Genomic DNA, 128,957 nt, shown 5'->3' with positions numbered 1-128,957 from the left:
CCCTAAGTCCAGCCCATACTCAAGGTGAAGAAAGAGCTCCACTCTGAAGGAAGGAGTATCAAAGAATGATGGGCATTTAAAAACTGCTCTGAGATACAAAAGGACCAGAGAGAAAGCAAAGGCTGTGAATAGAAGATAGGCAAAGACAAACCAACATTTGTTTGTCAACAGTTTTGAGGAACTGCCAGACTGCTAAAAGGTAAACGCGATCCAAGTGTCTATCAACTGATGAATGGATAAATAAAATGTGATTTCATACAATGGAATATTATTTGGTCCTAAAAAAGGTAATGAAGTACTGATACATGCTAGAACATGGATGAACCTTGAAAACATTATGTTAGGTAAAAGAAGACAGACACAAAAGACCACATATAAGATTCCATTTATATTAACTATCCAGAATAAGCAAATATACAGAGACAGAAAGTAGACTAATGATTGTTTAAAGCTGAGAGGGGTAAGGGAAAGTGGGGTAGGGGAAGGTGATAGTCAAAGGGTAAGTGGTTTCTTTTCGATGAGATTAAAATGTCCTAAAATTGTTTGTAGTGAAGGTTGCACAACTCTGTGGATCTACTAAAAACCAATGAATTGTACACATTAAATGAGTGAATTATATTCTGTGAATTTTATCTCGATAAAGCTGTTACTAAAAAATGAACCTATTATTAACTACAGGAAAAATGTATATACATTTCTGACATACTTTATGGTTAAGATGTGAACAGTTTTTACACAGCTGTAATAATATAACAGTAAATGTTATATTACAAAACTGGAATAACCATATTGAAGGACTGTGGAAAGGGGAAATTTGTAGAAGTTTACAGAAATAAATTCTCTTCTGCCCTACCAGGAAGACAATAGATAGTACCAAAGTTGAAATGACGGTGTAAGTGTATTATTTAGAAATACAGATGTAAATAGTAGACAAAAGAATAAAAGAGTTGGAATATGTTGCCTGAATAAAATCTTACTACATTTAGGTTTTTCTCAACTACTTCTTTTTTTGTGTGATCCTGGACATCTGTAACCTCTAAGACTCGATACTGTCTTCTGTAAAATAGAAATTATAATAATATATAATACAGGGTACTTTGTGATGATTAGATGAGATGATCCATGTCAGATGCTTATTGCAGTGCCTGTGACATCGCAAGAACTCAATAAATGTTAGATTCTGAGGTCATCATGATCGTAATCATGATCACCACCAGGACTATGAGGTAGCTGGCATTTATTCCAACCATTAGGGCTAATCGGAGGCTCATGGGAAGATCTAGAAATAGCCACCAGGGAGTAGGAATGATGGTTTCTCTTTGCTGTGAGGCCCTCCACTTGTACCCAAGGCCCCTCTGGGGTCCCAAGGTAACAGAGGACAGAGATCAGTCTTGAGTGTAGGATCTTAGGTGCAGCCAATACCTTCCGGGCCTCTCCACAGCCCCTAATACTTAATCCCTTATATCATCATCCACCCATGCATCCCTTATTATGCGGTGAGTTATCATGAAGGATGTAGTGACAAGCCTGCCCATGGGATCTTCTCTCCCGTTTTAGGGCTGCTGGTCATTAGTTGTTTCCTGCAGTGAACCCGTCTCCTTATTGGCAAATTGTGACACAGAGGTCCCCCAACCCCCAGTCCCCGGTACCCCCGGTACCGGTCCACGGCCTGTTAGGAACCGGGCCGCACAGCAGGAGGTGAGCGGCGTGCCAGTGAGTGAAGCTTCACCTGCCACTCCCCAGCCCTCGCATTACTGCCGCAACTATCTCCTCCCCCGTCCCCCGCCAACATCCGTGGAAAAATTGTCTTCCAGGAAACCAGTCCCTGGTGCCAAAAAGGTTGGGGACCGCTGTTGTAGCATAAGGAACGTATCCATTTGAGCTCAAAAAGTCACCAGATGGGTTTAGATGCTCCCAACATTCTCGTTACCTAGATATCACCTTCCCTGTTCCCAGCACCAGGAGAACATCAAGACTCACAGAATTCTGAGAATCAAAGTTCTACCTAGACATATCCTGATCATGAAAGCAGCCCAAGATAAAGGAAATGCAAAGAAAATTAGAGAGTTGTAAAAGCACTGTCCAATTAGTCACAGAAAATAATACAGGCCTGGAGAGGTTTGAAGGATCTACCTTCCTCTGGTCCTTAAGCTGGAGGCTCAATGCAGCTCATCCCAATTGCATTACTTACGTTCCCTTTTAAATGTTCTCAAAACAGGAGCAGCTTCCTTACAGAGGAACTTAATGAGACAAATAACATTTGTATAATAAGCATGTATGTGTACATTACGCAGTGCTGGGTTCTGACAGAGCTCATCTGTGATAAGGAACCTGCCCTCTTACAGCTTCCAACGTTCCTAAAGCAAGGAACAGATGGAGAGAAAGGCACATGCTTTAGCCAAATACAAAAGAAGTGGAGTAATACACACTTTTACAGTGGCTTTATTCTTGATAGGGGAAAAGACAATAGAAAGACAAGGAGAGTGGCACTAGATAAGTATAGGATTTTAAAGAGCTAATGTGAGAATTGGAAGATTTTCAAAAGGGGGATCTCACTTCGATTCTTTCGATATGTGGCGTGATGAACACCATGAATTACATGCTCAAAATCTCTTTCAACCCCGTCCAGCAGGTTTTCCCTACTGCAGAGACTACAAACTTAAAATGCCTTTTCCCAGCCTCCCCCAGAGCTAGGCTCTGGATGTGATTTAGGTTCTGCTGATCCGCTGCATTTGTGCAAGCCTTGAATTTGCAGCTGAGGTACATGGGGAGAGGGACGGGTTATGTGACGTCCAATTTCCTGATGTGTGTGGTTTTGGGTCAGCAGCCGTAGGAGCTGCTTCCAGTTTCGACAGGGAGTGGCCTCATTGTGACAGGGCAGCCGTTTTCTTGGTGGCCCAGTAATATGGGGTGGCTTTAGGGTCTTCCTGGAAACACAACTCAGAATCCATTTCCCCATGATCCCATAACTGATATAGTACCTGTAACAAATCCCTCTTTGCCAATCTAACCAGAGCAGATCCTGGTCTCTTCTGAAGAACGCTGCCCGATACTGGGTGGATGGGATGGTGAGAGCTACAGAGGAGTGGGAGACACCAGACAGGAACCTCATAGGACAGGAGTACGTGCTCAATCTCTCAAGTTGCTTAAATCTCTCTCAGCAAGAAGGAACTCCGTGCCATTCCACAAGGGCTTCCGGGGTGGAGAAAAGTATGATAGGAGGGTGATACATGACCATTAATTGTTTCAGGAATACCCAAATAAGTTTTAGAAAAAGGGATGGAAATCTTTAACAAAGCCCACCAGGCCGTACAATGTGATTTCTACGTGTTTCATGAGCCTGGTGGACTGTGCCCTCGCCTTCTCTTGTCCAGCCATGCTGGCCTTTTCTTCTTCAGATTCACTACTCCCTTCTCTGCCTCAGAACCCCAGCTGCGGATACTCTTTAACTGGTAACTCTTACTTGTTGTTAAATGAACTCTCTCATTAGACCTCAGGATGTCCATGTGATGTGCTCTCTTGACACGTTCTACCTCCCTTCATGAGTCCCAGCCAGAGTTAAATGCTGATTTATATAAGTCAAAAATATTAATAGATGTCTGCCCTGCAGACAGGAAAGTCCATGAGAGTAGAGGCGGTCATATCCTCAGTATCTAAAAGTGATTTGCACACAGCTGGGGCTCAGTAAGTATAGGTTAAGTGTCCGCTCTCCATCTTCCTGCTCCGGTTTTGTTGCAACTCTATCTGAATACCTGCTCCCATGACTGTTGCAGCAAAGGAAGATGGATTGGAGACTTGGCCACCGGTTCCTAAATGCTTCTGCGAGGGAATGACATGCATCACCTCCATGAATACTTCGTTGGCCAAAGCAAGTCACAAGGCCACCTAGCTTCAAAAGGGCAATCCAGGAAGGGAAGGAGAGCTATGAATACTGGTCTGCTGCAGCCCCCTACCCTAGAAGCTGACCTAAACATTAAGGTTAGAAGGGGGAAAGTATTGATTATTCTATAACTCGTGACTTGAGTCTTACTCCCTAAAGCAAGCACATCGTATTCTTTGTTCTGAGGCATATTTTCCCCATTTCACTTTTATTGTCATGTTCTCTACTGGCTAATGTGCATTCTTATCTAGGCAGTCCTAAGCTCAGGGCTTTACCAGAAATGTCCCTGTGAAAATGAACTTTAGGCCAATAGCAGAATGTGCTTACCCAAGCTGGCTCATCATCTATTCATTGCCTCAATGAGGACAAGCACATTTAGTCCCTTTGTTACACATGACCCCTGGCTGTGCTGCTGTTCTCATTCATTTGCCTTGAAATTAGCTGCTCTTGGAGCTTGGCAGCATGGGGGCAGCATCCACAATCAACCACGTATGGATTGACCATCTGTTACCCATAGTTCCTTTACCAGGTGTTGATAGGTGCAGAGAAACACAGTTCATGACTCTTGTCCTCAAGGAGCTAACCCTTGAGGAAACGAGATGTAAATCCCCCCACTACTACCTAAATTCATGGCCGTGTATGTTTAAATACAGAATGGGTTGTCGGGCAATGAAAGAATTTCAGAGGCAGGAGAAAGAGGGGGGAAAGGGAGGAAGACGATCAGCCACAGTTGTAGAGGAGAGAGCCCCCGCCGTCAACGGGTGTGGGGGGCATGTTGCTGAAGCGGCGGGGAGAAATCCCGAAGGCAGGGCCAGTGGTGGCCTCCCCTTGGTCCAGTCGTCTCAGTTCTGACTTTGAGTCTTCCCAGGTCATGACTGCACCTGGGATTCCAGAAATTCTACATCTTCTGGGAGTCCAGTATTTGGATTAATATGAGAATGCTACTCCACATCAGAGATCTTTGTGTCCCGACTGGCATCCTCCGAGCCCACGGCTTGCTGCAGGCGTTGCTGGGACAGCCGGGTGTGTGCAGGCCTCACAGGACAGCGCTGCCTTGGCTGAACCCAAGAGCTCTGCTTCTTGGCCCTGGAGCTTCTCTGCCGCCACCTTGAGGGAGGCTGAAGGGAGCTGCCCAGAGTTCTACTGCAGGTGCAAGCCTGGGAAGTGCCAGGAAGTTCACACCCCCCTTGGACAAACCTTGGCCAAGGGGAACTTGGGGGCCGTGCAGCAGGTACATGCTCCCCTCTTCTGTCCCTTGAGCTGACAACTGTGAAGGCGTTTTACACATTTTCTAAGGAGTTCCCCAGAGGGGAGTAAACTGTGAAGAGTAACCTCCTGTTTAACACACACTGTACTGACTTTTCTTCCCTCTGTTTCACAATTCCAGGTCCCCCAATGAGCAAATCCTATGCCCAAGTTAGGACACACCCCCGCAAAGAAAACTGTTTAAACTTCTTTACTTCTTCAGTAAAGCATTTACCCCTTTGCTTCAGAGTTATTAATTAAAAAATTAAAATTAAAAAAGGCTAATTCTTTGCATCTTGCTCTTATACTTTAATAAACTGTTTGGGAGATCTTTTCATGTTAGCACAAAAGTATCTATCTGATTTTTAAAATAATATTCACTCTGTGGAATATCATAATTTATATAATCAGTTCTCTATTCACTCTTCTGATAAATACTTTGATGGACAGCTTTATCTGTGTATATGTCCTCTTTTCCCAAACTGCCCTTTATCTTTATTTTAATATCATTTCTCCCGACCAAAATACTGGGAGAAATATCCTGGCCTGCGCTCTATTAGGATAGGTCAGGATTGATGGGTTTCAGGCAGCAAAGCCGAGCTGGTAGGGATTTTTGCAGGCCATACAGATGTGCCTTTAAACTTGTGAGAGTTTAGCCAACTGAGAAGTGAGAAGAAAACAGTCCACAGAAGAGACCAACCTCACTACTAACACAAGTTACAAGTTCAGGGTTCCCAAGACCACTCTTAGGTTTGATAATTTGCTGGAAGAATTCACAGAACTCACTGAAAGCTGTTATGGTTATCCTTTAATACAGCTAAACACTACAGATTAGAATCAGGCAAGGGAAGACGTACACAGGACAGAGTCCAAGAGAGTACGAAATGCTGTTTGTTTCCTCTTCCCATGCAGTCATGACACTGTCACTTTCTTGACATTGATGTGTGACAATACGCATTGAATATCACCAAGCAAGAAAGTTTACCCCAGCCTCGGTGTCCAGTCTTTATCCAGTGGGTAACCTCAAGTTCCAGCCCCTCAAGAGGTCCACTGATACCACCTCAAAACACCCACCCTATCTCACTTTGTGACTAATTGCCTGGCCCCCAGGCTATCAAAGACTCTCCTGTCAAGAAGCTGAGGACAGTGTAGGTGGGTTCCCTTCTCTCCACTCCCTCTCCGGCATTTATTGTTTGTGGATTTTTTTGTGACAGCCATTCTGACTGGTGCGAGGTGATATCTCATTATAGTTTTGGTTTGCATTTCTCTAATAGCGATGTTGAACATCTTTACACGTGCCTGTTGGCCATCTGTGTGCCTTCTTTCGAACCCTCCTACAGTGTTGGTGGGAATGTAAATTAGTGCAACCACTATGGAAAACAGTATGGAGTTTCCTTAAGAAGCTCAAAATAGAGCTACCATATGATCCTACAATCAATCCCACTCCTGGGCAAGTATCTGGAGAAAAACATGGTCTAAAAGGATACATGCACCCCAATGTTCATTGGAGCACTGTTTACTATAGCCAAGAAATGGAAGCAACCTAAATTTCCATCGACAGAGGAATGGATAAAGAAGATGTGGTGTGTGTGTGTGTGTGTGTATATATATATATATATATATATACACACACATACACACACAATGGAATATTACTCAGCCATTCAAAAGAATAAAATAATGCCATTTGCAGCAACATGGATGGACATAGAGATTGTCATACTGAGTGAAGTAAGTCAGACAGAGAAATATTGTATGATCACGCTTATATGCGGAATCTAAAAAAAAATGATACAAATGAACTTATTTACAAAACAGAAACAGCCACAGAGACTTTGAGAATGAACTTACGATTACCAGGGGGGATGGGGGGGATAGTCAGGGAGTTTGGGATTGACAGGTATACACTGCTATATTTAAAATGGATAACCAACAAGGACCTACAGTATAGCACAGGGAACTCTGCTCAATATTATGTAACAACCTAAATGAGAAAAGAATTTGAAAAAGAATAGTTACATATGTATGTATAAGTGAATCACTTGGCTGTACACCTGAAACTAATACAACATTGTTAATCAACTATACTCCAATATAAAATAAAAAATTTTTAAAAAATAGCAGCAGCTGAGGACAAAGGCCAGACCTCTTTTTGCAGTAAAAGATAGACTCTATAGTACACAACACCAAAACAGAATTGACTCCATTAGATTTTTCTAGGGAAATATCTAATTAATAATGTCTAAATTTTTTTCCCAAGAAAGTTATTTAATCAAGCAAAATGGGAATGACCATCAGTTTGCTCAATAGCAAAAAGTGTCCTTGACAGCAGTCAGCTCAACATGTTGCAAAGAAGCCCTGGTCAAATGGTCCTCCCAACCTCACACCCTGCCCGAACATGGCAAACAGCAAGCTGCACTGGCCACATAGTTTCCCCTTGGGCTGGGATCTCTGTTTATTTTAAGGGAAATAAAATCCTTATGTTTCTGAATCATTTACACTTAACTCATTAAAAAATTTCACAATGGAAATTCTTTGGTTCTCTCCTTCTTTAAATCTTGGGGAGTGGAGTTGTGGGAAACAAAGAAGTTTATACTAGCAGGTATTCCAAACATTCAACATACTGCAAACTTAGTTTCAGGCCAGGAAATCATGAAGAATATTGCTGGTGTTAGTGATACCACATGACTCTATTCTTCTAGAACTTGAATGCTCAAATCACACCAGATCCACAAAGCCTTCTCCCAGACAGGAGTTTTCTTAGTCCCTTTGGGCTGCTTTAACAGACTGTGTGGCTTATAAACACAAATTTATTTCTCACAGTTCTAGAGGTTGGAAGTCCAAGATCAAGGTACCAGCAGATTCAGGGCCTGGTGAGGACCTGCTTCCTGGTTCATAGACAGCCATCTTGATCTGTGTTGGTACATGGCAAAAGGGGCTAGGGAGCTCTCTGGGGTCTCTCATAGGACACGAATCTTATTCATGAGAGTTCCACCCTCACGACCTAACGACCTCCCACAGTTCCTACCTCCAAACACCATGACATTGGAGATTAGGTTCAACACATGAATTCTGGGAGGACACAAACATGCAATCTATAGCAGAAGGGATCTCTCAGCCTTTTGACTGTTTTGCCACACCTCTGCTCTGATCTAATATGATAATAATAATGCAATATAATAATAATAATACAATGTTGCATCTCTGTTCTGATCTAATCTTACCTTGAGTGCTTATCTCTACAACCAAAGTGTTATCTCTACTCCAGAGTAGGAGGACACCTCATACCTGTGCATACACTGCACATTGCCCAGCACAGCACCCTTTGATGATACTGATGACAGAGCATGTAGTGGGGTTCAATAAACATTTGTTGACAATAAAACAATTTATATTTTTGCAAGTTCTTTTGCATATATTTATTTGTTCTAAATTTTAAAAACAAGCTCCTTTACCCTCCCGTCCTCATTCTTTAGTTACAAAGTACTGTACCACGAGTTCCAGTAAAGCCCTCAAGAATAGTGTTCTATACCTATTTATCACGTATCTTCTGCACTACACTGAAAAGATGAAAGTAAACATGATCGAATGCAAAAAGAAGCAATCTGAGTGTAGGAAAGGAGGGATTTTGCCATTGGAATTTTACTATGGTTTTTAATTTTTTTTTTCTTGCTGAGAAAGTAAGCAATTAACCTCAAGAACCACTGCACAACAAAAACCTACTGACTTTTTTGTTCCTTAAACAGGCTTTATGTAATTTATACATTAAATGAAGTTAGACCTTTCCTGGAGGCGCAATTACCACTAGTTCTCAAATTCTGTGGTGAGGAACAGTATCATTTACACACAATGCCGGGTTTCTGCACATCACATTAAATTAACCCACTGGTTCAGGCATGACTGACTGGAAGACCATGTTCTGCCCTAAAAGAGCCCTTAATGACTAACTATTGTTGTCTACGAAAACAGTGAAACTCTGTGCCATTCAAGAAAAATATGGTCAGGGGACTGTTCCCGTGATGGCTTATGCAACTCCAGGTGTTTCATTTAGTGGGCCAGTTTTCAGAGTAATTTGGCCATAATAAAGATTTTTTAAAATCCAGTTTTAGATACATCTTTAAGGCTCTGAGGACAAACATTAATCAGATACATAAGCATTCCTTGTAATTTTTGGCCTCATATCCACTTTCCCCTACATTACTGAGGCTCCAGCTGTTTTATCTGGTAAATATTTTGTAAAACTGGGAACATTGTTGACCCTCTTTCTATGGTAACTCTTGTAAAACAGGATAGAGTGTCAGCTGGATGCTGTGACAAGGGTGGTCCTAGTGACATGGGCTCAAGGTGTCTCCCAGAGAAGAGCTTTGGGGCTGGTAAAAACCCTCTCACTAAGCTTCCCTGGTAGCACAGTGGTTAAGAATCCGCCTGTCAGTGCAGGGGACATGGGTTTGAGCCCTGGTCCGGGAAGATCCCACATGCAGTGGAGCAACTAAGCCTGTGTGCCACAACTACTGAGCCTGTGCTCTAGAGCCCGCAAGCCACAACTACTGAGCCCACGCGCCTACAGCACATGCTCTGCAACAAGAGAAGCCACCGCAATAAGAAGCCCACTCGCCGCAACTATAGAAAGACAGCACGCAGCAACGAAGACCCAACACAGCCAAAAGTAAATAAATAAAATAAATTTAAAAAAAAACAACAAAAAACGAACCCTCTCACTGAGGTCCTTAGAGTGAAAACAATTCTCACTTTAACAATGCTAAGATGTTATTTGCCTTGTTCACTCCTATGCTCTCATGACTGTACATGACATGTGGAGTTTTCCAGAGGCTACATGATATGTGATGTCACAATAGATTGAATGAAGAAGGAAGAGAATCCACCTGTCTTTTTCTAAGCCAGACATTACAGAGATTGGCAAACATGCAAAACAGTGCCATTCTTCTCACTAACTTTTTTTGAAAATATACTTTTTATAAAAATATTTTATTTATATTAACATGCAATGGGTTCATTGTTATTTTTAAATGAATTGATAAATGCTTTTGAAATTCTGCTTTAATTTCTAACACAGTAAATATTGACATACATTCCATTTGAACAAAAGTTTTTTAAGGCACCCAATACATTTTAAGAGCAAAATTGATCCGGAGGCCAAAAAAGTTTGAGAATCACGGGTGTAAGCTTTAAATAGAGATATCCCTGCCACTTACTAGCCACCTCTCCACACATCCCACCTCTAAGAGCACGCGCACGCGCGCACACACACACACACACACACACACACACACATCCCAATCAAGCTCTTTCCCATCGCCTACTGAAGGAAAAAAAAACAAGTTTAATTCAATAAGTAAATATTAAGTGACTCAACAAAGCAATTAAAAGAAAAAAATTCCCCAACTGAGTAATGAAGGTAGAGGAAAACAGAATATGTCATCCCCAAATACCCCTCTTTGACATAAATTTATTTTGAGCTGAAGGCAATTAAGAAGAAGCAAACAGAGGAAAACCTGTCTGTACTGTCCACCTTTGCTGCCTAAAGGCACGATATAAATTCTCCTTTACTAGAGATGATTCTGGACTCATAATTATGAGCCCAGAGACAACCCAAGGAATCTGCAAACAAACCTTACTCATTTTCCTCCTATATGTTTACCTTCCCACAGTTTGCCACCCTTGGAAACCTAAAACTGCTTTCCTTTGTCTTGTCATTTCTCTACAAATTTATTGCTTTTTGTTGAAAATGCTATAAAAGCAGGAGTTCTAAGCCACCTCTTCTAGTTACTCTTCTCTTTCCCCAAGTTTTTCCCATGCATATGTGAGATATTAACAAACTTGTTTGTTTTTCTGCTATTAATCTGTCTTTGTAGAGACCCAGCTGAGACCATAGAAGGGTAGAAGGAAAGATTTTTCCTCTCCAAAGAACATACTCAGTTTGGGTATGGGAGCAAGGAAGGGAAAGTGTGAAATAGAACTAAATGCAAGTGATTTGGGGGTTATTTGGTATTATGCTATTTTTGTATGCATACTCAAATGAACTGTATTTGGATATTCAAAAAATTTTAGTTTTTCTATTAGCTTGTTATGGGTGCTCTAACCCTTTTGCTTTGAATACATACAATTTTATTTTCTTTTTCCTTCCCCAATTTTATTGAGGTATATTTTATCACAATAAACTGCACATATTTAGAGTACATAATTTAATGGGTTTTGACCCACGTACATACCTGTGAAACTATCATCACAAGTTAATAAACATGTTCACCATCCCCTCCAGTCTCCTTTTATAATTCACCCCCACTCCTCCACTCATCAAACACTAATCTGTTTTCTGTTTAGTATACATTAGTTGGCATTTTCTAGCATTTTATATAAATGAACTCACTGCAGTATATACTCTTTTGCAATATTATTTTGAGACTTAATCACGTTGTATTTATCATTAGTTTGTCCATTTTTATTGCTGAGTAGTATTCTACTGTATAGATTCACCAAAACCTGTTTATTCTACTCACTCATTGATGGACACTGGGTTGTTTCCAGGTTTTGGCAATTGAAAACAAAGCTGCTATGTCCACTTGCGTACAAGTCCTTGTGTTACCAACCCTCCCCAGTCAAGCCCCAACAAGGGTCCTCCTGCCCAGTGTCGCCACTGCCAGTAGGAGACCGAGTTCGGTTTAAAGGCAAATGGAAGCTTTATTCTTCGATTAGAGAATGGAGAGACGCGAGCTCCACCCGCAGCACTCACTCTCCCCAACAGGCAGACAGGCCCTGGGCGTGGCTGCTTTATAGGGAGCTCGTGGAGGGGGCGGGGTGTGGGGAAGTTCTCACTGGGCAGGCGCAGATGTGCTGCTCGTGGCATTCATTCGTATCAGTGCCAGGTGCAGCCCCTCGGCACTCAGCCCACCACCGCCATCTTGGATTAAGGTGTGCGCAGCGTCTCTGCACACGGCTGGAGCTGAGGTGTCGGGTGCTGCCGTTCTGCAGTGGGAACTCTGCTGAAGTGCTGGGTGTGAGGTCTCTGCTCGCGGCTCCCTATGAACAAGTGGAACTAGACTAAACACAAAGGAAAAGAAAAAGGTGAGACTTTTTTTTATTACCCAGCTTCTGTTTTTATTTTCTGGGAATTGTTAATGGGCTTTGGCAGTGACAAAGCCCTCCTGTGTCTTTTGTCCTGCCCCTCATTTTTGAGGGACGCTTGTCTATCTTCTGTAACCCTTTTTATTACTGGAGTCTGGGAGGTTACAGTGTATCCTGCCAGCCTTTTTCCCTCCCTCAGAAAACTACTCCTGTCCATGAACCATCTCTTTAGGGTTTGGGGAGGCTCGCTTCCTAGGTTGGGGAAACTGGCATAGACTGTATCTATTGTTTCTACACAATCACGTTCCAAGGACCCTGTTTCTGTAGGTAGTAAAGTGGCAGGATTTAGTGTGTGACAGGTTTTTATAGTAACCACTGGGTTGTCTAATGGCTCTATGAATGCCTGTTCTTGGGCCCTCCCTGTTACCCCCATAATTTTATGACTCTTTTTAAAACTAATTTTATTATATTTTATTAATTTTGAGGGAAAATAAATGTTGGCCTAGAATTCTACATCCAGGTGAACAATTTTTTTTTTCTTTTTTGCGGTACGCGGGCCTCTCACTGTTGTGGCCTCTCCCGTTGCGGAGCACAGGCTCCGGACGCGCAGGCTCAGCGGCCATGGCTCACGGGCCCAGCCGCTCCGCGGCATGTGGGATCTTCCCGGACCGGGGCACGAACCCGCGTCCCTTGCACCGGCAGGCGGACTCTCAACCACTGCGCCACCAGGGAAGCCCAGTAATTTTTTTAAAAGTATAGTTGATTTACAATGTTTCATGTGTACGGAAGAGTTATTTAGTTATGCATATGTATACGTATTCTCGTTCAGATTCTTTTCCATTATAGGTTATTACAAGATATTGAATATAGTATATATTCAAGTATATATAGTATATACAAGGCCATATAGTAGGTCCTTGTTGTTTGTCTGTTTTATATATAGTAGTGTGTATATATTAATCCCAAAGCCCTAATTTATCCTTCCCCCTTCCCCTCACTGGTAGTGAGTCAGTGAGTTTGTTTTCTGTCAGTGAGTCTGTTTTCTGTCAGTGAGTCTGCTTTGTCAGTGAGTCTATTTCTGTTTTGTAAATAAGTTCATTTGTATCATTTTTTAAGATTCCATATATAAGTGATATCATATGATATTTGTCTATCTCTGTTTGACTTATTTCACTTAGAAATTTACAACTCTTGTAATCGAGTTTGCCTGATCTGGTCTTCAGAACCAAGTAAGTGACACTGGTGTCGACTAAGAATTTGACAGGCTTTCCCCTTATGTCCAGTGTTAGCCAGGGCTCCTCGGGGGCCAGTTGGAGCACCAGCTTAGGAGCCCCATGGCCCCATCATTCTTCATCTGTTTGGACCATCTGCCTTCAAGGGTAGTGGCCAGGATCTGCCATTTCTGTCTCCCTTTGGGAGTGGGAAGGGCATTCTCCTTCCAGTGTCCCTCTTATTTGCACGTGGCACACGGGCACTGATTAGGTCCTAGTTTCCTTGGCTTGTTATCCCTCGGTGGGGACTTGGGGTCACTCAGTGGAGTCTGGGCAGTTAGTCCAGATTCCCGTGTGACCAGTTGACATTGAAGGGCAACAGCCAGGACATGGGCTTGCCTCCACACCTTTTTATCTTCTGACTTTTCTTCCCCTATATCTCAGTTATTAAACACCTGGTAGTCAACCTCAACCAGGCAAGGGGTAGAGGTATCTGGTTCTATTTCCAGTTTCTGAGGTTTGCACCTAATGTCCGGGCATTTTGGGAAATGAAACACAACCTCAGGACTGCATTCCCTTCCAATGACCCAGGGTCAGTTGTAGTATATGTTCAAAGGCATTCCCTGAGGCAGTCTAGGAATGTCAAAGCGTTTTCCGATGGCTCTTGATTGATTTCCTTTATCTTATTCTAATTGACAGGTGTCTTTCCTGCTGCTTGGATTCCCTTTAGGATCATATTTTTATAATTGGTTAGCCTTTGCCTTCTACCCCCTTATCCATTGTCTCAGTGGTCCCAGTTGTGTTTGTTATCTGGGACCCCTTGACTTCCTGGTCTGAAAATAACATGACCTACATTGTTTCTATTCTTTGTCTGCTTCCTCTCAGGCTTTTTAAAAGACCATGGCCTTTTCTTCCCCCATTAGGAGTACATTGAGGAGGCTCTAGATGTCAGCCCACGTGGGTCATGGGTCTAAAAGATTCCACTAATCAAATTCAGGAACCCCTCTGGATCTTCCCTCAACCCCTTACTATGACTTTTTTCCAACTACCATCGGGGCTGTTGGAGTGATTGGCATGCAAATGCCACAAGATTTGACCCAAATAAGATTTCCAGTTTGGGAAATTTGGAACCAGGAGCAAACTGTTAATGGATTCCTCAAGAGACCCAAATAGGAGTGAGCTCTTATGTGGGGGCTCCCCTTGACTTTCAGTCGGTGCTTGAAGACGGGACTGCCTCCAGGCCAGAGCAGCTTAACTGAGGCGGGTGTCTTTCCTTCTTTCAGCTGGAAAGGAGTTTTAGACTTCCTGCCAAGTGAGAGCTAAACGCATGAGGGATTCCCCCCCAACCAGGGTACTCACCAGATCACGAGGGTTGATACCAGGAGGAGTGTCCGTGGAGCCTCAGTTGATAAAGAATCACCCAAGGCTTGCCTCACAAGCAGTAGGGGGAAGGAGCTTGGAAGATTAGAAGGAAAAGAGATCAGGGAGAGGTCAGACGGTGGGTGTTTCCTGTTCTTGCCAGCAGCTCACAGGGCTTCCTGATAGTGGGGCTCCTGGTCTTGCGAGCAGCTCATGGGGCTTCCCAGCCCACTTCAGGGAGACTGTCACTAACCAGAAACGGTCAAGTCACCGGTCTTGTACCCAGGGCCCTTTCATACTCAGGCATCCCTGGTGCTTTTTCCTGAACTCAGATGCTGTGCCCTCATTCCGTTTTGTCAGGCAGTCTTTATTACCTGGGCGTTTTCCCCATCTAGCCTCTTGACTCACGCGGCAGGCCACTTTCCTTTACCAAACTGTGATGATGGAGAATGCATTGTTGACCCCTGGAGGTTGGCAAGGAGGGCAAGAAGCCCTGTTGCAGCTGCTACTGCCTTGTACAGGGGTCAGGAGGCCGGCACTACTGGCGAGACAGTGAGCAAGACTGCCTGGCTCCGTCTTGTCTGGTAATGTGGGAAGCCAGCCAGAGGCAGTGGGCAGATACGTTGTGAGTTTCAGTCTCCAATCCCCAACACTGCCACAGTATGATCCCCTCAAGGAGGTGCAGTCCAGATGACTCTGGGGGCCACGCTGTGTGCTTACCATACCTGGGTATTGGGTTGCTGGACAGAGTTGCTCTGAATTTGGCCAAAGGCTGCCGCCATTCTACCCCATCAGGGTGAACTCAAAGATCAGAGTCAATCATCCTTATGCAAACCTCCCAAAACCTCTGCCATCCTCCCTCTGGAGCCGGGGTGAGCCTGGAGCCTGGTGGATAGGTGCGGCTGAAAAGGCCACAGTCCATCCTTCGTGATCGCCAGAATTTGTTTCCGACCCTTTTCAGTTAGGTCTCCAAAAGGATCCTCGTGCCTGGTGTACTTCATGCCAGTAGAATGAGACTGAACTTGGTTCAGAAGCAAAGGAAGGCTTTATTCTTTGATCAAAGAATGGAGAGGTGTGAGCTCAAGCTCTAAAGTACATGTTCTCTCTGAAAGGCCTTTGGCTGGGTTGCTTTATGGGGTTCGCATGAGCAGAGGGAGGGCTGGAGTGCTTGCAGGTCGGGCGAAGTTCTGTGGCTCACGGCACTTCACACTGAAGTGCCAGGGGCAGCATGTCTGCACACGGTCCACAGTCACTGTCTTGAATTGAGGTGCTGTGTGCAGCACTTCTGTACATAGCTTGCCAAGTTGGGGTGTCAGGAGCAGCAGTTCTGTGCTGGAAACCCTTGTCCGATGTGTGAGGCGCAAGGCCACTACACACGGCCCCCAAAAGCAAGTGAAACTAGACTAGGCACAGAAGAGGTTAGACCTTATCCTGTAGATACCATCTTATTTTTCTTCAGGGACCCATTGGGCTTTGCCAGTAACATATATATATATTTATTTCTCTCAAGTGAATACTTGGCAGTGCAGTGGTTGACTCATATGACACATGTGTGTTTAACGTCATAAGAAATTGGCAGACTGCCAAACTGTTTTCCAAAATGATCACACCATTTTACCTACTTACCAGCAGTGTGTGAGAGAGTTCCGCTTGTTCCTACATCCTTGCCAACACTGTATGGTCAGTCTTTTAAATTTTAGGGAATTCCCGGGCAGTCTAGTGGTTAGGATTCCGAGCTTCCACTGCAGGGGGCCCGGGTTTGACCCCTGGTCCAGGAACTAAGATCCCCCAAGCTGCAAGGCGCGGCAAATAAATAAATAAATAAAATTTAGCCAATTGAAGGTGCATAGTGATAACCTGTTACTTTTCCTCTATCTCCTGATGCCCTGTAACACCACTATTTTCCTGATTTTCTAAATATTATTCATCATTCGAGGCCAAGCACAATATAGTATGTCCTTCAGTGAAACATTAAGCAATCGTAAATAAGAGTCCTCTGTTTATGCTGATAAGGAACAAACTCCAAGACATATTATGTGAAAATAGTAACGTCTAACATATTACAGTGCTTTCTACATGCTAGGCAGTGTTCTGAGCATTTAATATACCTTAGCTCATTTAATCCTTAACAACCTTAAGAGGCAGATACTCATACTTTCCTCCGTTTTAGAGATCCGTGAACTGTCTCAGTGACTTTTGCCCAAGGTCACACTGGTAAAAAACGACAGAGCCAAGACTGGAACACAGGCTCCAGAATCTCAGCTTTTTTTTTTTCTTCTAGTTTATTAAGATACAGTTGGCATACAGCACTGTATAAGTTTCAGGCGTACAGCATGATCATTTGACTTAGGGTCCATCATGAACAGTATATTCAGTGAACATCCATCATCTCATAAGGATACAAAAGAAAAGAAAAAGAAGAAAAATGTTTTTCCCTTGTGATGAGAACTCTTAGGATCTACTCTCTGAACAACTTTCATATATAACATGCAGCGGTGTCAATTACGTTAATCATGTTGTACATTACATCCCTAGGACTTATTTATCTTATACCTGGAAGTTTGTACCTTCTGACAACCTTCCTCCAATTCCTCCTCCCCCCATCTCCCGCCTCTGGTAACCACAAATCTAATCTCTTTTTCTGTGAGTGAGTTTGTTTGTTTCTTGAAGAAGAATTGACCTACAACACTATGTTAGTTCCTGGTGCACAACATAGTGATTCAGTATTTCTGTACATTATAAAATGATCACCACCATAAATCTAGTCACCATCTGTCACCATACAAAGATATTACATGATTATTGACTCTATTCCCCAGGCTGTGCATTTCATCCCCATGACATTTATTTTGTAACTGGAAGTTTGTACCTCTTAATCTCCCTCATCTATTGCTCTCAGCCCCTTACCCAGAGCCTCAGCTTTTGATAGCTTGCTACACCATACTACCTCTGTGTTTCAAGGCACAGACTAACTACAATTTGTAACTCCAAAGGGGGAGAGAATATCTACTCACATTTATTTATATATGCATGAGATATCTCTGAAAAAATATGCAAAAAGGCAGTAATGTCAATTGCCTTTGAGGAGGAAACTTGGAGTTGAAGGATAGGGGAGAGAGGAAGATCTTTGAAACTTTGAATTTGGAATTTTGAATATTTTTACTCAAAATAGAAAATAAAATTTAAGTAATTAAAAAAAAAAAACCACAAGTCCAAATTTTTTCCAGAGTGTCTCCCAGATACTCAATTCCAGATCCATGTTGTGTAACAACTGACATTTTTCACGTACTCACCTTTCTTTCCCAGGTTATAAGCACTTTGAATGAAATACCACCTTCATACTTATAAGTCTTGGAGTTCCCTGCAGTACTCAGCACAGTACTGGGCATTAGCAAATGCTTAATAAAAACTTGTTTGTTAACTGGTAAACCCATTCCCAAGAAACTGAAATCCTGACACGAATCCAGCTTTATGTAGCAATTTGTCTTCTGTGACGAAAACACGTGGGACTGGGTCAGCCAAGGAGAAGAAGGTGAGGCACATGCTGATCAGCAAAAAGAGAAGCAAAAAACCTTCTTTTAAAAAAATGTGATATTTTATATTTGAAAAATAAATTGAAGTGGTCATCATGGGAAATACAAATGCTTTGCTGGATTCCGTACAAGTATTTTATAGTTTGAAATTGTTTTTACTTGTTTACATAATAGAGCACAGTTGTCTTTTCAACGTCTGTCTGCCCGCCCAGGGCCTCTAAGTACTTAATCCAGCTGGGAAATCACAGAATAGATTTTTCCATGATGATGTAGTTTACTTGTCTCCTTTTTGGATAAATTAGTGATGGTGAGCATTTGTAGAAAAATCATTTAGAATCCCAAGGTATTTTATAAATGAGGCAGTAAGGGTGGTGGGTTATCATCACATAACTGAAGAGCTAGCCAGCCCTCCTGAAGGTGAAGGTGATTGTGATGAAATAAAAAGCTCAGGCCTTTTGTTTCCAACTTTGAGAACTGAACTTTTGGGATAAATCTCTAGTATAGATGCTAAAATTGGTCAAATTTTATTTTTCAGTAAGAGTGGTTGGCATTACAAAAACAGGACTTAAGTGTTTGTACAGAAAAAAGTCAGTAGGTGAAAAAATTTCCCATCTCTTGAAGAGATTGTCACAAAAAATTTGCAAACTCTCTCTGCCTGGTCCCTTCAATCAGTAGGAAAACTGACTGATTCACCCAAAATGTTAGCAGTACTATATTCTGCTTCCTAGACATATTTGCATTCTTCTAGGGTTAGCAACCCTTAACTCATAGAAACGAATAACTTAGAGTAAAATTTCAGGTGATGAACCATTTAGAAGTTTCTGCTTCTTCTTAAAGATGATCTTACTCTCTCAGGTCCTTTCAGCTCTTAACTTTCTTTGTTACAATTGCAAATTATGAGTAAAATTCCATGTTCAAATTTAGAACTTGTCAAAGGAGAAATTTTTATTTTATCCAGGTTTGCTTTTAAACTTTTACAAAAGAGAGGCAGGGAATGTGGGCACCATTTCAAAAGCCAGATGCTGTTCTGACTTTCTTTTTTACTGTTTTGGAGAACAAAAGATTGTTTTTGTAAATATCAGGGTTGATTTTATATTCGGACACCTTGAAGAGATAACAATAGGCTCCTTGCATAAACCACCTTTACTTCCAACGCCAGCCTTACTTGTTAATGTTTAACAATTTCTAAACATGTTTCAGAGTTATTGACAAGCATGAAGGTTTGCAATTTAGTGGAATATCAAAACAATTTGGCAGTAAGAGAGTCCTCATAAACTGAATATCATAAAAGCACAACTGAGGAAATCTGTTACTCGTGATGGAGCAAAATCTTTGAGTCTTTGAGAGTTTGTCTCAACCAGATTACTTTAAAAAGCCCTCTGTTTAGCAGCCTGAGTCATAAACATTTGTTTATCCTTTGGCTTTGTTTATCGGCATAGGAAGGCAATGAAAAAGTACTTTTAAGTAATTTGCTTAATCAATTCTTTTTAATCAGCTGATTCCTTTCTCAAAGGAAGTCATACTTTCTAACTTAAAATTTTTCCTTCTAGGAGAGATGAATATGATTCTGTTTTCATATCTATGAAGCCAGCCTGTGTGTCTCCTCTTCTGAACATTTACCCAACTCAGGCCTGCTCACCAGATTGTTGGACATTGAAAGAGCCTGGTGGGGTGCCAGGACACTTTAGGAATCTCAGCTGCGCTCAAGGCCAAACTCTTGGCAGGAAACTGGGCTGAGCTTTCCAGGCCCCAGTATTGGAGGCCAGCAGCCTGGTCTCTTTTATGATGGCGGGCTTTCACCAGACAAAGGTGGAGCTCTCTGCCATTGCCAAGATATTGGCTAAGAGAGCCATATCCAGTGACCTCGTAGGTGGCCATCATTTTTAAAACATTATTTATTTCAGCTTTATCTCATCCTTTAAATTTTCTTTTTGGGGTGTTATCATGCACATAATATATAAAATAATAGTACATGTGTATAATTTATAAATAAACATACAGTGGTGATTCACACTTGAAAATATTTTATAATGGGAGTTAACATTAAAAATGTTTGGACACCACTGCTCTATGAGTGAAAGTTCTGGAAAGAGTGTCTATGCCCTTTACCCAAAAGTAGTTAAAAATCTTATGTGCAAGACTCAAACACCAACTTGAAACAGCACCAACTGGCCAAAGATGGAACAATTTGAGCATTAAGACAAACATTAAATAAATTTATTATAAAAGTCATAATGACATTTAAAAAATAATCTCATTGGTCACCTTCGGAGAATGTTAGTGAACCAACTAAATATTCGGAAAAGAATAAAGCTTGAACCAGCCTTTCCTGTATGAGCTGTATCCTTACACTCAAGGAATAGTAGACTTAAAGTATCATCATCTGGCAAACCTCAAATGAAATAAGATCTAGGCCCTGACTGTCAATAGCACTAACATCACAAGAAGAGAGAGAACTGAACATGATGTGCCTCCTGGTAGGAGATCCAACACCAGCTTTGACGAAATATCGAATCTGAATCAGATCAAGCATCTAAATCTCATAACAAGGTTTCAGGAAATACAGAGGCCTGTGAAACATATTAACACCACAGGAATGCAGTAAGCAAAACCAGACTGTGGGAGACTCGACAGAGATAACCTGTTTTCTTAAACAAATATATTTCGAAGAAAAAGAAAGGAGAGGAGAACCTACGGCTTAATAGAAACTCAAGGCACATAAACTAAATGCAACAAGTGGACATTTTTTGGATTCTCATTCAGACAAATCAACTTTTCAAAAAGTGATGAGAGGGACTTCCCTGGTGGCACAGTGATTAAGAATCCGCCTGCCAATGCAGGGGACACAGGTTTGATCCCAGGTCCGGGAGGATCCCACATGCCTCAGAGCAACTAAGCCCCTGTGCCACAACTACCGAGCCCGAGCACCACAACTACTGAAGCCCACGTGCCTAGAGGCAGTGCACCACAACAAGAGAAGCCACCGCAATGAGAAGCCCGCGCACCACAACAAAGAGCAGCCCCCGCTCACGACAACTAGAGAAAGCCCGTGTGCAGCAACGAAGACCCAACGCAGCCAAAATAAATTAATTAAATAAATAAAAACAAAAACACTTTAAAAAAAAAGTGATGAGACCGTCAGGGAAACTTAACACTGACTGGGCAATAGATGCCACTTAGACTTACTATTTTAGGTGTGGTAATGGGGTCATTGTAATTTTTGGAAGGTCTTTCTCTTTTAGAGAAATATTTGTGGATGGAATCATATCATAGCTGGCATTTACTTCAGTATAAAACAGTGTGGGGAAGGAGAAGTGGACGGCATCACTGAAACAAGAGTAGGCACAAGTTTGTAATTGTTGTAGCAATATAATTGGTATACCCAGGATCATCCTTCTAGTCTGTCTCCTTTAGTATATGTTTGAAATTATCCACAATAAAAAGATTTGTTTAGGGCTTATGTCCAACCACCATCCCCCTTTGTATTTCTAAACCACATACCAAAGAAAATGTTCTTCAGAAACAAGAATTTCAAAGGCTCTAGTGGAATCCAACAAAATTACATGAAATGGACCAATCTCACCTCTAAGGAAAAGCCGAGGAAAAGAGGCCTTGATTATTGTTCTATACAGGATTTCCACTCTAGAAAGGGAAATCCTGTAGCACTCAGCGCTCTCAGTTAAGTATTCCATACAGGAACCATAAAGTGTTGTTGAAATAAATGAAACCTTGCTGTTCATCCAGATGTGCTGAGTCAGTGCCCCTCTCCATCCCTATCTGACCTCTGGAGGCCTGGCCAGAGCAGCAATGCTGGAGACAGGCTTCAATGGATCCATTCATCAGAATATTTTAAAAAGGAGACAACTGAGTGTTTAACCCAATTTTATTAGTCATGTTTTTAAACTGTTAATGGTTGCTGGGCATATAATAGTGCCTGTAAGTGTTCATTGAATGAATATTTGTGTATATAGTATTTTACAGGATTTACACTTATACTTCAGGGGAGAAGACATTCTAGTCATTCACCAAAACACGGCCTGGACCGAGAACACAATTTATGGGGCATAACCTCATCGTGATAGTGAGAACTGCTGTCCCTTTCATTCCTTGATATTAATGTTCCAGTACCTGGTGCTCTGAGGGCTTAACTGGATGCATTAGTTTCCTACAGCTGCCATAACAGATTCACAAACTGGGTGGCTTGAACAATAGAAATTTATTGTCAGTTCTGGAGGCTAAAAGTCCAAGATCAAGGTTTGGGCAGGCTTGGTTCCTTCTGAGGGCTGTGAGGAAGAATTGGTTCCATGTCTCTCCCCTAGCCTGCAGTGGTGCGCTGACAATCTTTACTGTACCTTGGCTGGTAGGAGCATCACTCTGATTTCTGCCTTCATGTTCACATGCTGTTCTCCCTGTGTACATGTCAGTGTCCCAAATTCCCTTTTTATGAGGACACCAGTCATTGGATTAGGGCCCATCCTAATGACCTCCTTTTAACTTGATTACTAGGCCCTATCTCCAGGAAGGCCACGTTCTTAGGTACTGGGGGTTAAGACTTCAACATATAAATTTCGGAGGGATGTAATTCAACCCATAACATGGAGTGACTCTTTTCCCAGGCTCCCTGTCCTTGGGGATGAAAACTCTTGAGTTTTCCAAGGAAGCCACTGGACTCCAAGGCCCCAAGCTTTCCTTCCTTTTCCTATTGGCTATAAGGCAGGCTTCCTGGTCTTGCTCCTGAAGCTTTCTCAACAGATGAAGCTGTGGTTCATGTTGCCTGTTCCAGCTCTTGGTGGCCTGGGTTTGTGGCTACTGCTTCCCTGTCCCTGGAATATGATTCTCATCTCTCTCCTTTCACTGCAATAATCCTTAAAGATATAGAAGAGTTTCTCCCCTGCCAGCAAACACAGTTTTTTTGGCCTAACTTCCAGTGGCCTGGTCTTATACTGGCTATTACATTCTTTAAGCCCTCCTTCAAAAGGTAGCCTACTTGTTTGAGGGACTTGGGATATATCTCCCAGATCTAGAGAAATGTGGGCAAGTAATAACGCACCTCTCCTCTATTGCCCTTGAACTCTTCTCCAGGGATCAATTTTCCTTCCTTCATTCAAGACATGATACATCCTCTGCATTCCAGGGTACTGCAGTCCCCCTAAATCAAAGGCAGCCTTCATCACATCTTTGTTTAAGACTCATCTTGATGTTCTAGGAGTTTGTAACTTCCCAAAATTCACTATCCCACTTCCCAAGACTCCGAGGGGGCCTCATGCAAACGGGAGTCCTAGTAACCGGCCAGGATACTCAAGATTTCCCGTGGCCAATGTGCAAACCAGGTGTCCATTCAGCTTTCAGTGTGTGAACAACATCTTCACATAACCATCATTCCTGCTGTTTGGAATCTGTGCTCAGAGCAAGCAGGCAAAGGAAAGCCTCACCCTTTCAGATATGTAGAGTTCCAGCTAGATTGGCTGCATTCTTAAATCGCAGTGCTTCCAAAACTAGAGCTAGAAAGATGACAGCTATGGACTCATGTTCCTTTAGCCGAAGAGTGCCAAGAATCATTAGCAGAGAACTTCAAGGAACTTATGCTCACCTTGTGTTTTCAAAGAGTAGACAGTTATGCTCCAGGTCACCACACAGTATTAATAATTGCATACTGAGACCTCAATTACAAGAAAAAAATGAGTAACCTGGGGAGACAGGACCAGGGGCTGGATAACCAGGAAAAGGCCCAGAAATTCCAATGGCTCAGACCTGGGGGTGGAGATGGGGAGTGGAAGAGGGAGTTCTGCTCCAATCCACTCAACTCCCACCTAAGGCTGTGTGTGAAGGTGAGAAGCTTGTGAAGCCAGGCAGACTTGGGTTCAAGTCCCCGTTCTCTTACTAGCAGTGGGAGCCTAACTGTATCCTTGCCTCAGCATCCTCATCTATAAAATGAAAGTAATAGTAGTACCTGCCTCACAGGTCTGTTGTGATGAATACATGAGATAATGTGTAAGAAATATAAAGCATAGGGCTTAAAACAGAGCAAGCACTCAATAAATGTTAGCTGTCACCATCATTCTTGTATTAAGTCCGAGGCATCCTTGTGTCCTAAGGCTCTGTTCTGCTGAAGGAACATTGATAACCCTTTTGGCCCTAGCTGCCTGCATTTATGGACAAAGAATTTCCTCTCTCTAAACTCAGATTGGCACCTTGAGGTCAGTGTTATCCTATGAAAAACATGCTGGCATGTTTCTCCCAAAGGCCAGGGCAGAACTGCCAGATTTCTTTGGCATTTTGTAAGATGGAGGTGCTTTCTCCGATGTTACATTTCATAGTCACCCTCTCTTCACACCTCCCACAGTTTGACGAGTATGGCTAGCTCATCCGTCTCACCAAGTAAGACAGAATGTCCACAAAATTGGAGTTGTGTCCCAAAATGCATGGCTGGAAAGACTTGGATCCGAAGGAGCTTTCTCTAATTGAGAACAGGGACACAGGCAGCCTTTTACTCCTGAGTGATAGGGTGAAACTCTAGCTGCAGATGCCCAGCTAGAAAGGCTGTTGCCATGGTTGCTGAGGCAGGCATAGAGAAGCAATACCATTTTGCAGTAATAGATGGAAACGATAATATCTCACCCTTGTTTCTCACAGTGTGTCTTTAGAAGGGCAACAGCAGTTGAATAGAAAGTAGGAAAAACTAGTAACAAGAAAAACTGATGCATTAACCCTAGGGACAAAAAGGCAGAATTACTTATTTTTCTGTTATATATAAGTCATCCCAGAAGAAATCACTTGACATGCCAGCAGTTGCTTGTATTCGCAGTTCACCTCTCCTCTTCTTGACTGACTGGTCTTGGCTCTCTGGCTGGTCCCTGATTGCCCCAGAGTCTCCTCTGGGCCCTCCCCATGTGGGGAAACTGGACGAAATCACGGTCCCTGGTTAATCCACACGGAGACCAGCTGCAGCTTGTTTTCCCTCTGAAGCATATTTCTTTTTCCATTTGAGAGCACCTGGGTTTATGACCCCAGGATATAGCACGAAGCACCTATCTTTGGTCAGGGGTTGTCCCTGTTGTGTCAAGGGTGATTTTGTTTAGATAAAAATTGGGTACATTTGATTATTAATTTTTTGGTGAACCTCTGCTGCATTTTTGACTGGAAACCTGAGAGGGGGGCACTGCAAAGAAATGAAAACAGAACAGCGCTTGTGCAGAATGGTGACTAAGGTGTTTAAGTGTTTGTGTGTGTTGGTGATGGGGGCAGGGGGTGGTGCCTGGGGAAGCTGCAGTGGTGTGTGTCAGCTTAATAATAATAAGGGCCAGGCTGTTTTTCCCTCAACGCTTCCTACACTTGTTTTCAAGCATTTCGTCTCTAATCATTTTCCAAACCTACTCAAAGCTACAAAGTATTTAGAACCTTCCCTTAGGTGATGAATTTTAAAACCTCCCTTCGGTTGTAGGAGACACGGTTCTGACTTAAGCAAGCAAGGACAGGAGGCACTAAAATTTAGCTTGATTCCCCTGGGGTCTGAACCCCAGTTCTTAGAACTACACCCAACACCAATGACATTATTTCCTTTAGTCATTATTATCCTTCCAAGATACTGTCCTTATGACTATCTTTAAAATTACATTGTAGGTGACATGTCAGGCAAGCTCTCGCTTTATTTGCCAAAATTTCTGTTGTGCTTTATAGTTACCATGATTTCGACATCCATTTCATCATGCATGTTGCTACCTGACTTCAGTGTGCCTAATGCTCTCAGATTCAAGAGAACACAGACCCTATCCCAGGGGTGCAGGTGCACTCAAGGAGGGCAGGAGGGCAAGCAAAACCCCACAGCAGTGAAACAAGGGTCACAGCAGAGATAAAAACACTTGGAGCGATTGGAGCGATCTCATGTCTGTGTGGTCCTGCAGCTGCTGTGCTCACCCTCAGCAGACCCGAAGCCCCCTTCTCATAACAAACATTTTGGAACACCCTTTAACATCCTGACGTGGAATTCCTAGATTATATAACCTGCTTACACACTTCCAGAAAACCAAGGTATTGTCCTGAGTGTAATAGGAAGGAGAAAAGCAAGGAAAATAACATTAAAAAAGTCATATGTATTTTAACATGCAAATACTCCAGCACAACTACACTGTAAGATACATGAAAAGTCAGCTGCTCATACCCACTTATATTGACAATGTTTTATTTAATTTTTATGTGTGCTTACATTATTTAATACTTTATTATATCAACATATTTAAATTATATTTAATGTTATTTATAGTCAATGTAATGTTTTTGAGTTTTTAAAGTACTCGACTTTTTGAAATCAGGACTAAATTAGTATATTGTACAGATTAGCATGTTGTAAGATTTTATAGAGAGAGATGTAGACATATAGTGACTAAGAATACAGAATGATATGATGTGTTGATTTAGTGACTCAAATAGCATGAAGGACATTGCTGTTTATGATGTGATTATTTTTGGAATGATGAACAACTCAAAAAAATTTGGAATGGAAGAAAGCAATTTTCCCTCAACTTACATCCTAGTTGAATATCTGGAAAATTCAGTGTATGCCAAAAACCATATAAGAGAAAGTTCTTCATGTAAAGTGGAGTTCAGATCTAAGTTCTGCTAATTATAATTCATCTTCGTAAATTCCCAGCAAAACACTTTAAAATTGTGTATGAAACAATGTGATTCTTTGTTGAGCATGACTGTCCACACATTGCAGGATGTTGCCTATCCCTGGAACCACCCAGAAATGCCATAGCATTCTCTAAACAACCTAACAACCCAAAACCCTCCATTGGTATCCACAGAACCCCTGAGGAGGTACCACTGTCCCCATTGAGAATCCCTGGTCTAAGATCCCTGCTAGCTCTGAAATTCAGTGGTTCTATTTATATACTTTACCCCCAAACTTAATCTAATTAATTGTTTTTATTTCCTAGTGTGTGCCTTGTCAACGAGGTAGGCAAAGATAAACTTGTGTCTTGATCCTTTACAAGGACTTTTACAAATTTATCCCTAATGCCTAGCATAGCCCCTGATATATGGTAGACGCTCAATGAATATTTTTGAGTATATGCATACATATAGGAAGGATACTCAGGAGGTATAAAACATGAGTCTTTTCCTTACATTCTAATCGAAGATGTTATACATTTCCAATACATTCTAATTGGGAAATTAAGAACAACATGTGACAACAATAAAAGATCAGTACAAAATAATACTTCACTAAGAGGCACATCTTATGGTAGAAGCTATAAGTATAATAAAGTGGTAAGAGAAGTTACTGAGGTAGCCAGAGAATTCATAGAGTCAGTGGAATTGGAGCTGGGCCCTAATGGAGGGACTGAACTTGTATGAGGATAGGGGAAGGCTTTCCAGAGAAACTGAGAGGATGCAGGGCCCAGAGTCAAGAATGTGCAAGGGCTGTGTGAAGACAGGGCTGGGAGGCACCCGGTTCCACTGGAAGTGCAGCAAGGTTCACGTTAACGAGGTGTGGGAACATTGTGGTTAGGTGTACAGGGCCCAGATTTAGAAGGACTTGGAATACCAATTAGTTGAGACTTACTTGAAAGATTTTAAGGAAAGGCTAAAGTTATACACTGTTTTAGAAACCCAAACAAAATGCTTACATTGTTGGAGGAGGGAAGGACTCTGTTCATGGCTGAGAGCAGAAGTGGTCTAAACAGAGATGTGCTGGGGCCAGCTTGTACCAACTCACAATAGTGATTATTAAATTTGTAGGAATTTTGCAAGTTTGCTGTTAAACATAGCTATTATTAAAAATCAAGTTATGTACACGCACTATTGAATCAATTATATTAAAAATAAGGTAATACATACTCAAAACTTATCACTTGCTAATTATTTTATCACATTTTACTATTTTGTATGCTTTTGAGGTTGTTTACATCTACTTATCAGAATGGTGGAAGCAATGTATAATGCTGCTGTGTGTCCCTTCAGAGATGGCGGTGGCTTGAAATCAGTGGTGGTGAGAGTATGAACGCCATGGAAATCAGAAAATGCTTTGTATCAGTGCTCGATATGTTTTGTTGATTGTAGACTTAATAAGATGATGGAGAAAATGTTAATAATCCAGTTGAAAACTTTAAAAGTGCACATCATGTCTCTAAGTCATTGCTTAGAGAATAGCATAAAAAATTGAGGGAATATTCTTTCAGTATTTATAAATGTTTTTTCAGCTTTATTGAGGTATAAAATTTCCTCAAAAAAAGTAAAAGTAGAATTACCTTATGATCCAGATATCCCACTCCTGGTTATATACCCAAAAGAATTGAAAGCAGAGTCTTAAAGAGATATTTGCACACCCATTTTCACAGTTGCATTATTCGAAATAGCCAAAAGATAGAAGTAACCCAAGTGTCCCTCAGTGGATGAATGAATAAACAAAAGATCATATACACATACAATGGAATTTTATTCAGCCTTAAAAAGGAAGGAAATTCTGATACATGCCACAACATAGATGAACCTAGAGGACATTATGCTAAGTGAAATAAGCCAATCACAAAAGAACAAATACAATATGATTCTACTTATATGAGGTACCCAGAATAGTCAAAATCCTAGAAACAGAAAGTAGAATGGTGATTGCCAGGAGTTGGGGGAAGGGGAATGGAGAGTTGTTGTTTAACGTGTATAGAGTTTCAGTTTTGCAAGATGAAAGGAGTTCTGGAGACTTGGTTGCACAACAATGTGAATAAAGTTGCTACTGAACTGTATACTTAAAGATGGTTAAGATGGTAGATTTTATGTTATGTGTATTAAACCATAATTCAAAAAAAGATATTTCATGCCATGTGGCACTCATAAAACTGATTCATTATTGACATCTGATATTGCTTTGAAACAGGATAAAATATTGACATCTGAGATTACTTTGAAACAGGGTACTGCTCAAGCCAGGAGTCAGAGCAGTAAACTGGAGGGGAGTCAGGGAACCCAAGACCACTTCTGGTTTCATCAACGATACGCCATGTGTGAAGTACAGTTACTGCACCTTTGGAGGATTTGATCAAATGCTCTTACTGCCTTCTAAAAAAAAACTAGATGTTTTAAGTATGAATGGGGTAATATTTGTAAAACTACAGAGGCTCTTTACCAAAAAGAAGACTTTAAGGAAAAAAAGTATCACTAGTGTTATTATGCTAATTCTATAAACATTGTTACATTGTTAAAAGGAATCTGTCCATTTAATGGTCTGTGCTAGATATCTATTAATGATAGGCCCTTTGTCACAGCAAGTAATATTTAGTTTCCAGAAACCAATCTTTAAAAGCCTGCTTTGTACAACTGTTGAAGTCTATCATTACGAGGATTTATTTTTGGCACTGGATCCTGGAGCTTTGGCTAATAGCAGTCAACTGAGGTAATTCTACCTTAATTTTGCAAGTGTTCTAATGGCAGTAAAAATATATTACCTGTGAATCATGGTGACACTCAGCACAAGAGCTCAACATTTTATGAAGTTATAAGAGCACAGTAACTGTAGTTCTCATTTTTCATGGTCATTTTTTGTTGGAAATACTTTTATTATTTAGAGAAATGCAAATAATTTGGGGGGATCGAATTCCATTACAATTAATATCCACATAACAAAAATGTGTTCAATTCCAGAAGTGTTTGTGGTATGGTCAAGTAATCTAGATTCAAATTCCCTGGAGGAGTTTTTATCCTGTGTTCTTGGTACCAAAGAAAGTATCACCATCAACAAACAAGTGCAATTGTTTTAATGATCCTTTTAAATTAATTTTCCTGTTTGAAGATGAAATGCCATTTCTTTCTGTTTCCTAGACTACTTTCTTTCCTATACCTTGGCAGTTATTTTTCATGCTTGTTCTTATGCTATATCAGTAGTGAAGAGGGAGGAACAGGGGACTCATGTAGCAAAAAACAAGGGTCTTTTGATAAAAAAAAAAAAAAGTCATAGATTATAAGCCAGAAACAAGAACCATGTTTCCAGCATACAATTCTCATCGTGTTTGGCATTTTATGGCCATTAAAAATCACTATTTAAGGTCAAATGATATTTTTAAGGTACTTTGCAATGCAGGAAATAATATTTTAGTATTATTTTTATTTTCAGAGTTCATGGCTTTCTAAATCTTAGTAAGATTTTATGTAATAAGATAATAAGTAATCTTATTTTTGAATGGGAATATTAAGGAAAGTGAGACTTTCTAAAATTAGGGTAATTGGGACTTCCCTGGTGGTCCAGTGGTTAAGACTTCGCCTTCCAGTGCAGGGGGTACAGGTTTGATCCCTGGTCGGAGAGCTAAGATCCCACATGCCTTGCGGCCAAAAGACCAAAACATAAAACAGAAGCAATATTGTAACAAATTCCATAAAGACTTTAAAAATTGTCCACATCAAAAAAAATCTTTAAAAAAATAAAATAAAATTAGGGAAATTAAGGAAAATAACAATTAAAACTAGCATTGAAAGAAACAAAAACCTCTGCTGATTGTCTTATCTTACCATTTCCAAACTGTTGTCCACTTGTATGATATACACGAGCAAGAGGTGAACCAAAGCTCACTGACTGAATGAAATTGCCATTATAAAAATAATATACTTTATTGATATGAGTATATGCAAATTGATGGAAAATGTTTATTTCCAACTCAGTTATTTCCAGAAGCAAATACTTTCATTTATTCAAAGCTTATACCAAATACAGTATTCTGTTAATTGTTAGAAGCATTATAAAGTAGCACATAACAATTTCAGAAGAACATATCTAATGCTATCTTTTTCTTTTTTTAAATTTGGCTGTGCCAGGTCTTCGTTTTGGCACGTGGGATCTTTAGCTGTGGCATGTAGGATCTTAGTTGCGGCATGCGTGTGGTATCTAGTTTCCCGACCAGGGATCGATCGAACCCAGGCCCCCTGCATTGGGAGCATGGAGTCTACCCACTGGACCACCAGGGAAGTCCCAAGTCTCCATATTTTTAACAAAGAATCACAATCTTATTAAGCTAGAGGTTCCAGTTTTTTACAAACTCAGTAGATTTGAAGTTTCACAATTTCCTTAGATCATGAAATAATCACTATAGAAGTTCTGGGCAAAGAAAGGGAAGAACAGATGAAGAAGGAATATTTCCTATTCTTTCTTTATAAGTCTTTTGTTTACATGGAAAAAGTGTCCTTGAAATTAATCGTATTACATTCTGTTTCTATACTTAGATGCTTATCTTACAGAAAAAGATCTCTCAGCACTACAGGAGGAAATAATTTCAAGTGCATGGTGGATCAGAAGTGTGTCAGCATCAAAACAAGTGAGGTTATAAAATAGTTCTAAAGCAATCTTTATTTTTCAGTGTATCCTCACCACAATTAGATAAGTCACTGACAGTAAGTCAGTAAGAACTTTAGTAATAAACAAAACCTGAAAGCTAACTTTATATTTTTTTAAATAGGTGGAGGTGATACAAAAATGTGAAGCTGTAAAGCCAGCAGCCACTTATGACCCTTCAGCAGCAGAGTCATGAGGCTCGTGGGCACAGGAATGGAACGTGTGTGAGAACTCCCATCACCAAAGAGGCTGGGGTGGTCTGGCTTTGAGTCCCACACTTCCTTTTTTTCATCTACTTAGTTGAGACTTTTATCCTTAAAACTAGACTTTGTGGAGAGAGAATGGATAACTTAATTCCAGATCATCTCTGTTGGTTAGCATAACAAGAGCCAGGACTGGAGGACCTGCTCACGGTTGTATATCAGGAAAGTCCCAGCAAGGCAGGAAGAGAGTGGCCTAGCTTTTGATTCTGGGAGCACCCAGAGTACTCTAGGGTCCAGGAGAGGAGAACAGTGTTAGATGAGTAGAGGGGAAGCTAAGCACAGAAGCACGCTTGCCACACATCTCGTGTGGTTTCCTGGAAGAAGACTTTCCAGCAAGGTGCCCTGGAACAACCTCGGAGTGCCAAGAGGCCAGGCAGAGAGAGAGGCTGAGTTAGCTTTCCTGAGGAACCCAGCGTGGTGTGGAAGGAGGTGCCTGCATCCCCTTAGGCAACATTAGAGTAGCAGAGGCTCTGCCTGAGAAGCTTGTTAGGGTGGGTCACCAATGCCAGGGCAAAAATAACTCTGTGGTCAAGGGCTATAGCGAGGGCCACCTAAGCCAGGGAAGGGACAGCCAAACCTCAGGGGCTCTGCTGTGTCAGATGTTGAGTCAGCAGGTGGGGACTCTGGGTGAGCAGACCATAGGATGGTGTCCACATGGGAAGCCAACAGAGCCTCCAGCCTGAAGCGGCATCAGGAGAACCAAAGGGCAGTATGTGGCCCCTCAGTACTCTCCAAGATCCCTCCCCCAACTCCTCCACCACAAGGACACTGCAAGCTGTCCACTCCCGGACTCCCATGCCATCTCAAAGAAGAAAAAAAGAAAAAATCAGAAGGAGACCATTGAACTTGGAAGAGACTAAGCTACCGGAAAAAAAGAATTATAAAAGGTAACTCCATATTGAAACAAGCACAGCTATTACACTGTTAGACAGGTGCTTATGCCTTGGCTGGGAACCTAATTACCCTTTAGGAAGTTGCATGAATAGAAGCAAAGCATTTATAAGTTCCCACTGAACAAAGTATAAACAAGCCTTTCAGGGACAAGCTCTTCTAATTTTTAAAAAATATTTATTTGGTTTAGGCCGCGTTGGGTCTTTGTTGCTGCATGCGGGCTTTCTCTTGTTGCGGCGAGCAGGGGCTACTCTTCGTTGTGGCGCGAGGGCTTCTCATTGCGGTGGCTTCTCTTGTTGTGGAGCACGGGCTCTAGGCTTGGGGGCTTCAGTAGTTGTGGCACACGGGCTCAGTAGTTGTGGCTTGAGGGCTCTAGAGCGCAGGCTCAGTAGTTGTGGAGCACGGGCTTAGTTGCTCCATGGCCTGAGGGATCTTCCCGGACCAGGGCTTGAACCCGCGTCCCCTGCACTGGCAGGCAGATTCTTAACCATTGCGCCACCGGGGAAGTCCCTCTTCTAATTTTAAGACTACCAGAGTGATGAAAATCTATTGTTGGCAGAAACTTCAAAATATGCATATAATACAATAAGAAAACACTTTAGTAAAGAAATCAAGGCAAAAGGAAAATAATGTTAGGAAAAACAAGATGAAGCCGTAGATAATTTCTAGTTTTAAAATGCATGCTTAAAAGCAGGCCACAAATTTGGCCCTGAGTTTCCTAGCAGTTAATGCAAAAAAATAAATCACGTTACATGATTCTTGAGATTTTGTTTTGGCCGGATTTCTCAGGGAAAAACTCAATTATTCCTAGTACTGTGGGCTGAGAAAATTGTCTCCCGTGGATCCTCAACAGAGGACTTCATGTCATGTAGTTTTCTAATAGAATGGCTAATGCTCAGCGGGAGCTATCCAGGTAATTTTTCTATTTTGTCACCTTCACATCTCAGAAAAACGCTATGAGGCCCTTCCGAGATAAGGAAACTGAAGCTCAGAGAAGTTTAATACCTTGGCCAGGTCATACAGTTCATACACGGTGGGCCTGGGACTTGACTGGGTCTGTTAGTTAGTCATTTTAAGTCCCTGTTGTTGATGACTGCTTCATGAACAATCACCCTAAAATGCAATCAATACGTCCCATGTGGTATTTTTTATAATGACCTCAATATCCAATGCTAAAAATGTGTGTCAACAAAGCAGCAAGTTATCGTCACACTAGAAGCCGAAAGCATTACTTGTAACTCAACTGTAATTTTTTCATACTGTATTTTTTTTTTTAAAGAAGATGTTGGGGGCAGGAGTTTATTAATTAATTAATTTTTTCTGTGTTGGGTCTTCGTTTCTGTGCGAGGGCTTCCTCTAGTTGTAGCAAGCAGGGGCCACTCTTCATCGCGGTGCACGGGCCTCTCACTATCACGGCCTCTCTTGTTGCGGAGCACAGGCTCCAGATGCGCAGGCTCAGTAGTTGTGGCTCACGGGCCTAGTTGCTCCGTGGCATGTGGGATCCTCCCAGACCAGGGCTCGAACCCGTGTCCCCTGCATTAGCCGGCAGATTCTCAACCACTGCACCACCAGGGAAGCCCTTTCATACTGTATTCTTATTTCGTACTTTCCACCAGTAAAATTGTTAGAAATAGAAAAATATGAATATTCTTTTTCAAGGTTTTAATTGTTTCTTTAGTAAATAGAACAGGTCTATTTCAAAATTCCATATTTTCTCTTTTATATGGATCATAGCTCTCACACAGATTATGAAAAGTTTCTTTCACTGTCTATAGGAATTAAAGTACAGTTGTCAATTCTAGAAGCTTCTTCCTTAAATATACTGCCATCTTTTGTTTAATTTTGCAGCTCTGTGGAAAATAACTTTTTTTTTTCCTACTTGCAAAGGAACTTTTCCACTCAAAATCTGTTGGAAATATAAAATAGTTCTATTTCTATCAAAGAAAACCTTATTACTTATACGCAGAGTATTTTACTTTTGTGTTAAATTGAAGAGTGGCATTAACTGAATGCCCACAAAGCATCTTAAAGGCTAAGGAAGGATTAAAGTAAAGGCTAAACTCTGAGACAGGTTTATGTACACTGTGGTGCACTTTCCTGGGGCTTAACGTCTTTTCTCCTATCTGTAGAGGATATAGAGGGCAGCGTTTCTGTCATGAAATAGGACTAATCAACTTAGTTGAATTCGTATTTAAGGCAAGGTGAATTAATTAAGACAGTCTGACACAGTTTTCCGATGTGTTTTTCAGCCTGCATTCAGAGAAGCTTCTACAATTGAAAGACAGAAAGTCTTTGGATGGTTCTTCTTTGAGCAATGTCTAAACCAAGAGGTCTTCACAGTGGATGTAAGTACACAAATCTACACGTTGATTAGTCCAAACTGAGGCTAGTTACTTTCAGAAAACATGTTTGCACATAAAAATAAAGGGAAAATTTTATCTTAAAAGGAATACGGTTCTGTATGGGTCTAATGAAAAATGAAGACGTAAGGAAATATTCTTGCATTATTCTTGTGTAAATACCATCAACAGCATTCCTCCCTAAACTACTGGGTATACTATAAAACATGATACTGGGCTTCCCTGATGACGCAGTGGTTGAGAGTCCGCCTGCCGATGCAGGGGACACGGGTTCGTGCCGCGGTCCGGGAAGATCCCACATGCTGCGGAGCGGCTGGGCCCGTGAGCCATGGCCGCTGAGCCTGCGTGTCCGGAGCCTGTGCTCCGCAATGGGAGAGGCCACAACAGTGAGAGGCCCGCGTACTGCAAAGAAAACAAACAAACAAACAAACATGATACACTTGGGAAAAATAAATATGTATAAAGAAATACTTAGATTTATCTATAAATTTTATTGGCTTCATTACTAACAGTATGTTAGCTAATAAATTCTTATTTGGCTGAAGTTACTAAAGAGTAAAGATTTATTTGACGGTTAAGTAAAGATTTATTTGCCAAATAAATAAGTAAATACTGCCTTGCTTTAGTTTGTTTTTTTAAGTAAAAGGAAGTTTGTTTGAAATAGTCATTTCAAAGTTGTTATATAAAGTTATTAAGTGTTTCATTATCTTTAAATAGATTAAGTACCTGCTTCTCTGTGTTACTGCTATACATTTACTCCCCATTCTTACTTTAATGGCCTCCCATTATGCAGATAACTGTATGCAAAAAAATTGTCACGAGGTATGGACCATGAAATGACAGAGTAGAAAATTTGGGGGAAAAAAATTGAGGAACAGTCAATGATAATCATGAAAAAAATCTCATTTTAATATTTCTTCACTCTTTCTTTAAAAAGATCTAAGTGAAATACCTAAAATTCGGTTCAATTGAGCACTGCTAGAATTTCACTTTAGTCTATGTACAGATTTATATATAATGGGTTTTGCTTCACAATCTTTGGAAGAAAGTGAACACAATGTATACAAACTGTGGTAGAGCTTAAATTATGTTGATTTCAAGAAGAAAAGAAATTACATAATTTCTACTTGCTTATTGATGACAGAGGCTTATCCCTTTTCATTATAATACTTGCAAATAGACCTAGAACTTTTCATTTCAAGAAGACATGGGTGGATCTGACGACAATGAGCTTCCACAGTGAAAAGAAATAGGAGGTGAGGGAAGCACGTGCAAGCCATCTGTCATCAACAACACTTTCTAGGGAATGTGCATTTAGATGCATTTAGAAGAGTGCTGAAGCATGTGCCTTCAGTAAAAGTGAAATATATTTTAGGGCCACTACCAAGTGCTTCAGTATTAACTGTCTTTGTTGTCAATACTACTTGCCACTATAGGGCTAATTCGTTTATAATGTGCTTGTATAACAGGGAGAGTGCTTATTGTTATTTAAAACCAAAATTAAGTCTAGCTGCCTTCTAAAGTGAGAGGTTAGTGGTATAATTCAAACAAGTAGAAATCTCTAAACTCCCCTACCCTCAGCAAAGATGGAGTTGGGGAGGAAGATATGAAGAGACCAGAGTCAAAGGCCCACTGAGGAAAGGCTAAGAGCGGACTCAGGGAGAGGGGCTAGAGTGGTCTCTGCAAAGTAAAGTGGGAAGAATTGCTTTAGAGTTATTGGGGCAGCAGCTGAGAGAAGGTTTCAAAAAAAAAAAAAGAAAAGAGCAAGAAGCCAGAGCCTGCATTGTCAAAATTGCCCAAAGGACTGTTTCACAATGGAAAAGTCTGATGTTCAATTTTAAGATGTATTTGACACACACGCTCCCCAATCGGCCAAGACCTTGGTAAAGTCAGCTACACACACGCGTTACCTTGTGTTAGTGGTTTTATATGGATATCGAGGGAAGTGGACTGCGTTCTGCGTCAGTGTAGAGCAGAGAGGAGGGAAGAGCTTAAGGGAGTAGACTGGGAGGCCCACAGTGACGTAAACTCAGAACCCGAGCACCCACGAAGATGAAATCCCCAGGATTGGACAGAGCCTTGTAGAAGATGTGGGATAGGGGCTGAAGGTGATATCAGCTGCTCAGATTTTAAGGAGTAATGTCACTTGTCCTGTTATAAATGACCATGCTGCACATTTGGGTTGAAGGTATTTTAAATGTAACTATTTCTTCCACTTGAGATAAGTGCTAGGATAATTTTAGGATTCCCGTGTAATCTTCTCAGGAAATACATGTATCTACAATTAGAAACAGTCAAATATTTTATGCCAGTTATGCACCTAGTCTTACCTTAAACTTTATTTCAATTACCAAATGTATTTTGAATATCAATACAATTATTTTTATTTTATACAATTAACATATAATTATTTTTTAAAACTTTTTTCTTATAGGATATAAAAATAGACTTTTTTCACGCTTCTAACTATAGCAATGAAAAACTGCCGTGATGTCTCTTCTCACAGCTAGTTTTTCTGCTAAAAGTATTTGATCATGAAATGCTTTGGGGCAGCTCTCTTGGCCTTCCGAATTTAAAAAAAGATTTCCCATTTGTTATTTTACAACACTGCAAATATACTTAAGGACAAGTGAATTACACTTTAGCATTAACGTGCTTTTCAGCACTCACATTAATACTTAGAACAGTGAATACGTGAAGCTACTAAGGATTGTTTTATAACTTAAAAACCTTTAAGAATATCTCCCTCTAGTTTTAAGAATTTATTTTTCTCAGAATTATAGAAATATTTAATTCTATTGATCTACCTTTCAAATGTAAAAACTTACCAAATACAGCAGTTATTTAAAAATTAATTTATCTTAATGAATATAATCCCAGAATTCATGCAGCATACGTGCAGTAAGTATTCTATATGTAACTGCTTAAATTCAGGGTTGGCCAAACTCAAATTGTATTGACTTTAATGAATGGTCATAGTAAAGCCATGTAAAGAAATGTAATGGAATTGGCACCTGGCTGCGATGCATAAGGCAGGCAAGCGTTCTCCATAGTAGCAGTCAGTACTCAGTAAGTATCTGCTGATTCGGCAACGGCTTTGTTTCATGGTTCGGCAAGTTCATGGAGTTCATGTCTTCCTACTATTGCCCTAATCAGTTGAGACAGAATTAGCACTAGCTAAATCTTCTGTGTGCTGCCTGGAAGGGTTTGTTGAGGGTAAGAGTCTGAAGACAGAGATTAAGGAGTCTTCATCCTCCTAAAGTGCTGGGCATCCAGGATCAGAGCCCTAGGTCAAAGAAATCCAGCCTGAATGCAGACCTAAGCACCAGTGCATTCCTGCATTGGGGATCACCAGACACGCTCTGCATTCAGAACGGATATCCCAGTCTATGCTTTGACTCAGGAGCATTTCATGTGCCACAGCAAAGTGACCTTGGTTCAAAAATTGCCTACATGTTTCTAAACATGTAGAAGAGGATACCCTGAAAATGTGAACGTTAATGTTTAAAGACTCATGCGTTGATCCATGACTGAGGAACTCCAAAACGGTGAGTTTGTAGAAACATACATTTGGAGCTTCAAGTATTTATCTACCTATCTGGTAAAGTGAAAGGTCTGATCAACCCCAGAGTACTTCCTTGGAAGTGTCTGATTATATTTGCTTTAAAATATAATTTGGTTTAGGGCAGTGAAACTATTCTGTATGAGACTGTAATGGTGGGTACATGTCATTATACATTTGTCAAAACCCAAAGAATGTACAACAGAAAGAGTGAACCAACCCTAAGGGAACCCATGGCCTTTCAGTAATAGTGAGGTGTCAGTGTAGGTTCATCATTGTAACAAATGTAAGACTCTGGTGCAGGATGTTGATGGTGGGGAGGCTATGCTTGTGTGTGGGAGAGGTATATGTGAATTCTTTGTACTGTCTACTCAATTTTGCTGTGAACATAAAATTGCTCCTAAAAATAGTCTATTAAAAAAAAAAGAAGAACAGTATGGAGGTTCCTTAAAAAACTAAAAGTAGAACTACCATATGGCCCAGCAATCCCACTACTGGGCATATACCCTGAGAAAACCATAATTCAAAAAGAGTCATGTACCACAATGTTCATTGCAGCTCTATTTACAATAGCCAGGACATGGAAGCAACCTAAGTGTGCATCAACAGATGACTGGATAAAGGAAGATGTGGCACATATATACAATGGAATATTACTCAGCCATAAAAAGAAATGAAATTGAGTTATTTGTAGTGAGGTGGATGGACCTAGAGTCTGTCATACAGAGTGAAGTAAGTCAGAAAGAGAAAAACAAATACCGTATGCTAACACATATGTATGGAATCTAAAAAAAAAAATGTTCTGAAGAACCTAGGGGCAGGACAGGAATAAAGACACAGATGTAGAGACTGGACTTGAGGACACGGGGAGGGGGAAGGGTAAGCTGGGACGAAGTGAGAGAGTGGCATGGACTTATATATACTACCAAATGTAAAATAGATAGCTAGTGGGAAGCAACCACATAGCACAGGGAGATCAGCTCGGTGCTTTGTGACCGACCACCTAGAGGGGTGGGTTAGGGAGGGCATATGGGGACATATGTATATGTATAGCTGATTCACTTTGTTATAAAGCAGAAACTAACACACCATTGTAAAGCAATTATACTCCAATAAAGATGTTAAAATATATATGTATATATATAATTATAAAATATACGTATATAAAATTTGGGACATTCAAAAGATAACAGGCACAACATTAAAAATTGCCTTCCTCCATTCAGGCTGCTATAACAGAATACTATAATCTGGGTGGCTTATAAACAGAAATTAATTTCTCACAATTCTGGAGGCAGGGAAGTTCAAGGTCAGTGTCTGGTGAGGGCTTGCTTCCTGGTTCATAGATGGCCTTCGTCTCACTGTGTCCTATGTGGAGGAAAGGCTGAGGGAGCTCTCTGCTGTCTCTATTCTAAGAGTACTAATTCCATACATGAGGGCTCCACACTCATGACCTAAATCACCTCCAAAACGCCCCACCTCCAAATACCATCGCTTTGGGGATTAGGTTTCAACATACGAATTTTGAGGGGAGACAGTCTATAGCACAGGGCTATAATTGTTTTTTAAGAAAATTTGGGCACTAATAGATGTCGTGGTAAGTAAATAAGCACTTCCTCACAGGTGTAAAGATGAAAAGAAACTAGGGAAGCCAGGTGGAGCCCAGAACTGTAACATTCAGGTGTGGTAGGTGCCAATGACTCATTGTCCTTCCCAGGGACCTTCATGACATAGGGACATTTCTGTAGACTTGGGAATAATTTACATTTTAGGAAAAAATTTGGTAGACTGATTAAAAATAATAAATTACCATGTCAGAAGTATAACAAAATTTTATAGATTACATTCAATTTCCCTGGCATTGCAAAAAGAAAGAAAGTCAGATTCAAGCACCATGGAATCCAGGACAGGTATGGTACCAAGGAGGGCTTTAATGGTAAATTAGATGAGACTTGTCTCCGATGCCTCATTTCTTCAACTCCATTGGCTCAATAGCCTTAAGTCCCCCACTCATTTCACTGAACACATGAATAACAGTGAAAAAAATCCAGCTGTGTTGTTGCAGACAATGGACCCTACAGAGCCTCGTAGAAATATGCCTATGCCTGGCAAACCTGGTGGTCCAGAAGAAAGGCATTTGTGTCCATTAGTGGAATGACATTAGAAAGTAATCACGTGGCCTCAACAGTTCTTGCTGCCTTACCCATACCCCCTTTCTAAGTTCACCTGCAACCATAGAGGTCATTTCCCATCTCAAGCACGTGCATTTCTCTGCTTCAGACTGAAGGCTTTCTCCGGCACTGTAGGAGCTTGTTGGATCTAGCTCCGGCATAACCCAGATGCAAGGGAGAATGTTGCCCTCCACCAGTGGCTGACAGAAATCAGTGGGTAAATGGCCAGCTCTGTGTCTTTCACTGGGACAATTATGAGGTGTGCACTACAAGTTTTCTTAGAGGGTCCCCAGAAGGTTGTCCATAGTGGTAACTCACAGATTAGCTCACCCCTTATTGGCTTTTTTCCCTTCCTGGTCTCACCCACTCCCTCATGTGGGCTTCCTGGGATTACCTCCCAAATAAATTACCTTCATTCAAGTCCTTGTCTCAGGCCTGCTTTGGAGGAATCCCAAAGTAAGATAGTCTCATCCACTTTTGGTGAGTAATCTCCATGGCACTTCCCTATGGTGACATGTGAAGTAGCGGGGTGGTCAGCCTCTAGGCAATGCTTGCTCTGGAGGGATTCTGCACTCCTCTTCTTCCTTCTCCTTCCTCCAGATTTGTTTCAGGCATCACATAAAATGCAAGATGAGCACTATATGTCACAGCTTCAAAGTTTCTACCTCTCTCATAGGTAAGTTCAAACTTCTCCCAGAGACTGTCAATTCATGACACAAATCAAAGTTCAACAGTATTTCAAAAGGAAACCCCATGTTGTGTCCCACACTGTTCTGTTGTGTAATGGACGAGGTGAAACAAGGTGGCTGTGCACCAAATCTCAGGTGCGGAGGACCCGAGGTTCTAAGCCAAGGATCAGTGTCCTCACCGGAGATGCAAGCCCACAGCTGACACACCTGGCCTGAGTTCTTTCTTGGCATCTCACCCTGGCTGGCAGGCATCTGGCAAATAATTTTATCCTGATTCTGACTGGTCACTACTCTGAGGCCACTATCAGGGAAGAAATTATATTGACCTCACAGAAATAGTGAAAAGAAATCCACATTCAAAACTTGAAAAAAATGTATATGAATGGTGAAAGCCAATGCTAGGTGACCTGTGGACTTGAATTTCGAAGTTGATCCGTAGGTTTAGGCCTGGAAAAGAAGCTAAAGAAGTGACTGCTTATTTAAATACCATTGTATTTCTAGTTTTGGAACCGTATGAATGTATTAACTTTTAAAAATTACATCAAATATGCACAGGAGAAAGAAAAAAACATCACTACTTTGAAAAGCAGAACATTTTCTTCCTGATTTCCTTTTTTTTTCAAACATAGTTGTAGTTATCTCAGTTTTTTTTAAAGTAACTATTGAGGATGAAGAAGCTAAAGTGACCTGTTTGACGAACACTCATTTAATATTTAAAATTATTCAAAAGATGTTAATAATTAATAAGAAAATATAAGACAAAATTTTACCCCTTTTATAATGGTCCCTTTTTCTGATCACTAGGTTCTAGATAAAGTTATGAATGCTTGTGTTTATGTATGTTTGGATATAACTTGGTCACTTGTTCTAATTAGACACATGCAGTCAGCCTGTATTCACTTTAATTAGATGTACTTTGGGCCATTAGGAAGATTTTCCTCCTCTTTTCTGTTTTAATCTTATCAACTAAATAGGAATATTTTTCCAAAAATTTAAAAATATGGGAGCATACATGCATTTGTACTTCTGGAAATATAAACATCAAAATAAGTTGTAATAAAAGAAGATGGTATTTCTGGAATCTTGCAAAACTGGTTTAATTTTATTAGTGTTGCTTGTAGTGTGGTATGGTATTACCTGTGGACTCTCCAACAAATTCCAAAGGCACACGGAGTTCTACAGTTGTATCTGGGTACTTAACGATGGAGGGGTTTTTGTGTAACTGAAATCTTGCTGTAGTTAGTCTTCCCACGTGTTGGGAAAATACAAAAGGTGTTCATCGTGTTCAAGAAGAATTCAAATAGTTCACAAAAAGTAGAGGTATTTGTTGACATATCTATCTGGTTTTTTTTAGAACTCCGTCAGTGGCGAGAGATATTGATGATAAATCCAATGATGGCCGTGAACCCTTTATTGACAGCATCAGGGCATCAGAGCATTCCACTGGTTCCCTCACCATTTGAACCTCCAAGTGTGGATAGGTATTTCTCTTCAATACGACATTCCAGTCAAAGGAGAAAATGGATATTATTAAGGTTTCAAATGCTGTTAATCCCAGTGTTGTTTTATTGTCTAATGTTATTTCAGGGAACTGTGGTGCAATAAATCTGCCAGCCACATCTTCAACAAACTTCTCATCACTTCCCCTTTGAGGCCTGCTTGACGTCCTCACTCAGCAAATAGCTAAGGAGCACTTTCTATGTGACAGGCATTGCATAGGTGCAAACATGGATGTAGTCTGCTAGGGCTGTGGTAGCAAAATACCACAGACTGGGTGGCTTAATTTTATTTCTCACAGTTCTGGAGGCTGAAAGTCCTAGATCAAGGTACTGGCAGGTTTTGTTTCTCCTGAGGCTTCTCTCCTTGGCTTGGCTGCCTTTTTCTCTGTGTCTTCACGTGCTTTTTTCTCTGTGTGCAAGCACTTCTGGTGTCTCTTCCTCTTCTTATAAGAACACCAGTCCTACTGGGGCGCCACCCTTAGGACTTCATTTAACTTTAATTACCCCCTTAAAGGCCCTGGCTCCAAAGACAGTCGCCTGGTGGGGCAGGGGTTAGGAACACAATTCAGTCCATAACAATTGGGTATCCTGGATTTCCTGTGATAGAGCAACTCTTTCTTTGCAATAAAAGTGAAGTTATCAGTATTTTGGTTGTACACTCTGGCAGTTTCCTGTCTTCCCTTCTTTTGAATATATTGATACAGTCTGACATTCCGAGGAGAAAGAAAAATTCAGTATTTGTGCTTGTTCATGGAGCACGAACAAAAGAGTTGGACTTCTAGAGACCACTGAAGTTTGGAGAAATAAATTGTCCACCCAGGTAGTCGCTGATCCCAGATGGCAAAACTCAAGCCACAGTATGTTTATCCAATGAGGAAAGAATGTTGTGGTCAAGAATGGAAAATCAGACATTGGTACTGATTTGATTGGATCTTTTTTTTCCCCTGACATCCCTAAAACTTCCCTTTCCTGCTTTCTGTGTTGTGTTGGCAGCTGAGTTAATCCTTCCTTAGTAGAGCCCTTCCTCCTAAGCTTTCTCATCATATTTCTACTTAAGCCAATAGAGACTGCAGGACTTTTATACTTCATTTTGGGAAGAGATGATAGAATCCCATATGGCAATAAAAAAAAACTCACTGTCTATGCAATGGAAATTTTGTACAATTCCATTTTCATTTTACCTAATTTGTATCTTTTTTTTTCTTTTTTTTTTAACATCTTTATTGGGGGTATAATTGCTTTACAATGGTGTGTTAGTTTCTGCTTTATAACAAAGTGAATCAGTTATACATATACATATGTTCCCATATCTCTTCCCTCTTGCGTCTCCCTCCCTCCCACCCTCCCTATCCCACCCCTCCAGGCGGTCACAAAGCACCGAGCTGATCTCCCTGTGCTATGCGGCTGCTTCCCACTAGCTATCTTTCTAGTGTATATATGTCCATGCCTCTCTCTTGCTTTGTCACAGCTCACCCTTCCCCCTCCCCATATCCTCAAGTCCGTTCTCCAGTAGGTCTGTGTCTTTATTCCTGTCTTACCCCTAGGTTCTTCATGACATTTTTTTTCTTAAATTCCATATATATGTGTTAGCATACAGTATTTGTTTTTCTCTTTCTGACTTACTTCACTCTGTATGACAGACTCTAGGTCTATCCACCTCATTACAAATAGCTCAATTTCGTTTCTTTTTATGGCTGAGTAATATCCTAATTTGTATCTTTTTCCCTAGAGATTTATTGCCTCCCACTGTAGCTCCAACTGACCCAAGACAGTTTTGTGTTCCTTCCCAATTTGGATTCTCTGCTCTACCAAATGCAAATATGCCGAACGTGCTGTCCAGTCATGTCTACTCAGGTATGAGCAACAGATGGCTCTCGTCTGTGGAGCCACTGTGAACTGGATTGCTGCATTAAGCTTGCCATCAAATTTACTGCCAAATTTTAGAGGCAAAACTGTATGGTGATTATACTTGTAGTTTCTATAATTACTACCTAGGTTTAAATCATGGTTCCACCACTGTGTAACCAAGTGTAAGTCGCTTAACTCCTCCAACCATCAATTTACTGATGAATAACATGCAAATCTGCAATTACTACCTGTCTTATCTTACAGGCAGGAACTGATGAGGTCATGAGGAGATGAGGTCTGAGAGTTAAAGGCCCTGGGGCAGTTTACATATGGCCTGATAGGTCATAGTGAGGACCTGCCTTTTATTCTGGGGAAGAGGGAAAGCTTTTGAGGAGTTTGAGCAAAGGAGTGACATGGTCTGACTTACATTTTACCAGGATCACTCTGGCTGCTGTGTTGGGGACAAACTTGATAGGATTAAAGTTCTGGAGTTAAACTGATGGGAGTTAATGGGCTATTAGAATAGTCAAAAGATTATGATGGATTGGCCCTGCGTGATGGCAGTAGGAATGGTAAGAAGTGGCTGGATTCTGTAAATACTTTGAAGGTAGAAACAACAAGATGTTCTCAGAGTTTAGATATGAGATGTAAAAAGAGGAGAGGTGTTAAGGATGACATCAGAAATTTTGGCTGAGAAATGGGAAAGGTGGAGTTGCTCTTCACTGAGTTGAGGAAGACCATGAAAGCAAGAGTTCTTGGGGAGGGAGGGATATCATAGGCATTTGAGATGCCTAATAGACAATCAATGGGGGGATGTCTGGAAGGCAGCTGAAGTCCAGGGAGGACTTCTGGAGACAACCTGGAGATATAATTTTGGAAGTCATCGGGATATATGAGACTAGATGAGATCATCCATAGAGTGGGTTAAAAGGATGAGTTAGAAGTTAAAATGATGATCCCTGGGACATATCAACAGGGTCTAGAAGATAAACGGAGATATAGAAAAAGCAACCACTGAGGTGGGAGGAAACCCAGGAGAGGACGGAGGCCTGGAAACCAAGGGAAGAAAGTGTTTTAAGGAAAGAGTGAGCAACTGTGTCAAGTGTGCCACTCAAAGGCCAAGTAAGATGAGGACCAAGAATACATGATTAGATATAGCTTTGTGGAGGTCATTGATGATCTCGATAAGAGCAATTTCAGCAGAGTGGTGTCAGTAAAAACATGAGTGTAGGGGCTCAAGAGAGAATAAGATTGAAGATCAGATTGATGCATCTTATCTCCCCCAAACTATATTCAGTGAGTTTCTGTTTGTCCCTGCTCTCCAATTCCAACAACTCTTAATACTGAGTTAGCCGAAAAGTTCATTTGAGTTTTCCATGTTACAGGAAAACCCAAATGAACTTTTTGACCAACCCACTAGATATGAACAATGTGAGTGAAAAGCCTGAGACAGAAAGAAATAAGATTGGCGCCAGGGCCAGTGCAGACACTGGCCTGCCTGGAATTAAGCATGTTGTCTGCCGCAGTGCATGTGGATCCACTTCGATGAGATTGAGCAGGGGCCAGGTCTGAAACTAGACACACCCACTGGAGTGTGACAGGCCCATCAGCTGAACCTGGATGGTAGCCCCATCTGGCAGCAAGAACCAGGTTAAATCTATAGCCCGAAGTTACAGGCAGCAATTAAGCAGACCAGTGAAATAGCTGCATTGCTGACTCAGAAAGAGCTTCTTACTGATGAAGAATCCAGAAACTGCCAATAGTTGGATACAAACAGGCAGGTTGACAACCTGTCCCAGGAACAGAGGTCACTCTCCCACCTCAAGGCTGACGTGTAAGAGAGTAAGCAAGGGCAAGGTAGGGCCTCAGTCCTATAGAAACCGAGCCACTAAGTAAGTTAGCAAAATAGGGATTAAGACAGGGATCTGTTTCAAAATTTGGGATGTTAGGTAGGGAGTGAATTATTACAACAGGACTAGCACTAAGTTTGATGTCAACTATTTGGGAAAGAGAAAGAAACTTGAAATAGGTTTGATGAGTCCACATTTCATAGGGTGCTAAAATCCAGGTAATGAGAATTGTGCCCTCTACACTGATCTTCTCACATGGACATTCTCTGCATCCTTGGGCATTACCCCATGGGTTGGCAGTCTTATGCATGCCAGCTGTCTCAAGGAGAATATCTCAAAGGCCCTGAACTATAAAAATATAGAGGTTTAGAGTCAGAAGGATTTTTAGAGGCCCTGTCATCTAACCTCTGAATTTTACAACTGAGAGAGAATCTCGTAAAAATAGATACAGTATGGTGTATTTCAAGATAGGTTATTATTAATAGGAGTTTAACGAGCTCTGCTAGCTTGGTACAAGGCAAGTATAAAAACAGTTCTAGCCTTCATGATACTTGCCCTCTTGTTGGGGAGAACAGATTTACACATGTAAAACTATCATTGAACAAAACTGTAATAAGTATAATTTGTGCATCTGTTATTGTTACAGTGTGGTCTGTAGACCTATGCTGGTCTGAGAAGTGTTTGTACAAATAAATGCATAAACAGAGAGTAAGGCTTAGAAACTTTCACAGCAACCTGACAGGGTAATTTTATGTCTGTTAATCTAATCGTTTTAAATTGTGCTTGTACTTGTTCTTGCTTTCATTTCAATTTTCTAAAATGTCATTTTATGTATTTTTTGAAAGTATTGGTCCATGATGGGTTGGAAATTTTAAAAGAAAAAAATAGTCCTTCACCAAGGGATGGTTTGAGAAGCACCAGCATAGACTCTAAGTGCATTAGGAGTCCAGAAAAAGAAAAAATCAATAAAAGCATGAAGTTACCAGGCAAGAATAGAGCCTTGAATTCTGACGATGCTGTCATTACCTTAAGACACATTGGAAGGTTGACACAGAATGTAATTGCTGTTCAACTCCATTGAAATTGTTTTGTAAAAAGTATTTTCCTCAGCTACACCCAAAAGTCCACGTAGAGAGCTTCATATTTTATCCACTTAAAACACTGTATTTGGGGCTTCCCTGGTGGCGCAGTGGTTGAGAGTCCACCTGCTGATGCAGGGGACACGGGTTCGTGCCCCGGTCTGGGAGGATCCCACATGCCGCGGAGCGGCTGGGCCCGTGAGCCATGGCCGTTGAGCCTGCATGTCCGGAGCCTGTGCTCCGCAACGGGAGAGGCCACAACAGTGAAAGGCCCACATACTGCAAAAAAAACAAAAACAAAAAAACCCCACTGTATTATTTCCAGGGATTTCAGTGCATAAAGAAGCACTTAGTTACTTTTTTTTATAAGGTCAGCTAATTCTTTTCTTCCAAAAAAAAATTTTCAGTATTTACTGAAAAAGCAAGCGATCAAGAGATCCACAGTTAATTTCATCTTTTTCCTTTTGAAGTATGGTAGGGAAACATTGCCAGTCATGAGACCCATACTTAAAGAAAAAAAAGTATCTGGGGAATTCCCTGGCAGTCCAGTGGTTTGAACTCGGTGCTTTCACTGCCAGGGCCCTGGGGTCAATCCCTGGTCAGGGAAATAAGATCCCACAAGCCACAAGGCACAGCCATAAAAAAGAAAAAAATTATCTGGTGTTATCATGCCATCACCAAAGTGACTCCAAGATTCTGAACAGCCATGAACTGATACCATTTCCAACACTGTGGTCAGTTGGTGGTTTTTTGCAGATACTGTTTTAAATCATTATATTTTCTTTCATTATTTTCAAGTGGATATTGTTAATTTGTTTGTGGGGTGGGATGGTGGTTTTCTTGTTTAAGGTTGGGGCATTTTGCCACCTGAATCCATAAAGGCAATGGCTAGAAGGAATGAAATGATTCAAAGGCAGCATACTGCCAGGTAATGTAACAATGTTGTTTTATTTTCTATTCATTCGCTTGTTTGTTTATTCATTTGTTATATATATACTTTTCTATATATTCATTCATTTATTGTATTTGTGTATTGTTTTTGTATATATTGTTATATTTGTGTATATGTATTCACTGATTTTATATATATATATATATACACACATACACACACACACACACACACACACACACACACACACACTGATTACTTTCAAAAAGTATTCCAGGAATATTACAAAAAGAAACATATACAAACATGTACACAGGTTGTTTAAGGATAAAAACAAGATTAGAAATTACACAGTGAAGCTAAGTCTACAGATCACAGTAGCTTGTCAATGTCTCATAATTAAAATGCCTAGCTGTGATTCCTTTGAAATGCATACTGGCATTTCTGTCTTAAATGACTTCAGTTCTGCTCAAAGACAGGAGCCAAGCTTGCCAATCCCACTTCAAACTATGCCATTAGAGCCCAGACAGCCCCCTGTCAACCTAAAAGTGGCCTTCAACAGCCAGGAGAAACACACAGCAGTGATGACTAGGTTATTGCTGTGGGCAAGAGAAAGCATCAGTCAACTTTTTCATTGCTGAACATTAAGGGGTCCAGGTGATGACCAATAAGCAAAGTAAAGTAAGCAAAAATACCACCAAGTCTTCCCCCCTTCTCCCTTCCCCAACCCTTACCACTGGCATTAATTTTAACAGTTGAGACTTCTGTGTTTCTTGAGTCTCACTAAAATTGTACTGTAAGGTTTAAAAACTTCTTCCCAAAACTTTAATTTCTTTGAGGATTAATCTCTGGCAAGAAACTAATGCTGTGCTGCATTCTCCCCATCCCTGCTAAGATTGTCACATCCATTAGAGACAATGCTCTAAAGACTGGCCTTAGACTTCCATTGTGAGATTCAGCCAAACCCTTCACCTGTGATCTTACTCCAAACTCTCCTTCCCAGTGGCTCTCTGGGGGATTCGTGTTTACACCTAACAGACTTCAGATAAGTAGCATAAGGACTCAAAAGAAAAGCAGAGGTGCTACAATAGGGAAGGCAGAGGGCCATTAAAATGATATTTCTAATGGTTTTCTTGGGTTTATAAAATATATTGTTCTGTTTTTAGGATGGAAATGGAAATGCATGCCATTTACCAACAAAGGAGAATAGAAAAAGTTAATTCCAAGGGACTAGCAGGCCTAGGGATACCGTTCCTTTATGGCTTCAGTATCCCAGCTGGCCCAGCCACCGACCATGGCAGGAGCATGCTCCCTGCCAGTGACCTGCATGCTCACAGAAGCGCCCTGAGAAACTTTCAGGGAAACCCCATGCTAGTGGCAACTGGTCCACACTTTCTAGAGAGCTGGGGGCAGAAATGTCGTCTCAGGAGAGGTACAGGAAATCAGAAAGTTCTAGACAGCGACACCGAGAGTTCTAAAAGTGGAGTAGAAGAAAAGCTCCTAGGCCAAACCCATGCAATTCCCTGTGAAGAGAATGAGTATGCAAAAGACCCAGAAACAGACACTCTCAACAATCACAAGTTGGGTGAAACCAAAGAAAAGCCATCTACAGCTCTTGCCCACACCTTTGGAGAGCTGGAGCGCGGCCATGGAAAACCCTGGGGAGCTCATGGCACTCCCCTGGAAGAAAAGGCCTGGGACAATGGGAAGGAGAAGGCTTCAGAGCAGGTTTTGGCAGCCTGTGGTGAAAAGAATGAGGTTTACCCGCCAGTTCCTCGACCATCTCTGCCAGGTAGGTGTCCAGGGGCTAATCCTCATGAACCGCAGGTCATCAAGTCCCTGAAGTTATTACATGGTGAGCTGTAACCACTGTGTTTCTTTTTATCCTCCTTTTTCTTGATCCTACTTAGAATTACCTCCTCTTGAAAAATTTATTACATTAGTTCCAATCAGCCATAACAGTGCAATGTATCTCTGTTTATATATTTGCTATATAGAGAATTTTCAGCAAAGGCTAGGAAGGTAAATATGAGGAAGGATGGGAAAGCCTACCAGAATTTTTAATTAACATTTTAATTTAATTTTTAATTTAATCTAATCTCTTCAACACAAAACAGAGGGGCTTCTTGCTTAAAAGTATGAATTCAATCTCCCCTGTATTTAAGTGTAGAAAAAATAAACAATTAAACAGAAGCTCTTTCAGTGCTCACTACTGCTATGATACTCTCTAACCTAAAAGTATTAACACACTACCCCCTGCCCCAAAAAGACACACTGAATAGTTTTCAAGAACTTCTTTAGATAAAAAATAGTTTAAAACTGGAACTTCTTTAGATAAAAATATTTTAAAACACAGGGATTTGGATATGTGTAATCTAGCCACCATACCAACTGCTTCCCTGACAAAATATTAATTTGCCATTTTGATGAAGATGTAGCTAAATTCTCACATGGCTTAGAGAGCATGATAAATCATGTAACATCATAGAACATGGTAGTATTAATCTGGAGAATGAAATCCACAGGGTATTTCTATTGGAATCTGAGAGAAGCTGGAACTTTGTTTTTATTTATGATAAGGTTGTCATTAAAGATCCTTTAGAGGAAGAAAAGAAAGGAGGTAGCTAAGCTTTTTTAGAAATCATCTCTCAGTAACTCTATCTTTTAAGGGGGTTACGTGTAGATCTATGTAAAGGGACTGCTCTGTGGTAATAGAACATGAGGAAATGAATGTAACTATACAAGAAACTGTACTCTTAGCTTCCCCCGTTTCCCTTTTCCCACAAAATAATTTTCTTTCTGTTTTAAAGGAACACATGTGCTTCTTACAATCAAGGAAAATCTATCTTTGGATGAAGATATTCAGAAATGGACCGTGAATGACGTGTACAACTTCATTAGTGGCCTTCCAGGTTGTTCAGACTATGCTCAGGTGATGCAACATTTAAGTATTTTCTTAAAAGTTAGACACTTTGAAATATACTCCCTTCATAATGAGTTCTGTTGAACTTGATTTTGACCCCAGAGAGCATTCCTAATAATCTCTCCCTTTGTATGTCATTGGCTCCCCTGGAACAGAAGTCTCTGATTGGTGGAGCTTGGGTCATGTGCCCACCCCAGCCTCAGGGGAGGCTGGGAAAGCCAGTGTCTGGCGTTAGTTTCTGTCCCATCAAGGCTCCTGAGATGTGGAATTCTCCCAGAATTAGGAGGTTCAGAGGCCAAACATCCAAGAAGAATGAGAGGTATCTACTATATTCCCTGCTCATCCATTTAGCAAACATTTGGAGGCATGTACTTCTGTATCAGAAGTTTTAGGCTACTCATCGTACGTAACAGAAATATATACTTTATTCTAAAAAGGACAAGAAGGAAATACATCTGAAAAGTTGGAAATTAACTTTTAAAATTCCATTTTTATTCTGGGGCAATATATAAAAACGCCTACACACATAATTTAATCTGGTAGATAAATACCATTTTTTAAATTATAATGAACTATCAGGACAGTTGAAAAGTAAAACTAGCCTCACTTATGGGAAAATTGGAGATAAAAATGGTGGGTTGCCAAGTTTTTGAAGTTTATGTCAGTGCTACATTTTCATGCATATAATTTACTTTTTCAAGTGATTTAATAACATAATTCCAAGCAACAGTGTGCCTACTAAATCTGGTATAACTATCTTTGGTTTATATTTTAAAGTAAAAGAGAGCAAGAAAAGGACATTATGATTTAACTACATCATAAGTAACTGATGTTAGTGATAACTTTTTTCAGATCTCATTTTGTGATATTTTCTTCAGTGTAATGCTGTTAATTTTTTTTAATTTTTCATTTCTTTCTTTCTTCCTTCCTTTCTCTCTTTCTTTCTTTCCTTCCTTCCTTCCTTCTTCCTTCCTTCCTTCCTTTCTTGCTTTCTTTCTTTCTTTCTTTCTTTCCCTTTCTCTTTTTCTTCCTTTGTTCTTTTTATTGGACCAATGGAAAAGTCATATAGAGTAGTGATTAAGAGTATGGTTTATGAAACCAGAAAGTACAAGTTCAAATCCTGGCTTTTCCACTTTCTGGACATGTGACCTAAGACAAGTTGCCTCCCTCCTCAGTGTCTCGGTTTTTTCATCTGTAAAATGAGGATAATAGTATAATACATTTTCAAAGGATTGTTGTAAGCATAAATGAGTGCCTGGCACTCAGTAGATTCTAATTTCCTCATTACCTCAGAGGCTTCTAGAGAAAGCAGAATCTCAAGTTACTTGTGAGGCAAGTTGTATTCTTCAAGTCACCTACTTTGTCTTTTTGCATACCTGCTAAAAAAATTTGTTCTATTTTTGCCTATTCAATGAGTATAACCTTATTATTTTATTACTAGTCATTAACCGTGGGTAAGTCACTTTTTAAATGTATCTATGCCGCTTTTCAAGTGGTACAATGAAGTTACCAAATTCTGATAACCAGAAAGAAGCAACCCCATGTATAACGAACATTTGATTACTGACTTCTGATGGATTGAATCTGTTTGAACTCACTATTTTTAATCAGTCAGTGATTCACAGTCATAAAAATGCAGTTTATAATAACCACTCTTGTAATAAACAATGTTACATGCATTTCATACTTTATAATCCCAGATGTCCCCTTATGGGTATAAAGAAGTCACATAAACACGAAGACCCCAAACTTTGCTGACTCATTATCTCTTGCCAACAGGATGTTGGTGCTTCCTTCCCCACCCCAAGAAGTGGTACAGTTATTTCTAGGTGTTTCTCAAATGTGTTTAGGATCAAGTCCTGCTCTTGTTTCCTCACTAAAGTCAGTTCCCCTCCTAGCAATTGCTGGTGACCTCAACAGCAAGGATGGCACTACTCTGCTGGGCATGACCAGGCTGTGTTCAGTGACGGTGTTCTGTACAGAAATGGGGAGCAACCCCTGGACGCAGCTGGGTGCCGTCTGAGCGCAACAGGCTCCGAAGCAGCACTGCTTGTGCACAACTCTCACAGGAACCCTTGTCTGCAATGTGCCATCCGCTTTTACTCACAGCCCCTGGGACTACTCAGGGCCACACCCCCTGTCCCCTTCTCTGTCCTCTTCTTCCTCACCTCTGCCTTAGGTGCAGCAACCTCCAACCACCCACCTTCTGCAGGTAGAAAAAGAAAATTCAGGAAAAAATAACTGCAGTGAAAATCCAAAGCCCCTTGCAAATGAAATCTTTTAAATAGATGTGAAGAGAGGATGGGTGGTTCAGCCATTTAGGGATATCCAGGATACCCTGTAACACATTTTTTTGGTTCAAAGTCAATGTCTAGTTCAAATAAGTCAGCAGTTAAAGTATTCTCTCTAAAAATAAATGAAATTATTAAAAATACATGCATATTTATATCATGTACTTGGCCCAAACTGCTCTCATGAGAATGAAGTGAGGATATCTTCTGAGTGACAGAGGTATGTTCTGCATCCTTGCCTCAGGCCCAGGGTCCATCCACCATGACTGAAGGTTAGGCCCTCATGCATTTCAGGCCCTGGGTGCCAACCTACCTCTGTATGAAAATTTATCGCTGTGATTTCTCCTTCTTTGGATGAGCTCTCACGGTCCCTTCACTGCTCAATGGAATCCCTACAAAGGAAAGAGAAATTAGGTAAATTTTCTACCATAAATATAGGTAACTATTTTTATCAGCACGCCTTTTGCTGATTGGCAGTTAAGGGTTGATTGGGGTTAAGCTGATTGGGGTTAAGCAGGGAAAATTCTGGATCAGAATCATGAACTATACATTATTTTACAAGTTCTCTAACAGGCAAGCTATGCTTTTTGGGCAACTCACTTAACCTTTTCTATGTTGGTTCTCTCATTTACAAAAAATCATAATAATAGCGCCTACTCTTTATTGGCAGCAGACTATGTGCCAGGCACAGTACTAAGTAAATTATTTAGATTGTCTTTTAAATTTAATCGACACCATACTTCTGCAAAGGAGATACTCTATTTTGCAGCTGAGTAAAGCTGAACTTCAAGGTGGCTAGAGGACTGCTTAAAGAAATGTGTGTGTGACTACAAATCTAGCTCTTTCCATTATAATTACTCTACATTGAGGATATTGGGCCATACGATTTTCGGCCAAGGGTACCTGGGGCCCTAGGAATTCTCAAAGGTGGTAGAAGGTATGCTTAAGTTATTCAAGATATTTAAAAACAACAGACAACCTAAGAAATATCATACATTTCCCCAAAATAAGGCTACACAGACTAACCCAAACTGTCCACTTTTTTGCTTTGGCCCAAATTAAGTTACTTACATTAGCCATTCTACAATTTGCTCAGTTAAAATAGGAAAAGAAATAATTACTTAATAAATATAGTTTGTAAATAACTAAAATCTGTTAGAACACAAAGTTCCTGGTATAGAAGTTTCCCAAGAAGAATCTAATCTTCTGCTGGTCCTGAGGCATGCCCTCCGAGGCACGGAACACACAGTGGAAATGGGACAAATATGGTTCCTCTTCTTACGGAGCTTGTAGTCCAGAAGAGGGGCACCGTAAGGGATTCCACATCAGCGTGACCATGCTGGAGAGGGCAGCTACGGCACCTGGTAGGAACACATGGGAGGGCCTTACGGTTTCCTAGAGGAAGAGGCATCGAAAGTGAGACCTGACAGTGAGGAGTTTACCACCTGAGGGACAACAAGGTGAGAGGGAGGCAAAGGAGGAGTTTCCAGGTGAGGACCAGAAGCCAGAGAGAACTTAACATGGTTGGGATTTGAGAATAATTTTTAGTGGCCAGAGGCCAGGGCCACGGTGGGAAAGGTGAGGATGGCAGGATAGGGGACTGAAGAGGGAGAAGGGATCAGGCCAGAGAGACTTGAAGGATTGTGACTTCATCCTGTAAACAGTCTAGGTTTTAAGGAGGAGTGGCGTGCTTAGCTTTGTGTTTCAGAAAGGTTGCTCAAGTTGCTTTCATGAAAATAGGTTAGATCTTAAAAAAAAGACATTTAAACAAAGCTGACATCTTTTGTGTTTAATAAGGTGTTTAAAGATCATGCAATTGATGGAGAAACCTTGCCATTACTCACAGAGGGGCATCTTCGAAGCACTATGGGCTTAAAGCTGGGGCCGGCACTAAAGATCCAATCGCAGGTAGGGTGATTTTTCGTAACTAAACATGTGTTAATGGTATGAAGCTTAAGAGAAGTATGTTACCTTTATCTTGTTGTAACATTAACAATACATCTTTATTAAGCTTTTTCCCTCTGTGGTTGGGGACATGATAAAAGTGAGGGAACCTGAGGGCTTCCCTGGTGGCGCAGTGGTTGAGAGTCCGCCTGCCGATGCAGGGGACACGGGTTTGTGCCCTGGTCTGGGAAGATCCCACATGCCGCGGAGCGGCTGGGCCCGTGAGCCGTGGCCGCTGAGCCTGCGCGTCCGGAGCCTGTGCTCCACAGCGGGAGAGGCCACAACAGTGAGAGGCCCGCGTACCGCAAAAAAAAACAAGGAACCTGAAAACTTTGGACGGGGCATTGGTACACGTTCCTAGTTTTGGTTGGGAAGGCACAAAGCAGTGGTGTGCTGGCCAATGTTTAACAACCTGCTGTCTTTAAAAATGAACCCCGATTTGTAGCATTTGTCAATTTCTGTGGTGTCAGTCCTCCCACCATGGCTGACAAACTCCACATGCAGCGTCACTGAATACAGAATTGGGAAGAGATGCACAGCAGCTCCCCATTTCAGACTATCTTCACCATGTGGATAGCACAAGTGTAAACAACCTCAATAGCAGAGATAATAATAAACAATTATAGTAAAATAAGTAGGTAAAAATAATTAAGTGATAGGTTTAGGGTATTTAATACTTTAGTTTGCAATATAATATATCTAATTGTAACTTTATATAATTTAATTTTCAATACTGGCATTTTTAGCAATTAGCTTGCAAATTTCCTAAAAATATAACAATTGGTCTCAAGAGCTGGAACAAGCCAGCTCCAGAGCACCACTTCTCATCACTACCTCCACTGCTTCATTCTGGTCTAATGCACTGTCTTCTCTCGTTGGATTACTGCGTTAGCCTTCTAACTCTTCTCCCTGCTCTGCCCTTGCCCACCCAGAGCGTATTCACACAGCAGTAAAGAATGATTCTTCTAATACATGAGACAGATCATGTCACTCTTCTGCTCAAATGTCTGCAATAGCTCCCCATTTCTTTCAAAGTCCAAGTCAAAGTCCTATATTATTTGCACTCCTCTCCACCCATCACCACCCTTGCCTTCCTGACCTCATCTTCTAAGTCTCTCCCTGCCAGTTACTGCTTTTGTCAACTCACTTCTGGATGCTGTTTGAACATCTAGACAGGTTCCACCTTCACACTGTTCCCTCTGCCTGCGATGCTCTTCCCCCAACATCCTCATGCTTTGTTCCCTCATCTCCTTCATCTTTGCTCCACCATACCATCTCAGTGAGGTTTGATTGGTTCACCTTACTTAAAATTGCACACGGCCCAGCCCCCATACATACTACTGCTATCCCTTTTTCTGGTCTTCTCTTTTTCCCCATAGCACCCATCACGTTCAGTCACACAATATAATTTATTTATTTGTTATATTTATTTTTATTTTTGATTTCCCTCTGCCCCCACTAGAATGTAAGCTCCATTAGAGCAGAGATCTTTATCTGTTTTGTTGACAGATATAACCTTAGAACATGCAAAACCCATAATAGGTCAATAGTTATTTGTTGAAAGAGTGAGTTTCCTAAAAGTCAAACCAAGAAGCCTGAACTATTCTTTCAGAATTTATACAGTACTTTACTTATTCACAATACATGCTTAGACCAGGAGCTGAGTTTCCAGAATGTCCTTCAAAAACCTTTTTATTTTTCCTAAACTTTTCAGGGTAAAGGAGTTCTTTATTTCTAATGCAAATACTTCAGTGTTTCCATTGATGTTCTTTTTTTCAACTTCTTATTTTGGAATAACTTTAGATACAGAAAAGTTGCCAAGATAGTACAGAGAATTCACCTAGCTTTTGCTAATGTTAACATAATACATGACAGGGCACATTTGTCAAAACTAAGAAATTAACATTGGTACAATATAATATTCACTTTTAAATGATTTATTTTTCTTTCGTGAGGAAACTATACCGCTTGGAGTACTTACAATAACACTGCAGTTTTTTCTCAAATCTGATTTTCTTTGGCTTTGGTTTATCACTTTCGTTGCACTTTTTGTTCTGCTTTGTCCTTACAATGTGGCCAACCCCAAGTCATTCTTAATCTTCTCCTCACTTGCTGCTAGCATTCTTATGCTCCTATCTGATATATATAAGTGCTTTCATGCAGCCCAGCCGAGCTATTATATCCCAGGCCCCATCTACCAGCATGACAGGACTCCCACAGAAGCTGGGGGTGGGGGGGAGGTGGAGGGGGAAGGTCCAGCTGATGCCAGATGTTCAACCAAGCAGAACAGTTGTAGAGTCCTTGGGATTGGGAATTTCCAGGGGTCCCATTGAAGCAGGAAAATTGGAAGGTTCTGAGTAACATCTGAAAGTCCCAGAAGGTGGGCAGGCAGGAATCAGTGGATAACAAAATCTCAGTCTCCAAAATGGGAATCAAGGGCAAAATTCCATTACAGCAAGAACTGCTAAGAAGAAGGAAACCTACCCTCCAGAACAGAAATGTAGAAGGTAGACCGGGACTGAGCACACAAGGAAAGGGGTAGGAGAAGAAAAAGTTACTGGAATTTGAGAAAGATATTATTAGAATGGAGGGAGCTGGGGGTTTGAGCTGTAACAATGTGAACAATATAGAAATCTCCTGGGTCCCACTCGGCATCAGGTTTGTGTAGGAGCCCGCTGGTTAGTACTAGGGCACCAAGTCCCAGCGCAGCCTTATTTATGTCTCAACACTAAGCCCACTGAAGGCCAGTTGTGTGCTAAGGTTCTAAAGAATTCCAGCCTCACCTGGAGAAGGACGGGCTGGGTGTTGGTGAAGGTGAAGTAGGGTGTCTGTGGGAACCTTTGTGGGACCATTGGGAAAGGAAGAGCTAGAGTGAACTCAGAGTGAAATAATTGTGTGTGCAGATGAACCACAGCAGAACCAAGAACAGGAACTGGTAAGCTCCTACCACCTTGATATCCAGTTTTACAATGTAAACACTATGATTCTAAAAGAAAAAGCCCACCACATCCTAGAATTGTGTCCTTCTAGATGTCCCATACCTGAAATTACCTCAGCCTCCCTGCCACCTGTGGCTTAGCAGAGTATGCTGTGTTATTGAAAGAATTCATAGATGTAATTACTATATTTTGTCTTCTAAGGTATCTCAGCATATGGAAAGTATATTCTACAAGAAAAGTCTTTCACTTCCTACCCACACGAAACAAGCATTTGATCAACCAACAGATACAAACCCTCTTTTGGATTTTAATTCCTGGAGTGATACACTGGACATTCCTTGTTCCCAGGATATGATCATTCCTAAAAGAACTAAGCGAGATACTATGAGAAATTAAAACCCTCACGGAGCAAGAACAGTCTTAATCGGTTTTCTGAAAAGTCTGGCATATTCTGAAGGGTGTGCGGGGGTTTCCCAGGACCAGATGGCGGCTCAGAGGGAGAGAAAGCCCACCCTCCTGAGCTCTCTGGGAGGAGGCCTCGCCCAGGCTTCCTGAGGTGACCACATCACAAAGTAGCTGGAGGCATATCCTTAGAAGCAAATACTAAATGAAGGATAGAATTTGCAAACATCAAATTTGTATATATAAAGAGGTCTATTTCTTTTTTTTCCTTCCAGTTTTATTGAGATACTATTGACATAACAGCACTGCATAAATTTCAGGTGTACCACATAATGATATGACTTAAATACATCATGAAACAGCTGTCACAATAAGTTTAGTGAATATCCGTCATCCCTTATAGATACAAAATGAAAGAAACAAAGTTCTTCCTTGTGATGAGAACTCTTAGGATTTACTTACTTAACAGCTTTCATATATAACGTACAGCAGTGTTCATTCTATTTATCATGTGGTACATTGCATCCCTAGTACTTATTTATCTTACAGCTGGAAGTTTGTACCCTTTGACAACCTTCATTAAAGAGGTCTATTTCTGATTTTCAAAAAAAAAAAAAAAAGAAAGCTATAGTTGGATGTTTCCACGAGGATATCTGTGCAGAAGCCAGAAGAGCTGACACTGAAAAACAGAGCTCCTAACTGTCTTCACTGGCTTCCCATCCCCCAGCCCAGAGAGAGACAGAGGCAACCCAGTGGAGCCAGAAGGAGGAAGAAGAGAATGTGAAGTACAAAATAGAGAAATAGAGGAGCTGAGCACAAGGCCCCAGCTTTTCTCGTGGCAGGCTTTCAGCCTGAAGGAAGCTGGAGAAAGGAACGGGCAGAAGCTCGAACCTTAAAATTCAGAGTTCGACTGTTACTCAGCATTTTCCTTCTGATATGAAACCATGTTATGACTAAAAACAACTGGAGGACTCCTTATGACCTGAGAGGGAGAGGAAAGGGCATAGTGACCACCTCCTATTTCACCCAAGAGGTGGGGAAGAGTTACCTCCTCAAAGCAGTACTGAACTGGCAAGATCGAGGGGAGACGATGACGGCAGCTTCTGCGCGTGCCCCGTGGAATCCCACTCTTTCAACTTCACATTTAACAGAAAGACTGTGAAAGGATCCGCAGGGAGCTGATAAGCGTTTGCTCAAGGAGGGTATTGGGTGACAGCGGTGTGAGGGAGACTTCTTACTATATACCCTCTGGTACATTTTAAATTTTAAACTATGAGAACGTATTTTCTGTTTTTAAAATTTATATTTAAAATAAACTGGGACTTCCCTGGTGGTCCGATGGTTAACACTCTGAGCTTCCACTGCAGGGGGCATGGGTTCAATCCCTGGTCAGGGAACTAAGATCCCCCACGCCGTGGGGTGCGGCCAAAAAACAGAAAAAATAAAATAAAAATATAAACTGTGGTAGGCAGCTTCTAAGATGGACGCCAGTTACCCCTGCTTCCTGATGTTCATACCTTGTGTGATTCCCCTCCCCTTTGGGGTGGGCTGCAGTTATGACTCTTTCTAAGGGATAGAAGATGGAAGACATGACGGGGTGTCACTTCTGTGGCTTCTGTCACAGGTCCTCTCTCTCATTCTCTTTGGATTGCTCGCTCTGGAGGAAGCCAGCTTTTCTGTCTGGAGGCGGACCTGTGGAGAGGACGGTGTGACTGAACTCGGCAATATATCTTCTGAGGCCTGCCAATAGCCACGTGACTCTTCTTCCAGCTCCTGCCCACAGCTTGACGGCAGCCTTGTGGCTGACCCTGAGCCAGAGTCCCCCAGCTAAGCCGCTCCTGGGTTCCTGACCCACAGAAACTGTGGGATAATAAGTATGTGTTGTTTCCAGCCACTAATGGAATAATTTGTTTTGTAGCAATAGATTCCTAAAACAAACAAATTGCATTGATAAACATAGCGTGCTTCCCATCTTCACTTTTTGATTTGGAAGATGGGCTTTTGAAGTCATTGCCCCACAAGCCATGTTAATTTAGTTGATCTTTGCTTTCTTTCATTTTTAATGTGAAAACAACAGGGTTTTTTCCTGACATAAAGTTATATTATACTATCAAACATGCTTGTGGACCAAAGAGGGAGTATTGGTAACTTTGAGGGGAGAGAGAGAGAAAGAGAGAGAAAGGCTCAGAGAGAGAAATAATACTTTCAAATTTCAAAATTTTAAGAACTGTTTTGTCACATAACCTTTCACTTGCTGTAATTCCCAGCATATAAAAGTTTCACAAGGTGCCAAACGTGAGTTAACAGGTGTTATGGTGTGGGATAAAAAGAAAGCTTAATTAATACTTTTAGTGGCAAAGGGATCATGGGATTCCATCCATATGATGGCTTTTGAATTTCTTTTCCCTGCTAAATGAGTCAATTGAGTTGGTAACTGATTCACTTGAACAGATGTGTCTCAATGTTACTCTAAGGAAAATGTCCTTATGTCATCCTGGCATGTACTATCACCAAAAAAAGCACTGTGCTTAATTTTAGAACCATGCATAAAAAGAGAACCACGTAAAGGAGGCTCTCCCCAGCTCTCAGCACTCTTCTTTGGAAGAAAAGGAGACTGAAGTTGCTTGTCCACACTAAGATGATTCTTTCCAGATTCATGACTCTAGGCTACCTTTTAACAAAAACCCACTTTAGTAATCAAAATTATATTGAAGGGTGAAAATTTTACTCATATTATCATATAGAAATAGTTTTTAACTCTTCTGCAAATTCAACTTTAGTCTTGATTGTACTGTGTACCCTTTGGGAGAATAAAATAAAGAACAGCAAAAACAACAACAAAATTCTCATGTTTGAAAAATAATCACAATAAAAATGTGTTTGCTAAATAGGCTCTTCTGACTTATGAAACATTCTGTTTAGACAAGGGGAATAAACATCCATATAATGGAGTACTATGTAACTGTTCCTCTATGGAAGTATTAAACAGCTATTAAAAAGCAATAATAAAAAAAAAAAAAAATATAAAAAAAAAAAAATAAAAAAAAAAAATAAAAAAAAAAATATAAAAAAAAAAAAAAAAAAAAAAAAGCAATAATAGAATTCAAATATCACCACTTTGCACCCCTAAAAACTAAAGGACCTAAACAGTGATCATAAATGACTATTAACACCACAAAAAGAGAAACAACCAGACATTATATGCCTCCTCATGGAAGCTTATGAAACTGTTACGAATATAGCAAAATCCAAACTGGGGGAAACTGTATAGTAGAAATGACCTGATCTTCTTCAACAAATAAATTGCAAGGAGAAACAGAGAAAGGGAAAAGGGAAACCAATAGATTAAAAGATACTAAAGATTTAAATCACCCAGATGTAAAAGTTTTAGGAACAGGTGGTGATGATGGTGGTGAATGTTATTATTGCCACTGAACCGTACACTTAAAATTGGTTAAAATCACAAGTTTTATACATATTTTACCACAATAAATTTTTTAAAGGTTCATATCACCAATACAATTATTTGGATGCCTATTGAATATATTGTTTAAAAAAAAGAGAAATAATTGGGGAAATTTGAACATGATTGATGATATTCACTTCTATTAAAGAATTATTGTCTGTTTTTTGGATGCAGTAATAGTGACATTTTTATTGTGGTAAGAACATTTAACACGAAATCTTTCCTCTTAACAAATATTTATGTGCACAATACAATATTGTTAAGGCACACTGTCATGTAGCATATCTCTAGAACTTAGTCATCTTACCTAAGTAGTTTTTTTTTTTTTGAGTTCTTATCTCTTAGAGATGTATACTGAAATATGTACAGATAAAATGATATATATTGGATCTGGGATTCGATTTTACCTGACCTACAATCTAATAAATTATCCACTTATTCTTTTATGGAGCCTGGCAGAATACTCAAGACCCTTGGGTCAGAGACAAAGAACTTTATTACTCATGACACAATAAGCAGCACAAACATTAGCATATTTGTTTTGGGTCCCCTTGCTCTCGGTGCCACCGGGGTAACACAGATGGATGGCTGCACGTGCAGTGGGTTGCTTCACAGCTGTGGAACACTGAGTTTGGGGAACTCACTAGTCTTACAGCAAACAGTAAGAGCAAGAAAGACCTACTGTTTGTCCAGGGGTGGGTGTGGAGGGTGGAGGGGTGGGGAGGAGATGTTACCTCATTTCTTAAAGTTACTTAGTACACAGTCAACCTTGAGAAATGGGCCTGGTGAAAGCAGTCAGGGCCTTGGCATCTTGGTCCATCCAGCAAGATCTGTAGGAACATAAGAGGCCCAAAGAAGAGTCTCTCTCCCAACAATATCATGACATGAATTTGCTTCAAAAAATCCATTGAGAAATGAGCCTTTGGTAAGTCAGTGGGAGTATAGTGAAACAAGTTTGGCCATGAGTCGATACTTGTTGAAGCTGGGTTGTGAGTATATATGAGTATATAAGGTCCACTGTACTCTTCACCGTTTTTTTGTATATGTTTGAACTTTTCCACAATAAAAGTTTTTTAAAAATCTGTTTACTAAAGAGTTATCTTATACAATATGTATGGATTCCAATATTTTTTAATAGAATATGCAAAAATACATATTTGTTATTTTTAATTTATGGAATATTTTGTTCTGCCCAATAATACTAAGAATATACTTCAAGCAAATGCTATTCCTCATTATGGTAAATATATACATTGTCATCTCATTACAAATATACGAAAGGTCTGTTTTATAGAGAGTTGTAGTCAATTTACGGTACTTTTCCAGCCTGTCCTCTGCCAAATGAATGTGTCTTCACGTAAGCCAACAACATGAGGTCCAAGGTCTTCGATGTATCTGCTAAGAATCCTGAGATGTCATTGTACAGCTGTGAAAAGTTAATCTCCCCAGGAAAGGTAAGAGTTCACTTGAACATCATTGGGTGCCATTTTGAAAAAAATTAGAATGCTTTTAGGTTGTGCATATATATTTTTTAAACTAAACTTCTAATGTATCTCACCACTACCACCCTCATTCCCTAAGGGGTGGATTTTATTTTGCTAGTTAGAGTGACAAAAAGTTTACTGATTGTTTAATTGAATTAGATTATTATCTCTTTCATTTTGCTAAGAAGTTATTCTCATCAAATAAAACAAAAGCAGGGACTTCCCTGGTGGCACAGTGGTTAAGAATCTGCCTGCCAATGCGGGGGACACGGGTTTGAGCCCTGGTCCGGGAAGATCCCACATGTTGCAGAACAACTAAGCCTGTGCACCACAACTACTGAGCCTGTGCTCTAGAGCCCGTGAGCCACAACTACTGAGCCTGCGTACCACAGCTGAAGCCCGCACACCTAGAGCCCATGCTCTGCAACAAGAGAAGCCACTGTATGGACCTAAAGTCTGTCATATAGAGTGAAGTCAGAAAGAGAAAAATACCGTATGCTAACACATATATATGGAATCTAAAAAAAAAAGAGAAAAAGAAAAAATGGTTCTCATGAACCTAGGGGCAGGACAGGAATAAAGACGCAGACGTAGAGAATGGACTTGAGAACATGGGGAAGGGTAAGCTGGGACGAATTGAGAGAGTAGCACTGACATACATACACTACCAAATGTAAAATAGATAGCTAGTGGGAAGCAGCCTCATAGCACAGGGAGATCAGCTGGGTGCTTTGTGACCACCTAGAGGGCTGGGATAAGGAGGGTGGGAGGGAGATGCAAGAGAGAGGGGATATGGGGATATATGTATACATAAAGCTGATTCAGTTTGTTATACAGCAGAAACACAACATTGTAAAGCAATTATGCTCCAATAAAGATGTTAAAAAAAAAAAAGCCACCGCAATGAGAAGACCGTGCACCACAACCAAGAGTAGCCTCCGCTCGCTGCAACTAGAGAAAGCCCGCACGCAGCAGCAAAGACCCAATGCAGCCAAAAATAAATACATACATAAATTTAAAAAAAACAAACAAGAAACAAAACCAAAAGCAAGGATCTCAAATACCTTGTTACTGTAAACAAATTTATCACCTTTTTTCCTAGTTCAGGCTGCTATAATAAAATACTATAGACTGGGTGGCTTATAAGCAACAGAAGTGTATTTCTCACAGTTCTGGAAGCTGGAAATCCAAGATCAGGGTGCCAGCACGGTCAGGTTCTGGTGAGAGTCCTCTTCCAGGTTGCAGACTGCTGACTTCTCATTTTATCCTCACATGGTAGAACTCAGAAAGCTGGAGCAAACTCTTATGACCCTTCTTAGAAGGGCATTAATCCCATTCTTGAGGGCTCTACCTTCATGACCTCATCACCTCCCAAAGGCCCTACCTCCTCATACCATCACATTGCGGGTTAGGATTTCAACATGAATTTTGGAGGAACACAGTCTATAACACCTTCATAGGCCCATTTTCCGTTAGTCTTCTCTCAACATTCTTGGGTTCTTTGATGTCTAAAACATTAGTCAGCAATCTCAGATGCCCTTCTGTGTCTTTTTGGGATAGGGGAAATAGCCAAATTTCTGAACTTTTTTTTCACAGTTCCACTCCTGTATAGAGAAGAGCTAATTTCACTTCAAAAAGGATGTTTCTCTCCTAATAGGCTGGGCCACGAGCTTCCTTGAATCACAGACTAGAAATGCCTTTCAACTGCTCTTTGAACACTGCATAATGTCCTGTGGAAGCTAGAAATTTCAGTGCTTTCTATATGGGACAGGTAGATAATTTGTTGAACGCTCAACTTGTTTCTTGACATTTGTGAGACTAACCCAACCAGTTTTGTGAAGGAAGCACAATATTTGTTGGAGTTATGTCAAATGCAGTGCTGTGTTTTGCCTTGATAACAGAACTCTGCTGCAGTTATTTTTTTTTTTTACTTTCAAAACAGGTATGATAAGTGTTTATGAAAAGCATTTGTATAATTTAATAAATAGTGGGAAACAGTTCCCTGATATTTTCAAAACTTCAGTTGCAGACCTCTACTAGGGCAACATCTTTTTCATACATTTAGGTCCCCAGACACTGAATAAATAGAAACAGCTTCATTCCAAGCTGCAGAAAGAAATTTGGTCCATGTTAGGTTTTTTTTATGAATTAGATGATGATCAGGTGGTTCATTGTGTTAATGAGATTGGAGTTACTATTGTAGTCTAATAGTTGGTTTAGAATCCTTTAACACTCAGCTTTTCCTAAATTATCATCTTGGCTCTTCGTGCTTTAACACCAGTGGCTACCACTAAAACCACTCATTTAGTTGAGTAAGCAAATAAATATTCACAGCACAGGAATAAGAATGAACCATCCCAAATCTGGTTGTATAGGCTATATATAAGAAAGATATCAACAATTCCAAAGAATAAATCTATAAGAGGCAACATTTTTAGTCCTGGGAGAATATGAAAAAAAGTCTTTATTCCAGGCCTGATGACTGCTCCCATGCTAGAGGCATAAAAAAATCATTACTCACCAGCCTTTGTCTACACTCACCAACTCTTTAGGTAAATCATGTACGGAATAGATTCTAAGCATTGCTTCCCTCATAGAGAACTTTCCAAAGTGAATGGTCTGATTAAGTTACTTCTTATAATTACTATCCCTAAAGCACTCGTTAATTCATAAATCAGGGCTTTCTTTTAAAATTTAGGATGAAGAATAACAATAAAATGCAAGTATTCTTGTGAAGACTCACTTTTCATGTTTGAAATCTTTAATTTGAAATAATTTTTCAATTATCTTATTTTAGGGTGGTGTATCAATTAGGATATTCTATGATGCAAATGACAGAAAACCCAATTCATACTGGCTTAAACTATAAAAAGGAGCTTGTTGGATCTTGTAACTAAAAAGTCTAAATGTTCGGCTTCAGGCGAGGCTTATCCAGCGGTTCAAGTGATGTCACTGAGGATCCAGTTTCTCTTTGTGCTGCCTTCCTTTGACTCCAATGTTAAGTTCTATAGAAGTGGCTTCTGAGCAGTTCCAGGGCCTCTTCTCCTGATAGAGAAATGCCTCTAGCAGTCAAGACCTAATATTCTCAAATCACAGGATAGAAAGGAAGAGCATGTCTCTTCTAATAGATTCAAACTCCTGGGAGTCACTCAGTTTCATTGATTCCTTTGGCTCCTGTGCCCAATACCTATGAGCTGGATACAGATTGGTTCATCCCTAAAGCCTGAATTTGTACATGTATTTTAGCTCCTTAATTTTGTTTTTCATTTGTAATATCTCATCTAACTCTTTTGGGTATTAGCCCCTTGAAAGCAACTATGGAATCTAAATTTCTTACACTATTTCAAAGTACCCACAACAATGAATGCTCAACAAATGGAACTGAATTATATGTAGCAATGATCATAATGATCATTCTTTTATTTATGCACTGTCTCTAACATCCCAAAGTACTTTGTAAAAAATATGTTAGAGTCACAGGATGACGAATGTTCTCCATTGGGAGTGGGAGGAAAGATAAGTTAGAGTGTTTATTTATTCCTTGGGTTACTTTCCTGCAAGTCTGCTTTCCTCATAAAGCCCACAGCTCCTGTCAGGCAGCCCTCTCTAGAAACAACAGCTATGGCCCTTCCTAAGTTCCGGATTGTGGGAAACCAGCCCCTCCTCTTGTCATTTCAGGCTGGGGGATGAAAAGGTTTCCTGCTATTGCTAGTTCTTGTTGGTTTCCCTTAACCCCACTCACACCTGTGTAATTGGTCCTTCATTAAGCTCTCCTCAATTATCTGGTTTAAGTGTGCCATTTGTGTCCTGCCAGCATCCTGACTTACACACACATACACTGTTAGAAAATCAAACTCAAACTGCCTTAAATCATCAATGGAATTTATTGAATCATGCAGCTAAAAAAAAAAGATGTCTTGCTTCAAGTCAGTGCAGTGGCTCAAATGACGGCATCAAGGCAATTAGAACTGGAAGAAACTTTATTAATCAGATTGTTATCTTGATTATAATATAATTAAATTTGTGTGCAGGAGGGATGAAAGGGTTTTTTTTTGTTTGTTTTGTTTTGTTTTTTGGGGTTTTTTGCTCCGTTTTGCACTAAAGAATAAGGAAAATAGTTTACTGGCCCACTTGTTTCTGAATCCTATGTTAGCACTCTGTAAACATTTGAGATAAATAAATGAGAACCTTCAGAGGCCAAAAGCAAAACTAACTCCACAGAACTATATGGAACCTAAAGGAAAAATAATTGCTTCATCATTTTTATTTTTGCACATCATTAACTCTTTTATTCACAGTACCTGACACAGTAAACTGATGGATGATGGAAAGTAGTGACTAGCTCTTTTCTCTCACGTGATGCTGGAGATGGTATAGCAACTGATGTACCTCTCTGTTCCCAAACACTTGCTGGCCATTCCTGTCGATTTCGTGTAGTGGAGAGACTGCGGAAGACCAAGGGCACTACTAGTAAATGATTTATAGTAACCAAGGACAGCGAAACATGCACTAGTTTTAATTTTTTCAAATAAAAAGACTTTCACTCTGTACACAGTATTTCCAATAACACTATAATGTCAAAGTTAAAGAACAAGATAACATAAAGTATGCTTAAAAGTTTCTCGTTGTTTCAAGCACTTTGTTTTTCCCTGTGAACAATGGACAATTGTGCCTTTAAACTGAAATACTTGTATGAGATTTAACACAGCTGACTTTCTCTCAAAAAAAAAATTCATCTTTTACACTTTCTAAGTTAGGAAAAGATTATTTAAATGTTTTTGATTCTTTCATTTATTTCTTTTTTAGGTAACCAGTGAGTGTGTCTCTGTTGTTCCATGCTATGCCAGTGACAGCAGTTTGTCCCTTATTTAGCATGGACAAGTATAACAATCAAGAGAGTAATGTGACCATGAGAATTAATGCAAAGCACTTGCTGCCCAAGAGGCAGTAGCTGGGGTAAGATAGGGCCATGGGAATACAAGAACAATGCCCTCCTCGTCCATGCTCCCACCCAGCCAGGGCTTCCCAGAAGCCAGACCTTTGGGGGAGGTGAGAGACCACCAAGGACACTTCAACCATAGCCCACTTGGCTCTCTGAAGAACCCACACAGCATGTCTTAGTCAATTTTTTAAATTAAAAATAACTTTTTTCCCTATTCCAAAAGCAATGCATGTTTATTATGCAGAATGTAAACATTTAAGATTAACAAAAAAAGAAAGAAAGAAGGAGGTAGGAGAGAGTAGCCTTTAATTACCCCTCTTAGGAATGACCATGGTTAACATTTTGGTGTATACGCAAAGCTCACTCACTCCTTGTCTCCCTCTCTTTCTGGGATTTTACTATGAATATCCTTTTGAATATCTTTATACACCATTAATTTAATTCATCTTTTACTCCCCACAGAACCTAACACAGTCCTGCAAGAGGAGGTATTCAATAAAAGGATGAATGGCTGAATGTCCGAATCAGCGCCTTTTATTCATATGCTGCTGGAGGTTAATATAGCAACTGCTGCACCACTCTGTTCCCACGTGCCTGCCAGAGGAGTACCAGGTATTGGGACTTATCTGAAACCATCAAGAAATCACAGTATTTGCTAACTCCACTAGAAAACCCCTCCTTAAAAGGAATGCTTCACAAGTGACAGAGCCCTTAACTTGGAGCTAGAAGATATAAGTTTGAATTACAATTGGTCATTTTACTTCTCATTTTACTTCTTTAAGCCTCCATCTTCTAATCTGTGAAATGAAGGCATTGACCTATGATGTATAGGATCCCTAGCAGTTAATATTCTATGCTATCTATATATGTCTGTCTATCCATCCATCCATCCAACCGAACACACATACATGTATGTGTGTATATATTTAAAAATTTTTTTTAGTGAAGAAAGGACCCAGGTGCTAGGCCGTGAGATGCTAGTATGACAAAATCTGGTTTTGTTTGCCTGTTTTGTAAAAACTGAAAGTCTTATAGGAAACCCAGCCAACATGCTTTTCCATGCCCACAAACACTCTCTGTGGCTAAACTGGGAAAATCAAAAGCATGAAAACCAAAAAACCAAAAAGAAAAATAGAAAATAATGAAAGTATCTCTCTACATGTGGCTTTTATTAATTCTCAGATTCTCAGATGATTGTTGTATTCTGTCTGAGGCTCCTTTTCTTGTTTCATAGCTTTACACTCTGTTGTGTCATTTTCAAAATACTCCCTCCCCCCATTTCCAAGGTTACAAGCAGAGAATAGCTCTTCACTGATCTGTGAACAATGAGCTCTGTTTGGTAAGAGAACTTGACAACTGAAGCAGAAGAAATCCTAATATCAAAACAGGTTGAGACAGGAAAATGATTAGTAACTCAAGTGTCTGGGTGGAAAGGGAGTATGAACTATCACCTCCTACCCATTCCTTCCCGTCAAGCTTTGAGCCATTTTAAAACCCCATACCGATTCCTGAGAGCATTGAAGAAATGATGTGTTTCCAACATGTTCTGGCTGATGCTGAGGGCTCCTTCCCACATGTGCTTCTTCACCCTGCCTAAGCAGAGGGGATGTTAAGCATGGTGGAGGGGACCAGAGGGAACCATACTTAGAAAACCCTGCTGCTAGAAGTTTGTCCATGCAAGCGCACCGAGGCTTTCGGAACTCACCACCTCCAGAGTGTTTGCTTTTTCCAAATGATCATTCGGAACAGGTTTGTTCATTCCTAATACAGGTGAAATGCACCCAATTCTTACTTCCTCTAACTTGGGACATTCTGCCCCTATGCTTGTAGCACCATGCTAAGCCTGGCTGGAAATGTTGTCTTTGATTCCTAGGGTCTAGGCCAGGCCTTGCTGACCCAGCTATCACTGCTGTGGCCCCCAAATGGGAGGTGTGCTTAACACCTGGGCCCTCCTATCCCTGCAGTGGTGGGGAGCCACTGCTGCTTCCACCTTGGCTAATAAATGCTGCTCCTCTTCCCCCTTCTTTTGCTTTTTTTTTGTTTGTTTGTTTGTCTTTGGGTTTTTTTTTTGCGGTATGCGGGCCTCTCATTGTTGTGGCCTCTCCCGTTGCGGAGCACAGGCTCCGGACGCACAGGCTCAGCGGCCATGGCTCACGGGCCCAACCGCTCCGCGACATGTGGGATCTTCCTGGACCGGGGCACGAACCCGTGTCCCCTGCATCGGCAGGCGGACTCTCAACCACTGCGCCACCAGGGAAGCCCTTCTTTTGCTTTTTAAACTTAAATTTTTTAGTTTAAGAAAAGTAGTGCATAGGGTCACATGGCTCAAGAGGGTAAACCATGAAAAACCTGTTCCATCCCTGTCCTCCAGCCACTAATTGCCCTCCTGTAACAAGCAAAAATGTACATCTATTTTTTCACCCTCTTTTTACGCAAATATTAACATACTACATTTGAGAGGGTTTTTTTTTCATGTAACAAAATATTACACTGTTGCCAGCAATGAGTGAGTGCCTGTTATTCCAGCTCTCAACAACTTTTTTTTTTTTAAGTTGAAATACAACTGATTTACAATGTTGTGTTAGTTTCAGGTGTACAGCAAAGTGATTCGGTTTCATATATCTATTCTTTTTTAGATTCTTTTCCATTATAGGTTATTACAAGATAATGAGTGTAGTTCCCTGTGCTATATAGTAAGTCCTTGTTGGTAATCCATTTTATATATAATAGCATGTATATTTTAATCCCAGAGTCCTAATTTATCCCTCCCACACACACAGTTCTTTTCATTAATACACTAAGCAACTTTTACCAAGAGTCACACTAAAGCCAGAGGTCTGTGTTCTACATCAGAGGTAAGTGCTACATCAGCGATCTAAAATCTATACATCCTCTGAAGCTAGCACTCTGTTTGGGTCTGACTTACCAGATCAGGCTCCTTTTTCTCTTATCAGGAGCTCCCATTGCTCTCATGCCCCACATTGTTCCTTCCGAAACTCTGGTCCCCATGAGGACCACATCCATCACACATGTTGTATACGCCTTCACAGAGTTCAAGGTCTTTTTCTTGGAAAGATGTTCAGCCACAGTGCAGATCCGTGGATGCAAACAGATTCATAGTGAGAGATGAATCTTCTCTATGATCCTCTCTACAAAACCATACAAGTTCTTTTCCAGATCAGCCCCAATTAAAAAAAAAAATCAGCTCCTCAGATATCACAAAAGGAAGCAGTTCTTGGGGGTGGGGTGGGGAGGGGGAATGGAGATTACAGTACCCAAAGGTCGTCATATTAATTCTCATTCACAAACCATTCCTAACTGATGGTCTCCAGAGAGTCAAGCCAAACTGATCATTTTAAAAGTAAATAAATAGTGGCTGTATCAATTTACATTCCCACCAATGGTGCAAGAGGGTTCCCTTTTCTCCACACCCTCTCCAGCATTTATTGTTTGTAGATTTTTTTTGATACATCCACTATGCAGAACAATATGGAGGTTCCTTAAAAAACTAAAAACAGAACTACCAGATGACCCAGCAGTTCCACTCCTGGGCATATACCCTGAGAAAACCATAATTCAAAGAGAGACATGTACCACAATGTTCATTGCAGTACTATTTACAATAGCCAGGATATGGAAGCAACCTAAGTGTCCATCAACAGATGACTGGATAAAGAAGATGTGGCACATATATACAATGGAATATTACTCAGCCATAAAAAGAAACAAAACTGAGTTATTTGTAGTGAGGTGGATGGACCTAGAGTCTGTCATACGGAGTGAAGCAAGTCAGAAGGAGACAAACAAATACCGTTTGCTAACACATATATATGGAATCTAAAAAAAAAGGTTCTGAAGAACCTAGGGATAGGACAGGAATAAAGACGCAGACATAGAGAATGGACTTGAGGATACAGGGAGGGTGAAGGGTAAGCTGGGATTAAGTGAGAGAGTGGCATGGACATACATGCACTATCAAATGTAAAACAGATAGCTAGTGGGAAGCAGCTGCATAGCACAGGGAGATCAGCTCAGTGCTTTGTGACCACCTAGAGGGTTGGGATAGGGAGGGTGGGAGGGAGACGCAAAAGGGAGGGGATATGGGGATACATGTATACATATAGCTGATTCACTTCGTTATACAGCAGAAACTAAACATTGTAAAGCAATTATACTCCAATAAAGATGTTAAAATAAATAGTAAATAAATAATTGAATGAATAAACTATTTCTTACAATATTATCCCAATTAATATATGTAGAAGGAATGTTGACAATAGAAAATCAGCATTTAGCAACAGAAATAATTATCTCAGGCAAAGATAATTAATGAGTGCTAAAATGAGTGGGCAAAAGTATGATGAAAAGCAGAATATTTACATAAAGTATCCTCTCTTAGATGCTAATTAATTTCAACTTGTAACTTGACAGCAGTGAAACCTGGCAAAAATGCCATCTTAACTAAGTGATCAAGGTTAGCATCACCAGTGATGGAACACGTCAACTATATTCCTCCTGATAGAATGTACTGAGCAGGGCACGATGTCACTTTTGTGACATTCTTGCCAAAAATTCATAGCCTGAATATAATCATGAGGAAACATCAGTCAAACCTAAATGAGCAACATTTTACAAAATAACTGGCTAATACTCTTCAAAGAGTCAAAGAAAGGCAAAGAAAAACTACTGTTTCATTGTCATGAAAGACAAAGAAAAACTGAGGACCGGCCCAGATTAAAGACTAACAAAGCATGAAAACTAAATGCAGTCTAAGATCTGGGATTGAATCCTGAGCAAAAAAAGTAGTAGGACAGGACAAAATTTGAATAAGGTCTGCAGATTACTTAGTAGTACTCTGTCAAGTTAATTTCCTGTTTTGAAAATGGTACTGTGGGGCTTCCCTGGTGGCACAGTGGTTGAGAGTCCGCCTGCCGAGCAGGGGACGCGGGTTCGTGTCCCGGTCCGGGAGGATCCCACATGCCACGGAGTGGCTGGGCCCGTGAGCCGTGGCCGCTGAGCCTGCGCGTCCGGAGCCTGTGCTCCACAACGGGAGAGGCCACAACAGTGAGAGGCCCGCGTACCGCGAAAAAAAAAAGAGAATGGTACTGTGGTTACACAAGATGTTAACATTTGTAGAAGCTGGGTGAAGAGTACATGTGTATTCTTCTATTTTTTCTCAACTTTCTCTTAAGTATGAAAATATTTCAAAATGAATAGTTGAAAAAATTAAAAATAAATTCTAAAAAACATGGTTGAGAAAAATTCATTTATTATAATATTGGTTTGTGGACAGAGTAAAAAATACATATTAATTAAAAGAAATATCTTCACTCTTGAATTTAAGACTAGACAAGCGAGCTTTTTCTTTGATTAGTCATGTGTAGAATTATTCAGGCATTTCTTAAAATCACTCTAAACTCTCAGCATATACTTTATTACCAAAAGTTGAAGTTCAGTATAGCAACTGTACGTAAAAGTACTTAGATAATCTTGGTCTGTCCTTGTCACAATATCAATAGACCTCTGCTGGGAACTGTTTTATTATGACAACCGAGCACTAAATTCTCTAATCTTCAGGTCAGCAATTCCTGAGTGTATAGAAGAAGAAAGTTTTCCATTTGGCAGATGGAAAATCAAGATCCCCAAATCCCTCTCCTTAGGAAGTAGAGCTTAGGAAAAGAGCCTAGTACTTTTTTGCTGTTTGCTCTGAAATATAGCACTTTAAATGAACCGAGTTCATTTCCATTGGGGTTAGGGGTGACCCTGCATAACTCAGAAGCAACCTGTAGGGGAAAAAAAAAAAGGCAAGTACAGTCATGGGAAGCAGAAGATTTTACATGTCACGTAGGAATATAAAATGTTATATTTAGTAGTTTCTTATATAGATATACAAAAAAATTGAATAACTACGGGGGGGGGGAGGTAGACCCATAATTACCACAGCCTCCACCAGATTATTTAGATAATTACCTAAAAGTTAACATATCTACTCCGTAAGATTTACTGGCCTTTTGTTCTTTTCATTTCAGAGAAATCAGCATTACTGGACCAGTTCTTGACCACAAGTGCTGTCTGAAAATTTTCTGAGGACAATATAATGTGAACAAAAAATTAATAGTTGATCTAAAAAAGAAATGGAAAATTTTATTCGAGCCAAACTGAGGATTATAACCAAGGAGACAGTCTTTCAGAAAGCTCTGAAGACTGTTCTGCCCATTAGAGATCAAAACACAATTATATAAGTTTTTGAGACAAAGGGTTATATGTCAAATGACTATTGACAATTTACATAATCCAGATCTATACATACAAAGCAAGTAGTGGGTCATGCTAACTAGTTTTTTGTTTTTTGTTTTTTTAAAATTTATTTTCGGCTGCATTGGGTCTTCGCTACTGCACACGGGCTTTCTCTAGTTGTGGTGAGCGGGGAGCTACTCTTCGTTGTGGTGTGTGGGCTTCTCATTGTGGTGGCTTCTGTTGTTGCGGGGCACAGGCTCTAGGCGCACAGGCTTCAGTAGTTGTGGCACGTGGGCTCAGTAGTTGTGGCTCATGGGCTCTAGTGCGCAGGCTCAGTAGTTGTGGCGCATGGGCTTGGTTGCTCCGCGGCATGTGGATCTTCCCAGACCAGGGCTCGAACCCGTGTCCCCTGCATTGGCAGGCAGATTCTTAACCACTGCGCCACCAGGTAAGTCCCATGCTTGTTACAAGATTAAGAAGGAATATTATTTCCTAAGGAGGGCTGGTTAATGCAGATCCACAATACACACTAAAGGGAAGGTAGGAGGCCCAAACCGGCAAAGAAAAATTTTTATGTTTAAATTTTTCTTGTCTTGACATAAAACATGAATTTTATTTTATCAACAAGAAGAAAAAATGTTAGGATTTTTCTCCCAATCTGCATGTGAGGTCCAGGTCTAGATGCCCTGGTTTTCTTGGCCCTCCTGACTTCAGGTTCCATGAATTCTGTGCCAATTGAACTTCTGTTCTCACCCTTGCCATCCCTCTCCTCTCTTCCCATCTTCATAGATGTTGGGTTTGGACAGAAAACAAGCTCTAGATATATTAATAACCTATGAGGTTTAGCTTTCTTTCCTTGTCCAAAAGGTTTTAATGTGGGGGATTTTTTGCTTTGTCAAACCCTGTATTTTCTCTCAAATTGCTGGGTTGGAGGTAGGTTGAGAAGGTGGATCCTTACATGTCTCTGTTCTCAGGTAAGACTACTATTATACAGGAAACCAAGCACAATGACTGAAAGCTAGAGTCTCTCATCTTGCACAAGGAAGTGCTTCCTCCATCAAATCTAGGGAAGCTTATTAAACCGGTTCCTTCTAATTTCATAGAGGACTACAGAGATAATAGAGGCCATGGATATACGGAAGACTTAACATAATTTTGTCCATCTTGGAAGTATATTTCTCTCCATTTACGAAAGCTGCAGAGGATAAGGGCTATGTCATTGTCATCATTCGTTATTTACTCCATTGACACCCATTCACACTAAGCCAGTAGTGTGAATTTGTTGTTTTCATTTCTACCAGACTGTGAACCTTTTAAGGGCAGGTACTATGTCTTATTCTGCTGTTCTCAATGAGAACAGCAGAATAAGACATAGTACCTGCCCTTAAAAAGTTCACAGTCTGGTAGAAATGAAAACAACAAATTATACTATTTGTTGTTTAAATTGTATTTTTTATATATATATATATATAATTTTACATATAAATATATTAAAACTATATTAAATTATATATACTATAGCACTGATTGTATGAAATGTTGCAGAAACCCAGAAAAAGGAACAGCTAATTCTGCTGAAGAAAGAATTCAGGGAAGGTTTCACTGTGGAAGTGTTAGGTTTCTTGACCCTTGAAGGATCTGCCAAGTGAGAAGGGGAAGAAAAAAATGGAAACATGTGGGTATGAAAAGGCATTTGGCAGGATGGGGGAGTAGGAGAAGTGTGGTCTCACAGTACGAAAGATGAAGCAGGAAAGGAGTGACCCAGGTGATTCTAAGGAAGAAGATGATGGTTGGATATGGTCAGCTGGCACATGGCAAAGGATAGAAAGCTAAAGTCTTCATTTCTCAGACTTCCTTGCAGCTAGAGTCTGGTTCTAATTCAATGCACTGGTTGTATATCAGAAGGCCAAAAGTGATGAGGAAGCCATCTTTCTGCTGCTGGCTGGCTTTCACTTTGCTGGCAGGCAAGGTCATGGAGACACAGGGTTCTTCTTCAGCTCCAGTGTTCAGCCTTGATTGTGGGAGTTGAGGCAGCTGCAGCAGTGCTGGCAACAACTTCTGATGCTGGCTTCCCAACAGGTTGATCACAGCTATCTGGTAATTTCTTGAACTCAGCGTGGCTATCGTGGACTCCTCACTCCTCCAAAGTTCTGACAGGCCCAGGCTTGATCCTGCTTTTGCAAACTTTCAATGATTTTGGAAGCATCTAATTCCCCTAATTAAGTCTTTACAAACAGCAACATTAGTAGTACAATCTTCATTCACATACATGGTACTCATGACTTCCTTATCTTTGCTCTATTAGTTAGGGTTCAGTGCAAAAAAAGAGAAACTAATCTCTGTATTTTAACAAGGACTTAATTAGGGGAATGACAAAACAATTACCATTTCGGTTAAAAAGTCAAAGTGACTCTTAAAAATGTTCTTAGTCTAATATTAGCGTACTAAAAATCATGTATTGTGCTTTTTTCAAAACAAAATATTTATGCTCATTTTTCAATAATACATATTCGTTGTCTTATTTATGCTGTTTCCTGAGTGGAAGTCTAAATAATCAACTCAATTTAAAACATTAACTGAAATTTTAAATAAAATTAGGTTTACTGTATTTTATTTTATATTAAACATATGTATATTAAATTTTTTTTTCTTTGTGATAACAGCATTAAGTCACTGACATTGTCAATTAACATATTTTAAAGTGCTTTTATAAAAATAATGCCCCAAAAGGCCTGGGTGTTATTTGTTATACTTCCCTACAATTTTTTTCTTTTCAATTTAGTCACACATATATATTTAACATACAAGATGGACCCAGAGAAAGTGTTATTTAAAACAAAAACCTAAATGTATCAGTTACCAGTTTGGATAAGTCTGATCAATGGGAATACATTTCTATGTACTATTCCATTCCACTTACTGGGATGGTAGATCCCAGGAAACTGACTTTTTCAAGTCCACACCTAATCATCAGTCCTCAAGAGAGGGGAACCTGATCAGAGAACACTTTGTTTAGCAGAGCATGGTAATGAGTTTTTATATATTTATGCATCCCAAGGAATCCAGTAAAGAGTAAAGACCTCAAATTCTCTATATAGCAAGAAAAATTCTGAGTTTCGGCCCCAGGGAGAAGAAGTGACAGAGTCCAGGGATAAACAGAAGTTTTGCGTTGGCAGAAGAAAGGGAGAGGGGTAATGTGCCTCATTTGGGTGAGAAATAAAAGTCAAGTCACAGGAATGAGATTGCAAATTCATAAGGAAATCAGAGCAAGAAGTGGCCAGGAGAAACTCCCCACTACCACCATCAAAGATATAAATGGGGTGATGATAAGAGTGCTTGAGCTATTTTTATATAAATATTAAATGGAGGGAGGACCCAGAAACGTGACATTTGGGTTATATGTGCAAATATTAGCCATCCTTAATGTTGCTGTACATGCTGGGGAGCAATGGTGCCTGGCAGGTGGTTAACAAGGGAGTGGAGGATGGTCTGGAGTGTAGAGAGGGTAGAGTTGGGGTGGAACGACTAGCAGGCTTTTGCAACAACATTTCAGGTAGGAAATGATAAAAACCTAATCAAAGCAATGGCAATAGGAATGATGAGGAAGGGAAGAATTCCAAACATCTTAGTTGCAGGATTGCTTACTGATTGGCATGGTTGATACCTCCAAGGTTTCTAGCATGAGTGACTAAGTGAACAGTGATGCAGTTACCAGAGTTTAAAAATACAGTAAAAGAGACAGGTTTTGTGGGGGGGAATGGTGATTTCTAGTTGGACATTCAGTGGAGATATCCAGAAGACAACTAGAAATAAACAGTAATGCAGTATTTTGGAATTAAGCTGTAAACATGAATAAGAATCCCCAGAATGCATGGAGAAAAGGGAAGAAGATGAGAATGGAAACGTGGTGGCCAGGAACATTGAAGAGCTAGGTAAAGAGAGAGGAGCCAAAGAGATATCAGAAGGAACAACCTGATATCATGAATGCCAAAGAAGGAGAACAAATTAAGTGCATGGTCAATATTGTCAAGATGCTACAATTTGACATGAATTATTAATGGATGGTGGAGGTACAAACCAAATTGTTGTAGTCTAAGGAGTGAATGTCAGTGAGACGTGGGGAGAGTAAATTAAACCTCTTCTGAAGAAAAAGGTGGTAGGGCAGTAGCTAGAGAGGTAGTTATTTTCCGTGAAGGGCTTTCATTCCCCATCATAGTCCTAACCTAGCATTTTGCATCTAGTAGGCACTCAACATCTATTAAATACAATAATATTTTCATTTATAAACTAGCTTTCCTATGAAGAGAATCCAGGGTTCTCCAAATAAAACAGTACAAAACAGATCTACCCTCATTTTGGATGGGGAGGACTGAAGGAAATAAACACATTTCATACTCTGTGTTATGTTTTGGGTTAATTGGTAAGAATCATCATTTTTTCTCACCCCTCTCTGACTACACACACCCTGATTGTAGATTATAGAAGAAAAAGGAACCAAATGACTTGCTGATCCAGTCCCCAGACTGCAGAATTGCATAGTCCAAAAATGAACTTTAGCTATGTTACTTTATAAAAGACTAGGCATCAAGATGCCACTATTTGCCTTAATTACATATTTAATTGCTATTAGGTTACATATATATGGGGAATGAAGAATTTTTTAAAGATATAATATATGCTCAGCATAACATTAAGTGAAAAAGGCATATTATGCAATATGATCTCAATTAGGGGGAAAGAGGGAAATATATATACACACAAAGTATGAATAAATACTAGAAGAAAATAAACTGTTAACAGATCTTTGGACGGTAGCGTTAGGGATTTTTATTTCCTTCATCTTACTTTTCTGTAAATTCCTAATTTTCCATTATTTAAAATCTCCATCTAAAAACACTTACTAGCAATTTAAGCCCATTCTCTTTGATCTAAGTAGCTCTAAAATAACAATAGTTATAATAGTAATTCACCAGACTCCAAGTACCCTGCAGTCTTCTTAATTCCAACTTCTTAGAATCTCTCTCCTTACTCATCGTATTAGTTGCTTGTACTCCCTGAGTTCTCTGACTCGGATTCTAAAGGTGCGTTTCGAGAAGCAACGTGGAAAATGGAATGGGGAATCCAAAGTTTGTTTCACATGAGCCCGACTACCCCCTACATTGTACGGGGAGATAATTTGGCTTAGGTCTCGTCTGTGCCATCTACCAACTGTGGAGCCTTAGATAAATCTGTTCATATCGCTGCACCTCAGCTGTCTCGGCTTTCCCATCTTCAAAATGGGATTAGGAGAATTTACAAGTGGGGAATAGATGATGCAGGGCTCACTGGCAAGAAAAGAAGTGCCACACTTAGAGACGTCTAGAATTCCATAGGTCTCAGGAAATCCTCTGTAAAAGGTTCCACCCCAAACCTACTGACTCCGAGGAGCATGGGGCCCCAGGAATCTGTATTTTAATAGCTTCCCAGGTGATTCAGATGCCCAGTCAGGTTTGAGAACCAAGGACTCTTTCCAGTCCTCCTGTTCTTTGATCCACTTCTCAACTTCCTTCTGGTCCCAGCGATTTCCAGTTCCTGCAACAAAAGGAGCCAAGGAAAGAGGGGAGAGAAAGCGCAGCCAAGACCCGCCGAGCCCGCCTAGTACCGGCCTCTCGCCAGCCTCCCCGCTCCGGCGCCAGCCGGTAGATTACATAACAGCCCCGCGGCGCGCTATCGCGATATTTCCACCGCCCCCGCCTACTTCCACGTCAGAGGGAACCGGGCGGAGCGGCCAACATGGCGGAACGCAGGCGACACAAGAAGCGGATTCAGGTAGCAAAGCCGAGCCCTGGGATAGGGGACTCTCGGAAGTGGAAGACGCAGGGAAAGCTCCCGGGAAGGGTGGGCGAAATCGAGGACGAGGTGGGGTGGGGTTCCCCCGCGAGGTCGCCGGTTGCGGGCTGAGTCGTTTTGAGGGGCCTGAGGAAGGGCGGTGTTGGCGACGGCGGAGACCGAGGCGGAGGTGCTGGGGCAGCGGCGGAAGGCGGGAGGCGCGGCCGCCAGCCCAGGGTGGCGGTGGCGGCGGCGGCGTTGTCGTTGTCGGCCTGGGCCTGTGCTGGGAGGTCCGCGTCCTCCGAGCGCAGACACCGACCCTCCCCGGGCTCCTCCCCTCCCTTCTCCACGCCATCCTTTCGCCTTAGCTGTCCCGAAATTAAGGCCGCGATAATTAGGGTAGAAGGAGGCGGAGGACTGACCTAAAGCTGCCCGTTCTTTGTGCGCAGATAGAAGCACCGTAGGAGGGGGCAGTGATCGGGGTTTGGTCAGCTGCCCCAGGGGCCCAGGCGGCGATCTGCGTATCCAGATGTTCGTTTGCGTGCAGCCTCCTTTCTCCTCACAGTTATTAACTTAAACGTCCAACTGAAGCTTTCCGGCTTTCTTTCAGCGACACAGTGTAAATAAACAAAACTCCCTTGGTACTGCAAAGAGCGGGTCCCGCCCAGAAACCTTTCACATGCCAGTGTGTCATCCTCATAACCTACATAGCATCTCTCCCTCATTCCACATGCATGTCATCTGTGTATTTCTTCCTTGCAGTTTTCCCCCTGTTGTTCTTGCTCTTTGCCGAGAGGATTAAATATGGGGAACATCTTAGACTCAGGATGTTTTGTTGTCTCCTTATTAGCTCCTGTGCCTAGAAACCTTCATACGTCGTCATAAATTGATGGCGTGTTGTAAACTGTTAATATACTAATCACAAATTGTTACACTCGTCATTGTCTTTTTGTTCCTTACTATTTCATTGCTTAGATGAATGTTTCTAATGTTTTTTTCCCCCATTTTTATCACTTAACTGACTTACACCACAGGTGATTTGAGCTATGCAAGTTAAAATTCTCCTGAAAACTTTGAAGTACTAGGAAAAAAAAGATGCCAGTGATCAGTAAATTTAGAATTTTAGAATTAGGCAGAAATAAGAAAGTAGTTTCAAAAAGAGTACAGAAGGGGACCAGAGACAATTGCTCCCCAAGTTCAGACAGGTCATAAAACCAAGGCTTAAGGTTATTATGGAAGAAGTTTCTAATTATACTGTTTCTAGTCTTTCAAAATTTAGTGTTATTGGTCAGGTATGGATACAAAATATACTTTTATTAGAATTTGTATTGAAGTTATCAAATTAGGACTTACTGGACTTATATTTACACACGTGGTATATTTTATGGCCTTAAATAAACATTGTTTTTACAGTTTCAACTGTTCTTTAATATTGTTGTAAAGGTGATCCTAATTCACTTTGAATACCTGCTCTATTTCAATTGTGACCTCATATTAAGCAGAAGGATAGATTTAAAAACCTGTATAGTAGTGGTAGTGACTGGGAGCTAAAACTTGTGCCTGTTTGTACCCCAGTGTCAGTAATTATTGGCCGTGTAACTTTGGTCAAGTTACTTAACTTTTTTCCTCTATTTCCAAATCCATAAGAAGGAATATTTACCTTAAAAAAATATCCTCATTGGGTTGTGGAAAAAATAGGTGCGTGGGTGACTTGTTATTAAAGGTTATAAAAGCTATTAAAAGAGTGCTTAGCACATAACTCCTTTTTCCCCTTCCCCAGGGATGAAGGCTTTAGGATAATTTGTTTTGGTTTTTGTTAAGCACGCTGATATGCTGAAGAAAAATTAACAGTTATCTATTCAGTAAATAAACCTTTGAGTTGTGAGTTCCATAAAGAATGGCTGTTTACTTACTGTTGTTTAGTTGGGGATTAGATAAGTGTGTGAGGATCTGATTGCTAAAAATCAAGTTGGCATACTGCTAAGTGAAAATAAATAACATTTTTCACCTCCTCCAAGTTTTCTACATAGCTGTGCTATGTAAAATGTTGTGGAGATCTTGGGAGTGCTACCTGGAGTACTACTGTGCAGTGTCAACAGATTAATAGAAGTGTACAATATCTTATAAAACTCCTTGGTTTTTTTCCCTCCAGAGAATCAGAAACTCTATAATATTGGCATTACTTTAGACAAAAAGATCAAACGTAATGACCAAATTCAGAGTTGAAGTTACAGAAAAAATTCTATTGTGAGACTCTGGGCAAAAAGATCTGTAATATTAACTCAGTTTCCTGTTGCTACTTGATGTTTCATGTTTAGAAAAGATTTTTATGTTTAGTGGATTTACTGACCTTGAATTGTAATTTGTATATTGGGGGAAATGATTGATACAAACAAGTTCAGGGTTTTAAAAAGTAGTTAATTTGTATGCTTTTTCTTTTTTTTAAAATTTATTTTATTTATTTTTGGCTGCATTGGGTCTTCGTTGCTGCACACGTGCTTTCTGTAGCGGTGAGCGGGGGCTACTCTTCATTGTGGTGCGCGGGCTTCTCATTGTGGTGGCTTCTCGTTGCAGAGTATGGACTCTAGGTGTGCAGGCTTCAGTAGTTGTGGCTCACAGGCTCAGTAGTTGTGGCACGCGGACTTAGTTGCTCCGCGGCATGTGGGATCTTCCCGGCCCAGGGCTCGAACCCATGTCCCCTGCATCGGCAGGCGGATTCTTAAGCACTGCACCACCAGGGAAGCCCTGTATGCTTTTTCTAATGTAGCCTAATTTTAGATTCTGGTATTCCATCAAAGTTGGAAGCAAGAAGACTATTTTGTCACATTTCCTTCTTGGACTCACTTTACTGGTCACTGAAAACCGAAAGTGAGCTGCGTGTTCACTGACGTTATATTGGAAAGTTTTCATGATTGAGATTCTCAAGTGAGAGTGATCTCAATTCAAATTAATAAAACATTTGAAAGTAAATAATTGTAAGTTTTCTAAGAAATGCAATTATGTAAGTTTTTAAGAACATTAAAATCAGTGCTTATAGGTTAACAAAGTGCTGCTTACTAGAAGGGTTAATTGAGAATCCTAGTACCATGAAATTTTAGAGTTGAAAACGATTTTCAAGTAGTAGGGGTTTTTGGAATCTTTTTGCACAAATGCAGCTCTTATGTAAAAGCAGAGGGGTGGGCCCAAAGCCCTATCACCTCAGTACCCCACTACTTCACTACCATTATCCCTCATCCTTAAGCTACTTTTAGGACCTAGATCTAAAAGCATTACTAGGTATAAAACGTATTGATCTAAACCGTTAACATCATTTTACAGATACACTGAGGTTCAGTGAGGATATGTGGCTTGACCCAGGGTCACTCATCAAGATAGTAAAACCAGATTTAGACCAAGTCTTCTAATTCCAGCTGAATGTTCATTCCACCACACCATTGATAAAATAAAAAATAAATTGTTTTGACATACTTTAATCTTGCAATCTTTATATTAAATTGTACAACAAAGACTTAACAACACTTGTCCCTGCTAAAGAGGCTCATCCCATTTAGTGTTCTGCTTATGTGTAAAGTATCTAGTTGAGTTTTGGGACATTGAAATGGCTTATTCATTCCTAGAAATTTTATAATACCTGCATCTCAGTTAACTTTGTTGCACCCATCTGTCTCCCTGTCAGTAAAACCCTGACATATCACGAACCAATATGCTTAATTTCAGAAAAGGGCAAGTTTAGGATTATGCGCTCTGACTCTGGGACTTTCTGAAGAAAAGAGATGGAACCCAGGAAGCCAGTCCTAAGTGGAAAAACTTCCCCCAGAGGCTTAATGAAGGGCTTACAATGGCAGGGGGTGGGGGATGTTAGAAGGGCACTGCCAAAGTCAAGATACAGAGACTCTTGTAAAGCTCTGTTAGTAACATACTGTGTGACTTTAAGCAAAGGATTTATCTAAGATCTCCTCCAGCTTTCAGATTTTAACCTGTTAACCTATTTACATTTTCACGAATATTTTATACTGTTTGTATAAAGATACAAATTGACAGTTGGTGAACTAATCTTTTTCTTTTGCTCGGTTCATTCAACAAGCTTATTTATTACCTAAGCTTATTTCTATTGAATATAACAATTTTTAAAAATTCTAGTCGTTTTGGGGGTCGGAGGATGGGGAAAACAAATTCTAAGTCAGAAATTCTGTGAGATTGAAGTCCATGGCTTACTGACTCTTGATCTAATATTTTTTTTCTCAAAAAGATTATCTTAAGTACCAAAAATAATATATAGTTAGAAATGGTAACCCCAGTTTCATTGTAGTATTTGAGTGTTGAAGTATTCTAAAATAAAAATATTTGTTAAATAATTTAAAAAGAATGTTCTACCCAAACTTTAAATTTTTGTAATTTTGGATTAAGGGTTGCAACACCCGGCATCTTGGTGTTTGGGTTGGCAGTCCAGCCTCAAAACGTACTGGTTCTTTGCTTCCTCATTCTAAAACATTTGAGCTCATTCACTGAGCTACAGAGTTCTCTTCATTCAAGCCTCGATGAGCTGGTTTCTCTTGGTTAGTGGGTGATGTTATTCGCAAAAGGCCTTCACTTTTTGTCAGAGGGTTTCTAGAAAAGTTAGGAAAATATTCTGAATATTTCTTCACATCAAAAGGGAACAAAGAGGGGAAGTACTTTAGTCTAATGTATAAACAGGAAGAGGATAAGGCTGTTTTAGCCTGCAGCAGGGGAGCAGTGAGAATGAAGATTCCATGGCAGGCTCTTCTATATTACTAGCTTCCCAAGGTCATATTCTCTTGGTGCTCTTCTGTAGCAGTCTTTCTTTCTGGCTTTAAAGCCCCAGCAGATGGCACAAATTCTATACTGTTAGAGACAGTCTACAGTATGTATAACTTATATGTGGTATAATGAATATTTCATAATATTTCACAGAGGATAATAGAAACTTTTTAAGGATTTGAACTTGAAGGAGGAGCAAGGAAGGAATCAGTTCTGTTGTACCAATATGTTGATAGAATTCACTACTTTTCTAGTCAGATGTTTAAGGGAAGTTAACTGATACTTTAAGAAAGTATCCAGGAATAAGTAACTGTCTGGTTGGGAGAGATTATCCAAGTCCATGTTTTCTGGGTCTGTTCACTTCATTCTTGCTTTGTAGTGCCTTTACCAAGGAGGGGAAGGGAATGCAAAGAGAATACTTGAGTCTGTTTTTGCAGTTGTGGAAAAGAGTTTGGTGAACTTGAAGTTAATTGTTAAAACGAGGTTTTAAAATGTGGATTCATGTATTATCAGATTCCCTATTATATAATAATAGAACGGACTTTTCAGTTTCTTGGGTATTCTAATAGATTTTACGTCTGATGCCTCTTATCAACAATCAGTAGATTAGTACCTGTATGCCTGTGTTCAGTAAATGGTTTGAGTGTTATTATGAGTGTAGACTTGTCATGCCTAAAGTTGATGTGATTGTTTTTCCCCCAAGAATCACCTTCCTCCCAAATTTCTGTTAATTGAAAAACTGTCCTTTCAGTTGATCAAATTAGAAATCTGACATCTTTTACTAAGCCATTTCATTCATCTTTTATCATTGAGTCCTATCTGTTGTACATTTGAAATGTTTCAAATGTCAAAATCCTTCCCATTCTTAGTCTAGTATCACATCACATCTTACTTGAATACTAAGTAGTTTTCCTGCCTTGTGCTTTTTTCCCCCAGTTCATTCTACATACAGGCTCCAAAATAGTGTCTAAGTCATTTTTTTTTTCTCATTTTGTCCTCCTTCTATTCAAAACCTAGTTTCTGTGACTTAAGGAGTAAATTTGAAATTTCTTAGACTGCCTTGAATACTGTTTAGCCCTATTATACATACTTAACCTCACAATTCTTCCTAACTTGTCTCTACTAGAGCCAAATTTTATGCTCATTTTTAGCCACAGTATGTTTATGCTATTCATTCAGCTTATCCCAAATTTGTTCATCTTTCAAAATCCAGGTCCCTCTTCCAAGAGGTCTTTCATAGCTATTCTCATCCACATTGATAATCTCACTCCTTTTGTACTCCTAAAATATTTTTTCTACCACTCATTTTGGAAAATAACAGTTGTTGTTTTGGAAGGTTGTAACAAAGTGGAGGTATCATGCCTTAACAAATTTTTGGTATTAACAGTAGCACCCAGAGTTATAGGGTAAACAGTAAGTATGCATTTGAACAATTTATGTTTATTGAGACTTCTCCCCCACATACCATTTTTAATCAAGCATATCCCAGTAACAAGTTATCAGTTAATTGGATATATCTTTAAATTGGCAACAGTTATATCAACTGAGGGAAAAATTGAACATATATGGATGTAATTATAAAATAGAATTGGTTTCTATAAAGCCAATTATAGTATCTCATTATTTCCAACTATTTATATAGTATTACTTTTTTGGCTGTACGTGACTATATAGGATATTATTTACTAATAGATGAGCCTCCTAGAAATGCAGTGCGTTACACAGACATAATTAAATGCTATCGTTTAACATATACTAACATATATATTAATAATTTTAGTGTGATTTCAAAAACCGAAATATAGAATTTTTAGTTTGTCAGAAACTATATTTTGTGACTAGGACCCAGATTAAATAATTATGAACATTGTAGATGTTACTGAACTTGGAGTGTTAAATTTTGAATTTACAGTTTCTTAAGATTCTATTTTTTTGTGATATGTGTTTTTATATATAAAACTAAAGGTCTTTTAATCACATAAATATTTGGTTTTTACTATAGTTTTCATTTGGATTGAATGGTTTGGGCTTTTTTTTTTCTTTTTTAAAATTTTTATTGTATATTGGAGTATAGTTGATATACAGTGTTGTGCAGGCTTTTAATTTCTATTGTCACAAATAGTAACCCACAAGTGGGGTAATACGAGAGTATAAGAATCATGCATTGTTAATTGGCTGTTGGAAGTAGCGGAGTTGGGAAGTGCAAAGAAGGAAATACGAGAAGTAGCTGCCAAGTGACCCAGCAACCACGGCACAGATTTTCGCTTCATCTCACAAATTACTCCTCTTCAGGATAAAATTAAAGCTGAAACTTTGATTTGTTAGTTGTTCCTTACTTTCAACAAACATAACTGAATGCAAACTAACTTGAAATCTGTGGGAAAACTGACGTAAAGATAGATGATTTAGAGAGTTTATTCTTCCTGTTTTGTGTTATTAGAATGTCTTGCCTAAAACATAACTGTCTTCAGCATTAATTTTTCTCGGCATACTAGATTCTTGGCAGATAATTCTTTACTATTATTTGGCACTTTATTCATCTTAAGAAATAGCCTTTCCTGAAATCATTCACATTTAAATTGTATATTGCTAGAAATATTGCTTGAGTGCTCTGTGTACTGTGCTAAAACATGTAATTAAAGACAGTACTTTTATTATGATAGCTTACAGCAATAAGACAACTAAAAGTATATATATAAAAGATATATGCAAACATAGACTGACCTAATTTTCTTCAGTATATGAATGGGGAGAATAAGTATACAGGAACATAAGTTCAGAATGTAAGGAAATAAAAGCAAGATGGGGAATGATAAACAATGAAGCTGGTAGAAAGTTTGGAGGAGGGAATGGAAAAAAGAAAACAGGGAAGGATTAAAGCAGCCTTTCCAAAACTCTTTGTGCCCTTCCATTAATCAGTTCTTAAATGAGATTGTAATTTATTTGTCTATTGCATATTTTTTTGCTGTACGTGGGCCTGTCACTGTTGTGGCCTCTCCCGTTGTGGAGCACAGGCTCCGGATGCGCAGGCTCGGCGGCCATGGCTCACGAGCCTAGCCGCTCCGCGGCATGTGGGATCTTCCCAGACCGGGGCACGAACCCATGTCCCCTGCATCGGCAGGCGGACTCTCAACCACTGCGCCACCAAGGAAGCCCTGCATCTTTATTTTTGCTTTACCCCGTTCAGAAAGAAAAGAAGAAAGACAAGGTGAGAAAAGATTCCCTGACGGTATCTAGAATCTGTAACCACAGGGGAAAGGGAAGAGAATACAAATCTTCAGCATCTCTGATAGTAGTTTGTATCTGGGACCGCACTGGGACAGCTGTCTTTGGTTAATTTGAGAACTCCTCCTGCAATCTGTTGTCCATTGTTCAAGGTACATGGCTTTGGCTGTTATTTAACATTTATTTATGGCACCTGTTTCTACTTACTTTGACATTTGGGCGCTCACTATTGACAACCTCTTAATGTTTTGAATTATTGCATTACGGCTTTTAAAAAGAGACCAGGCAAGAGTGAAGGTGAACTGGTACAAAATGATTACCATACTGGAAAAACAACTCAAAATAAATGCCTTGTAGCTGAGGCCAAGAGGCAGACAGGTTTGGGCCCTATCAACTTGTATTTGAAAAACGTGATTTTAAAAATCTCCATTCCAGGGCCTTCTCTGGTGGCACAGTGGTTGAGAGTCCGCGTGCCGATGCAGGGGACACGGGTTCTGCCCCTGTCCGGGAGGATCCCACATGCTGCCGGAGCGGCTGGGCCCGTGAGCCATGGCCGCTGAGCCTGCGCGTCCGGAGCCTGTGCTCCGTAACGGGAGAGGCCACCACAGTGAGAGGCCCACGTACCGCAAAAAAAATCTCCATTCTGTCTTCTGTATACATTACCAGGTCTGCCCCAGAAAAAGCTTGAAAGAAAGGCCTGTACTAAACTTAAAAAGATTTTCAGAAGAGATCTGTAAATTATTCTTCAGCATATCAATGTCACAAGTAAATGATTACATTAAATTAATATTCTTATTTTGCAGGAAGTTGGTGAACCATCTAAAGAAGAGAAGGCTGTAGCCAAGTTTCTTCGATTTAACTGTCCAACAAAGTCCACCAATATGATGGGTCACCGGGTTGATTATTTTATTGGTAGGATTACATCAATAAAATTATATTTGTGTGCATATCTTATGAAGATACCTAATTTGGGGATAGGTAGATATTTTAAAAATGCTCTCCAAGCATGATTGGTGAAGCTAGATGATGAGCATATGACAATTGATTATCCTGTTCTTTCCTTTCATGATTGAAAATGTCAATAAAAATAAAAGAAAGTGCTTTTTAATAACGTTTCTTGGAAATTTTTAAAATAGGATTTATTTTCAGTACTAACACTAACTTTTATTCAGATAGTACATGTACTTAATGATACTCTTTTTGTAAAACTCTGGCATAGAATTCAGTGTGAAACAAGTGTGTCAAAACCAACTTAGGAGTGTTTGTTATTCACATAATCTAAACAACTTCATAATAAGCTAATATTATCTGTAATGTCTCATAGCTTATAAATCAATAGTTGTTGAGTTTGCCTGTCTGATCAATTAAGGTTGAATTACCTATTATTGGGAAGAAATTTATTTATCATCTCTTCAGTGTTATGATTAATGATTTTGATTGTCCTTAAAAGTTTATAAAAATAGACATGCTGATTTTTTCACATCTCATATATTTAGCTTCTTCCAATGACAGTAGATTGTTTCAGAGCTTATTCCTCGGTGGGTTACAATAAAGCTTGGTGACAGAATTTCTGTTACTGTGGTAGAGGAAGATTTTTGGTTTGTTTATCCCATATTATGATTATTTGATAAGAGTGTTATTTACATTTATTTTGAATTTTTTAAAGAACATTTTCTCATTAATTTATCTTGCTTTAGTTAATATTTTTGAATGTCATTTATTTCAGAGCATTACTTTAAGAAAGGTGCTTAATCAGTATGTTTCACAAATTGAGGTTTTGAGGAACTATTTGTCATCATTATGTCAGACTTAAATTTTCTGTTGAACTTGGTTTTATTTTCGGATGCCAGAATGTTGAAATTTGCCTTATAGAATATTGTTTAGATAGGCACAAATCCTGCTGTATACTAAATTTAAAATAATAAATTTCTTCTTTAGCTTCAAAAGCAGTGGATTGCCTTTTGGATTCAAAGTGGGCGAAGGCCAAGAAAGGAGAGGAAGCTTTATTTACAACGAGGGAGTCTGTGGTTGACTACTGCAACAGGTAGTTTTTATTTCTTAGTGAAGGATAATATAAATAGTAATTTAAAAATATTCTCCATGGTCCTGAAGCTCCTTCCCTATTTCATCATTAAGTATAGTGCTATTACAGCATAGCTCAAGTGTAGCTTTTACATGTAACCTGGATTTCTTCAGTACTTCTGGAAATGAATTTATTTGATGTTAGGCTATCATATATTTATAACTTTTATTTGTGTTCTGTTACATTTGTACATTTGCCAGGCTGACTGAACTGAAGGATCAGCAATAAAAATCATATACCAGTGCCTGTCGTGAACAAAAAAGTTCTTTCTTTTCTAGAGCAAAAGTTGGGGAATCTTTTCCAAAACTTTGTCAGAGATTCCTAATAGACCTGTTGTCCCTGTTTTGTTTTGTTTTTTCAGCGCCTACTGAGCCATTAGCCAGGTACCCTTCCCTATTTTGTTTGTGATTGCTAATATATTCCTTGTGAAATCAAGGCAGCTGAAACATCTGTCTTTTCTTCATTCCAAGATGAAGTATAGACAGTTCAGCAACATATCCATGTTTTTTATAATAAGTACTTCTCCTTTGGGAAAAACTTTTCATGGTTAATGGTGTATAAAAAATCACTTTTCTGGGGAATTCCCTGGTGGTCCAGTGGTTAGGACTTCTCGCTTCCACTGCAGGGAGCACAGGTTCAATCCTTGGTTAGGGAACTAAGATCCCACATGCTGCATGGCGCAGCCCCCAAAAAATCTTTTCTCTTGGAAAGGAGTATGCTGGGGTTTTTTTTTGTTTTTTTGTTTGTTTTTCCAATTTTTCCCTTGGTTTATTTACTACTTAAACATATTTATTAAGATGTTAGTATATGAAATTTTGTTTTTGTGATACTAAATTTTGTAATTGGTGGGAATTTGACATTTTAGATTATTTTATATGCTTAGCAGGGAGATACACATAGCATTTACTAATATATTGCTTAATGGCATTTAAAGTATCAGCCACATGAGACCCCTCTTAAAAACCACTATTTTACAACCTGGTTTCTAAAACTGTAAAGTTGAAGAATTATTAACTATTTCTTAAAATTCTTAGCTGCCAGGGACTTGCCTGGCAGTCCAGTGGTTAAGACTCCACACTTGCACTGCCACGGGCCCAGGTTTGATCCCTGGTCGGGGAATTAAGATCCCACAAGCCACACTGCACAGCCAAAAAAAAAAAAATTCTTAGCTGCCAAAATCTAGAGTCACTAATGGACCTTTGAGAAACAATGGAAATTTCATTGTCGGGGCAGGGGTTAGCTAACAGTGGTGTAGTCGGTATTTTCCTTTGCAGCCATCTGTGTATTAGAACTCCAAAGTGCAAATTTCCTTGCCTGCCTCAAAACAGACTTATTTTTTATATATATAGTGTAAAAATTAAAAGATGCTATAAATGCAGAAACAGAGAAGTTAAATCACTTACCCAAGGTCACACAGCTAGTAAGTGGCTGAGCCAGAATTCTAAATCCAACAATCTGACTTCATAGTCCATGCTCTTAACCACTGCACTATACTATCTCCTCCAAAATGATGATGGATTTAATGAAGCAAAAATTAAGATGAAGGATTAACCTGTCAATACTATTTGAATATTAAATCTGAGCCCAAATCTCTGAGGAGAGCAGCCAGTATTAATACACTTCACTTGGCTTTTTAGGAGACTTGATACTTCGTTATATGAAAAGCAAAAAAAACCTGAGTACAGAGATTGTCCTAGCAATACACTCACTTTTTGTTGTATATGTTGTTCCCATTCATATCAAGCTTTTTGTGTCCTTTTTGCACTGAGAGAGAAGCATAACTACCTAAAGTTTTCAAAGCCACTTCTAATAATAACCATGGTGACCTCATGATGGCCAGCCCTCATGGGTTCCTGCCTGACTACAGGCAAAACCACAAAGGGACACTTGTCCTGTCTCATTTTCTGAAGTCTTGAGGGAGTCTAAGGAAAAACAAAGGAAAACAGGAAACTGTAGGATGTGCCTCTTTATGGCCTATTTCAAGTACAGACTCTTCAACCTTTTATCTAGCATCATCCTAACACTCCTAGTGACTTTGCATCTCCAACCCCCCAGTCCAGTAGTGTCCTTCTCACTCTCATTCATATACCATACTCATTCTCTCTTCTGGTCTTTCTTTGATAATAACCTGCCATTTTCCGCATACAGTTCTTCCTCTATCCTGCCTGCCTCTCAATATAAATATCTCTCAAATTCCATCTCTACCATCTAGTATTCCCCAGATCCTCTAGCCCACATTAAACTAATGTTCTACAGAATTTATAAAGGTAATAGCATACAGTTTAGTCCTTAACTATTTAAATAGAATTGTTGCATGTGTGTTAGTTTTTCTAAATTTCTTGCCTGCTAAATCTGAAGGCAATTGGAGGACTGTTTTATACTTTATTGTAACTCCACAGCAATTAGCACAATGTGGGCATTCACCATTGTCAGATAAGTGAAGGTCCTAAACATATGTCTGGCATTTAATAAACATTTATTAAACCTGGTAAAAAAAATTAAGAGGTGAAGAAAAATAATAAGCAATTTAATAACTTTTCACAAGCTGCTTTTAATCCATTCATTTATTCTAGAAATACTTATCAGATATCTATTATAGGCCAGGCCTCAGGAATACAGAGATAATTGTGACTTGGTTTCTGCCTCCAAAGCACATATTTTCATCTGTTAGAGAAGATTTGTGACTAATTACAATACAGTGTGTTCTGTAAGAAAGACAGAAATGGGGAAACTTCAAGAATGGCCTCTCAGGGAATATGTTTTAATCAAATTTTGAAACAGAAATAGGTGATTACCCAGCAAACAATAGGAGAGTGGACATTTGATCCTGGCAGAGGGCACAGAACATACTGAGATAGGAAAGTATGAGTAGTCTGTGAAAATGTCAGAGTTTATGTAGATGATCTGTACTGTACAGTGTGTTTAAAGCTAAATAAATGGAGGCACTGATTTTATTACAATAGTAAATGTCATCTCATTTTTTGAGGCATAGAGTGAATTGAAGTAGGCATTCTCTAAGGAACTATCAAGGAATAAGTGAATGATTCTACTTATTAATGAATGGAATGAGGGTATAATGTAACTATTTATAAAACCAAATGTGTTTGTGTTTTCCATAACTATCAATATTAAATGAAATTCAAGATTTTGCTACAGCAGTAGTAATGGCTAACATTGAGAACATGCATGCCAGGCACCACACTAAACAATCTACATGCTTCTCATTTATACCCCATTTTAGAAATACACTAAAATTAAGTAACTTACCCAATACTACATAGCTCGTTATGTGGTAGAGGTGATATCTGAACCCATCTACCTGAATGTGAACTTCTCAAGACCAATTTGATTGGTTAATAGTCTTCTTTTCTCTCAAGGGGTTGGGGCAGCTGTACAGGAGGAGTAACAGAAGCAGGTGTTCCTGCTGATTCTGTGCTCTTCTGTATCTGCTCGTCAAGGGAAGGATTTTTTTTTTTCTCCTAAAGTTCTATGGTTTATATTTTTTAATTGTTTATTTCTTTATTAAGAACATTTTTTTTCACTAAAGTAAATTTGAGAAAATTTTGAAAATGGTACAAAAGAAAATCCAAATTACCAATAATGTTGCTTCATGGATAATTATATTACCATTTGAGACTATATACTCAAGTATCTGTGTTTGTGTGCACATGTACTCTTACTATATGGAGAGCTGTAATATGAACTGTAGTATGAAATGCTGGTTTTCAATTAACATACAATGAATAAGATGTATTTTTGTTTCTGTATTAACACATTATTGACTGGGGTGGGGGGTTTTGCAGAAACTAATGCTGTGGTGTTAGTACATCTGCGGTCAGTAATGTGTGAAGTTGTAATGAATGATCCTGATAGAAAATCTGGAAATCATCTAAGTGCAAAAATAGAGATTAGAATATTTTCATTATAAATTTTTGTAAGAAGTTCTGAAGTAGTAAAAATTAAAGATCCCCCTTCATATGCAAATACCCACCACTACTCTTTAAGTCTCACTTTCTACTCATAAGTAGTTAATTATTAAGGGTCTCATTTCAGATTTTTGCTTGTTTATGTATATATGTATATGTGTAGCAGATATTAATGATGGATTCTTTGGGGGCATTTCAGGCAGTGGCATAATTATATATGCCGTATAGATCTTCTGAACAAGTAAAAGTCCAAATGAGGAGACCTAGAAGTTAGCTTTGTGGAGATGTTCATGGGGTGGACCTAACTGAACAGCAGAAAGAAGCCCAGCCAAGCAGGTCAAAACACAGGTGGGCACAAGATAATGATCAGAAATAAGTTGTCTTTAGGCAAGAAGGAGGCATCTAGTTAGCAAGTGGTATGATGTGCTGGAGTAGGCACCAGTGAAGGTATTGAATAGAAAGGTGGATAGTTACCATTAACAGGCACAGATGGTGGCAGTGGGACCTAGCTTCTAGTTGTGTTTTGGTAGTTGTACTTTATCAAGGCAGGAATAAAGAAATCAGGAACTCTGAAACTGGAACATAAGATTTGAAAAGATGGCTTTTAGATGACAAAGGTAAGGGTAAACCAGTTTCTTGAGTAGGATTAGAAAAGATTGAGGCAGCCAAGGTTGACTTAATTTAGGGTCAGCTGAGCTTCTAAATTCATCAGATAAAGAAGTGAAGAAAGCAAGGATCTTACTCTTAAGAAGTTTACAGTCTAGTGAAGGCAAACAAGCATGTTATAAATTGTATATTAAACTAAAAGAGTAAATGCTGTGGATAGGATAACAGGAAACAGGAGGAAGGATGGGGGATAGATTTATAATTTTAAACAGGGTAGGCTTATAGAGAGGGTAACATTTGAGGGAAGACTTGAAAGAAGTGAGGAAGTAGACCAAAAGGACATGCTTATTTGGGGGAAGAGCATTCTAGATAAAGGGAATAGCCAGTGGAAATGCCCTGAAGTAGGAATATTAAAAAAAAAACAAAAAACAAAATAACCCCTGCTATATAGAAGAAAGATCAGTTTATTGAGAGAAATTAATGAAGCAAGGAACACATGGTGTTGTTCTGCTACATATATTGTACAGTTTTCAACTTGATACTGTGTTGTTTTCAGAGTCCAGAAATCTCACCTTAGCATATTTAATTATTCCTTAGTTAATTGGAGATATTTAATTACAGTGACAGGCTGAATAGTGAAGTACATGGAGAGAAGAAAAATACATCAAGAAGGACAGGTGAAGACACGATTTGGATCAGTCAGATCATGGGCACATTTTTTTTTTTTTTTTTTTTGTGGTACGCGGGCCTCTCACTGCTGTGGCCTCTTCTGTTGCGGAGCACAGGCTCCGGATGCACAGGCTCAGCAGCGGCCATGGCTCACGGGCCCAGCCGCTCCGCGGCATGTGGGATCTTCCCAGACCGGGGCACGAACACGCGTCCCCTGCATCGGCAGGCGGACTCTCACCCACTGCGCCACCAGGGAAGCCTGGGCACATTTTTAATCTGCTAACATTTCTTAAACTGTTACATTTATTTTCCCCATATATTTATATACCACTTATGTCTGCTCTTGAATTTGAGACTTAACTTTAAATAAAGCAGTCTTGATTACTCCTAATGAACCTAGAGAAAAACTTAAGGATAATTCCAAACCTCTAATCTCATTAAATTATACAGTTAAAAAATGAAAATTAGGTTGACAACTTTCATATAATCAAATTGGCTACACAGGTTTTCAGTTAGACATTTTTGATTGTTCTTCAGTGGGCTTACTAGTTGTAATTTCTTTTGTGAGTTGCCAGTGTATGTCTTCCTTTGCTCATTTTATTCAGGTCTTGAAATTTTTGCTTTTTAGTCTGTATATAATTTATAGGGAATGTAATGTCATATCTTTGTTTCCAAAGGCTTTTAAAGAAACAGTTTTTTCATCGGGCACTAAAAGTAATGAAAATGAAGTATGAGAAAGACATAAAAAAAGAAAAAGAGAAAGGAAAAGCTGAAAGTGGAAAAGAAGAAGATAAAAAGAGCAAGAAAGAAAATCTAAAGGATGAAAAGACAAAAAAGGAAAAAGAAAAAAAGAAAGATGGTGAAAAGGAAGAATCCAAAAAGGTGATTTCAACTAAAATTAAGTAAAAATCAAAAAATTATTACTTGCACATTAGCACTACTGGTGTATCAGCACTTTAAAATATTGCGCAACAACCACTTAAACCACATTAGGATTCTTACAAATACTGTGGTTGAGAATTTTGATTTCTGTGTCTCATATAGTGAAACTTTGACTATATGGATGTTACATTGCTTTTTGCTTCTTTGCAAACGTGTTTTCTTCTATTCAACTTGTTTTTTAATAGGAGGAAACTCCTGGAACTCCCAAAAAGAAGGAAACTAAGAAAAAATTCAAGCTTGAGCCACATGATGATCAAGTTTTTCTGGATGGAAATGAGGTGAGAGTATCTAGCTTATAAGTAGAAATCCAATTTTCCATAGGAGTTTTTAGAATTATCTTTGATGCCTTCACTAAGAAAAGAAGTAATTCAGATAAATTTAACCATGTAGATACAAAATCTACTTTTTAAAAGTGAATATCTCTGAATTTAGATTTATAAAAATTTTTTTAAATCAATCTGAATCGGGTTCAGCTGTCTATGATAGATAGGAAACATGAAATAACAGTGGCTTAAAACAAAACAGATACTTGTTTCTCTCTCATTAATGAAATCGGAAGGTAAGCAGATATGGCAGCTCCAGGGTGGATCTGAACTTTTCCGCCTGTGTGAGGCAGTTAGTAAAGATTACCTCATGGTGCAAAATGACTGCCAGCCTTATATCTGCATCCAGAGGAGGGAAGGAGAATGAGGGACATGCTTCCTTTTTAAGGATACTTTCCAGGAAGCTGGCGATTTTATTTCTGCATGTATTCCATTGGCCGGAACCTACTCATATGGTCATGCCTACCTGCAGTAAAGTCTTAGAAATATGCTTTTTATACTGGATGGTCATTTGCCCAGTAAAGTATAAGATTCCCATTAGAATCAAAGGAAAAAAAGTACAATGGTTAAGGAGAGACACCTACAGGTTTCTGCCTCTTATAGTTAGACACACGACTATCAGGGTTTAAAATTTTCAATGTTACTTGATGCTTTACTCAAGGAGATCATTTTTATTTATTTAATTTAGTGGCTTATTTTTATGGTTGTAGCCTTCCATGAAGACCACTTAATTTAGTCATTTAACCAATACAAAAACATTTACTTATATACTGGCCATTGAGTTGTTGTGAATTTCTTGCTATACCTAATAAAAAAGTAGCATAAATAGAAAGCAGTGGTTCCTGGAGCTATGAGCTTGAAAATCTGGGAAGGCTTTTCACAAAACATGTGCACTAGGCTCATTCCAGGCATACTTCCATGAGGATCTCTAGGATGGAATCTATAGTAAGTGAGTGTGTATATGGATGTGTGTGTGTGTTTTGTATAATGTATCCCTGGGTGATTCTGGTGAACCCCTGCTTAAGAACCAATGTAATAGAAGACCACAGGTCTTTCTTAATGTGAAAGCGCAAGTACCTTCAGTTAAACATCAGGCATTGGCTATATGCGAAGTTGTTTTTATAGGTGTTGGGAATAACATGATAAATAGGATAAAATTATCTTCTTGGAAGCTCTTATAGTCTAGCAAGCATACAAGCGTTTAAACATGGTATGGGCATACCTCATTTTATTGTACTTCTGTTTATTGTGCTTCAGAGATAAAGTTTTTTGTTTGTTTTTTTGTTTTCAGCAAATTGAAGGTTTACAGCAACCCTGCATTAAGTCTGTCAACTCTGTTTTTCCAACAGCATTTGATCACTTTGTGTCTGTCCCATTTTGGTATTTTTCACAATATTTCAAACCCTCCTCCAGCAAAAAAATTAAGACTCACCAAAGGCTCAGGTGATGGTTAACATTTTTTAGCAATAAAGTATTTTTTACTTAGGGTATGTACATTGTTTTCTTAGACTTAATGCTATTGCACACTTAATAGACTATAGTATAGTGTAAACATAACTTTTACATGCACTGGGAAACCCCAAAAAAATGCATTATTGCGGTGATCTGGAGCTGAACTGGAAATAGCTCTGAGGTACACTGTATATATTATATAGTAGAGTATAATATAGTACATGCCTGTACTATATTACAGCATGGTGAGTATTATGATGGGAGAATACCAATTAGGGATAGGTAATTTAATCAAGAGAGGATAAGAAGGGTCTGGAGATTCTGGACACTTGACCTGAGCCTTGAAGGATGACTGGTAGATGGCCAGGTACACTGCAAAGGAGTTATAGGTCTGTTAGACAAAGGAAGCTTTTTCCTGAGCAAAAGCATGGGTGCTTGCATTCCCAAAAAGGCTAAGATTTTATTCTGTAGAAAGAAGCAGGCTTTGAAACTTTTAAAGATGGGAAGCATCTTTAAAAACTTGTTTCTTTAGAATGCTAAATGGCAGAAGTGATGTCTGTGGATCCGATTTCCAGGATAAATGTGCAGCATTAAAAAAGAGAAATGTTAGAAAAAGAAGCAAATCAAAAAGCAGTAACCAAGAGCACTAGTCAAAATAGAACCAGGAGGGTTTCCCTGGTGGCGCAGTGGTTAAGAGTCCGCCTGCTGATGCAGGGGACACGGGTTCGTGCCCCGGTCCGGGAAGATCCCACATGCTGCGGGGTGGCTAGGCCCGTGAGCCATGGCCGCTGAGCCTGCACGTCCGGAGCCTGTGCCCCGCAATGGGAGAGGCCACAACAGTGAGAGGCCCGCGTACTGCAAAAAAAAAAAAAAAAAAAAAAATAGAACCAGGAAATGGAAGAGTACTGTTATTTATAGAAACTGAGAGATAAAACTAAGAGTTTATGGATGATGAACAGAGTTCTGATTATTCTAAATGAAGTAAATTTCTGTTTTCTAAAGTAAGTTTTAAAAGCAGTGGTTCCCAGCTTTGCAGCTACAGACCCTCCATGGGGAGCTGGCAATGAACTTATTGCAGGGAGTCATAGAATCTTTATGTTCACTGAGCAAGATCTTTAATAATGGTTCTTTGCTTCTCATCAGTTGGGTGGAATTGAGAGCTGCTGGATCTTTAATAGGGCCTGACTGGAATCTATCATAACTGTGCTCTTAGACTGGTTGGTTCTACTCTACTCATGCCAGTATACATCATTACATTAGGGGCAAAAAGGCTGTACAATTGTTGGTATTTAGGTTGAATAAGTAATGGTTAAGTAATGGTTTGCACACAGGAGTAAACTGTTAAAAGCATGCAAGTACATAGAAATGTACTTAACTGTGTTACGTAATTTATAGTTTTTAAAATAATTTTCTAACTGAATGGATACCAAAAGAAACACTGCTACTAAAGGAATAGTCTTTGGAATTTGTTTACCTTTAAAAGTAGTTCTTATATGTTAAGAGGTTGGAAGTAACTGTTCTAATGTAACCTTAGAACTTTAAGCACTGAGGTTTCTTGATTCTTCTAGGTATTTGTGTGGATCTATGACCCAGTTCACTTTAAAACATTTGTCATGGGATTAATCCTTGGTAAGTACAATCTCTAAAATTTAGAAAGGGATATAAACAATGCAGAAGCCAGAAAGAAAATATTTAACATAAAATAGTTATTTTTTTAAAGTACATTTTAAATAAAGCCAGAAGATAAATGATAAACTGAGGAGAATATTTGCACTACATCTTTAAGAGATTAACAACCTGCTAGAAAAATGGTAAAGGTAACTCACAGATAAAGAAATACAGTGACCGGACTTCCCTGGTGGCGCAGTGGTTAAGAATCCGCCTGCCAATGCAGGGAACATGGGTTCGAGCCCTGGTCTGGGAAGATCCCACACATCACGGAGCAACTAAGCCTGTGTGCCACAACTGCTGAGCCTGTTCTCTGGAGCCTGTGAGCCACAACTACTGAGCCCACGCGCCTAGAGCCTGTGCTCCACAACAAGAGAAGCCACCGCAATGAGAAGCCCACGCACCGCAACGAAGAGTAGCCCCTGCTCACCACAACTAGAGAAAGCCCGCATGCAGCAACGAAGACCCTACGCAGCCAAAAATAAAATATAAATAAATAAATAAATTTATTTTAAAAAAGAAATACAGTGACCAATAATTGTGAGTGATACTTAATCACACTCATATTAAATACAAATTAAAGTAACAGTGATTATCAAGAGAATTATAAAATTTAATAGTACCTACTCTTAGTGAAGGTCCAACACTTAAGAAAAACCAATACTCTCCAATAATTGATGATATGTCCATTATTTTATTTTTTATGGAGGGCAGTTTGGCAATATCTTCCAAATTTTTAATGTATACACATGGACTCAACTATTCTACTTCTAGGAATTTATGTCATGGCTGTTCCTAATATAGTTGCACAAAGTATCTATTCAGAAATATACATTGACACTTTATTCTAATCCAAATCCCTCAGACTATATTCAGGAGGGCCATTAGCAAATATCTTTCAAGTTTTTTTTTAAATTTTTTAATTTTATTTATTTTTTTATACAGCAGGTTATTAGTCATCAATTTTATACACATCAGTGTATACATGTCAATTCCAATTGCCCAATTCAGCACACCACCATCCCCACCCCCCCGTGGCTTTCCCCCCTTGGTGTCCCTACATTTGTTCTCTACATCTGTGTCTCAATTTCTGCCCTGCAAACCGGTTCATCTGTACCATTTTTCTAGGTTCCACATACATGAGTTAATATACGGTATTTGTTTTTCTCTTTCTGACTTCACTCTGTATGACAGTCTCTAGATCCATCCACATCTCAACAAATGACTCAATTTCGTTCCTTTTTATGGCTGAGTAATATTCCATTGTATACATGTGCCACAACTTCTATATCCATTCGTCTGTCAATGGGCATTAGGTTGCTTCCATGACCTAGCTGTTGTAAATAGTGCTGCAGTGAACATTGGGGTGCATGTGTCTTTTTGAATTATGGTTTTCTCTGGGTATATGCCCAGTAGTGGGATTGCTGGATCATATGGTAATTCTATTTTTAGTTTTTTAAGGAACCTCCAACTGTTCTCCATAGTGGCTGTATCAGTTTACGTTCCCAGCCAACAGTGCAAGAGGGTTCCCTTTTCTCCACACCCTTTCCAGCATTTGTTGTTTGTAGATTTTCTGATGATGCCATTCTATCTGGTGTGAGGTGATACCTCATTGTAGTTTTGATTTGTGTTTCTCTAACAATTAGTGATGTTGAGCAGCTTTTCATGTGCTTCTTGGCCATCTGTATGTCTTCTTTGGAGAAATGTCTATTTAGGTCTTCTGCCCATTTTTGGATTGGGTTGTTTGTTTCTTTAATATTGAGCTGCATGAGCTGTTTATTACAGTTTGGAGGTTAATCCTTTGTCCGTTGATTCGTTTGCAAATATTTTCTCCCATTCTGAGGGTTGTCTTTTCGTCTTGCTTATGGTTTCCTTTGCTGTGCAAAAGCTTTGAAGTTTCATTAGGTCCCATTTGTTATTTTTGTTTTTATTTCCATTGCTCTAGTAGGAGGTGGATCAAAAAAGATCTTGCTGTGATTTGTGTCCAAGAGTGTTCTTCTATGTTTTCCTCTAAGAGTTTTATAGTGTCCGGTCTTACATTTAGGTCTCGAATCCATTTTGAGTTTATTTTTGTGTATGGTGTTAGGGAGTGTTCTAATTTCATTCTTTTACATGTAGCTGTCCAGTTTTCCCAGCACCACTTATTGAAGAAACTGTCTTTTCTCCATTGTATATCCTTGTCATAGATTAGTTGACCATAGGTGTGTGGGTTTACCTCTGGGCTTTCTATCTTGTTCCATTGATCTATGTTTCTGTTTTTGTGCCAGTACCATATTGTGTTGTTTACTGTAGCTTTGTAGTACAGTTTGAAGTCAGGGAGTCTGATTCCTCCAGCTCCGTTTTTTCCCCTCAAGGCTGCTTTGGCTATTCGGGGTCTTTTGTGTCTCCATACAAATTTTAAGATTTTTTGTTCTAGTTCCATAAAAAATGCCATTGGTAATTTGATTGCATTGAATCTGTAGATTGCTTTGGGTAGTATAGTCATTTTCACAATATTGATTCTTCCAATCCAAGAACATGGTATATCTCTCTATCTGTTGGTATCATCTTTAACTTCTTTCATCAGTGTCTTATAGTTTTCTGCATACAGGTCCTTTGTCTCCCTAGGTAGGTTTATTCCTAGGTATTTTATGCTTTTTGTTGCACTGGTAAATGGGAGTGTTTCCTTAATTTCTCTTTCAGATTTTTCATCATTAGTATATAGGAATGCAAGAGATTTCTGTGCATTAATTTTATATCCTGCTACTTTACCAAATTCATTGATTAGCTCTAGTAGTTTTCTGGTGACATTTTTAGGATTCTCTGTGTAGTATCATGTCATCTGCAAACATCTTTCAAGTTTTAAATGCCTTTACCCTTTGACCTAATAGTTACACTTCAAGGAATTTATCCTGTGCTGTAATCACAGTTGCACACATGTACATGTACATTGGTATTTGTTGCCCTCTTGTCTATAATAGGATAAAACTGGAAACAGATCAGGTCCCTCAGTAGGAGGATGGTGAAATAAATTTCAGTGCAACTGTGTGCCAGAATATCATGCAGCTTTTAAAGAATTAGATAAGACTAATTCTTATTAGTACTCACGAAAAGATATCTAGAATAGATTAAATGAACACTGTAAAAGAGTAAGAGTGTTATAAGCTCATTTTTGTAAAAAAAAAAAAATTCTGTGTAGCTAGTTTTAATTGTATATAGGCAGTCTCTGGGAATACAAATAAATCATAGTAATTAACCTCTGGGGAATGGACTAAGAATTGGATGAAGACTTCACATTATACCTTTTGGTTTGTTTTTTATTGTTTTTTCTTTTACTGTTTTGGGTTTTTTGTTTGTTTGTTTTGGGGGTTTTTTGCTTCTTTTGTTACCATAGGTATGTGTTATTCCTGTAAATTTAGTGGGGCGGGTATAGGAGTAGAGGGAATGATTTAACAAGTAGAAAAAAATAGCAGTTAAGCAAGTTTGATCAATATGATCATAGGATCCCATTCAAAATAATAAATCCAGTCCTTAGCTTATAAATGAAATAGCTAGAATTTGAATTTGAATCCTGATCTCTTTTGCTATAAATACCTAAAAACCAGATCTTTCTTTTGATTGTTCCATGTGGTTCCACTGTACTTAGAAAAAAACTGGAGATGCTTGTATACAGCTTCCCTAACTACCAAAAATGATCTGTATCAGAATTTCCTGGTGAGCTTTTCATTTGGTAGATGTCAGAGCTTCACCCCAGAACCAATCTCCAGGGAGGGATCTTTGGAATCATTTTTGGTTAGTTCTGTTGTTTGGCTGCTGTTTCTTTAAGCTTCCCTATTTGATAGACAGATACCTTATAGTCAAAAAGTTGACAGTAGCAGCAGTTGATCATTTAAGGAGCTAACAGTCTCACTTTTTTAGACAATACTTATTTCTAATTATATATAATTTATACTAGAAAAATCCTAATCTAATTTAAAAGTAGTAGTTAAACTATGAAATGGTTGATAATCCACCATTTTTTACCTATAAAAATGGCAATTTTATATGTTTCAATATGGTTTTGTTTTATTTCTCCCCCTAGGAGTATATTCACTGTTATGGCAACTAAGCCATTTAAAATTTTAATCTAAAGGTTATGTATGTAACTTTTTCATTTCTTGTTCCAGTGATTGCAGTGATAGCAGCCACCCTCTTCCCTCTTTGGCCAGCAGAAATGAGAGTAGGTGTTTATTACCTCAGTGTGGGTGCAGGCTGTTTCGTAGCCAGCATTCTTCTCCTTGCTGTTGGTAAGTATTGTTATTAATAAGACTGACCTGGGTAAGAGGTAGATATTGAGCAGTTTGGACTATAATCTGGAGCTTCAGTAAAGTTTAACAGCAAAATTAATGTAAGTGAATCAAGAAATATATGGGCCTACTTTTTGGGTCATATCCCAAAACTGACTCAGGCTTGAAATAGTATATGTGCTTGATTAGATTTGGTCTGTTGTGTTGAAAGGATTTAATATGTCTCAGTCTGCAAATAGTTATGCTTTAAGATTTAACTACCACAAGGACTTCAATATTTTTACAGTGGTTGATCATTTATTAGACATAATATTTTCAGTAAACACTTTTTTTACTTAAGGCAAGTGAAACTTATTTTAAACATTTACATTTTATACAATAAATGATTGTAAACAATTGATATGCCATTTTTAGTAAAAATCAGTTTGTACCATGTACCAAGATAAATTCTTGATGCATTAACAGGTTGTAAAATGCTGTTTAAAAATCAACAAGAGGGCTTCCCTGGTGGCGCAGTGGTTGAGAGTCTGCCTGCCGATGCAGGGGACACGGGTTCGTGCCCTGGTCTGGGAAGATCCCACATGCCGCGGAGCGGCTGGGCGCGTGAGCCATGGCCGCTGAGCCTGCGCGTCCGGAGCCTGTGCTCCGCAACGGGAGAGGCCACAACAGTGAGAGGCCCGTGTACCTCAAAAACAAACAAACAAACAAACAAACAAACAAAAAATCAACAAGAAAATGTAAATAATGTTATTTTATGTTTCTGGATGATTGGGGTCTTTCATGGCTAAAATAACAATATAAAAATAACCCAATTCAAAAGAGGAAATTCAAAACAATTGATTAATAAATATATGAAAAATACTTATCACTAGTTATCAAATGATAAAATTAGGATAATGTGGTATTTTTTGCTTATATAATTAGGAACTTAAAAAAATTTTTTTGTTTTGTTTTGTTTGAAATGGAAATAGTGCCAAGGAGGGTTTGACTATAAGGAAGTATGCCTAGGGCTTCCCTGGTGGCGCAGTGGTTGAGAGTCCGCCTGCCAATGCAGGGGACACGGGTTCGTGCCCCGGTCCGGGAAGATCCCACATGCCGCGGAGCGGCTGGGCCCGTGAGCCGTGGCCGCTGATGCTGCGCGTCCGGAGCCTGTGCTCCGCAACAGGAGAGGCCACGACAGTGAGAGGCCCACGTACCACAAAAAAAAAAAAAAAAAAAAAAAAAGGAAGTATGCCTAAATATAAATGGTGGTGGTAGTTTTGAATGATTTTAATGTTCTTCTTTACACTTGTCTGTATTTTTTACAGTGATCATGTTACTGTGAGAAAAAACAAGTATTATTTTGCTTAAAATTCTAGCCTTTGAAGATTTTCCTGTACAGGGTAAACTGGTCTAATTTAGTTTTTCATTTTGGGAAAGAAATAGGAATTTTTTTATGCTTGTCTAAAGCTCTTTAGTGATTTTTTTTTTAACCTTATATATAATTCTTTGAACCATCGAGAGTTTATGTTGGTATATGGTACTAAGTTTTGATTATTTTCCTCAAATGACAAATAAGCTTTTCCACCAGAACATATGGGAGTACTTCTTTATAGAAATGTTTTTAAATATCCACATTAATGATTTAATATCTGTTTTTAGAGGACATGATTTGGCCAAGATTATCTGAGGAGGGTGTGTGTTACTCTGAGATTCTATGATATGTAATGTAATAGATTATTATGTTTATAAAGCATTACTGCTATAGCCCTAAGCAGTTTCCCTCTGCACATCCCTTCACCCTGGACATCAAAGTGTCCTGAGTTGGTGCCACCACCCATGGACCTAGGAATTCATTGAGTATTTTCATTCAGTTCATCTTGTTTATGGGCCTCCATTTTTTTCTGGGATCTCTGACTGTGTGTGAGGCCTTATTCATCCACCTTTCAGTTTTTCCTTCCTCTAGCTTAGTCACCTTGAAAATAGCCCCTGAAGTTTTTGCATGTAACAGCACACTTGTAGGCCAAGAAATAATATCTAAGAGTGTGAAGCAGGTAATTCGTGGTAGTGTACTACCTGCATCAAGAATGAGAAGCCATAAACTTTTATCTGCCATTAGATATACTAATCAAGTTGGTGTCTTCTGGTTCTCAAATCTCTGAAAATTTAGAAGCTCTTTGAAATTTTTCAGCAAAGGTTTAACTCCAGTGAATAGAAATAACCCACTTGGTTATCTTTTATTTAAACCAATATTTGCAATAATTTATGGTTATTATCTTGTTTTGCTTTTTAAAGTATTGTTTCTTCAGTAATGTTTTCTATAATTTTTCATTTTAAATACAGTATGGATTTAAGTAGCATTGTGCATTAAGTAGTCTTGTGAATCAAATCAGAAAATAAACCCAACATTTTCATTGCTTCTCTTAGAAAATGTTGTTTCTCTTGGAAAATTCCAAATATACTTTCAAATGGTTTTGATCTGTACCCCACTTATAAATTGGAGATTTTTTTAATATTATCTCATGAAGTATTATATATTGGTCAAAATTATATTTGGTGCTACTTTGAATACATATTCTTAGTATTGCCATTTAAAATAAGATCTTTGCCGATTTTCTAAATATGTCACTTTTAGTATAGAAGTGGTATGACAATACATATCACAGCGGTTTTCTCATGATTCCTCTCCTTTTGCCCCTGATAATAATCTACTGCCACATAGAGAAAAACTGTAAAAAATGTTAGAATTCTGCTATACCCAGTTTATATATGGCATTAGAATTTAGATTTTATTTGCCATTTCGATATTGCTCTTTCTTGGATTTGAGGCAAGATTTCATATTATGAACTGTCTGTCTTAACAACCCTTCAAAGCCTATCATAACATCATAATTCTATTTGGAGGGAAAAATATGCAGCCTCCTTAAGAGATGTTCATTATTTTTTTCAGTGGGGTTTATTCACTGATTATTCCATAATTTCAAAGCATATTTGCCTTTTCTGTTTGTACCACAAAAGATACTGATGTATACACAGTCTTTCAGAATATTTATGTTCTTTTGTGAAAATAGAAATTACTGCTTTATAAAAGTCAGGGCAGCTATAACCATTTTATTTGTCCAAAGCAATATAATGGAAGAAACATAGAAGAGCTTTTCTCAGGTCTTATTTGAAAACAATGATATAATTATCAGTAAAGAAAACAAAAAGTAAAATAAAACCAAAAAACCTGTCATAATTGATTAGTCCATAACATTGACATAATCATGACCTTAAAAAAAAAAAAGAAAAACCAGGCAAATCACTCACTCAGCTCTTCAGTATGTTTGGTAAATTAAGAGAAAACTGTATGAAATATTGGGGTTTGTGTTTGTGATAGCTCATTACTATAAACTTTAAAATTCTCAATTTCTTCCATTATCTAAACTGCAGTTTTGTCATATATTGCTCTAAAAGAGTAACTTCAAACCTATTTGTTGAAGCCATCTGGCTTTCATTAGCATTGTATGTTTCCTAATATTGGGAGAAGGTTGGTCCTTAAAATAAACAGAAATTATATACTTATTTAAGAAACTCGTAACTTTTAGTAAAACATTATCTTATTGTTCAAAAGTATTTTTTCTTAGAAGACTTATCCTTTAGGCAGGGTAGGCACATGCCTTGAACTCAAGGTACATTTAGGGGCCCACGGAAATTGTTTCATTTTCATTTCTTTTAAAATCAAAAGTAATAATATATACACATGTATATCATAGTGAACCTGTGCAGGATTGTATTTGTATTTGTACCAGTATGGTCGGAAAAGCAGAATTTTTAGTATGTTTTAATGAAGGAATTGCCTTACAAAGGCAAAAGTGTCTGGGGTCTAGGGAAGTCACAGTGCAGCCCTGCTTTCTCCTTTTTAAGGCTGCTTAAGGTATCCTTCATCCTGCATTTATTTCCTTTTTCTTCTACCATGATCTCATGTGTACTTCAGGGTCCAACTGGCAGCTGTGCTTATTGAACTATAACATAGCAAAGTGCATAAATCATAAGTATATCCATGAAACAGCACCCGAATTAAAAAATTATAAAAGCAATTTTTTAATGGCATTGTAGTGTTATGCCCTCAAGTTCAGAGAAGAATGCTCTGTGCCTAGAATACTGTTGATAGCTGCTAAACTAGGATTTAATTGTTTATACTTAAGGTGCATGTAATATGCAAATAATAAAACTGTGAATGTTTTCCCACTTTTGCATTAACAAATATTCTGTGCTTTCTGAGTCAATGCTTGAATTATTCAATTAGAGAAATTTTTCTCCCACAGCTCGTTGCATTCTATTTCTCATCATTTGGCTCATAACTGGAGGAAGGCACCATTTTTGGTTCTTGCCAAATCTGACTGCTGACGTGGGCTTCATTGACTCCTTCAGGCCTCTGTACACACATGAATATAAAGGACCAAAAGCAGACTTAAAGAAAGATGAGAAGTCTGAAACCAAAAAGCAGCAGAAGTCCGACAGTGAGGAAAAGTCAGACAGTGAGAAAAAGGAAGATGAGGAAGGAAAAGTAGGACCAGGAAATCATGGAACAGAAGGCTCAGGTGGAGAACGGCATTCAGACACAGACAGTGACAGGCGAGAAGATGACCGATCCCAACACAGTAGTGGAAATGGGAATGATTTTGAAATGATCACAAAAGAGGAACTGGAACAGCAAACAGATGGGGATTGTGAAGAGGAGGAAGAAGAAGACAATGATGGAGAAACAACTAAATCTTCACATGAAAAATCATAATCTGACTAATTTGGGGACTAAATAAGTGCAAGAGGTTGGATTTTCTAGGTTGGCTGATCATCGTAATGTACACGTGACATTTGTAGCATTCTTTAAATCCATTTACTGAAGTGGATTTGTCATCCAAGCAGTTATATTCAGCCCCTCATTTCATGTAATACTATTATTGGTACAGTCTAAAGCCATTTGTAAGTTTTATCTATTTGATAATTTTACAGTAAATAGGTCTCATTTATTTTGATAGTTATCAAAGGTGCACTTTCCACAGTGACATTTACATTAATGACATTTTTTGATAGTTGTATGGCTTTTTACTGTTAGACTAATCAAAATAACTAAAAGGGATAAAAACAAACACCAACATTTCAGATTATGCATAGTTCTGTAGCCATTTCACAGTTTCTTTAAGGTGAAATGCTTAAATTATTGTTCTTGATAGTTTAGCTTTTGTTGATTATAAAATTATACCAGAAAATTTCCAAGATTCTGAGTTAGCAAGGTTCAAAAGCATTTTGTGGAAACAAGCCAACTAGTAATAATGCAGCAACACTTAGTTTAACTACAAATTCTCCTTTTCCAACTTAGGAAATCCAAACTGATTTGTACAACTGATTCAGAGTAACGTGGTCATCTCCAACAGAGGAAGCAAGCAGCATTGGCTGGAAGGTGATGGCTCTTCTTCCCATTTCCTTGTCATAAAGTAAAATGTATTCTGTACATAATTTACAAATAAACATTTTATTTTAATTGACTTCTTATTTAGACATTTTCTCAAAACTTAAATTTGTAAAATTAAGACCATTTAAGTATATGTTTTTAGAGAAATGGAAGTTTCAGTAACCCACAAAACATCTGTGATCTTTCTGCAGCAGCTTCAGTTTTGTGCCAACATTCCATGTATTTGAATATGAATTAAAACGATCCTTATTAAATAAGAGCAGACTTAAAGTAGCTGTTTGTACGCCTTAATGTTCATTTTGATTTATCTTAAATCTCTACATTTAGAAATGGGGTGCTGTATTATCAGACCAGGAGGACTGCTATGAAAGATAATTTACTGTTCTAAAATATCAATTTAAAATAAACATAAAAGCAAACATAAGAGAACCACTGGACTCTAATTGCTTTAAACTAGCTTTGCAGTTTGATTTCATGTCTTGCAAACCTTAGTTACAAAAAAAATCTTTAGGAAAAATCATGTGTTTACTTATGAGCATAATCATTCCTTGGAGTTATACTCTTATAAAATGATAATGAATATTAAATTATTTTCCTTCAGTCACAGTGAGAGCATTTTGCTTTGTAGTTGAAATAGGTGGTGTGTATAGGTCTTCATTTTTCTTTAGGCAGCTTCCCACCTAAGTGTTAGACTAAAGGTGTTAAATTTTTCTAATTGTGAAAAAGTACACTTTCTGTATACTGACACACTTTGTTAAACATGGCTTGTTTGCTTCTTTATAGTATTCCTTGTTAAGTGGACAGAAATGTGGCTGTTGGATGTTAATGCAACTCTATCAAGGATGCAGTCAATCAGTTTAAGTTTCCTCCTAGCCAATGTTCATTGATTTAAGTGCCTGGGTGTTTTCCCCTCACATTTTCAGAGCTCTTCTGCTTTATTTCCCTAAAAGGGATGCATAATTATAACTTCTGAGCTTCTTAATCACCAGTAGCATTAATACCTATTTTGGGATATGATAATGGTACCAAAAGTGTCTTTCAGAAATAAAAATGATTTAACCTTTACTGTTGTGATAATGCCCAGGCACTCAATATTTATCCTTAAGCTCTTTATAATATATGTACTGTGTCTAACCTTTAAGACATTTGGAGCATGGCAGGAAAGTCAGCTTCTTATTGATATGTGTGGATTCTTAAAGAATGTTAGTACAAATTTTTATAAATATTTGGTGGTCCCTGGGGGAAAATGTCATTCTTACTATGGTTAGAAAGCAAGTTAGAAATTTCAGCTCTTTTACTATTCAAGGTTGTATACTTTAAACAAAAAATCAAAAGACTGCCACTGTTACATTTCTCAGAATAATAGATGGCTGTCTTTGTTGACTAACATTAAATATTCTTATGCCAGAGCATGGAAAATTGTTTACATTAGTCATTGGAATCGTGATTTAAAAAAAAAAAACTTCCAAGTTTGCTATGCTACTGTAAATAGAAGCATGAAGCTTTTGGATAATGTAGGATTTATTGTGGAGTGGGTATAAATTGACTTAACTAATAAGCAGGATTGAATTAATGAACTGAGTCCAGATAATAATGCATTTGTGATTGTAAAGTCAATGTATTAAATAGGTTGTTTCTCCTTTTCCCTCCCACTGATTTCTTTAATTTTCAAACTATATGGCCTTCTAGATGACTTTAATTGAAATAATTTGGATTTAGCCAAATACTATCAAAAAGTAATAAATTTTAATATGTCACATTAAAATTATGCAGTGGTGATGGGTTTTAATGTTTTCCCCCCTTCTGGTTTTACATTATGAGTACCAATTAGCTGCTAACTATAGAAAAATCATCTTGTATCTTTTATAAATTGAATTTTCTTTTTTGAATCTTTATGAGGAATTGGAAAACAATAAGTACAGTTGATCATCATTATTCATGTAGTTAGGTTCTGTAAAGTCACCACCAACAGGGAATTAACAAATACTGAATCATTGCTCCTAGGGGAAATACTGGGGTTATTGTGTGAGCTTCTGGCCACATTTTCACCAGCTAATCAATACATAAATTTGTTTTAGGTGTCTTTCTGTTTTGTTGAGTTAAGTAACATTGAACTCATGGTCAACAGCACCATAACTTCATGCCCGACCCAAGCTTATCTAACACACGTGCTTTCTCCATATGGTCTATTACAGCCTTCTAGTACTTAGGAACTCTAGACAGCATTTCAGCACTACATTTGGGGACCATTTTAAACAGTAAAATCACCAGTAAAACACAAAAATGCAAAAAACAATGCACTAAATAGAGCAAAGGATGCTTGTTTAAGAGAGCTGAACCAAGGACACAGCATGTCAACTTGTCACCCTCAACTGCGAACATATGCATTGGGCAAGTCAAATTTTTCACCTCTATGCATGATTGTGAAAGCACCACAGAAGTTTTAAACAACAGGCAAATTTACAAATACAGAATCCACAAATAAGGAACAGTTGTACTTAACTGTATTATAAAGCTGTGACATATCTGTCTGATCTACAGAATGGGATTTATTGCTGAATCATGCTCTAGTGTTTCCATAACATTTTAAATATCCATTCTGTCTGGAAGTAAATATTTAGTTCCTACTTGTATGTAGTAGTTTCCTTTTACTCTTTGTTTTGCAGTATTTCAGTTCTTTGTCCATTTGTTCAGTAATACCAAACACAGCGTGCCAGAATTTTAGGTGTAGCCATGAATTTTATAAAAAGTTTTGTGGGGCTTCCCTGGTTGCGCAGTGGTTGAGAGTCCGCCTGCCGATGCAGGGGACACGGGTTCGTGCCCCGGTCCGGGAGGGTCCTGCATGCCACAGAGCGGCTAGGCCCGTGAGCCATGGCTGCTGAGCCTGCGCGTTCGGAGCCTGTGCTCTGCAATGGGAGAGGCCACGACAGTGAGAGGCCCGCGTACCACAAAAAAAAAAAAAAAAAAAAGTTTTGCCCTCTTGGACCATCAGATAGTGGTGAAAAGTGCTATGGTAGGGATTTGCCAAATGTGCTGGATATCTCTGCCTTTCCAGTTCCACTCTGCTCTCTCCCCTCAAGAGACTTATGAGCGGACCACAGCAGTGGGCTGCCTCGCCTCCTGGCTTCTGGGTGGGTGTGGCTAAGGAGTGTCCTAGCTGGAGATCTGAGGATGGTCAGGGTAACCTCTTCTCTGCTCTCCCACTATGGGCTCCCTCAATAGTCAAAGGTTACCACTTCCTCTAAACTTCTCTTCACTCCTTTCCTTCAAGTTGCCACTTCCTGTTCTCTTCCCTTCTGGCCAAGGGGTGATGTCAGCTCTGCTGATACTGGCCTGGAGTTGTTGAAGCTATTGTGCCTCCTCTTGTGGCTCCCCTACACCCCACATCTTTGTTAGTATCTCCTCGAAGTAGCTTAATTTAAGAATCAGCTGCTTCCTATTGGGAACCAAGACCAAGTAAACCAGAGAAATTCCTAGAGAACAATTCTGATGAAGAGTTTACCTCTTTGACGGGTCCTTGTCCCCAAACATTATTAGAAGGTATCTCACAACCTTACAGAGCATGCCCTAAGAGTTTCGTTTTGTTTTTATTTTTGTTTTCTGGGGAGGTTTTTTTGAATTTTATTTATTTTTTATACAACAGGTTCTTATTAGTTATCTATTTTATCATATTAGTGTCTATATGTCAATCCCAACCTCCCAATTCATCCCACCACCACCACCCCCGCCCCCGCTTTCCCCCCTTGGTGTCCATACGTTTGTTTTCTACATTTGTGTCTCTATTTCTGCCTTGCAAACTGGTTCATCTGTACCATTTTTCTAGATTCCACAAATATGAGTTAATATACGATATTTGTTTTTCTCTTTCTGACTTACTTCACTCTGTATGACAGTCTCTAGGTCCATCCACGTCTCTACAAATGACCCAATTTTGTTCCTTTTTATGGCTGAGTAATATTCCATTGTATATATGTACCACATCTTCTTTACCCATTCGTCTGTTGATGGCCATTTAGGTTGTTTCCATGACCTGGCTATTGTAAACAGTGCTGCAATGAACATTGGGGTGCATGTGTCTTTTTGAATTATTGTTTTCTCTGGGTAAAAGCCCAGTAGTGGGATTGCTGGGTCATATGGTAATTCTATTTTTAGTTTTTTAAGGAACCTCCATACTGTTCTCCATAGTGGCTGTATCAATTTACATTCCCACCAACAGTGCAAGAGGGTTCCCTTTTCTCCACACGCTCTCCAGCATTTGTTGTTTGTAGATTTTCTGCCCGAAGAGTTTTGATAACCAAAATCCTATTCTGGTAGATACCTATGCAGATAACCACACAAAGAAACAAATTTGTCTTCTTTAGCAAACTCCTAAGCCAATGTTTGCAGCATTTAGTTATAAGTTTTTGAGTAGGTCCAAATGCATTTATTCCACTCTTCTAACCTAGTCCAGAGACCCTCTGAAACTAAAGTAAATCACACATAGATAGGTCTGTAGTTTTTGGATTGTCCAAAGGCTCGTCATCTCTATTTCAGCATGGCATTAGAAAGAGTAGAGTGGGCTAAGGTTCTCTGGAGTCAAATCATCACACTTTGGTCTCATCTTGTTTTAAGTGAATACCTAGATCACTTCAGCTTTTTGTGCCATGGATCCTTTCTCAGAATAATGTTTTTAAGTGCAGAAAATAAAATGCATAGCATTACAAAACCAATTATGTTGAAGTGTAAGTTATCAAAATATGTACGTGTGTGATACAGTAATATATGTTCATTTAATAACCAGATCTAGCAGAGAGTTTAATAACTGCTATGACATTGAAGTAGCATGAACAATACATTGAGATCTCTGCAACTGTAATGTGATATGAAAAGACCTGATTTCTGTTAGTGACGAAGTCACGTTACTGCCTAAAACAGCTCTGCATTGTTGTATGGATTTATAATCAAAGGAAATACTAAATTTCCGTTACAGTCTATTGAAAAAAAAGTAATTTTTTTCCCATCCAAGTTCACATATCCTCTGAATTCTATCAAATCCCTTAGAGGTCTGTGGACTCCAAGGTAAGACCCCTTTACCTAGCTAATCAGATACACCAATATCAAGTGAAACTATAACATTATATTCAAAGGCCAGTGATACTTAATTTAGCATAATTTAGTATTTAATGTGATTCACAGCTCATGTCTACTTCAGTAATACATATTTAGCAAGTTCCATGGTGGGACAGCCTACGGGACCAGCCAGATGCTGTGCTGTTGCCATGATCATACCTGTGCACTGCTTCACGTGTAGCAAGATCGCCAGCAACAAGTGGGAGGGCTGCCTGGGGCTGCTGCAAGCTGAGTACACCCAGTAGGACTCCCTGCAGTGCTGCATGCCGCTGGCCCACATGGACCTGACCGAGAAGCTGCTCAATTATGCACCCCTGCAGAAGTGATGCTTCTGGAGCCCAGTCATGGTTTGCCTAAAATATCTTCCTTTGGGGAACATTCCTTCCTCTTCTGTAGTCTCCTCATTCCATTCTAGGGTGACTGGCCCTATGGAAGAGCACATGACCCAACCCAGACCAATCCAAGTCCTCTCTTCAGGATCTAGAGTTCTAAGGACCAAGTGGGCCTGGAGACACCAATGGCTGTGTTTCCTTCAGGTGGACCAAGCCTGCCTAGAAATAAAACCAACGTGAAAAAAGCAGAACCAGGAAAGACAAGACATAATGCCATCTTGGAACTCCTAGATCTAGCCCTGCCTGGATTTTTCAGTTACATGAGTGAACGGATTCCTTATTTTTGCTTAAGCTATTTTGTGAGGCTTCTGTCCCTTGGAACTGAAAGGTGACCGACTTACACGGGATAATAAGGATGAACAGTGACACTGAAGTACCTTTGGAGGGAATTAACTCAAAGTGGGGAAGTGCCACAATCAAATTTGCATCTTAGACTATACTAACCACATGGAAATGGGCTCATGAGGGGCAAGTCTAGAGGGAAGGAGAAGATGTGGCTCTTGGAGCGACCATCAGATTCTCTGAATATTTCTAATAGTTCTTAAATTTACGTGTTCTAACCAAAATTTCCCTCTTGTTTTAAAATAGAGATTATTTTCTTATTACAGAAAACTAAGAAAATACTTAAAAGCAAAAATAAGGAAACAGAAAACCCCCAAATCTACCCTGCAGGGACAACCACTGTTAAAACTTAACGTTTATACTTCTAAACTCTTAGCTGTGTAACTGTGTTCACTGAGGTGGGAAAATGTATTAAATAAGTGCAAGTACCTTGCACTTAGAATATGCAAAAATTGCTGATCTGGAAAAACAACATGTGCGAAACTACAGACTTAACATTTTTTCCAGAAGAACAAATCATTGACCAACTTATGATTTTAAATTGTATTTCTGTTCATCAACTTCAAGCTTCAAATTGTGAACTTAAATGTTAACCTGAGACTAAGTATATGCCAAATGCATGTAACAAAGATTTCACATTAGGATGTGTTTGATGATCAACATAAGAGGGATTTAGATGAAGAAGATTTAATGGTTAACTTACCCATATCTTCACCTCTTACAATTTTAGCAGTTTGTACTGCAAAGAAAAAGTAAAGATTACTAACAAACAAATTAGTCTACAACTGAAGAAAGTAGCAATGAGTATGTAGAAACTGGTCTGCATTTATTGAATATATAGTCTATACAATATCTGTCAGACTTCACGACTAGAAAGAGCTGTTAGATGCTACACAAGTAAGAGATCACATCTCCATCCCTGCTCTCTAGTTGCATATACTCTGCAAGGTTTACAAGATTGAAACTCTTATTCTTAATGACGTTGTTCTCACTGTTTAATAGAACCCTCAGAGTTCTCCACTTCTCAAACTCCTATACATTTGCTTCTACCTCACCTTCCAGCCTGCCTCCAATTCAGTCTCTTTGCTAAGGACAGATTGTAAATTTTATTTCTTAAAAACAGCATATGCAAGGACTCTGAAGATGTCTAGTGATTCCCTCAGGCTCCAACCAAAGTGACTTATTAAATAACAGTACTGGAAGGCAGCATGGAATGTTTGTTTTAAAGTTTCCATCAATGCCAAGGCACAATTATAAACAGTTTCCCTATAGCAAGGGGACCAATTCCTGGGAAATAAGCTCAAATTTTCAGCCCCATTGCCTACTCACATTCTTTTTTTTTTTCTGGCCATGCCGCATGGCTTGCGAGATCTTAGTTCCCCTACCAGGCAATGAAAATGCTGAGTCCTAACCACTGGACCGCCAGGGAATTCCCCCAACTCACAGTCTTTATTCCACTCTATACAGATTAAGAGGAGTGTGGTGACCAGTAGGGACAGAAGGAATGCCATTCAGACTCCCAATATAGACCATAGACTGCTTTTCCACGAGGCAATTACAGTTTTCTGCAGCACTCAGGAAGTTGGTCATCTGGAGAATCTTGAAACTGGGAGACCCGATCCACCTTCCCTTATTTTCTTCGTTCGGCCAACTGAGCCCCTACTACGTACCAAACAAGGAAGATACAACATGAGGAACCTGTAGTCCCTGCCCCCAAGCAGCTCACAGTCCAGGGAAGGACCATGCAGCAAGCCTCTGCCCATACAAGAGCAAACACGGTGCAGAAGGAGATCCATCCTCTACCCTAAGAGCACAGCCTCTGCCACCTGAAAGTTTCCAGCCTTGTGGGGGAAGATAATGCAAATACAGAGTCAAACCCTATGTGCCATGGAGACAAAACATTGGTGCTGCGGGGCTTAGATCATGAAGGAAAGACTGGGGAGGCAAAAAAGGAAGATGGTTGGGGTAGCGCTTCTGTGACAAGCAAGGGTTTTACCGCTGCAATCACTCATTCCCTGTGCTTCCTTTTTACCATCAACAGATGTTTTCCAGAATTGGGGATATTGCCCTCCAGGAGTTTACAAATCCAAGTGAAAAATAACCGCGAACTGTTGGAGTAGAAAGGAAAGGAACAAAAGAATAACTCCTTGGGCCTCTGTGATGGGGGCTTCCAGTACACAGCCTTAACATCTGGGACAATGTCAAACAAGCATTCCACTTACTTCTTAAGTATCTTGTGCTTATCATAGTTAAACCTGCTTAAAATAAAATCCACCAGGATGCTCATTTTGTTTACTTTATGCTGCACTACAAAGAGGAAGCAACACAAGACATTGTTCTGTGCTGCTGAGAACAATCCCATTTCCTTCCTGTTGGCTGATTTTATTTTTCTTGATACAACATGTAATCATGGGAATTCTTTTCAAACAGATTTGTACTATAAAATTCAGTCTCTTGGGCGTCCCTGGTGGCGCAGTGGTTGAGAGTCCGCCTGCTGATGCAGGGGACACGGGTTTGTGCCCCGGTCCGGGAAGATCCCACATGCCGCGGAGCGGCTGGGCCCGTGAGCCATGGCCGCTGAGCCTGTGTGTCCGGAGCCTGTGCTCCGCAACGGGAGAGGCCACAGCAGTGAGAGGCCCGCGTACCGCAAAAAAAAAAAAAAAAAAAAAAAAATCTCTCTCTTAACTTTGCATCTGCCCAGTTTCTCCTCCCACTCCACCCCCTCCCCTATAAATATCCTTCCAGAGTTTCTTTATGCATATATAATAAAGTATGAATAAAAGTTATTATTTTCACTCCCTCCCACCCTTTGTTTCTACCCTAAAGGCACATACTATATCCTTTCTTCTATATCTTACTTTTTGCCACTTAACAAACATGTGCTGGTAAAACTGCATATCATTGGATAGTAGAGAGCTGCCTTATATTTTTAATTTTTATTTTATGTAGGAGTATAGTTGATTTACAATGTTATATTAGCTTCAGGTATACAGCAAAGTGATTCAGTTATACATATACATGTATCTATTCTTTTTCAGATTCTTTTCCCATATAGGTTATTACAGAATATTGAGCAGAGTTCCCTGTGCTATACTGTAGGTCCTGGTTGGTTATCTCTTTTATATACAGTAGTGTGTATGTGTGAATCCCAATCTCCCATTTTATCCCTCCCCCAACCTGTCCCCTTTGGTAACTGTAAGCTTGTTTTCTAAGTCTGTGAGTCTGTTTCTGTTTTGTAAATAAGTTCGTTTGTATCAATTTTTTTAGATTCCCCATATAAGTGATATCATATATTTATCTTTCTCTGTCTGAATTACTTCACTTAGTATGATAATCTCCAGGTCCATCCATGTTGCTACAAATTGCATTATTTCATTCTTTTTAATGGCTAATATTCCATTGTATCTTTATCCATTCATCTGTCAGTGGACATTTAGGTTGTTTCCATGTCTTGGCTATTGTAAACAGTGCTGCAGTGAACATTGGGGTGCATGTATCTTTAATGAATTTATTTATTTATTTATGGCTGTGTTGGGTCTTCGTTGCTGCAGGTGGGCTTTCTCTAGTTGTGGTGAGCAGGGGCTACTCTTCGTTGTGGTGCGCAGGCTTCTCATTGCGGTGGCTTCTCGTTGTGGAGCACGGGCTCTAGGCACGCGGGCTTCAGTAGTTGCAGCATGTGGGCTCAGTAGTTGTGGCTCGTGGGCTCTAGAGCTCAGGCTCAGGAGTTGTGGCACACAGGCTTAGTTGCTCTGCGGCATGTGGGATCTTCCCAGACCAGGGCTCGAACCCATGCCCCCTGCACTGGGAGATGTATTCTTAACCACTGCGCCACCAGGGAAGTCCCATGCATGTATCTTTTTGAATTATGGTTTTCTCCGGATATATGCCCAGGAGTGGGATTGCTGGATCATATGGTAAGAGAGTTGCCTTATTTTAAGAGTATTTTCCTAACGTGCTGGTGTCATAAATGCCTGAAAAGTTTATTATATGTGTCTTTTCATTCAGTCTGGTTGAATTGCCCATCAACCATACTATTTAGGCACTACATTTTTTTAATTGAAGTATAGTTGATTTACAATGTTGTGTTAATTTCTGCTCTACGCAAAGTGATTCAGTTATTTATATATATATATATATTTATATATACACATTCTTTCTTATGTTCTTTTCCATTATGGTTTATCACAGGATATTGAATATAGTTTCCTGTACTATACAGTAGGACCTTGTTGTTTACCCATTCTATATATAATAGTTTGCATCTGCTAACCGCAAATTCCCAGTCCATCCCTCCCCACCCCCCCTTCCCCTTGGCAACCACAAGTCTGTTCTCTGTGTCTGTGGGTCTGTTTCTGTTTTGTAGATAAGTTCATTTGTGAATACTTTAGATTCCACATACAAGTGATATCGTATGGTATTTGTCTTTGTCTGACTTACTCCACTTAGTATGACAATCTCTAGGTCCATCCATGTTGCTGCAGAGGGCATCATTTCATTCTTTTTATGGCTGAGTAATGTTTCATTGTATAATATATATGTGCCACATCTTTATCCATTCATCTGTCAATGGACATTTAGGTTGTTTCCATGTCTTGGCTATTGTGAATAGTGCTGCTATGAACATAGGGGTTCATGTATCTTTTTGAATTATAGCTTTGTCCAGGTATATGCACAGGAGTGGGACCACTGGATCATATTGGCAACTCTATTTTTAGTTTTTTGAGGAACCTCTATACTGTTTTCCATAGTGCCTGTACCAATTTACATTCCCACCAACAAGTAGGAGGGTTACTTTTTCTCCACACCCTCTCCAGCATTTGTTATTTGTAGACTTTTTAATGATGGCCATTCTGACTGGTGTGAGGTGATACCTCATTGTAATTTTGATTTGCATTTCTCTAATAATTAGTGATATTGAGCATCTTTTCATGTGCCTGTTGTCCATCTGTATGTCATCTTTGGGGAAATGTTTATTTAGGTCTTCTGCCCATTTCCCTATTGGTTGTTTCTTTATTGTTGAGTTGTATGAGCTATTTGTATGTTTTGGAAATTAAGCCCTTGTCGGTTGCATCCTTTGCAAATATTTTCTCCCATTCTGTAAGTTGTCTTTTCATTTTGTTTATGGTTTCCTTTGCTGTATAAAAGCTTGTAAGTTTGATTAGGTCTCATTTGTTTATTTTTGCTTTTATTTCTATTGCCTTTGGAGACTGGCCTAAGAAAACATTGGTATGATTTATGTCAGAGAATGTTTTGCCTATGTTCTCTTCTAGGAGTTTTATGGTGTCATGTCTTACGTTTAAGTCTTTAAGCCATTTTGAGTTTATTTTTGCACATGGTGTGAGGGTGTGTTCTAACCTCATTGATTTACTGCAGCTGTCCAATTTTCCCAGCACCTCTTGCTGAAGAGATGTCTTTTCTCCATTGTATATTCTTTAGGTGCTTCGTTTTTTGAGTACAGCAGGTTTGAGAGCAATTTGCTAGAAATATTAACCAGTTCTCACCTTTTCTCTATTCCAAATCAGCTGTAAGAATAACTGAAATTTAAACACACATCAAAGATTATTACTCCACATGAGAAAACAGGATGCTGCCACTTTTCAGAATAAATGCCTGCTGGGGGTAGAGTGGCAAAAGTGTAGAAAAATCTGTTTGGGGGTTAACAGCAGGAAATCAGCAGACCTACAGAACTGATAGTGGTCAGAAACTTGGGAGTTTGGAGGACTGGGATGGAATGGCTGATTCAGGTGTAGCAAAAGGAAAATGTCACCATTGGCTAAAGGCAAATGCAAAGGTGGATCTGGTGTCCTCCAGAAGTGCAGAGCTGAGCTCTAGACATTAACTCTCTCTCACTTCTTAGACTGAAGACTTGAAGTGATTGACTTGAAATATAATAAGCAAACTACAAATAGAAGAAAATTTTCTAAATCTGATAAAGAGTACCTACAAAAACCTATTGCAAACATCACATTTAAAGATGAATTACTGAAAACTTTGCCACTAAGACTGGGAATGAAACAAGAGGGCCTCCTATTCAATATCATACTAGAAGTACCAGCTGATGCAATAAGGAAAGAAAAAGGAATAAAGGGCATAAGAATTGGAAATAAAGAAATTGTATGAAAAAAAAAAAAAGAATTGTATGACATGATTATATACAAAGAAAATACAAAAGAATTTACATACAAGCCACTGGAACTAGGAAAGCTACTGGATAAAGGTTAACATAGATGAAAAACTCAATGGAATTTCTATATACAAACAACAAACAAGTAGAAATTGATTTAAATGATACCATTTACAATAGCATCAAAAAATGTAAATTACCTAGGATTAAATCTAACAAAATGTGCACAGAATGTTATTGTGCTGAAGTAACACTTCTCTACCCTGAAAACTGAAAATATTAAGATGAACTAAGACATATTAAGAAGACACAAATAAATGGATTAATATATAACATGTTCCTGAATTATGACAATACTATAAAGATTTCAGTTCTCCTCAAATTGATTTATGTGTTAAGTTCTAATCAGTATCCCAACAGGGATTTTTTAAATAGAAATTGATAGGCTGATTCTAAAATGTAGATGAAAATATAAGGGCCAAAAATAGCCAAGACATCCTTGAAAAATATTAATACTCACATGTTTATATTCACTTGATTTACAATAAAGGTGATACTCCAGTCTGGTGGGGAGTGAATGTGAGTCAACTGGATATCTATATAGAAAAAAATATATTGACCCCCTACATCATGTCATACACAAAAATGAATTCCAGATGACTAAAGGTCTAAATATGAAAAGTAGAATAATAAAGGTTTATGAAGAAAGGAGAGGAGTATATCTTCATGACCTTGGGTATGTAAAATTTTCTTAAACAGGTCACCAAAAGCATACAGACCATAAAGGGAAAAAAATAAATAAATTTAACTACAGTAAAAGTAAAAACTTCTATTTATCAAAAAATACTATTAAGAAGGTGAAAAAATAAGACACAGAGTAAGTGAAGATATATATAGTACTTATATCTGACTTGTATCCAGAAGATATAAGGAACTCTTATGAATCAGTAAGAAAAAAGCAGATAACCCAAATAAAAAGTAAGCAAAAGATTTGAGCAAGCATTTCTCAAGTAAGCATCTGAAATGTTTCTCAAATAAACATGTGCAAACATCCTCAATATCAGTAGTCATCAAATTAAAACCACAGCGTGACACCACTACATAACCACTAGAATGGCTAAAATAAAAGATAGAAAATTCAAGTGTTGGTGAAGATGTGAAGCAAATGGAATTTTCATGCCTTGTCAGCAGGAGAATAAATAGATATAATAATTTCAGAAAGCTGTTTGGCAATATCTTCTAAAGCTGAACACATGCCAAGTCTATGACCTAACCATTCCAGTCCTAGGAATATACCAAACAGAAATGCATCAAAAGATGTTTACAAATTCTTTTTTAAGATGAATCCAAGCAGCAGCATTTGTGATAGCTAAAAACTGGAACCAACACAAATGCCCATCAACAGTGGATTGGATATACACATTGTGAGATACTCACACAATGGAATACTATGCAGCAGTGAGAATGAATGAACTAAAAGTACAGGCAACAATATGGATAAATCTCATGAACATAATGGTTGAGCAAAAGAAACCAGACACAAAAGAATACATGTTATACAATTCCATTCATATAAGTATCCAAAACCAGCAACACTAAGGTACACTGTTAGAGGTCAGAACAGTGGTACCCTTGATGAGGGGACAGTGACTGAAAGGGCGGGGGGCTCAGGGAGGTCGTCTTTGGTGCTGATGGTGTTGTGTTTTTCAATCTGTGTGCTGGTTACCCTAGTGTAATCAGTTTCTGAAAATTCATTGAGCTGTACATTTATGATATGTGCGCTTTTCTATATAAAAAGTAAAGCAAAAACACGAATTGTGGAGTGTTAGAGAATATGAGAAAAGAAGTCTTTTTTTAATTGAAGTGTAGTTGATTTACAATGTTATGTTAGTTTCTGCTGTACAGCAAAGTGATTGAGTTTTATATATATATATATATATATATACATATACATTCTTTTTTATATTCTTTTCCATTATGGTTTATCATAGGATGCTAAATATGTTTCTCTGTGTTATGCAGTAGGATCTTGTTGTTTATCCATCTCTAGCTGCATCCATGTTGCTGCAAATGGCATTATTTTGTTCTTTTTTATGTCTGAGTAGTATTCCATTGTATATATGTACCACATCTTCTTTATCCATTCATCTGTTGATGGACATTTAGGTTTTTTTCACGTCTTGGCTATTGTGAATAGTGCTGCAGTGAACATAGGGGTGCATGTATCTGAGAAAAGAAGTCTTTAGTCAAAGGTACTATGGGCTATTTACTTTGATATCTTTTATGTACTTTGAGATAATTGAGAAAAGAATAGACTGTTCCTTCCTTGAAGGCACTGGGCTCTAGATCATGTATCAGGCACTGGTAGAAGAAGACATATTCCTCCTTATCCTTAAAGATACTCTTGCCTATGGCTTAGACCAGTGTGCTACTCAAAGTGTGGTCTGAGGAGTGGTGCTGGGCTGTGACGGTTTTATTACTAGACCACAAAAACAAAGAAAGCTTGTGCAAGAATGTAGTCAACATACTGCTTACTTCATCAAGAAAGCCTTGATCTGAAAAAAAGGTACTAAACAATGTGCTTAGTGATACAGTTGATTTATATTCTGTTGCAAACCTCATCTGATTGCAGACCAATAGCAGCAACAACAAAAAAGCCATAATATTATTTGAATGTACACTGTGTTAAGATCTATAAGATCTATATTGTAAACTTTAGGGCATCCACCAAAAAAATTTTTTAATGCATGATTAGTAAGTCTAGTGAAGATTAAATAAAAACATAATAAATACTCAATTGATCAAATTAAAAGGCAGGGAAAGAATGGGAAATGAATTAAGAACAGATCAGATGAACAGAAAGCAACTAGAAAGATGGTAGGTTTAAGGCTAACACTAAGAGTAAGTGGTCTATGTACCCCGCCCCCAAGTAAAAGGCAGAGGTTGCCAGGTTGGATAAAAATAAAGGTATAGATAGGCTAAAAAGAAAAGGATGGAAAAAGATATACCATGCGAATGAAAATCAAAAGAAAGCTGTAGTGGCTTTATTATAACAAAGTGGACAACAATAAAGAGGGACATTACATGATGATAAAGGCATTCATTCATCAAGAAAACGTAATCCCAAATATGTATGCACCTAAGAACACCGTTTCAAAATACAAGAAGCAAAAACTATTAGAACTGATAGGAGAATTGTGTTCTACACAATTGTGTTCTACAAACACAATTAGAGACTTTAACACTATTGTCTCAGGACAAGTAGACAGAAAAATCAAAAAGGATATAAAACTGAATTACACTATCAACCTTTTTGACCTAATTTCCATTTATAGAACATTCTACCCAATCACATCAGAGTACATATTCTTTTCAAGTGCACATGAAACATTCATCAAGATACACCATATCCTAGGCCATAAAAAATGTTTTAAAGAATTGAAATTGTACAAAATTTTCTGATCACAACAGTTAAAACATAAATATAAAATAGAAGGTATCTGATAAATCCCCAAATGTTTGGAAATTAAACAACATGCTTCTAAATAATCTATGGGCCTAAGAGGGTGTCAAATAGACAATCAGAAAATATTTTGAATCAAATGAAAATAAAGACAAAACATATGGGAATTTTGGGCATATAGCCAAAGCAGTGCTTAGAGAGAAATTTATAGCACTAAATGTTTACATTAGAAAAAGAGAAGGTTTTCAAATTAAAAACCTAAGCTTCTACCTTAAGAAACTAGAAACAAACAAATAAACTAAGTCCAAATCAAGCAGAAAGAAACCATAAATAGAAAAAGTGATATGAATGAAAAGGGCAGAGCAAAATTGATGAAACCAAAGTTCTCTGAAAATATTTTAAAAGGGTATATTTCTAGCCAAACTCATCAAGAAACAGAAAAAAGACACAAATTACAAATATGAGAGCCTACAGACGTTAAACAGATAGTAATTTTTTAATTGTTTTATATAATAAATTGGATAAATTAGATGAAATGGACAGATTCCTTGAAAGATGCAAATGATCAAAGCCCACTCAAAAAGAAATAGATAAGGAGAAGTCAAGAAGGCGGCGTGGGAAGACGTGGAGTTAGCATCTCCCCACAACTAGGGTACCTGCCGCCTGCTGGTGGGGAACTCTGACCACCAAGGATCAGTGCCCCTGAGGGAGGGGAAATCAGGAGAGCAGGTGGGAGGGACTCTCTGGGAAGAGCAGGAAAGGAGTGGAGGGTGATCGCCTGGCCCACTTGGGCTGGGGAGCCTGCTGAGCTCCCAAGTCGGTTCCCCCACTCCAAAGCCCCATCCATGCTATGTGGGTCCTTGGGGGCATAGGAGGGAGGCCAGGGGGATCAGAAGAGGCAGGTGGGAGGGGCCCTTGGGGAGGAGAGGGAAAGGAGTGGGAGAGGAGTGGAGGGTGATTGCCCTGCCCACTCGGCCCGGGGAGGCTGCTGAGCTCCCAAGCTGGTCCCCTGACCTCCAAGGTGCCCCCTCCCACCCCACCCCACCCCCTGGGGGCATAGGAGGGAGGCCAGGGAGATCAGGAGAGGGAGAAGGGAGGGGCCCTCCCAGACCCCAGGCCCGAGGAGCAGGAGAGGAGGGTGTTTGCCCCGCCTACTCAAGCCCAGGAAGCCTGCTGGGCTCCCAGGTGAGGTCCCCTGCCCTCTGAAACCAGGGGTGGGGGGCATGCCTGGGCTCCTTCTGTTCCTTGAGCCTAAGCCCCAGCCCCCACAGCCCCCAGGGCCTTTTCCAGCCCTGTGGGTCCTGAGCACTGACCCAGCCCACCGCCCAAGCCTTGCCCTTGCTTAGGCCCCGCTCTCCACAGCCAAGGCCTTCCCTCCCACCCCATTTGTTTTTCCTTCCTCTTTTTTACTACTGTGGCACCAATGTAACTTCCAGTTGTTGATTCACCTATATTTTTATGTTTACATTCTTTCTAACATATCTGTTAGTTTCCTAGTCTAATTTTATTTTTTATTTTGTTTTTTTTGCCACCTCACGTGACTTGTGGGATCTTGATTTGCAATCCCAGGGTCACGTGGAAGCTCCTGCAGTGGGAGCCCTGAGTCTGAACAACTGGACTAACAGAGAACCTCAGACCCCAGGGAATATTCATCAGAGTGAGGTCTCACAGAGTTCCTCATCTCAGCACCAAGATCCAGCTCTACCCAATAGTCTACAAACCGGAAGCCTCAGGCCAAACAAGCAGTAAAACAGGAACACATTCCCATTCATAAAAAAAAAAAAAATGAGACAGCAAAAAATATGTCACAGATGAAGGAGCAAGGTAAAAACCTACAAGACCAAATAAATGAAGAGGAAATAGGCAATCTTCCTGAAAAAGAATTCAGAGTAATGATAGTAAAGATGATCCAGAATCTCAGAAATAGAATGGAGGCACAGGCTGAGGAAATAAAAGAAATGTTTAACAAAGATCTAGAAGAACTAAAGAACAAACAGAAGTGAACAACTTAATAACTGAAATGAAAAATACACTAGAAGGAATCAATAATAGAATAATGGAGGCAGAAGAATGAATAAGTGAGCTGGAAGACAAAATGGTGGAAATAACTGCCGAGAAGCAGAATAAAGAAAAAAGAATGAAAAGAAGACAATCTCAGAGACCTCTGGGACAACACTAAATGCACCAACATTCAAATTATAGGGGTCCCAGAAGAAGAAGAGAACAAGAAAGGGTCTGAGAAAATATTTGAAGAGATTATGGTGGCAAACTTCCCTAACATGGAAAAGGAAATTGTCACCCAAGTCCAGGAAGCACAGAGTCCCATACAGGATAAACCCTAGGAAAAATACACCAAGACACATATTAATCAAACTAACAAAAATTAAAATCAAAGAAAAAATATTAAAAGCAGCAAGGGAAAAACAAAAAATAACATACAAAGGAATCCCCATAAGGTTATCAGCTGATTTTTCAGTGGAAACTCTGCAGACCAGAAGGGAGTGGCAGTATATACTTAAAGTGATGAAAGAGAAAAACCTACAACCAAGATTACTCTACCCAGCAAGGATCTCATTCAGATTCAATGGAGAAGACAAAAGCTTTTCAGAAAAACAAAAGCTAAGAGAATTCAGCACCACCAAACCAGCTTTAAAACAGATGCTAAAGAAACTTCTCTAAGCGGGGAAACACAAGAGAAGAAAAAGGCACACAAACACAAACCCAAAACAATTAAGACGATGGTAATAGGAACATACATATCGATAATAACCTTGAATGTAAATGGATTAAATGCCCCAACCAAAAGGCACAGACTGGCTACATGGATACAAAAACAAGGCCCATATATATGCTGTCTACAAGAGACCCACTTCAGACCTAGGGACACATACAGACTGAAAGGGAAGGGATGGAAAAAGATATTCCATGTAAATGGAAATCAAAAGAAAGCTGGAGTAGCAATACTCATATCAGATAAAATAGACTTTAA

General features: G+C 39.3%; 2 protein-coding genes, 1 long non-coding RNA gene and 1 pseudogene across 7 annotated transcripts; 3 read left to right on the top strand and 1 right to left on the bottom strand.

Moving 5' to 3' along the window:
- Window positions 1–11,816: 11,816 nt before the first annotated feature.
- On the top strand, window positions 11,817–64,509 carry SAMD7 (sterile alpha motif domain containing 7). Of its 4 annotated transcripts, XM_089910915.1 has the most exons (11): window positions 11,817–12,208; window positions 31,518–31,609; window positions 31,751–32,776; window positions 35,030–35,125; window positions 42,917–43,043; window positions 44,791–44,915; window positions 48,688–48,766; window positions 49,897–50,522; window positions 51,541–51,662; window positions 55,742–55,852; window positions 59,029–64,509. In XM_089910915.1, exons 5-11 carry the CDS (start codon window positions 42,943–42,945, stop codon window positions 59,221–59,223), a joined length of 1,359 nt encoding a protein of 452 aa, XP_089767041.1. In that variant the 5' UTR covers window positions 11,817–12,208; window positions 31,518–31,609; window positions 31,751–32,776; window positions 35,030–35,125; window positions 42,917–42,942; the 3' UTR covers window positions 59,224–64,509. The 4 variants fall into 4 exon arrangements, with proteins under 4 accessions (XP_089767041.1, XP_089767042.1, XP_089767040.1 ...); XM_089910916.1 differs by lacking the exon at window positions 31,518–31,609; XM_089910914.1 differs by having other exon boundaries at window positions 11,817–31,609.
- A 62-nt stretch (window positions 64,510–64,571) lies between these two features.
- On the bottom strand, window positions 64,572–81,674 carry LOC149749396 (uncharacterized). The gene is made up of 3 exons (XR_016393092.1): window positions 81,589–81,674; window positions 75,092–75,204; window positions 64,572–74,904 (listed from the first exon to the last, which is right to left on the bottom strand). It is a non-coding gene; the product is annotated as an uncharacterized LOC149749396 (long non-coding RNA).
- Window positions 81,034–110,611, top strand: SEC62 (SEC62 preprotein translocation factor). Of its 2 annotated transcripts, none has more exons than XM_022572675.3 (8): window positions 81,034–81,166; window positions 89,974–90,082; window positions 91,109–91,214; window positions 97,132–97,336; window positions 97,582–97,674; window positions 100,740–100,800; window positions 104,985–105,104; window positions 109,391–110,611. In XM_022572675.3, exons 1-8 carry the CDS (start codon window positions 81,131–81,133, stop codon window positions 109,858–109,860), a joined length of 1,200 nt encoding a protein of 399 aa, XP_022428383.1. In that variant the 5' UTR covers window positions 81,034–81,130; the 3' UTR covers window positions 109,861–110,611. The 2 variants fall into 2 exon arrangements, with proteins under 2 accessions (XP_022428383.1, XP_022428393.2); XM_022572685.2 differs by lacking the exon at window positions 81,034–81,166 and adding an exon at window positions 81,737–89,153.
- A 123-nt stretch (window positions 110,612–110,734) lies between these two features.
- LOC149749395 (DNA-directed RNA polymerases I, II, and III subunit RPABC5 pseudogene) lies at window positions 110,735–119,055 on the top strand (annotated as a pseudogene).
- Window positions 119,056–128,957: the final 9,902 nt, after the last annotated feature.

Source organism: Delphinapterus leucas, chromosome 4, assembly GCF_059928025.1.
Source record: "Delphinapterus leucas isolate spDelLeu-1000000601 "Yukka" chromosome 4, BTC_Dleu_Yukka2, whole genome shotgun sequence".
NCBI classification, from domain to species: Eukaryota; Metazoa; Chordata; class Mammalia; order Artiodactyla; family Monodontidae; genus Delphinapterus; species Delphinapterus leucas.
This window is presented reverse-complemented; position numbering and strand designations above follow the sequence as displayed.

Excerpts from the sequence above, each read along its gene's own strand:
- SAMD7 (XM_089910916.1), top strand. The coding sequence starts at position 42,943 with ATGATAAATCCAATGATGGCCGTGAACCCTTTATTGACAGCATCAGGG. Across the intron at positions 44,916-48,687 it reads GTCCAGTCATGTCTACTCAG|GTTGGGGCATTTTGCCACCT; the intron begins GTATGAGCAACA and ends TTCTTGTTTAAG. Across the intron at positions 50,523-51,540 it reads TCCTCGACCATCTCTGCCAG|GAACACATGTGCTTCTTACA; the intron begins GTAGGTGTCCAG and ends TCTGTTTTAAAG.
- SEC62 (XM_022572685.2), top strand. The coding sequence starts at position 88,986 with ATGGCTCACGAGCCTAGCCGCTCCGCGGCATGTGGGATCTTCCCAGAC. Across the intron at positions 97,337-97,581 it reads AAAAGGAAGAATCCAAAAAG|GAGGAAACTCCTGGAACTCC; the intron begins GTGATTTCAACT and ends GTTTTTTAATAG. Across the intron at positions 105,105-109,390 it reads CATTCTTCTCCTTGCTGTTG|CTCGTTGCATTCTATTTCTC; the intron begins GTAAGTATTGTT and ends TTTCTCCCACAG.